We start from the raw sequence: 144179 nt of genomic DNA, 5'->3' as shown, positions 1-144179 counted from the left end.
TGTCCCCGCCGTGGAGCTCCCCTCACCTTCTGTCCCACTGGTGAATTCTGACTCAGTTGTGTCGCCCTCCAGGGCCATGTGGGATGCCGCTCCCTCCTGCTCCGGTGCCACTGCTCCTCCGCCTGATGATGCTAATGCACACAAGAACAGGGAGACAACAAAAAGGGGGGGGAAGAGAGAAGAAAGACATGTTGAGTGCATGCAATACCACTAACGTTGGCGGACACTACAGACACAGAAGCCCCCTGCACTACGCCGTGCACTAGGAGTTCCCTATTCAATCCCAGGGACATGGGTTACAAGGCTATGCCCGATTTCTGCACACATGGATGTCACAGGAGCCTGACTAGGTGTAGTTGGCACTGTACACAAGTGGGGTGGGGTGCCACAGGGCCTGCCTTAAGTAGGGTCCTTGCCTACTAAACTCGCCCTGGCCTAGGGGATCCCACAGCCCCCCTCCCCCACCCAGACACCTACAATGCGCGTTGAATCAGCAGAATGAGAGTGTACTCACCCCCTTGTTGCTGCTGTGATGCCCTCAAGCACCCATCCAACTCCGGGTTTGCCACCGCCAGGATCCTAAACATCAGGGGGGTCATGGTGCAACGGGCACCCCTCTCACGTTGGGAGGCCATGCCCAGCTGGGCCTCCGCCGTCTTCTTGCTCCAGCGGAGAATGCCCTCCCTTCTTTTACGGCAGTGGGTGCTCCGTCTGTGGTAGACCCCCAGGGTCCGGACTTCCTTGGCAATGGCATGCCAAATGTCCTTCTTCTGGTGGGCGCTGACCTACAGGAATAGTACAGGGGAAAAGGAGAAGATATTACTGCGTGCACAATCACAGTCATTGGCCCGCATCCCTACCCTTGCCATGACGCACATGCACTCACCGTCTTTTCATGCACGCCTCATTCTCACCCCCCCATCTTTCATCCACCCCCCTCCACGCAGGAATTGCCCATACAGCATGCTCACATTGTACTTACCTGTTTGTCTGGAGGACCGTAGAGTAGCGTGTACTGGGGGAGGACCCCATCCACAAGTTTCTCCAACTCCTTAGTGCTGAAGGCAGGGGCCCTTTCCCCAGACACACGAGCCATTGTCTCTTCCAGACTGAGGTCACAGCAGCAATTGCAGTGCAGGTCCTCTCCTTTCGAAGATCAGGTATCAAGTGATTAAACAGTGAGAAAATGGCGATCACGTCCGCGGCGGTGCGTACTGTCATCACCAGCGTACATCGTCATTGGCTCCTGGGACCCATAGGGTCCAATGTTAACCAATGCAGGATTGCGCCGCGGTCTTTGACCGCCTACCACAACGGTGTACAACGCCAGCGCAGTTACCCCATATCCCCTTGTCCCACCTTACAGGTCAGGCAGCCGCCATTTCCTGAGCCCACATTGCATTATGTTTGACTGCGTCACACATATGTAGGCCTTGCCTAAACACTCATACAGGCTAATTTTGAATTGCTAATATTTTCAGAGTAAGCTGTGTTTACGTACCTCAGAATTGGTTGACTCTCTGCTCGCTGTTCTCCTCCATAGGCACCGTCCGCTGGGGCATGTGAGGAGATGGCGGTATCCTCCAGTGTACAGACCGCTGGGGGACCTGTCGACATTGGAGGAGCGACATGTGATCATCACCTACAGGCTTAATCGTGCCACAATCCAGGAACTGTGTGCCCAGTTAGAGCCAGACCTGATGTCAGCTATCCGCCATCCCACAGGAATCCCCCCTCAGGTGCAGGTGCTGTCAGTACTCCATTTCCTAGCAAGTGGGTCTTTTCAAACAACAGTGGCCATAGCATCAGGGATGTCCCAGCCTATGTTTTCCAACGTGTTGTCCAGAGTGTTGTCTGCCCTGCTGAAACACATGCGGAGCTACATCGTTTTCCCTCAGGTGGAGGATTTGCCTACAGTGAAAGGTGATTTCTATGCCCTGGGAAATATCCCCAACATCATAGGTGCCATTGATGAGACACATGTGGCCTTGGTACCCCCCGCAGGATTGAACAGGTGTACAGAAACAGGAAGAGTTACCATTCGATGAATGTGCAGATGGTGTGTTTGGCAGACCAGTACATCTCCCATGTTAATGCCAAATGCCTGGCTCAGTGCATGACGCTTACATCCTGTGGAATAGCAGCATCCCTTATGTGATGGGGCAACTCCAGAGGCACCGGGTGTGGCTATTAGGTGAGCACATGGACCCAATACAGTGGGAATAGTTCTCTGGGTCTGTGGGTGTCCCTATGAGTTTGTGCATGTCTAACAGTTGTCCCTCGCCATTTGCAGGTGACTCTGGTTACCCCAACCTGTCATGGCTACTGACCCCAGTGAGAAATCCCAGGACAAGTGCAGAGGAAGTGCTACAATGAGGCCCATGGGTGGACTAGGAGGATTATAGAGCGGACCTTCGGCCTCCTGAAGGCCAGGTTCCGGTGCCTCCATATGACAGGTGGTTCCCTCTTCTACTCACCAAAGAAGGTATGCCAGATCATCGTAGCCTGCTGTATGCTTAACAACTTGGCTTTGCGACGACAGGTGCCTTTTCTGCAGGAGGATGGTCCGGATGGAGGTCTTGTGGCAGCTGTGGACCCTGTGGACAGTGAAGACGAGGAAGCAGAAGAAGAGGACATCGACAACAGGAACACAGTGATCCTGCAATACTTCAAATGAGACACAGGTAAGAAGACAACAGTACCTGCTACATCTGACTTAAATGTACTACCTCTCTACTATCATAATACTTACGATTTCACAGATGTGGGTCCCAATGTGTGACATCTGCTTTGTTTTCTCATGGACTATAGCTTTGTTACATAGTTATGTTGACATTACATTTGAATGAGCATTTTGCCACTGCAATTGCTAATACACTATTTCAAAATCACAGACAGACTCCTGATTGTTTTGTGCTTTAATCGTGTTTATTTAAGTGCTCGATATTGGAGGGGGTTGTAAAATGGTGAAGGGTGATGGTGGAGGAATGTCCATGGCAGAGTCCAGTCTATTAGTCTCACAGGTGCATTGTCCAAAGGGGCATAGGAAGTGGAGATGGGGCAGTTTAAGAATGGACAGGGTGACAAAGTGGGACAAAAGGATGACAATCAGGGTGGTCTAATTTCTTGGCGGGGGTCTTGGCATTGTTCTCTGTCTTTGTCCTGGATCTCAGGGACCGTTTGCGGGGTGGTTCTCTCTCTGCAGGAGGTGGGGTGCTGGTGTAGTGGTCCTGTGGTGGTGCCTCCTGTCCACTAGCGCTGGCCGAGGTGGTGGGCAGTTCATCATCCAGGTTAGTGTCAGGGGCCCCTTGTTGTGCCATAGTGTCCCTCCTGGTGTTGACGAGTTCCTTCAGCACCCCTACAATGTTGCCCAGGGTGGAATTGATGGACTTGAGTTCCTCCCTGAACCCCAAATACTGTTCCTCCTGCAGCCATTGGGTCTCCTGAAACTTGGCCAGTACTGTTGCCATTGTCTCCTAGGAATGATGGTACGCTCCCATGATGTTGGAGAGGGCCTCGTGGAGAGTGGGTTCCCTGGGCCTGTCCTCCCCCTGTCGCACAGCAGCCCTCCCAGTTCCCCTGTGTTCCTCTGCCTCTGTGCCCTGAACGGTGTGCCCACTGCCACTGCCCCCAGGTCCCTGGTGTTGTTGGGGTGGTGGGTTAGCCTGGGTTCCCTGTAGTGGTGGAGACACTGCTGCTTGACGTGTCCTGGAGACAGAGGTATGGGCCCGCCGGGTGAGTGTTGTGCTGGTGTTTCTAGAGGGGGGAAGGTCTGTAGCAGCTTGTACCAGTGTGAGGGGAACCGACTGTCCCGAAGTCCCAGATGGGCCAGGCTGGTCATCTAGATCCAGTTGGACAGAGCTGCTGTCATCACTATGGGCCTCTTTTGTGGGTGGAGTGGACATATCTGGACCTTCCTGTCCGGTGACGTTGGGTAGGGGTCCTGCAGGGGTGTAAAAGCATGATTATTGCATCTGTGTTTGCCATGGTGTGCAATAGTGGTTGACCGTGTACCCCAGTGCTTGCATTCCTGTGTGGGACCTTGTGTGATAATGGTTTAGGGGGGTGTGTGGGTATGCGCAGTGGCCATGCTTTGGTGATGGGTGTCCATGCTTTGGTGTCGCATGCAGGGCTTGGGTTTGGGATGTGTGGTTAGTGATATTGGGACATGTGTGAGGAGTTGGAGTGATGGGGCAGAGGGCGAGGGTGGGGGTATGTGATGGCATGCAGGTAGGGTGGGGGATGAAGTAGTAAAGATTTGTCTTACCAGAGTCCATTCCTCCAGCTACTCCTAGGAGGCCCTCAGGATGCAGTATAGCCAAGACCTGCTCCTCCCATATTGTTAGTTGTGGGGGAGGAGGTGGAGGGGTGCCGCCAGTCCTCTCTACCGCGATGTGGTGTCTTGAGACCACGGAACGCACCTTCCCATAGGTAGTTCCACCTTTTCCTGATGTCATCCCGTGTTCTTGGGTGCTATCCCACTGCGTTGACCCTGTCCACGATTCATCGCTATAGCTCCATCTTCCTAGCTATGGAGGTGTGCTGCACCTGTGATCCGAATAGCTGTGGCTCTACCCGGATGATTTCCTCCACCATGACCCTGAGCTTCTCCTCAGAGAACATGGGGTGTCTTTCTGGTGCCATGGGGTGGTGTGGGTGAGGTGTGGGGTGGTGTGTGTTGTGATGTGTGGGGTGATATTTAGAGGTGTGTTGTGTGAGGTGCATGGATGTTATGTGGGTGATGGTGTTGAGTGCCTGTGGATGCGAGTTTATAGATGGTGGTCTCTCTGGCCTTCTGTCACAATTGTGGTCGTAGGGGTTTGTGGGTGATGAGGGTGTGTGTTTTATATTGTATTGGGTGTGTGGGAGTGGTGTGTGTATGTGTATCAGGTGTGTGTATTTCGATTTGTCAAATGTGGTAGTGTTTTGTAAATGTGTGTGTATTTTGAGCGTGGCGATGTGTACCGCCAATGGAAGATCGCGGTTGAAAGACCGCCGCGTGGATTCGTGGGTCGTGATAGTGTAGGCGTATTCCTGTTGGTGTGACAGTGTCGGTTTTGTTATCGCCTTTGGTGTGGCGGACTTGTGTGGGTGTCTAGATTTTGGCGGATTCCGGGTTTTGGGCTGTATTCCGCGGTCACCACGGTGTGTTGGCGGTCTTATGCACGGCAGTAAGCGGCTTTTACCACCAATGTTGTAATGACCCCCCAAGTGCCACCAGCACACCCGCAGCACCCTCAACCACCTCCACTGGAGCCACAAAGGCAGCACAAACGGAGGGAGAGAATATTTCACCAACACGCCTCCATCCTTGGCCTCAGGGAAGAAGAGGCCATCAGAATCTACTGTCTCAAGCAGGAGTCCATCATTAGACTGCTCCACCACATTGGTCCTCATATCATGGCAAGAGTGGAAAGTCAAACAACCATACCACCCATGACCAAACTCCATGCCGTGCTCCACATGCTGGCCTCTGGATCATTTCAGACCACTGCAGCACAAGTGGGTGGCATCTCACAACCTTCCTTTTCTGTCTTCCTTCCTAAGGACCTGGATGTCATTATCCACCTTAAACCCCACAACATCCTGTTCGCTAACACCCTGCAACTGCAGCAGGAGACAAAACAAGGATTCTACAAAATTGCTGGGTTCTTGCATGTGCTGGGTGCAATGGACTGCACACATGTCCAACTTGTCAACCCTGCTGCAACGGAACACCTTTCTAGGAACAGGAACACACACATTCAATGAATGTGCAGGCCAATGTGGACCATCGTGGGATATTTGCCAACATCCTCACTAAATATACGGGCAGTGTGCATGGTGCCTACATATTCAGACACAACAATAAATCAACGCTTCCAGGGTGGAAAATATGGCAATGGACTGCTTGTAGGTAAGCCAGCATACACAAAATAAAACAGACAACACACTAAACATGTGGGATGAACAATACATCCACCACACTACACACACATGGACAAGAAAGCACAGATGTTCGGAGAACAACACATATTCCACATGCATCACTCAGCCGCATTCAGCGCACGTCACCCGCACATATGACCACACGTACAAGTCCCTAGCACCACCTGACTGACACCTTTAATGATGCTGTGGTGGAGCTATGCGCTCACTGCATTCAAAAGGTGGAGTCAAGCCACTGCATGTGTCCACATGTTGTATAGAAAAAATAGATCCTTCACACATATCATTTACCATGGAATTGCTCAGCAACGGGTTTTGCAATGGTATGCCACCATCAAACAACTTTCATATTGGCACTGCCCCACATTTTCCACAATGTAGAAACCTGAGGCTGCACCTACAAATAGTGTCACCCAAGTGGTGGCATCACCATTTACCTATCATGATATGTACCTGATACTCTCATTGTGTATACTTTTCCCATGTGTGGTGCATACTGCAACACACATTGAACTAGGACATTGCCATCATTGATAGAACCTATGTAGAAATGGACACCTCACAGCACTGCACCAATCATACCCGTAAATTCGTAATCTCTCTACGATGCTACAAGGGTGCCTACAGTGGGTTTGGCAACCGTACTACTGCCAACACACAGGTAGAGGTCTGAAACGCACAATATAAAGAAGAAATGACACATTGTTGGCCTGAACTGGTGATGCAGAGCATTGCTGAAAAGCCCCTCATCCCTGTCCTGCCCCACAGGTATCTGTAAACTTGTCACATATATGACAAAACATCCCAAATAACTGTGCCACACTGTGCATATTCATTACTTATATATATGCATGCTAGCCAACTCTTTGTGCAAGGGAGTTCCTCCTTGTCCAAGGAGGTGGGACTCACATACAACACAGAGGACGCAACACCTATCTCATGGCACACAACACGCAAAATAGGTACAAATTTGGCCAACATTTCTCTTCTTTATGTGTAAAGTAATGGGACTAAGGGACAAATATACACAACACCACACTTAGGCCCTCATTACAACACTGGCAATAAATCCCGCTGACCGCCGTGCCGACTACCGCCAACATACTGTGTCGGCGGCGGAAAACCGCAACAGGTATTATGACCCACACTGAGAATTCTGCCACCATACATACACCCACACAAGTCCGCCACACCAAAGGTCAGTGATAAACTGACGATAGCAAAACCCACACAGTCGCGCCAACAGGATTACGACCACACTATCACGACCCACGGATCAACGCAGCGGTCTTTCAACCGCGGTAAACCATTGGCGGTACACACCGCCGCGCTCAAAATACACACACACTTACAAAACACAACCACATTGGACAATTCAAAATGCACACACCTGACACACATACACACACCACACCCACACACTCAATCCAATATAAAACACACACCCACATTACCCACAACCCTTTACAATGAAAATTTTGAAGAAGCAGAGAGAGAGAAAAGCAAAGACCACACCAGCATCCAGAGGCACACAACACCATCACTCATATACCATCCACGCACAAAACACCACACACCCCAACACATCACCCCACACATCACATCTAACATTACCTCACACATCACTCACACCCCATCATGGCACCTCAAAGACACCCTAGGATTTGTGAGGAGGAGCTCAGGGTTATGGTGGAGGAAATCATCCGGGTAGAGCCACAGCTATTCGGATCACACGTGCAGCAGACCCCATTGCTAGGAAGATGAAGCTATGGCAGAGAATTGTTGATAGGGTAAATGCAGTGGGACAGCATCCAAGAACAGGGGATGACATCAGGAAGAGGTGGAACGACATATGGGGGAAGTTACGCTCTGTGGTATCCAGACACCAGGTAGCCATCCAGAGGACTGGCGGTGGACCCCCACATCCTCCCCCACAACTAACAATATGGGAGGAGAAAGTCTTGGCAATTATGCATCCTGAGGGCCTCGCAGGAGTAGCAGGAGGACTGGACTCTGGTAAGTCAAATCTTTACGACTATATATCCCCACCCTACCTGCATGCCATCACATACTCCCACCCTCACTCCCATCACTCCACCATCTCCCACATACCCCACCATCACGCCTCACCACTCCCACAACCAAGCCCTGCATGCAACAACAATGCATGGACACCTATCACAGACACGCATGGACACCCATTACCGAAGCATGTCCAAGAGAGAGACTCACCCAGGGCACACAATCACCACTCACACAAGGGCCAAGGCAATATTGCAAGCACAGTAATAGAGGGAAACACACCCATTGCACAAGATGGCACACACAGATAAAATAACAATGCATTTACACCCCAACAGGACCCCTACCCAAAGTCACCAGAGAGGAGGTGCCAGACATATCCAGTCCCACCCACAGAAGAGGCCCACAGTGATGACAGCAGCTCTGCACGTCTGGATCAAGATGACCAGCCTGGCCCATCAGGGACCTCTGGACAGTCGGTTCCCCTGCCACAGTCCAAAACCACCACAGAACCTCCCCCCCTCAGGAAACACCAGCACAGCACCCATCCAGCGGGCCCATGCCACTGTCCCCAGGACACGTCAATCAGCAGTGTGCCCACCACTACAGGGACCCCAGGCAAACCCACTAACCCAAGAAAACCAGGGACCTGGGGTCAGTGGCAGTGGGCACACGGTTCAAGGGACGGAGGCACAGGAAAACAGGGAAGCTGGGAAGACTGCTGTGTGACAGGGGGAGGACAGGCCAAGGGAACCCACTCTCCACCAGGCACTCTCAAACATCATGGGAGCATACCACCATTCCCAGGAGACCATGGGCACGGTACTGGCCAAGTTTCAGGAGACCCAGAGGCTGCAGGAGGGACAGTACCTGGGAAACAGGGAGGACTTGAAGTCCATTTACACCACCCTGGACACCATTGCAGGGGTGCTGGCAGACATGGCCAACCATGAGGGACACAGTGGCATACCACTGGGCACCTGACACTAGCCCAACCGATGAACAGCCTTCCACCTCTGCCGGCGCTAGTGGACACGAGGCCCCGCCACAGGAACAACAGCCCACCAGCACCCCACCCCCTGCAGAAGGAGAACCACCCCGCAAACGGTCCCTGCGATCCAGGCAGAATCCAGAGAACATTGCCAAGACCCCACCAGGAAATAAGACTCTCCTGAATGTCACCCTTGTGTCCCACTCTGTCACCCTGTCCACCTTGAACTGCCATTGATCCCCTTCCTATGCACCCTCGGACAATGCACCTGTGATACCAAGAGACTGGACTCTACTATGCACCTTCCTCCACCATCACCCCAGCCCCTTCCACATACCCCTATACACATTAGCCCATAAATAAACACCCTTGAATCACAAACCAATTTGGAGTCAGTCTGTTCTTTCACAAATGTATAATTACAACATCATCCACAAATATCAATGTAAATGTTCATTTGCTCATACCAATGTATGACAGTTGTTGGGCAGCAGTAAATATAGCAGAAGGCAGAATGAGCTACCCAGATCTGTGAAATAGAAAGCCAAAGTAAACTGTCAGTGTCCAGGTTCAGAGGCTGCCTTATACAATGTCCTACTGTAGTCAGATATGAGAGGAGCAGTGCCAGTCTCTTACCTGTGTGTCACTGGAAGTACTGCATGATGATGTTCGTTTGGTTGTCAATATCTTCTTCCTCTGCCTCCTCTTCCTCAGTGAGCACAGGCTCCAGTGTTGCCACAAGACCATCATCAGGCCCTTCCTCCTGCAGAAAGGGCACCTGGCGTCACAATGCCAGGTTCTGCAACATGGAGCATGCCATGATTATCTGGCACACCTTCTTCGGTGAGTAGTATAGGGAGCCACCTGTTAGCCTAGTTAGCCCATGTGCCTCATTGTAGCGTTCCTCTGCCCTTGTCCTGGCATTCCTCACTGGGGTCAGTAGCCATGAGAGGTTGGGGTAACCAGAGTCACCTGCAAATGTCGAGGGATATCTTTTAGACACACACTAACCCTTAGGGACTACCCCATACCAAGACACCTACTCATACTGTGTGGGGACCTTGGGCTCACCTATTAGCCACACCCGGTGCCTCTGGAGTTGGCCCATCACATAAGGGATACTGCTATTCGTCAAAATGTAAGCGTCATGCACAGAGCCAGGATACTTGGCATTCACATGAGAGATGTACTGGTCCATCAAACACTCCATTTGCACATTCATAGAATGGTAGCTTTTTTGATTTCTGTACACTTGTTCATTTCTGCCGGGGGGACAAATGCCACATGTGTACCATCAATGGCACCAATCATGTCGGGCTATGTCCAAGGGCATAAAAGTCAGCTTTCACTGTGGGCAAATCCTCCACCTGGGGGAACACGATGTAGCTGCGCATGTTTCAGCAGGGCTGACAACACTCTGGTCAACACGTTCGAAAACATTGGCTGAGACATCCCAGATGCCATGGCCACTGTAGTATGAAAGGAGCCACTTGCCAGGAAATGGAGCACTGACAGGACCCGCACTAGAGGGGGTATTCCTGTGGGATGGCGTATAGCTGACATCAGGTCTGGTACCAATTAGGCACCCAGGTCTTGGATTGTGCCTCAGGGGTATGATGATTGTAGAATATTTTTGCCATGAAAGTTCACCTATACGGATTAAGGCCCTCATTACAACCCTGGTGGTTGGTGTTAAAGTGGCGGTAATACCGCTAACAGGCCGGCGGTAAAAAAAATGGAATCACGACCATGGCGGAAACCGCCAACACAGATAGCCACTTTAACACTCCGACCGCCACGGCTGTAGCAACAAACACCGTGGCGGTAACCGCCAACAGACAGGGGGAAGACAATGTACCACCCACACTACTACAAGGCACCAATCTGCCAGCTTTTCCGGGGCGGTACCAATGCCATCAAAAGCACGCCAAAAACAGTACACAGAAGGGAAACCACTCACCTCTCGACAATCAAGGAAGAACTGGGACGCCATGGAGCCCGAATTTCAGATCCTACCCATGTTGCTGTATCTATTAATACACCAAAAAGTGGAAAGAAGGCGGCGGCAGCGACGATGACGGTGAGTACTGCACCTAGCACACAGAGGAGGGAAAAGAGAGTGACACACACACGCAAAATGCAACACCCTTACTGCCCACCCACAACAACACACACACACACGTATATCAAATAACATCGCAGATACACCTAGTCACCCCCTGGAAGAAAGCAAGGACAAAACAAAATGAGTTTAACTAGTGTAATATTCGAACAATCAGAGAACAGCAAATAATCAGTATACACAAATAGTTACAGTAAGTACACAAGTCTATACACTGTCCCATGAAATGCCCGTGGACCAGTGGTTCCAAAAAGCATGGGTGAAGCCCACGCATGACGCCTGCCTCAAAACGGAGAGAACACTTCAGGGGGATCAGGGAAAAAAAAAACCAGGCACTTAAGGGGGAAGGGGAGGCGGGGCACCTCAGCCGGATGATGGTCCTAAGCCACTGCTCCTCGAGGTGGATCCATGCCCACTACTTGGCCCTGGGGAGTGCAAAGCCACAGTCTCTCAAGTCTCTCAAGTGGGTGGTTTGCCCTGTGCTTGGTCCTGGGGAATGCAAAGCCACAGTTCTGGAGGGGGCTTTGTGCCCAGTGATGCTGCACCTGGAGTGTGGCAGTTGACTTTGTCTCACCTGGGAGTCTCATCCACGCAATGTACCTGGAACAGGTAGCATGTTACTCCCTGGAGGCAGAACTACACTCCATCCTGCGGCGACTTAAGCTGCCAATTGCTGGTACGTGTCAGTGCTGGAGGTGGTGTCTCAAGTGGCGTGTCCAGGTTCCAGTAAGTCACCTGCCGACTCTGACGGCTGCACACTGGGGATGGGGCTGACGTCTGACAGAGTGGCATCGGGTGTGCACGTGGCGGTGCTGATGGTGGTGCAGGTGGCGGTGGCTGCAGCGGAGATGCTAGCAGTGCTGGCCGTGGTGCAAGTGACTGTTGTGGTGGATAGAGACACCATACCGTCTCTGGCAACATCGGATGGCTGATCCTTGGAGAGGATGCTCCAGACTGACGTTGTGGCAGTGGTGGTGCAGGTGACGGTGCAGGTGGCGGTCGGAGCGGCGGTGGTGACTGTGGTGCATGTGGCTGCCATCCCTGATGATATGGTGGTCACCAGCCGCTTACCAGGAGACATAGTGCACATAGGTGATGTGCTCTTTGGCTTGTTTCCCTTCCCTGTCTTGACAGTCGCTGCAGAGACCTTGGCACTGTCCACTCGGTGTTTGGGCGAGGCCTTGCTGGGTGGGTGGTGTGAATGTCCCCTGCTGGAAGCCGGCCCCTTTTTGACCTTTGCAGGTGGTGGAATAGAGTGGTCCTTCTTTTTTGTCAGTGGCACACTGGCAGCTTTGACGGGTGCCCCCTTAGACCATACTGGAGTAGCAAGGACCACAGCCGATGCAGATTTTGTGGCTGAGGTGCTGGGCTGGGATCTAGACATCCTGGCCCTAGGGGAAGGACGGGGGGAGGCGTAGGGAAGAGATCAAAGTTAGCTAGGAAAAGTTTTTTTGACACATTGGGACAAGAAGATGGAGGAAGAGGTAGTGGTTGTGGGAGGTGTACATCTGCTGAGTTTGGATGAAGGTGCATGGGTTGGAGGCTGTTGTGAGGTGGATGGCTGTTGAGTGGGTGTGTGCCTTTATTTGTGTACTTTGGGAGGAGGGCTCACAGACACACTGGGAGGGGACACAGTGGACGTGTGAATGGTAGTGGGAGTGGTGATTGAACGTGAGCGGAGTGTAGTGATGGGCATGCTGGTGATGGAGGTAGTGGATGAGGATGTAGTGCATGCAGGTGTGAGTGGAGACAAGACTGGGAGTGAGGTAGAGGACGTGGAGGAGAGGGACACAGTGGAGGCAGTGGATGTTGGCGTGTCTGCATGGGTATGGTGCTTGTGTGAGTGCCTGTGGATTGTGTGGTGCATATGTGTGCCTGAGCCCCTTTTGTGTGTTGATGTGTGTGTATGCTGGTCTGATGGTTTGCTTGGGAAAGGCTGAGGTAGAGGGGATTGGGTCTGGGTAGAGGAAGTTGACGGGGGAGGATGGACACAGGGACAATGGCTGCCATCAGTGTGGAGGCCAGAGCCTAAAATGCTCTCTGTTGGGCTGCCACGCCAGAATGAATGCCCTCCAGGTATGCATTTGTTTGCTGCAAATGCCTCTTGACACCCTGGATGGCATTCAGAATGGTTGACTACCCAACAGGGAGGGATCTCAGAAGGTCAATAGCCTCCTCACTGAGGGCAGCAGGGCTGACTGGGGCAGGGCCTGAGGTGCCTGGGGCGAAGGAGATGCCCACCCTCCTTGGTGAGCGAGCACAGGAAACACGCTGAGGGGCTGCTTGGAGAGCAGTGCTGGTAGGGGGGGTGGCGGCTGTACCTGTTGTTGCAGTGGGCACAGAGGTGCCCGCCACCTCCAGGGAGCTTCCATCACAGGAGGAGTCGCTGTCGCTGGTGTCCACTCCTGTCCCCGTTGTGGAGCTCCCCTCGCCCTCCGTCCCACTGGTGCCTTTTGACTCCATAGATTCACCCTTCAGGGTCATGTGGAATGCAGCTCTCTCTGTGGCCGATGCCTCTGCTCCTCCGCCAGATGATGCTAATGCACACAAGAACAGGGTGACAAAACAAGAAGGGGGGAAAGACAGAGGACACACATGGTCAATGCCAGCAACACCACTACCGGTGGCGGACACAACACACAGGGAGCAGCCCTATGCAATTGGCCATGCACTAGCAGTCAGTAGGAAAATCACCAGCCCATGGGGTACTATGCCTAACACCATTTGCTGCACACCTGGAACAAACAGGAGCCTGCCTAGTTGTAGATGCCCACTAACACTATTGGGGTTGGAGTGCCTACCTACACACCAATACAACCATGCATGCAAACAGGAACATACACAATGCCATATGCAAGTCAGATTCACCACTCTACAGAATAAAAACTGTGCCATGGCATTTTGCAATAAACACAAATGTACATCTGACACTGTTTCTCCCATTTGCAATGGATCAAGGTTGCGGCATCCAGCCATAAGTAATGGCCCCATATGAAAACTCACATACAGATGCTGAGAAGACTCACAATGAAGCACACAAAGGCCCAGAAATGTGATGGAGAAGCCATTTGGCATGCTGAAATCCGGGTTCAGGTGCCTAGGTCTAACTGGAGGAAGTCTATTATATGCACCACCCCTTGTATGCAAATGAATACTGATCTGTGCAATTTTGCACAACATCTATGTACACACCAATGTCCCCTGGGACAAACAGGTAGAGGTCACCACTGAGTAAGATTAGGACAGTGATGCACAACAGGAGGATGGGGAACAACAAAACTCTGCTGCTGAAGCACGCAGAAGGAACAATATTCCGCACATGCAGAAAGTTTGCCAGTAACTTTGACCTAGAAGCTTACATCATGCAATCTGCCTTCAATGTGTGTAAATGATCACACATTTTCAAATACTCACTGTACGAAACAACAACTTTGCCATGTAGTACCTCACACATATTCATACACATTGTGTAGCACATTACATATTGCATTCACATTGCCAACAACTACAACTGTGTGCTTGGCCAGCGCAAACAAATCTTACAGAAGCAAGTAGTAACTGAGAGTATCTGTACCCTAGGTCTGCAGGTATGACCCGGTTCCACTATCTACCAATGACCTAACAATGCATCAGAGGAACAAATCTCACAAATGTTGACATGGTCATGTCAATCCCTAATAAATGATGAGACATGCCCAGCACAAACAAGCTATAAATCAAGAGTACATAATAGGGCAAGGCTGACATCAACAACATAAAAGTCACAAAAACATAGTTAGGCATAGGACCACAATTGTGCAGTTGGATGTCTGCAGTTGACTGTGCATTGCAGTGCTGATTTTAAACTTGAGGGAGCTACCTCCACTCTTAACAGTCATGGGCCTGCTGCCTGTGCAGATTAAACTGTGCTGAGGGCACCACAGTCAACTTTTGTGCACAACAGCAGCAATGGGGCTGTCTGGGCAAACACTGTGCCACTGGAGCACTGATGATTAGCCTGCCATCAATGTCTGAGAGCAACCCTGCCATACAGATTGTGTGCTAAAAGGGAAGTCTGGAAAAACAAAAGGGTGAGTAATTGTTCATTCAAAGTGTATGTGCTAACCACATTATCACTAATATTTATCCCTCATGGCCACCTAGGTGGACCAGGCTTGGTGTGGCCTATAACTTTGTGCATGGACAATTGAGAACATTCTCCATATGGCATGGTGTCTGTTTAAAAATTAAAATCCAAACATTTTAGTACAGTACAAATGTATCTACATAGGGGAACATGGTTAACACTGATATGAGCACACAGCTTTGCAACAATGGTGCACAATTATCCATGATGGAACCGAAAATTAGTAGCTGCCACAGTCCCAAACACACCCCTGTAGTATACAATACTGATCACACATGAAACACACTTTTCACTCACTACATTACAACCACGGCATATGTCAATACACCATATCCAAGAAATTGCATGCGTGGGGAACTGTACATACAGCATTGTACCATGATGTCTGCTCCTTGGAACACAGCAGAGTTTGTCGCACACTTGCACTTACATATTTCTGGGTCAGAGGATCATAAATCAGGCCAAGTCACCACCATCCCTAGGTAAGAATTTGTCATGGGTATTATGGGCATGAATATGTTTTACATATGGCCCAGCTCTCATATGCTGTTTGGTGAAACAAACAGTGGAAAATCTTGAATGACATTGTGTTAAACAAACAATAGGAGTTACATCAGATATTCACGCTCACAGCACACACATTGTACACATGTGAAAACATGTATGTGGAAAAATGTGTCATACCCATGCACGTTTGCAACTAATATCAGTCCTCCTATGCTTCCCACAAACCTACATTCCTGTGTTTCCGGTACAAAAAATACAACACATGCATTCATATTTAGCTACAGCATTCAAAATTAAAAACCCACTACACCTGTTTGTGAAATGTGATACTGAGTGTCCTGTCAGCCTTTCCTCCAAAGTTCATGCATGCCCATCAATAGTCAAAAATTATGACGCTTATGGTCATTTTTAACCATCACATATACTAAAATTGACGCATCGCACCTGCACATTTAAACTAAAACGTTATGTCCTGTTAGCCATCTTGCAAAAATACACACATGGCTGTCATGTGTAAAAAAAAAAAAAGACTAATTTCATAAAATTGTAATGCATATGCCCAGGAAGTGATGTAAAGGAACTGCTTTGTGGCACACATGGAAAAGTGACTTACTCTCACTTTCCCTTTACAGAATTTTTGCTTGTGCTTGGGAGAGGTTGTATGGTGCTTGTGCGGGTGTGAGAAGTGGTTATTTTTTAGTCTATGGTGCTGTCCACTGTCTCTGTTTTGTTAATAAAGTCTATTTTGTTGTGTTTTTGTCATTTTGTGGTGTTATTGTCTGACTATTTTCGGGTGTTTGTCCTTGGGGTAGATACATTTGCTGAGGTAGTTGGGGTTAGTTGGGAATTTCTGTCTTTTAGTGGGCTATGGGTTGCTTTGGATTTCTTGTGCAACATGTCAGGGCACGGAAGGACCAAGTGGATGACTGGAGATGAGCTGGGAGGGTTCATATGACTGGTCTTCCCACAGCCTCCCAAACATGGTGGCCATGTCATCATGGGATATAAAATGGATGCACTGAAGCTACAACTGAGCAAAGTTCTCTTCCAGCTAACCCAGATCTTCTCTGTACAACGGACTGATCACCAGCTGAAGCACCAGTAGGCAGACCTGATTTCCCGGGGACAGGATCTCTTGGATCACCTGGGAATTGAGGTTAGCGGAACTGTCAGTAAGTAACTCTTAAATGTAGCTTCATACTCATTTGCATGACTGTGGGCTATAGGGGTTACTTTACCACATAATGACAAAGGTCAGGACTGCAAGTTAGGTGTCTGTGCCAACCTGCATCCTTGAGAAGGGCAGCAATGAACCATCAAGTGGACAAATAGCACATTCCTGTCTTTGTACCCTGTGCTTCGCCTGAATAATTTGAAGTTCATAAAAGTAAACACACGTGTGTCATGGTGTAAGGGTACATGTTTTCCAGACACTACTGTCCATGTCTATCAGAGGCTTGACCACTGTGGTATTTTGCATAGTCATGTTAATGTGATGACAAACATGACGCAGGAGTATATGGAGTCATGGATGCATGTGTTGCTTGAGTCATTGATGTGCAGAGTGACACAACAAGGGCCCTAATGTAAGAATGGCCTAGCACCTCCTAGCGCCATATTAGCATTATGTTTTGATGCTAATGTGGCTGAAGGAGGAAAGTAACCCTTGCACCACAATATGCCTGCTCCAGGCATAATGTGTGCAACAGGAGCATTCCAGTGGTAGGACGGCCGCAAAAATGGAGCTGTGAAATCTACAAGGTTTAACTGCACAATTTATGTTGTCATTTTTAATGCATGCCTGAGGCATGTGTTAAAATGACTCTCCCATTGTCTTCTATGGGCCTCCATTCAATTAGCAGAAGTGCCTCAATTTATGGTGCAAATCATGCAAAGTACCACAATAGCATAATAAATTATAACAGTATTGTCCTAACGTGTGTCATGGTGTGCAGTATGTTAAATACAGCACACACATGGTGGCATTAGGTGCCGGTAGGGGGGTGCTGAAAAAGTAGCACATAAGAGATGAAGCACCATTTTTTAAAGCATTTTGACCAATGTGATATGCTTCTGACAATTGTCAGAGTACTGTCCTCAGCAAAATAGCACTGAAATAGTTGAGACATGTACGTACGGGTGGAGCCCATATCTGTACATGTTTGTGTGGCCTCACATTGTCTGTTCAATTGACATGTTATACGGGGCAGTTGGTCATTACCTAACTTGAATCATCTAGGTTAATCAGCTTAAAATTTGGAATGTGTAGCATTTGTCCATACTGTTCTTTGTTCAACATTCACAGAGATATGTTTTCATGTCATGTTTGAAGGTGGACCTGCCGCCTACAACATTCGTGAGGTTGCAAGATTTGTGGATCCTGATACTACCAGTAAGTGTTACCTTGTATGTCTGATGTTTAGTGCAAGGGTTGTGTGTGAGGTTTTATGATGTGTGGAATGTCTGGTTAAAATAGCATGTATGTCAATTAAGACACCATCATCCATCCTTAGATATTGACAGTATGTCTGATATCATGTTGAGGATGTGGAGTACAACAAATTGATGCACTGGTGGCAACATGTGCTGCAAGGACCTTGTGAATTTTGGAAAAGGTAAGTACGTGCACAAACACATGTCAGTCAAGATATGTGGCAGAAGTGCTAAAAAATAAATGTAAGGATGTTGGCAACGTAATGGTCACAGGACATGTTACTGCACTGTGTGCAACACATGGCACACAGTAACTCTGGGCATGTTATAATTAAGGATCATGTGAAGATATCACTAAGGGACTCATCAATGAGCTACTTGCACTGCTAGTGATTCACTGCTCATTATTTAAAAAGTTATGCACCGGCCACGCAAGGAGCTTTTTGAGAAGCCCCATAATTAGTTGAGTCCACATTGAAGTTTCAGAGCTTGTTCTGATAAGTGTGGTACATGTCTACGGAATAAAGCAAAAAGATGTATGCAGAGGGACATACATGATCTACCCAGCATGATGAGTGTGAACGAGCATGGTCACATTACTAGTGTATGGGATGTGCATGGTGAATGTTTACCTGGTATTTAGGAGCTGTTACAAGCTTTTGCACTGATAGTGTGCAACACTGTTTAGCATTCATACCTGGCACACGAACAATATATCGTAGATGGTTGTACTGCTGAATTTTATTGACCTTGGCCTTGATGATGTTTTGTGAGTTGTGGTGGACAACTTGTGCTCTCTGAAGATGCTGTTTCCATTGCATGCTTGTTCCACCTCTGAACAACCCAGATTTCATGTTTTAGTGGCCACAATAAATCCAGCACAGAATCGGGATTTTGAAAAAAGAGCAGGCCGAAAGATGGCACATCTGTGCTGTCGAGAAAGGGTACCACAGGAAGGCCAGAAGGTATCAGAGTGAGAAGGCATCGGGGACCTGGTGAGCATTTCCTCAGGGAGGACCAGTCAAACAAGCTGCAACCAGCACCACATAAGTGTCAAGTCTAGGCAGAAGGTCAGGGGCAGCTCTGCAGGTTCTGCCCCCTACAGGCCCTACTCCAGCACCATCACATCTCATCCCCGGCCAAGACCAGCAATCACAGCTCCTACTGTTGAGCTGGAAAGGCGGAAGGACATGGCAGACCTAAAGTTGAGGTTGGACAAATTGGAGCAAAAAATAGATAAGATGTACAAGATGTTGTGGTTCATCAAAAAAAGATAAAGGGGCACTGACTTTGGACCCTTTATTCTTATCAGTACCTTCCCCTCCCCTAGTTTCTACAGTTCTTAGTTATAGTGTGTTTTAGATAGGATGGCATAGGTTAGTTAGTGCAGTGGAGGTTAGTTTTAGGGCGTAGTTTCTATAGATAGGTGAGTGGGTTTTTACTGTTTTTGGGGTCTTCGGGTGGGTAGGTTCTTGGGTATTTGTGCAAAAAAATAAATATATATATATATATATATGTGTATATATATATATATATGTGTGTGTTTAGGCAAGAGGCTTAATTAGTCAATGTTTACCTGTAGTTAATGTTGCCCTTGTCATCTGATGTCTCTTAAGAGGGGTGGGGAGTCAGTGTTTATCATGTGACATTACCTGTTTAGGATAACCTAAAATAAGATTAGTTAGCTGTAGGGATTAGTTATGATTAGATAATTTAGCTTATGTTAGTGTAGGATAGTAAGTAATTTAGGAAATTGATAGAAATGTTTTAGTATTGTTAAAATTTGTTTATCGCAACAATATGGTCTCCATAATGATTAACTTCCTGGGTGGCATGATGTCTGCACAGGTGACGTTAGACAAATGCCTTTGGAAGTGCATCCAATAGTAATTTCCATGTGTGACTGTGTATCCCCTATGGTACCTGTCTGATTGGCAGTGGTATAACATCAGCTACTCAATACACTATTCTTTACTGTACATGACACTCTGATTGTGCATGGATACACATCCAAAAACAGGTTATCTGACATCATCAATTTGTGTTGGAAAGTAAGATCTTTCCAGGCACTTGTGTTTTGTATCACACAAGCCATCACTAAACTTGCATGGGACCTGCTGTATTACATGTTTGGAAGACTCAGAAATTTTGTGCCAGTCCACAATGCTATCAGTCAACTTAATCATGTTTGAGTCAATGTTTGCGGCTTCGTGTCTGACACAGAGCCACACGTTCTTTTTTTAAGTACTCAATGTATTGGCTTCACACATTGCATACTATTCAGTTAATGGATCACCAACAAAAGCAACACATGTGTAGTTACTGATTTATCTAGATGGGCAAGTTTTGTCTCTGGTGATATACAATGTACAGTATATTGACCCCATGAGAGATCCCAAGCCAGTGAATGTCCAGCCACAGTTCAAGGGGGAAGGACATGTAATTATACATATGTAGGAGAGGAGTGCATCGGTGAGTAGGTGTTCAGTTTGACAATAGGTGAGATTTGAAGCTATGACAGCCCATGTGTGATAAGTCAACATTGATAGAGTGAAGAGAGCATGTTGCCAGTTGTTACAACACTGGCATGACCTTAAGCACAGAACTACAGAGATACATTCCATCCGCTACAAACTGTAGCCACTTGGTGGTTTTTCTGGTGAATGATGTTCCTTCCACATCTTCATCCTATGATGTGTGTGGTGTCTCCTGTGCCATGGGTGGTGCTGATGTTGAAGTTGAGGGGGTACACACACATCAGGGGATAGAGATGTGGAATCAAAGGTCCTGGCAGCTGTCATCTGTTGGAAAATAAAAGGCATCACAGTGGTAGGCAACCAGGTTTTCAATAAGAGAGGCCGCCATCCACTGCATGGACTCTAGGACATTTTGTATAGCTGCCAGCCTGTTGTCAGTCATGCTGGTTCCACTTTGGGAGGGCAATTGATTGAGCCGCTGCCTCAGGACACCAGCTTTGTCAGCCTTCTGGAGTCCACCTAGCAGAGAGTGGGTGCCTCTGATGGCAGAAGAGATGTCCTTATTCAAACGGAGGCATCTCTGCACTCCCTCTAGGCTGCCTGCCATGGTCTCCATCTCCAACCACACCTGATGTGCTAGCTCTCGCTGGACTCCCACCGCAGTTTTCTGAAAGATAATGTCTGGGTCCTTCGAGTACAGGACTTTGGCTGTACTGGTCGGTGCAGTGTGTTGGTTGCTGGGTGGTTCATGTGTAGACCCTGCAATGCCATGTGTCACTCCCGCAGCTGGAAATGGTGTCTGGATGGCACCCAGGACATACTGGAGAGTATCAGCATTGATTGTTGTCAGCTGGTCATCCAAATCATCAAAGAAATCCAGGACAGGCAGCTCCGCTGGAGGTAAGGCATCATCCTCTGCAATGGAATAGCGAAATGTCAATCTTGTACTGTAGTGGCTGTTGACACGAGTCATCATGTTCTTGATACTGGGCCTTAGTGACATGGTACAGACCCACACATCAAGGCACTCATTTTTGGGCCCCTAGTGGCACACTGTGCCACCTGAGCATCATGGGCTTTTAGTCACCATTTGGCACAATCTGCTAGTCTACATTTCCCGGTCTGTTACACCCGCCTTGCATGCCTTATCATGGCCTAGTATTTATGTGCCTCTTCTCATCTGACACTGCATGTAGTTGACATTCCATCTGCATTGCTGGGGATCTTCCCATGCAACACATGTGTAACCCATCCAGCTTCTAATGCCTTCCAAATTTGTCACATCTGGGTTTGCTTCAGTTTAGTCAAATAACTGATAGGTGGTGTTGGAGTGACAAGTGGGTGTCTGAGAACTCTGTATGTCCAATGATGTTAGTTGTTCAATGTGTGTTGCATTGTGTATCACACATAGGACAGAACGTATATGTATATGGTGCATTGATCCTGAGGAAACACTTTCCTTGTAGCCCCCTTGCCCCAGCTAACAACACCATGGTAGCATCTTATTTACATTACTGTCCAGCGTGGTGGACATTTCCACAATAGCCTCTTGGGTTATTGCCCTATTGTGGTGTTTTACTGCATTGGCACCATCAATGATGGCACCAGTGCAGCAAAGCAAAGGGAGGTCGATTAATTACAATGGTTGTGTCACTTTAACATCTGCCTTTGGAAGCCCTTCCAAATGACATGAAAAGATGGCACAGCGAAATCTTTATGATTTATCTGCCTCGTTTGTTCTGCCCTTCCTGCGTGGGGACTGTCCATCTTGCATACTTCATATCTGGCACAGTCATATTGTGGTGCAAGGATTAACAAAGTGGAGCTATACATGCATTGTGTAACTGTTAATGTGGCAAAAGGGGAAATGGCAGCTTCAGTCCACATTGTTATCAATTGATATGATGATAATGTAGCACTAGGGCCTTGTAAATATGACCCTTACTGATACAATAAGACCACTTGTAGCTGATGTTATGCATGAAGGTGTCCAACATCAACCATCCCCACTACACAGGCAACCTTGTAGCATGGTGACATGGGAACTACCTTTACAGCAGCACTGATGATAATCACAGACCTGCCCCATATGTTGTGTATGATCACATTTGTGCCCATTTCCAATGGTGCATGGAGGTGTATCCAGTTCTTGCTGGTGCACCCTGTACAACAGGCCTAGTACATGTTGCCCAATGAGCATTACACATGGGTAGAAGGTGCAGTTGCAACAGTGAAGTGAGTGACTTTAGGGTTGAGAAATGGTCTGCGCATATAGGGGGGGAAGTGAGAGTGCATTACAAGTGTTTGCCCATAATTGTGCCCCATGCAACCCCTTTGCATTCATACACTGTGTCGTTTGTTCCTCCCCCTTCTACCATTTGTTAGTTTCTAGATTGCCCCCCCACTGCAACATACCCTGCATTCGTGGTAGTTCTTGAAAGTTTGCACTGTCCTGTCCTGAGACTTCGGTGACCACCTCCTCTGGGTGACCATTACCACCATCTCCTCCAGCGTATCCAGGTCCTCCTGGGGTGCCGGACTTCCACCTCCGGTCTGCAGAGCTCCCTTTCTGTTGCTGCCCAGCTTCTCTTTAGTCCTGCACTTGCATTCGTGGCAGTGCTTCTGACAATCAGTAACAGTCCTCTTCACCTTTGCCACACTGTTGACTTAATTGACTATTGACTGCCATATGGCCTCCTTTCTACCTATTGGCAATTTGGAGATGGCAAATAGCTGGTGTTGATGTTCTGTCACCTCCCTAACCAAGATGTTATTCTCCTCCTCACTGAAATAACACTTCCTCTTCCTCTGAATCTGTTTGTCCACCCTGGGTCGTACTGGCCTGATTGGGGTCTCTATGTGGTCCTTCCTGTCTCTCCTGTCCTGCATTCACCATCTTGAGTCCTCGTGGCTTATGTTTGGTGTTTTAGCTGGCTTTTTTTTTACACCTTTGGAGCAGAAATGGCTCTAGCAGGATTAGCGTCAAATAATGTGCTGCAAATGGTGCTAACACTTTTGCAGCATTAGGGTCATTTTTTCTTACGACCTGTCATAAAGGTTAGCATCATTTTCTTTTTGCACAAGCCTTTCCTTAGTGTTATGGTGCGCCGTTTTATAAATACAGTGCATGGATGGCGCTAAGGAAAGTCATCATGCAGCGTTAAATTTTTTGGACGTTCTACTACGTTAGCGCTGTTGTGCAGCAGTTTTCTTAAATTTGAGTCTAAGTATCCAGTGTTGGCCTTTCAGCATAGTTCCCTCTTTCTTGACTGCAGTGGGCTTGCATACATAGTTCTAGCATCTTTACTGTATTCATAAGGGAGTATGACAGGGATTAGAGAAAGCTTGAGACTGGCAGATGTTTGCAAAAGGCACTCTGAATTATGAAATTTAGTGAGGATTCTATGGTGCTCCTGGTAGAGCATTTAGAGCTTGATATCCACTTAGAGTAAGGCAGCCTTTTTGCATTCTTGATGGAGGGTTTGTAAATCCTATTGTGTCCTTGAAGACAAATCTTGGTGCATGTGATTTCTTCCATTCACACTAAAGTGCACTGACTTCTGATTTCATCTTATTCCTTCACTAATCCAAGAGGTTTTTGTCTCCATTTATAGCACATGGATTTTTTGAGAGGAATAAGGTTGCCAAACTCCTTGGAGAATCAGTTTTAAGGCTGGTTGACTTTTGTTATTTGTTCGGGCAGTAAGATCATTAAGATCTAATATCGTGTTTAGAGAGACTGAGTTTGTTCCACTGCCTTTAGGTAGCGGTGTTCAATGACGTTGTAGCATTTGCACTTGAGGGAAGAACGATGGTGTGTAATCTGAGATGGTGTTTGCTCAGGAAGATAGGTTGTCACTGCTAAAAGGTTAGGCGAGGTGGAGATTGTCTGCAGAGTATGGCCAATTGCATACTTAGGCCACATGTTGAGTTGAGAGAAGCTATGAGTTTCTAGATTTGTTGTAATGGTTCGTATCTGTGAGAGCGGAACAAACCTGATGTTTCAATTACACAGAACACAGAAACTGGCATAGTTTAGGGAAATATCCAAAATGCGAAGAAGCATGTCTTGTTCGCATTTTGGATCAGCTCTGTTGATTGAAATGTAGATAAGCTGTAATGCATACAAGATGGTAGAAGAGACTGAGCAGTGGTCAATCAAGATTGATCATCAGTTAAGATAACGTCTTGAATGGTGGTGGCTTGTAAAGTTTCCTTGAAGATAATGACTAGGTATCATCCACCATTCTCTCATGATATCATGTAGGGATATCAAGAGGTGGTTGCCTTATGAAGTACTAGTAAAGTTCCATCCCTAAGATATGTTTACTAACAAATAATAGATGTGAGGATGAGATCAGATTATAGATGTTTAGCCTGTTCTAGTTCATTGTATGTGTCGATCAGCTGCCAGCTCAGGTGAGGGGGTATGTTATGGTAGAGAAAAAGTGCTGTTACTGACTTAGTATAAAGTAGGGCCACAAAAGCGGAGGGATAGGTGGCAAGTGTAAAGCTGAATGAGAGAAAATAAGGAATAGGATATGTTGAAGAATAGGTGGGTAGGGCTGGGCTTCTTTTTGGTCAAAAAGGTTCAAGTTGGAACTCACCTGTGTTATGGTGGCAGGCCGGGCTATGGGTGGTGTTGTTTAGCAAATAATATGAATGAGGGGTAGTAAGGGATGTAGAAAAGATAAGGAATCAAGGTTTTACTTTGGGAAGGATGGCAGAGGATAAAGAGATCATTGGAGGGAGAGGTATTTAAAGGTGTATAAAAGAAGAGGAGGTAGGATGGTGTATATAGGTGTGCTTTCTAAGCTGACTGAAAGAAAGTGTGTTCTAATGAGGAGGAATGGGCTAAAATGGAGGTTTCAGATATTATGTGAGAGTTTGGTATTGTAATGATATGATTAGTGGGAGAAGAAGGAGCAGAATGATCATGATGGGAAAATGAGGACATAGCAGTGGCTAGGGATGTTTCTAAGAAATGAAGAGAGTGGGTACCAGTATCTACTGAGACAGAAATGGATGGGGTGTTAGTGGAGTAGTGGTTAGTCAGATGTTGAGAGGTATCAGAGGACAAGGGGGTAGAGAGAGGTAATAAGAAAGGAAGCAGAGATGAGGATGAGAAAAGTTTATGGGAGCTTAAGAGTACCCTTGCAAAGAAAACAGATCAGAATATGTGGGACTAGCCATGAGAAGATGGTGGTAAAGGATGGGACAAGGGGACGTAGGGTGCACATTGCTCAGGGAGGGACTTAAAAAGTGAGGAAGAGGGTAGAAATGAGGATGGAGGTTTGAAGTAGGCAATAGGTTATTGAAGAGAGAAAGAAAGGAGTTGAACAGAGAAAAGTAGGTAGGAATACTACTCCCAAAATGTGGAGAACATAATATAAAGGGAAGGGGAAAAAGTAAGAAGGGAGCAGCGACATCGGAATGAAGATTAAAAGGGGAAGACAATAAATGGTATATGGGTGGAATGCGTGACATGCAATAGGAAGAGTGATAGAAATAGGAAGAGAAGGAAATAGGGCAGAGGAGAGTGCAGCCTGTGGAGGACAGAAGATGGAGAGAAACAAATGTTGGGTAATCTATGAGGAGGTGGCAGCACAGAAATAACATGCAAATCTTCTTTCACAGAAAAGAATAGAGCTGGGACAGGAAAGCAGACATTTTATAACCTGAAAAAAGGCTGTAAAAGTTCAATACAAAGTGTTTAACTTTCCCAAGCACAATGTAATTGGGATTATAAGCAAACCCACAGCAAATCCAAAAAACATCAGGTAAATAGGAGTCAATAGATTTCTAGAAGCAGAGTAAATGCAACAAGATGGAAGAAAACAACCAACCTGTTCGTCGGCCTCGGTGAATGAGAGTTTGTTTCAAGATCAGAGAAAAGGAAAGGCTGACAGATGTGTAAGAGGAACCCAGAAGGATGAACTTTGTCCATTCGTAGGAGTGTGAGGTTATGATGGGTAGGGGCTCTAGCCTTAGACCCTAAGAAGGCTAAACAGGCAGACACAACAAGAAAGTGCCTTTAATCTCTTCATCCTTTATCTGGTTTCAGAGGCTGAGTGCCCCAGACATGTTGGGCTAGAAAGTCTAGCTAGGTGAGGCAGAGAGATGACATAGCTGGGCAGGGAAAGTTATCAAAGGGTGAATACGTAAACAGAAGGGCCAGTTTAGAGGGTCAATGAGTAATGGAAGTTGAGAAGGAAAATGAATGTGGGGAGAGAGGAGAAAGAAGGGAGGCAAAAGTTAGGTAAAAGTTGGTTCCATTTAGAGGGTATTCAAACAAAATATCTTAGCAAAAATATTGTTGATCTGAGTCACTTACAGTTTAGTCCTGTAACAGGTGCACTTCGCTGAGAAAAGGTAAAATATTGCTGGACTTACCCCTTCGGGATTTCCTTTGAGTACCACTATAAACAACATCACTTTACGAATCTGGATGGAGCTGCTGCCCTGTTGGGCCTCAACACAACTACATCTACTGACTCTGGAGACCAAGACAGAGAAGTGCTGTGCAGTAGCCCTGTGGGACCTCCTCTGGGACATGGCAAACACAGCAAAAAAACGAAACGGAATGGCAAAAGTAAACCTTTATTCAACTCAGCAAAAAAACAAAACGGAATGGCAAAAGTAATCCTTGATTCAACTCCAATTCACCACACGGCAGGCATGCCTGATGCTGTAGGGTGAGGATCTTGGACATGAGAAGGCCTAGTGATGGGGTCTCATACATAGATGATCGAAGCACTATACAGGTTGGGAAATAATGCAGAGCCCTAAACTGTTTATGCCTAAGTCCTTACGAAGGAAGCAGAATGAAGCAGCTATTTATGCTAAGCTTGGATGATACACCTCACATGGCAACACTCTCATATGTGGGGGTTGCTTGGTGGGTTTAGGTTCACTATACTCTTGGTCTTCAAACACCAACAGTGTTGGCAATATGGAAGGAGCACTAGCTCCCAAGTTTTAAATTTATACTGTTTGTTGATTGTTTTTTGTATGACAGGCCTTCACTTTTGTAGAGTGTGTGGTTTGGGGTGGGGAGGACTGAGGGGTGGTGATCGGAGGGGAAGGGAAACTGGAAAATCGCTAGGGAGTATCTCTCGAGGGACTATGTCCATCAGATACCTTTTCTACAGTTATTTAGATGGTGTTAAACACTTTAACATGGAATGTTAAGGAGCTCAACTCCCTCAATAAGTGCTGCCAAATATTGAAATACTTGCTCAACAGACAATTCAATGTTGTTGCGCTTCAGATAACCCACCTCAAACAGGCGGAAGTTCACAGGCTGTACCATAGAGCACATCCCTGTATCTATATCTCTTCAGATAATACAAAACACAATAGGGTTGCAATCCTTGTCCACTCTAATGTCAATTTCAACTTTCTAGGCAGTAAATCAGATAAAGAGAGGAGGCTTATGATGGTTAAGGGCCTCACAAATTGTTGCTTATGGACCTCTGCTACAGTTTATGCTCCCATTACAGGCCAGGCAGACTTTTTCTGCTCTTTCCTCTCTAAGCTGGGTGGATTCACCGAGAAAGATAACACCTTGATAGTCTCCACAGCCGAAATTGTACAACTGACATCAATCTCCCCCTTCCAACTGGCAAGGAAGGAAGTCACATACCTCGGGATAAAACTGACTCCTGCATTACCTGATCTTTATAGGGCAAACTATCCTCCTCTACTGAGGCAGCTCAAACTTGACTTGAAGCCGTAGGGCAGTTATACCTAACCTGGTTAGGTTGTATAAATGCTGTTGAAATTACAGTGCTGCCTTGGGTACTGTATCAGTTTCAGGGGATTCTGATTGCTGTTGACCAGGAATTCTTTACTAATATTCACTGACATTACGAAATGTATATGCGAAGCCCACCGAGCTTGCCTGGCTTACCGCCTCCTGATGCTTCCCATAGAGTGGGAGGGGTCTGGGACTACCTAACTTCTTGACCTATTATAGAGCAGCTCAGCTCCGAGGTAAATCTGAGTGGTCCATGGCGATGTCTGACAAACACTGGCTGCATATGGATCGAGCGATAGGGAGTAGAAACATCTGGGACATTCTTTGGAAACCTAAGGCAGATAGACCGCACAACGCCTATTTAAGCACTCAAACAGTGACCACTTTGAAAACATGGTATACATTCACTAAGACCAAAGGCTGACATCTTTCCCCTCACCTCATACACTGATACTCTTCAACCCAGCTTTCCCCCTCACCCTGACACCTGGCCCCTTTGATAAGTGGCGAGATGCGGGTTGCCTCAATATAGCAGATCTATTTCACAATTGGGACTTACTAACATTTGATAATTGCTGCCAAGATTTTAACCTCCCCGGATCTGAGGCCTACCATTATGCCCAAATGAAACATTGAGCTTTTACCACAGAATTGCAACAGGCTGCCACTATGGATCTCTTCCCCATTGAGCAATATGTTCAGAAGGCCGGATCTTCCAAAGGTTGCATTTTCTTTTTGTATACTCCCCTGAGATCCAGCACATTTGTCCCCTCTCTGAGGCATGTGACATTTTGGGAACAAATATTGGGGACACTGATAAAAGACAGACAATGGCGCAGTTTTTGGTTCGATATTTCTAGATTTAATCACTCCCTAGGCCTGTGCGAAGCCTATTATCAAGTTATCTATGACTGGTACCTGTACACCGCAAAATTGCAGAAAATCTTTTCCAATACCTCAGGCAGATGCTGGAGGGGATGTGGCCTACTGGGGGATTTCTCCCATATCTGGTGGGACTGTCCAACTACATGCACTTACTGGGAGGAAATTCTGGATCAAATTAAAGAGATATTGAGCCCATACCCTTGACACTAGGAAATGTTTTATTGGGCCCTAGAGACCCATCCCTTAAACACCACACTTATGGGTACAGGACTATTCTTTGGCTATGCCTCGGTGTTGCCAAGATGACTTTGGATCAGTCTGGAGGAAACCTGAAGCCCCATCGTTGTTGCAATGGCACGCACGCTTGTGGAACAGCTTTACCATGGAATGTCTAACTGATATTATGACCGACTCCAGGAAAAATTGGGATTATATATGGGGACCTCTGGTGCAGTATCTCTCAAAGGGCCTTCCTTTGTTTTCATGCCTCACCCGCACGAGGACCCTTCACCTTTTCCAGATTTTATCCCCTCTTTAGAACCCCGGGGGGATGAGTCCTGTGACGCCCTGGTGGGGTGTACCCCTCGCGATCAACCTAGGTCCACCCTTCATAGAGCATTCTTTAGCTGTAACCTGATCATGCAAGCTTTGTGTTGTAATGCGTTATATAAGTGTGTTTTGGGCTTCTATAGGAATATATGGCAATGCAAAGTCATGGATGTAGCTCTCTATTGGTGTGTTAGTTATGGGGGCATCTATATGGCCTCTTTACGAATATAACACTGTTCTTGTCATTAGCTTTGCGTATGATGCAGGCCATCTGATGGGCATTTCATGACTGTATTTCTATTGATTTGAAAACCAATAAATACAGTTTGATAAAAAAAGGTTGTGGATCACAAATATTGTGTCAAAACTATTGTGGGACAGACTTTCAAAGGTATAGTCTTTCCATTTATGTAATATCTTTTTTCTTAATATAGTTGTATGAAATATCACACTTTTTAATACAGTTGTTCAGAATATTATTTCTTATCAGTTTGATACATAATATTTATTTTAGTATTACATGATAATTAGAAAACAAAATCAGAGACCCAATCAAATTAATTTATGTTCTTGTCCAGGTATGGACAAACTTCATAAATACAAGGATAAGTTGTGTAGTATTGTTTTCATTTTTATTTTTATTGAAAACAAAAGTCTTGGTTCCAACTTTTGAACCGAGTGATAGGAGTTAACAGCCAACATGCATTTTGGCCCTTCCCTGTGCACAGGCCTGGGGCTTTCTCAAGGTGGCAAGTAAAACAATTCTAGTCTAAGTCACAGTGAAGACTGTGTATAGGTCTTAAAGTAGTAAATGCGGTATAAACAGCTGCAAGTCCTCTGTAGCCCTGATCAGCATAGACCTTGTTGTGATTAGTTTCATTTAGACTCATTTTTAAGCTTTTATATGTTTTTTTCAAAAATGTAATCAGAAATTGTTAATTGTTTGGTTTGTAGGGAAGTAGAGTGAGAACTTTTCTAAAATGTACATTATTGTTTACAATGTATAATTTTTGTCTATATAATTTATTTTTAACTGATATTTATTTACATTAATTAATTGATTTTTTTTTAATTATGTGTTAGTTTTTAACTAATCGGCAATTGGTTGATCAGTGAATTCAATTATATATTTATTGTAAATTGATGTTATGTGTATTATTATTTTATTATAATTGGTTTACTTAAACATTAATTTGATATGAATATGTTTTCATTTTTATATAATTACTTCTAGTACATGTTATTTGTTTGTTAATAATGCTTTTTTTGGTAGTGGGGAGAGAAGTGGTTTAATTTAAAATATTTGCAATCTTTTATTACATTTTACTTTTTTATTTGTAATATAAAATTTGCATTTGTTAACCTTTCGTTTATTAATTTTATATTTGAAAATGCATTATTTAAAAAAAAATATATGATTTAATTTATTTTCTATATTTAATTGTATTATTTACAAAACACAGGAGTGGGAAAAGTAAATTAGACCCTAAAATGTTCCATACCTTTGCCCATATTGGAGTGAGAACAGTAAATCTGCCCACTCTAAACTCCAATCCTTCCCCACTTTTGCTTAAATTGGATTGGGAACAGCACACTTGACTCTTTCAACTTCCAGCACACTGTCTACTATTGCTGAGAGTAGAGTGGGAATAGCAAATCTGAATGCTCTAGAGTCCAACATTTTCCCTACTTTTACTTGCGTTGGAGTGGGAATAGTAAACCTACTACCTCCAAATGACACCTTGTTCCACTTTTGCTTAGATTGGATTGGGAACACTAAATGTGATCCCACTGATGTCCCACACTTTCCCTCCTATTGCTTATCTTAGGGTGGGAATAGTAAATCTGACTCCTCCAAAGTCCATCACTTTCTGTATTTTTGCTTCTGTTGAAGTGGGAGTAGTAAATCTAACCCTTTCAGAGTTCAACAACGTCCCTACTTTTTTATAACATTTTTACTTTGCATTTTCAACAAAAGGCAAATGAACATGACAGATAGTACAGTTCCACTGGAAGCAGTAAAATAATTCAAGGAAAATGGGAGACACAGCCACATACTCATGGTTATAGTGAGGAAATCAAATCAAGCACAACACCACCCAGGTAGGGCACTGAATAAAAAGAAACTCATGTCTCCTCAGACAATCTCAAAAAGAGGGGATGGGGGAGGAAAAAGAGAAGGAAAAGGAAAAAAGGAAAGTGAAGCAATACCAATTGAGATGCTCACTGAAGTGGAAGTTACATTTCCATAGATCCCTCCTCAGGGTCAGTGGAGGACATGATGTGGATATTGGATGCACACAGGGCCACATTTAAGTAGAATGGCGCTGCACCTAGTGCAGCGCCACTTTTCTTGCACCCCTTAGCACCCCTACCACCACACCTTATCTAAGGGGGCGAAGGCATCATTTTTATTGGTGCTATTGATGTACCCTGCAGGAGTAGTGCCAAAATATTGGTGCTACTCCTGCAGAATACGTAGGGGCCCTTTATAAATAATAGAAGCCCCGTAAATCTGCTAGGTTCCTTGTGCCATGTTTTCAGCCCTCCTAATGGGGGAATGCCCCCTTTGCATACATTATTCCTGGCGCAGGCATAATGTAACGCAAAGGTTTACAAAGTGGTGGAATGCATGCATTGCGCCACTGTGTAAATATGGCACAAGGATTTTGGCCTCATTGAGCCACATTAGCGTAAAGCAATTATGAGGAGTGGAGGTGTCACAAAGAGGCATTGGGTCCTTGCTGCGGAGTGGTGGAGGTGAGGCGACCTCGGTGCGAAAAGTTGGATGCTCACACTTCCAGCAGAGTCGATGTCCGGCAGTCACGACGTGATGCACCGACTTCCACGGAGTTGCGGTCTTCAGAGAGGCTCCAACGGTGTCAGGCCTGTGGAGTCATCACACACCAGCGAGGACCACAGCTTTGGTTACAGCAGCGTCACAGGATTCGGCAGCGGCGTCAGACTGGAGTCGTCCGAAGTCGGTTTACTTGGTTTTTCTTGGTTTTTCCGCCAGCTTCTCCTTTCAAGGGACCAGGGATGGGATTAGGGACCACTTGACAGGGCATGAATCTCAGCAGAGAGTCCAGCTGTTGGCAGAGGAAGTCTTTGATGGCCCTAAAACTTCAGACCAGGGTGCAAGCTCATTCCAAGCCATTGGAGATTCTTCTCAAGCAGGAATATACCACAAAATCCAGTATTTGTCTCCTTTCACAGGCAGAAGCAGCAACTGCAAGAAAGTCCAACAAAGCACAGTCACAGGCAGGGGCAGCACTTCTCCTCAGCTCTTCAGCTCTCCTCCTTGGCAGAGGTTCCTCTTGGCTCCAGAGGCAAATCTTGAAGCAATCTAAAATCTGGTGTTTTGGGTCCACTACTTATACCCCTTTCTGCCTTTGAAGTTGCCCAAATTCAAAGAATATTCTCTGTTATTTACATGATCCTGCTTTGCCCAGGCCAGGCCCAGACACACACCAAGGGACTGGACACTGGATTGTGTGAGGGCAGGCACAGCCCATCCAGGTGTGAGTGACCACTCCTCCCACCACTCTAGTCCAGATGGCTCATCAGCATATGTAGGCTACACCCCAGCTCCCTTTGTGTCACTGTCTAGAGGACATTCACAAACAGCCCAACTATCAGTCTGACCCAGACAGGGAATCCACAAACAGACACAGTCACAGAATGGTTAAAGCAGGAAAATGTTGACTTTCTAAAAGTGCCATTTTCAAACTAACAATCTAAAAACCATCTCCACTAAAAGATGTATTTATAAATTGTGAGTTCTGAGACCCCAAACTCCAGATTTCCATCTGCTCTCAAAGGGAAACTGTACTTTAAGAATATTTAAAGGCAGCCCCATATTAACTTATAAGAGAGATAGGCCTTGCAACTGTGAATACCGAATTTGGCAGTATTACACTGTTAGGATATGTAAAACACATCAGTGCATGTCCCACCTTTAACATACACTTCACCCTGCCCATGGGGCTACCTGTGGCCTACATTAGGGGTGCCTTACATGTATAAAAAGGGAAGGTTTGGACCTGGTAAGTGGGTACTCTTGCCAGGTCGATTTGGCAGTTTAAAACTGCACACTCAGACACTGCAGTGCCAGGTCTGGGCCATGTTTACAGAGCTACTAGCTGGGGACACAATCAGTGCTGCAGGTCCACTAGTAGAATTTGATTTACAGGCCCTAGGCACCTTCAGTGCACTTTAATAGGGACTTGCTAGTAAATCAAATATGCCAATCATGGAAAAGCCAATTACACATGTAATTTCACAGAGGGAGCACTTGCACTTTATCACTGGTCAGCAGTGGTAAAGTGGTCAGAGTAACAAAAACAGCAAAAACAAAGACCAGCACACAGCAACAACAGGGAAGTAGAGGCAAAAAGTTAGGGAAGACCACGCCAAGGATGCCAGGTCTAACAATATCATATCACCAAATCTTCTAGTGCATGAGCCAGATTTAAATTTTGGTAGTCTGGCAAACAGTGAGGCAGTATCTTGCACCTTCATTTCTGTATGGCAGTACCCAAAGCCACCTTCTCCAGCAGGTTCCAGAGCTTCACTGAAGAAAAGTGGGTTTTTAATTGGGGTGGATGTAAGTCAATTATAAGAAATAAGATCACAAACGTGTCAGGGTATATACAGCATCAGTAATTTTAACCTCTGGCTCAGTCTCCTGACAGCTATCACACAGAGCAGTCAGGCTTAATTAGGAACATGTGTGAAATTGTTAGCAGTAATTGAATAGTTAAAAAGTCAAGACACACTACAGTAAATATTTGTCAAGGACCACTCATCTGGAATTCTTAAAGCTGCACAAGAATGATGTAAATTCTTCCACTCCCCTTCGGAATTGCCTGCTGTAACCAAAGGAATCTCAGCTGGTGGAGACCGACAAAGAAATAGAGGTTGGAAGAGAGGTTAGATTCAAAAGAAGACATCTGGTTTATTATCTCTAACTAGAGTGTTCAGATTCCTTTACAACAAATGTCTTCTTTGTTTTCAGTTTGCAGAACTCTTGGTTTACCAAAACACATCAGTAGACCTGTCAATAAACACTCAAAGACCTTTTACAATTGTTTTTTTCCTACTACGAAGGTGTGTGGTTAGCATCAATCGCATGTTCAAGCAATGCTATTCCTGTTCAGAAGAAACTTTTCGCTGTTGACAGAGACCCAGGACCCCAGAGCAATTTCAGGCTCACAACGATGGAGTGTGTGTCGGATGCCTCAAGCGGGTCATCCTGGGCAATATTTTCCAATCTGACATCGTTTCTGAAATAGAAGCTGAAATCTTCCAGCAAAGGAAAGTGGCAGGGTGTATTTGGCAAGTACTCATTGAAGCTGGATAGCCACTGGATGGGATCCATCGGAAGCCATTGGTTTTGGTGAGAGATGCTCTGAGCTGGAGAAAGTCAAATTTTGGGACTAACCAAGGTCTTGCATTAGGCAGATAATTTTCTGTTTGTAAATGCTGACAAAGTTTAATTTATTTAAAGTCACTTTCCCTAAATATTTATTAAAATTCTGGCTTGATCACTGAATTTGATTTTTAATCAACATTAAATTTACTCTTTGAATTATTCTGGTAGCTTGTCCCACACTGAAGATAGAAGAATTATGATTTTATTGTGAACTTTACATTTCCTCATAGGATAGCTATTATACGTTTACAGGGAAAATAGCTTTTGGTGACTAGTCACATAGAGAATATGCCAACACTAAGGCCCTCATTACAACCCTGGTGGTCGGTGATAAAGCGGTGGTAATACAGCCAACAGGCCGGCGGTAAAAAAAAATTAATTATGACCACGGTGAAAACCGCTCAGACAGACAGCCACTTTAACACTCCGACTGCCACGGCTATTGTAACAATCACCACAGCGGTAACCACCAACAGCCAGGCGGAAGACAATGTACCGCCCACACTATTACAACAGTCCTATCCACCACCTTTTCCGGGGCGGTACCAACAGCATCAAAAGCAGGACGGAAACAGAACACAGAAGTCAAAGGACTCTCCTCTGGATACTCAGGGAACAACCACAAAGTCATGGAACTCAACTTACACATTTTCCCCATGCTCGTCTACCTCTTCCTGCATTATGAGCAGCAACGCCGCCGAAGGCGTCCACGGTGAGTACTGCCACCTAGCACACAAGGGATGGGGGAGGAAAAAGAGAGTGACACACACGCACAACATGCAACACCTCCACCCCTAACACCATACACACAACCAGATGCAACAACATTACATATTCACCCCCTACCCCTCAGGAATAATGCAAGGACAAAAAGATTGGGTGTGTAATATGATAAAATAACATGAAGAAGTGCATCAAAATATAAAATGTATATACATATATACAAATGGAGGGACACTGCCCAGCCCTCAATGTCCGTGGGCCACAGGGCCACAACACATAGGCCAATGCCCCACCTCACTCCTGCAACAACACGGAGAGAACACTGCAGGGGCATCTGGTCGAAAACACACAGGCACCTCAGGTGGATGGGGAATGGGGGAGCACCTCAGCCAGAACATGGTACAACGCCACTGGTCCTGGAGGGGGCTACATACCCTGTGAGATGTCCTGGGGAGTGCAAAGCCACAGTCTCTCTAGTGGGTGGTGTACCTACTGCTTGGTCCTCGGGAGTGCAAAGCCACAGTCTCTCAAGGGGGTGGTTTGCCCACTGCATGGTTCTGGGGAGTGCAAAGCCACAGTATCTCAAGTGGGTGGTTTGCCCACTGCTTGGTCCTGGAAAGTACAAGGCCACAGTCTCTCTAGTGGATGGCTTCTCCACTGGTGCTGGAGGGGGCCATTGTGCCCAGTGTGCTTTATTCTGGAAAGGGTGGACTAAGTGGATGGCTTCTTCCACTGGTTCTGGAGGGGGCCTTGTGCCCAGTGTGCTTCATCCTGGGAAGGATGGGCTGAGTGGGTGGCTTCTTCCACTGGTTTTGGAGGGGGCCTTATGCCCAGTGTGCTTCATCCTGGGAAGAATGGGGTGAGTGGATGGCTTTTTCCACTGGTTCTGGAGGGGGCATTGTGCCCTGTGATGCAGATATTGGGGAGTGCAAGGTCACAGTCTCTCACCTGGGTGTCACACTTACAGGATTTGCAGGATCCAGGACGCACTACAGCCCATGGAGGTCAGACTACACACTGCCCACTGGCTGTGACGGCTGCTCAGTGGTGGCAGTTGCAGTGGCCGGTCTGGTGTTGGGGCTGACAGTGGTGGGGGGAGGCTCCATTCCATCCCCTGCAGCCTCGGATGGCTGCCCAGTGGGGCTGCTGCTGCTGGCAGTGGCGGGTCTGGTGTCGGTGCTGGCAGTGGTGCTGGTGGCGGTGCTGGCAGTGGTGGGGGGACGCTCAAGCACTTCCCCTGCAGCCTTGAATGGCTGCCCACTGGGGCTCCTGCTGCTAGTGGCGTTGCAGGTGGCGGTGCTGGTGGCGATGCTGCTGGCGGTACTGCAGTGGGGCTGGTGGAGGGGCTGGCAGTGGTGGGGGGAGGCTCCAGCACTTCCTCTTCAGTTTCGGATGGCTGCCCACTGGGGCTGCTGCTGGTGGTGGTGCAGGTGGCACCGCTGGTGCTGCTGGTAGTGTTGCTGGTGGTGGGGCTGGAAGTGGTTGGGGAGACTCCAGCCCTTCCCCTGCAGCCTCGGATGGCTGAACCGCCATGGTTGGTGGTGGGGGCTCCGAATGAGTCACAGCACCAGACCTCCTGCCCTTCCTGCCTGCTGGTGCCGGCCCCTTGCCCTTCCCTTTTGCAGCTGGTGGTGCCTCCTTGCCCTTCCCTTTGGCCGCTGGTGGTGCCTCCTTGCCCTTCCCTTTGACAGCTGGTGGTGCCTCCTTGCCCTTCCCTTTGGCAGCTGGTGGTGCCTCCATTGACTTCCCTTTGGCAGCTGGTGGTGCCTCCTTGCCCTTCCCTTTGGCAGCTGGTGGTGCCTCCTTGCCCTTCCTTGATGCACCTGGTGCACCTGGTGCATGCACAATTCCAGTACTGCTGGCTGGTTCCTGGGATCCTCTCCCACCTGCAGTAGCTGTGGACACTACTGTGGCTGTGGAATGGGTGGCTGAGGTGCTCACCTGGGTTCTGACCACCCTGGCCTGATGTGAAGGACGGGGGGGTAGGGAAGAGGTCAACGGTGGAGAGGAAAAGCTTCTTAAGGACACTGGAGCAGGAAGAGAGTGAAGGTTTGGGAGTGGAGGAAGAGGAAGTGGTTGTAGGAGCTGTCTGTCTGCTGTGTTTGGGTGCAGGTGCATTGGCTGGATGCTTTTGTGAGGTGGATGGCTTTTTGGTGTATGAGTGCTTGTGTTTGTGTACTTTGGGAGGAGGAGGCACAGACACAGCGGGAGAGGACACAGGGGACGGGTGCATGGATGTGGGGATGGTGACTGCCAGTGAGGGGTGTGTAGTGATAAGCGTCATGGTGATGGAGGTAGCAGATGAGGATGTAGTGCATGCAGGTGTGAGTGTAGGCACTACTGGGAGGGAGGTGGATGACAAGGAGAAGGGGGACACAGTGGAGGAAGTGGATGTTGGTATGTCTGCATCTGTATCGTGTTTGTGTGAGGGCCTGTGGGATGATTTGTGTTGCTTGTGTTTGCCTGAACCACTCCTGGGTGTTGTCCTGGGTGTATGCTCGTCTGCCTGTGTGCTTGGGATAGTTTGGGGTTGAAGGGAATGGGACTGGGTAGAGGAAATTGGAGGGGGAGGCTAGAAACAGGGACAATGGTTGCCATCAGAGAGGAGGCCAGAGCCTGGATTGATCTCTGTTGGGCCACCATGCCAGAGTGCATGCCATCCAGGAATGCATTTGTTTGTTGCAAATGGCCTGCCAGCCCCTGGATGTCATTCACAATGGTTGACTGCCCAACAGAGATGGATCGCAGGAGGTCAATAGCCTCCTGACTCAGGGCAGCAGGGCTAACTGGGGCAGGGCCTGAGGTGCCTGGGGCGAAGGAGATGCCCACCCTTCTGGGTGAGCCGGCATGGGAAACTCTCCGAGGGGCTGCTGGGAGGGCGCTGCTGGTACAGGGGTGGTGGCTGTACCTGTAGTTGGGGTGGCCACAGAGGTATCCGCCACCAACAGGGAGCTTCCTTCAGAGGAGGTATCACTGTCCGAACTGTCCCTTCCTGTCTCTGCCGTGGTGCTCCCCTTGCTCTCCGTCCCACTGGTTCCCTCACCGTCAGTGGATTCGGCCTCCTGGGCCCTGTGGGATGCGGCTCACTCCGTCGCCGGTGCCTCTGTTCCTCTGCCAGATGATACTAATGCACAGAAGGACAGGGTGACAAAACAAAAAGGGAGGGGAGAGAGACAAAGGATACACTGGGTCAATGGCTGCTCCAACACCACCGTTGGCGTACATGACACACATAAAACACACAGGGAACAGCCCTACGCATTAGGCAATGCACTACCAGTCACAATGCTAGTCACCAGCCCATGGATAGTAATACCTAACGCCACTAAAAGCATACCAGAAATCCACAGACCCCTGCCCAGTAGTGTATGCCTACTAGCTTGGTTGGAGGTGGTTCACATCATACCCTGCCCAACATGGGATTTACCCTGCAATGTCCGGCCTGGCCTGGGGCACCCACAGGCCCACATCCCCTACCCGGAGACCAACCCACCACGCGCAAGTGGTATATTTGGAAACTGTACTCACCCCCTTGTGGCTGCTGTGATGCCCTCAAGCGCCCATCCAGCTCCGGATAGGCCACCGCCAGTATGCGGGCCATTAGGTGGGTCAGGGTTCGGCAGGCACCCTTTTCTCGTTGGGAGGCTATTCCCATGGGCCTCCACCATCTTCCTTGTGCAGCATCTCAGGTCCTCCCACCGTTTCTGACAGTGGGTGCTCCGCCTGCCATAGACCCCCAGGGTCCGCACATCCTTGGCGATGGCACGCCATATACCCTTTTTCTGATGGGCGCTGACCTGCAGAAAAATACGCATAGAAAAAAGGTATCAGTCAGACCGTCCAGCTGGTACACTCATGTCCCACCATAGCCCTCCCATCCCCTTACGTACAGACATTGCCCACCATCCATGCAGCACGCTGCTCAGGGCCCTTCTACCAACCCTCCCCTTACAGGAGGCCTTCGCACACAGCACTCCATGCATTCATGCCCCATGCATCGTGCTCACAGTGTACTCACCTGTTGGTCTGGAGGCCCATACAGCATTCGGTACTGGGGTAGGACCCCATCCACCATTCTCACCAACTCCACACTGGTGAAGGCAGGGTCCTTTTCCCCAGTCACACGAGCCATGGTCAGTACCAAACACAGGTCACAGCAGCGCTTGCAGTGTAGGTCCTCTCCTGTTGAAGGTCAGGTAGCAAGTGGGTGAACAGATAGAAAATGGTGGTCACGTCCGCGGCGGTGCATGCCGTTACCTCCGGCGTACATCACCATTGGCCACTGTAACCCATGAGGCCCAATGGGATCCAAAGAGGAGTTGCAGGGTGGTTTTCAACCACCTCCCGCAACAGCGCACAACGTCAGCGGAATTACCTCATTTCCACATGTCATGCCATACAGGACAGGGGGACACCATTTCAGGGTGGAGGGCAGGCCATGGCACCTCACTGCGTCACAGTACACATATGCACCATTTGGGCCTATACAACAATCTTGTGTTACAGTCACAACATGCAATGCAGTGTAGTGTTTTGAAATATGGGATACTGACCAGCTACTCACTGTTTGCCCCCTAGATTACAACCACTGCGGATGAATCAGAGATGGAGACATCCCCCTGTGTACAGGCCCCTGGTGGACTTGGCAGCAATGGAGGACATGCATAGTATCCTCACCTATAGACTGGACAGGGCCACAGTCACAGAGCTGTGTGCCCAATTGGAACCTGACCTGTTATCTGCTACCTCCCCTTGTGCAAGTCCTATCTGTGCCCCATTTCCTGGCAAGTGGCTTCTTCCAAGTGACAGTGGGCTTGGCAGCAGGAATGTCTCAGCCAATGTTCTCAATAGTGCCGACCAGAGAGTTGTCTGCCCTGATTAAACACATGCGCAGCTACATTGTTATCCCCCAGGTGCAGGATTTGGCCACAGTGAAAGCTGATTTCTATGCAATGGGACATATCCCCAACATTATTGGGGCTACTGATGATACATATATTGCATTTGCCCCCCCTCCCCAGAGAAATGAACAGGTGTTCAGAAATCAAAAGAACTTTCACTCTATGAATCTGCAGATAGTGTGCCTGGTGGACCAATACATCTCCCATGTCAATGCAAAGTACCCTGGGTCTCTACATGATGCCTTTATCCTAAGGAACAGCAGCATCCCATATGTGTTGGCTCAACTCCAGAGGCACAAGGTGTGGCTAATAGGTGAGCCCCGGTTCCCACCCAGTGGATGTTGGTGTGTGGGTATGCTGTGGGCCCTAAGGGTTAGTGTGTGTCTAACAGTTGTCCCTTGATATTTTCAGGTGACTCTGGTTACCCCAACCTCTCATGGCTACTGACCCCTGTGAGGAATCCCAGGACAAGGGCAGAGGAATGTTACAATGAGGCACATGGGCGAACAAGAAGAATAATTGAAAGGACATTCGGCCTCCTGAAGGCCAGGTTTTGTTACCTCCATCTAACAGGCAGATCCCTATACTACTCACCCAAGAAGGTATGCCAAATCATTGTGGCATGCTGTATGTTGCACAACCTTGCCTTACTTCACCAGGTGCCTTTTCTGCAGGAGGATGAGGCTGGAGATGGGCATGTGGCAGCAGTGGAGCCTGTGGACAGTGAAGAGGAGGAGGCAGAGGATGTGGATCAGGACAACAGAAGTGTTATTATACGACAGTACTTCCAATGACACGCAGGTGAGACACTTTAATAACACTTTACATTGACAGTTTTGTATTTGACATTGTCACTGGCAGGCTAATTTTCAAAATTCTATGCCCACTTACTGTACCCTATGGCATCTCTATTTTCAGATATTTGTATCCCACTATCGCTCCTGGTGTGTTGACTGCAGCCAAATACAGGTGGTTCCTATGTATACAATACTGTACAGTTATATTGCAGTGTTTAAAGCTTGTTAAACAAATACATGGTTAAATGATTTGACAGACTCCATACATGGATGTGCAATGGGCTGGATTGATGATTGAGGAAAGTCCAGGATGGAGTCCAGTCTAATTGAATCACAGGTGCATTGTCTGAGGGGGCATGGGAAGGGGAACAAGGGCAGTTCAAGGTGGACAGGGTGACAGAGTGGGACACAAGGATGCCAGTCAGGAGAGTCCTATTTCCTGGCGAGGGTCTTGGCAATGTTCTCTGGCTTCTGACTGGATTGCAGGGACCGTTTACAGGGTAATTATCCTGCAAGGGATGGGGTGCTGGTGGCCTGCTGGTCCTGTGGCAGGGCCTCGTGTCCACTAGCGGTAGCGGAGGTGGAATGCTGTTCATTGGTTTGGCTAGTGTCAGGGGCCCGGTGGTGTGCCACTCCCTCCCTCATGGTGTTGGCCATATCAACCAGCACCCCTGCAATGGTGACCAGGGTGGTGTTTATCTCCTTCAAGTCCTCCCTGATCCCCAGGTACTGTCCCTCCTGCAGCCGCTGGGTCTCCTGCAACTTGTCCAGTATCTGTCCCATCGTCTCCTGGGAATAGTGGTATGCTCCCAGGATGTTGGTAAGTACTTCCTGGAGAGTCAGTTCCCTTGGCCTGTCCTCCCCCGTCGCACAGCGGTCCACCCAGCTTCCCTGTTGTCTTGTGCCTCTGTCCCCTGAACCGTGTGCCCACTGCCACTGATCCCAGGTCCCTGATCGTCCTGTGTTTGTGGGGTCCCTGCAGTGGTGAAGACATTGCTGATTGATGTGTCCTGGGGACAGAGGTATGGGCCCACTGGTTGGGTACTGTGGTGGTGTTTCCTGAGGGGGGAGGCTCTGTGGTGGTATGGGACTTAGCATGGATAACCGACTGTCTGGAGATCCCTGATGGGCCAGGTTGGTCATCCAGATCCAGGCGTCCAGAGCTGCTGTCATCACTGTGGGCCTCTTGTAGGGGTGGACTGGAATTTGCTGGCACCTCCTTTCTGGTGACATTGGGTGGGGGACCTGTGGGGATGTAAATGGAGTGTTATTGTTTCTGTGTGTGTCATCTTGTGCATGGGTGTGTTACCCTGTATGGTTGTTATTGCCCTGGTAGCTTTGCCTTGTGTGAGTAGTGATTTTTTGGGCTAGGTGATTCTCTCTAATGTGCATGCTTTAGTGATGGGTATCCATGCAGGTCTGTGAGTGGTGTCCATGCATTGGTGTGACACGCAGGGCTTGGTATTGGGATGAGTGGGTTGTGATGGTGGGGTATGTGGGAGGTGGTGAAGTGATAGGAGTGAGGGTAGGGGTAGGGGTTTGTGATGGCATGCAGGTAAGGAGGGTGATAGTAATGGAAATTTGACTTACCAGAGTACAGTCCTCCTCCTACTCCTGCCAGGCCCTCAGGAAGCATGATCGGCAAGACTTGCTCCTCCCATGTTGTTAGTTGGCTGGTTAGAGTAAAAAATAATGACTCTAACCAGCCCAGCATCATTTCTTGACGCAAAACCAACCATACCAAATGACTCCTGTCTTATAAAAGACAGGAGTCATGCCCACCAAACCAATGGCCAGCACAGGGGACAAGGGTCCCCTGAGCATGGCCATTGCACCCAGTGCCCTGTAGGGGGGCCCATTTCTGGGCCCTTAATGGCATTTAAAAAAATGCAAAATTCTAACCTCTACTTACATATACTTACCTGGGATGGGGTCCCTCATCCTCCACTGTCCCTCTGGTGTGGGTGGGTGTGGGCCTGGGGCCAGAGGAGGGCACCTGTGAACTCATTCCATGGTGTTCCACCGTGGAAATGAGCCCACAGGTCGCCTAACACCTGTCCTGACCCAGCCGTTAAATAATGGTGCTAATCAAGCTTAGCACCATTATTTAGGCCCGCCTACCTCCCGTGCACCATTTTTGCACGGGAGGATAAATAAGGCGCCTGGTCCTTAGAGTAATTTTTTGTCCGGGAACGCCCACCTTGCATCTCATTGACGCAAGGTAGTTTCCCGCTAGCAAAAAATGACTTTAACTCCATAACTTTGGTGCTAGACGGGTCTAGCGCCAAAATATCAATATGGAGTTAAGTTTGGGTGAAGTAGCATAAGATGCTAATTCAGTGCAAAGCTATTATAAATCTGTGCCACAGTGTAATGTTCATTCTACTGCGTTCTGTTGCTAGAACACACCACATGGGAATGCTTTTGCGTATACTCGATAACACAAAATCGGGCGATTCTAGTGCCGGCTCAGTGCCACTTTCATGTCTATATTTTCGAATGTATAATTTTCTGCAGCTAAAGCTGCATCCAGAAATGATTAACTGTCAGTAGTTTAGATTACATTCAGATAGGGATCTAAAACATTAAACACATTAAACATTAAAGACTTGAGGGCATGTTTATCAAGGGTTTTCTGTTGCCCTTGTGCCATGCAACGGGTTACAGGGTGACGTAGAACCCATAAAGAGATTTACCAAGCCACCCAAGGCCACCTTGCATGGAATTGCATGACTTGGTAAATCTAGAGTAATGGAAATCTGTACCCCAGGGAGGCATTCCATGGGTGGAGCATGGGTGTTCGCACACATCCACCCATGAATTCTGAAGCATTCTCAGATGTACGAATACTGGTAGACCTGGAAATGCTTCAGAATCCTATGCCTTTCCAGGGGAAGCATGAGGAAGAGAAATATCTTAACTTCTTGTTTTTCCCTTTTTCTATGTGTGCTGTGTCGGTGTTAGGCAGGGGTTTGTGTGCCAGCACAAGTAGAGAACAAGAACATGCCATACCTTGATAGATGTGCTGCATCATGCTTCTCCCTTAAACACAGGGCAGCAAAGTGTCTTTCTGCACTGGGCTGTGTGAAATAATAATAAATATTGTCCCTGGAGACCAGCTTTTGTAAAACAGGTAAAAGTGTTGAATGCAGATACTGCTGAAATTGTGGCTGCTATTGCAGCACTATCTATCAGTTCTGCCTCAAACAGTAGCGTATTTGAATCTGGAAACAATAATTCCCTAATAAACAACGTCTTGAGCATAACATTATGAGAAAGTGTGTGGTTTTAGCAGGCACAACAGCAGATGTACTTATTGTTCTTCCATGTGTGTTCACAGACAAATAAAGACATGATGTGGACCTGAATTGAGCAAAAACAGATCTTCCATGGTAGGGTTCATTTGGAGTTTGGAACTCAAGGGCTGGGCACCTGAAAGTCGGAATATCAAGGTTAGATGCCTGATGTGTCAAAGGACAACCTTGTGCTTGTGGTAGCAGTCTATGCTGCTTTCCTCCTTCCTCTCCGATGTCAGCAGGTAGCTTCAAGAAGCTGCAGATTCACACAGCTCATACATCAATGAAGAATATAGCTAGCTTTGTTAAGAAAACTACCCAATTGCTTTGGATCCCATGTCAACTCCTAAGATGTGTGTTCTTTGATCCACACGGCCCCATTTACAAAATAAAGGCAAGGCGTTTTCATATACTGTGGATTGGTCCTAGTGCTAGGCAACACAGCATGTTTGAGGGATCAAGTTTGATGTGGCCAACATCTATAATATGCTAGCTTTCCTTCTTAAAATATCTGCCCAATGTCTTCTGCAACTCCGGAGAAATAGCACTGATCATTTTAGCTTCTTTAGAAGTTTTGAAAGCCTTTATTGTGTAGTCATTTTAGTTATAGCTTCATAAACGTTATTTTAGCAAACTAGACCTGCCGCTGTGCACTTTAACCTAGATATATTTTATTCAGCTTCGTTTAATTATTTTAATAATAGCCACATTTGCCGTCTTGCTTTATTTTCTCTACCCAGCTGTTCTTGCCTAGATCAGCACTGCGTTCTTAAACAAGACTTTTCTTTCACTCTGCTTTTCTCAAGGCTGCAGTAAGATAGGTTGCCGGCAAACGTGGTAACACTTTGTCTCTAGTGGTCATAGAAACATACACACTCTTACCTGGGGATCCTTTCTTGGAACATCAGTTGTTTTATTATAAAAACACTACTTTGACCCATGTACGTTAGAGGGAGATTACGGCCAAATGACCACGACTGTACGCTGATTGCTGAGTGCTTCACTGCAGCTGCTGTAGACTACAGGCCTCTTGCTCAGGTTCGAGGGATGATGTCTTTCCAGGGGAACCTGAAGGGCAGAATTAGAGCTTAACAGGCTGTGCTTTAGCATAGCCTAGGTAGGAGCTATTTTAACAACTCTAGTGACAATATGGTAGCGTTATTTTTATGTTTCACTCTTGTCACAATTTTAATCCTGTCATGCTTCATCGTCCTAGTTATTGCATTCCATGCCTTATTATCTAAGATGTAGTTACTTCAATAAAACCTTACTGAATTATTTTCTGCCTCTGATTGTACTTGTATATGTGAGACTAATGTAACTGAGAGAAACGGCCGAAATCTGAGTGACCACAATTTCCCTGAGGAGTGAATTGTGTTGTGTGCTCGGTTGCCCAATCATCCCTACTCTTGGGTGGAGATCAGGCACTGCTAGTTAGCTGAAACAAAACCTGGATTAGGCCGTGAGGTGTCACCTGTAGTGGGTTCAGACTCAGCCCCCCACAGTGCAAGTGATTCTGCCACCCAAATCCAGTAGTCTCATTAGGATAATGAGAGCCTACGCGACACATTCAGCAGCTATTTTGGACCAAAGTGTATATGATATGCACCCACTCAGTAGCAGATGCTCCTCAATTTATATCTTTGTGGTGAAAGTCCACATCAGAGGCAGATTCGGAGAGTGAGTCTTGGTGTAATGTTTTGCGTAAAAGAAGCAGCACAGTGTGAATACTCAACTGCAAATAAGTGCTTCCTTCAATGTGCTAAGTGCACTAATCATCACTCGCATCAATCATTGGAGTCCAATACAATCTCCGGTACAAGAATAGAACAGTTAGCTATGGGACTCTAACATCAGTGTTAAGCGAAAGTCTAACTCAAGAGAAAGTGAGACTACTGCTAGTATCTGGAGAACACTATGGCCCTCATTACAACCCTGGCGGTTGGTGTTAAAGTGGCAGTGATATTGTCAACAGGCCGGCGGTAAAAAAAATGGGACCATGGCAGAAACCGTCAACACAGACAACCACTTTAACACTCTGACCGCCACGGCGGTAGCAACAAACACCGCAGCGGTAACCGCCATCAGACAGGTGGAAGACAATATACCGCCCACACTATTACAAGGCACCAATCCGCCAGCTTTTCCGGGGCGGTACCAACACCATCAAAAACACGGCGGAAACAGTACACTGAAGGGAAACCACTCACCTTTCGACATCCAAGGAAGATCTAGGATGCCATGGAGCCCGAATTGCAGATCCTACCCATGTTGCTGTATCTATTAATACACCACAAAGTGGAAAGTAGGCGGAGACGATGACGGTGAGTACTGCACCTAGCACACAGGGGAGGGGAGGGAAAAGAGAGTGACACACGCATGCGACACGCAACACCCCCACCCCCACCCACAACAACATACATACACACATATACAATAACATCACAGATACACCCCGTCACCCCCTGGAAGAACGCAAGGACAAAAGGAAATTAGTTTAACTAGTGTTATATTGGAACAATCAGATAGATCAATAGAACAGCAAATAATCAGTATACACAAATATTTACTTCAAGTACACAAGTCCGTACACTGTCCCATGAAATGTCTGTGTACCAGTGGTCCCAAAAAACATGGGCGAAGCCCACACATGACACCTGCCTCAAAACGGAGAGAACACTGCAGGGGCATCAGGTCGGAAAAAAAACAGGCACCTTAGGGGGAAGGGGAGGGGGACACCCCAGCCAGATGATGGTATGACGCCATTGCTCCTCGAGGGGGCTCCATGCCCACTGCTTGGTCCTGGGGAGTGCAAAGCAACAGTCTCTCAAGTCTCTCAAGGGGGTGCACTGCCCACTGCTTGGTCCTGGGGAGTGCAAAGCCACAGTCTCTCAAGTCTATCAAGTGGGTGCACTGCCCACTGCTTGGTCCTGGGGAGTGCAAAGCTACAGTCTCTCAAGTCTATCAAGTGGGTGCACTGCCCACTGCTTGGTCCTGGGGAGTGCAAAGCAACAGTCTCTCAAGTCTCTCAAGGGGGTGCACTGCCCACTGCTTGGTCCTGGGGAGTGCAAAGCCACAGTCTCCCAAGTCTATCAAGTGGGTGCACTGCCCACTGCTTGGTCCTGGGGAGTGCAAAGCTACAGTCTCTCAAGTCTATCAAGTGGGTGCACTGCCCACTGCTTGGTCCTGGGGAGTGCAAAGCCACAGTCTCTCAAGTGTATGCACTGCCCACTGATTGGTCATTGGGAGTGCAAAGCCACAGTCTCTCAAGTCTATCAAGTGGGTGCACTGCCTACTGCTTGGTCCTGGGGAGTGCAAAGCCACAGTCTCTCAAGTCTCTCAAGTGTGTGCACTGCCCACTGATTGGTCATTGGGAGTGCAAAGCTACAGTCTCTCAAGTTTCTCAAAGCGGTGCACTGCCCACTGCTTGGTCATGGGGAGTGCAAAGCCACAGCCTCTGGAGTGGATGGCTTCTCCACTGGTTCTGGAGGGGTCCTTGTTCCAGGGGGCGTCACCCTGCCAAGGAAAGGGTTAGTGGATGCATTTCTCCACTGGTTCTGGAGGGGGCTTTGTGTCTAGTGTGCTTCATCCTGCCAAGGACAGGGTGGGTGGATGCATTTCTCCACTGGTTCTGGAGGGGGCTTTGTGCCCAGTGTGCTTCATCCTGCCAAGGACTGGGTGAGTGGATGCATTTCTCCACTGGTTCCGGATGGGGCTTTGTGCCCAGTGATGCTGCACCAGGGGGGTGGCAGTTGACATTGTCTCACCTGGGTGTCTTAGCTACGTGATGTACCTGGAACAAGTAGCATGATAGTCCATGGAGGCAGAGCCACACTCCATCCTGCTGCGACTTAGGCTGCCAATTGCTGGTTCCTGTCAGTGCTGGAGGTGGTGTCTCAAGTGGTGTGTTCAGGGTCCAGGATGTCACCTGCAGATTCTGACGGCTGACCACTGGGGGTGGGGCTGACGTCTGACAGAGTGGCATCGGCTGTGCATGTGGCGGTGCTGATAGTGGTGCAGGTGATGGTGGCTGCGGCGAAGATGCTGCCAGTGCTGACCATGGTGCAAGTGACTGTTGTGGTGGATGGAGACACCATACCGTATACGGCAGCCTCGGATGGCGGATCCTTGGGGAGGATGCTGCAGCTTGACGTTGTGGCAGCGGCGGTGCAGGTGGCGGTGCAGGTGGTGGTGCAGGTGGCGGTGCAGGTGGCGGTCGGAGCGGCAGTGGTGACTGTGGTGCATAGGGCTGGCATCCCTGATGATACGGTGGACACCAGCCCCTCACCAGGAGACATCGTGCCCTGAGGTGACGTGCCCTTTGGCTTGTGGCCCTTCCCCATCTTGACAATCGCTGCAGGGACCTTGGCACTGTCCACTCAGTGTTTGGGCGGGTGGTGTGACTGTCCCCTGCTGGAAGCCGGCCCCTTTTTGACCTTTGCAGGTGGTAGAATAGGGTGGTCATTCTTTTCTGTTGGTGGCACACTGGCAGCTCTGACGGGTGCCCCCTTAGATCGTTTTGGACTAGCAGGGACCACAGCAGATGCAGATTTGGTGGCGGAGGTGCTGGGCTGGGATCTAGACATCCTGGCACTATGGGAAGGACGGGGGGAGGTGTAGGGAAGAGGTTAATGTTAGCTAGGACAAGTTTTTTAGACACACTGGGACGGGAAGATGGAGGGGGTGTGGGAGTGGAGGAAGAGGTAGTTGTTGTAGTAGGTGTACATCTGCTGAGTTTGGGTGAAGGTGCATGGGCTGGAGGCTGTTGTGAGGTGGATGGCTGTTGAGTGGGTGTGTGCCTGCATTTTTGTACTTTGGGAGGAGGGCTCACAGACACAATGGGAGAGGACACAGGGGATGTGTGAATGGTAGTGGGGGTGGTTATTGCACGTGAACGGTGTGTAGTGATGGGCGTTCTGGTGATAGAGGCAGTGGCCAATGATGTAGTGCATGCAGGTGTGAGTGGAGACTAGACAGGGAGGGAGGTGGAGTGCGAGGAGGAGGGGGACACAGTGGAGGCAGTGGATGTTGGTATATGTGCATGGGTATGGTGCTTGTGTGAGTTCCTCTGGGATGTGTGGTGTTTATGTTTTCCTGAGCCACTTTTGTGTGTTGATGTGTGTGCATGCTGGTCTGATGGTGTGCTTGGGATAGGCTGAGGTAGAGAGGATTGGATCTTGGTAGTGGAAGTTGGAGAATGGTTGACTGCCCAACAGTGAGGGATCTCAGGAGGTCAATAGCCTCCTCACTGAGGGCAGCAGGGCTGACTGGGGCAGGGCCTGAAGTGCCTGGGGCAAAGGAGATGCCCACCCACCTGGGTGAGTGGGCACTCGAAACACGCTGAGGGGCTGCTGGGAGGGCGGTGCTAGTAGTGGGGGGTGGCGGCTGTACCTGTTGTTGGGGTGGGCAGAGAGGTGTCCGCTAACGCCAGGGAGCTTCCATCAGAGGAGGAGTCACTGTCGCTGGTATACCCTCCTGTCCCTGTCATAGAGCTCCCCTCACCCTCCGTCCCACTGGTGCCTTCACCCTCCGTGGATTCACCCTCCTGGGCCATGTGGGATGCAGCTCCCTCCGTCGCCGGTGCCTCTGCTCCTCCGCCAGATGATGCTAACGCACACAAGGACAGGGTGACAAAACAAGAAGGGGGGGAAGACAAAGAACACACATGTTCAATGCCAGCAACACCACTACAGTTGGTGGACACAACACACAAGGAGCAGCCCTATGCACTAGGCCATGCACTACCAGTTAGTAGGAAAGTCACCAGGCCCTGGGGTACAAGGCCTTACACCATTTGTTGCACACCTGGAACCCACAGGAGCCTACCCAGTAGTAGATGCCTACTAATATTGGGGTTGGAGTGCCTCAGAGCCTACTTAACAAGGGACCTACCCTGCCATGTTCGCCCTGGCCTAGGGGAACCCACAGCCCACATCCCTCCCAGACACTTTGTAAAGCGCGCAGAGTCAGTTTTATGACACTGTACTCACCCCCTTGTGGCTGCTGTGATGGCCTCAAGAGCCCATCCAACTCAGGATAGGCCACTGCCAGGATGCGGAACATCAGGGTGGTCATGGTGCAATGGGTAGCCCTTCCACGTTGGGAGGCCAGCCCCAGCTAGGCCTCCGCTGTCTTCTTGCTCCAGCGGCACAGGTCCTCCCATCTCTTGCAGCAGTGGGTGCTCCGTCTATGATTGACCCCCAGGGTCTGCACTTCCTTGGCGATGGCACGCCAAATACCCTTGTTTTGGTGGGCGCTGACCTAGAGGAAAGGTACAGGAGGAAAGGAAACTACTCAGCCGTCCCGACCATCAGACTAATTGCCCACTAGTTCCCACCCATGCCCTGACGCACATACACTGACCATCCTCACATGCAGCCCTCAGCCCCCCGCATGTATCTTCCATCCACACCACTCCAAACAGGCATTGGCCACGCATCATGCTCACAGAGTACTCACCTGTTTGTCTGGAGGACTGTAGAGTAGCGTGTACTGTGGGAGGACTCCATCCACCAGTTTGTCCAACTCCTCAGTGCTGAAGGCAGGGGCCCTTTCCCCAGACACTCGAGCCATTGTCGCTTCCAGACTGAGGTCACAGCAGCACTTGCAGTGTAGGTCCTCTCCTGTTAAAAGTCAGGTATCAAGTGAGTGAACAGATAGAAAATGGCAGTCACGTCCACGGCGGTGAGTACTGTCACCGCCGGCGTACATCGCCATTGGCTCCTGGAACCCATAGGGTCCAATGATAACCAATGCTGAATTACGCGGCGGACTTTGATCGCCTACCGCGACGCAGCACAACGCCAGCACAGTCACCTCATTTCCCCTTGTCCCTCCTCACAAGTCAGGCAGCCGCCATTTAATGGGAGCACATGGCATGGCACCTAACTGTGTCACAGCACATTTTAGCACATATACGGACTAACTATGCCACACACGGATTTACTCACATTACTTCAGGCACACTTGTGCAACCTATGTGGTACATGACCCTCTGCTCACCGTTCTCCTCTTTAGGCCACAACCGCTGGGGCAGATGATGAGATGGCGGCATCCTCCGGTGTACAGACTCCTGGTGGACTTGTCAACAATGGAAGACAGACACATCATTATCACCTACAGACGTGATCATGCCACAATCCAAGACCTGTGTGCCCAATTGGAGCCAGAACTGATGCCATCTATCCGCCATCCTACAGGAATCCCCCCACTAGTTCAGGTCCTGTCAGTGCTCCATTTCCTGGCAAGTGGCTCCTTCCAAACAACCATGGCCATGGCATCAGGGATGTCTCAGCTAATGTTTTCTAACGTGTTGACCAAAGTGTTGTCTGCCCTGCTGAAACACATGAGCAGCTACATCGTGTTCCCCCAGGTGGAGGATTTGCCCACAGTGAATGCTGACTTTTATGCCCTGGGACATATCCTCAATATCATTGGTGCCATTGATGGTACACATGTGGCATTTGTCCCCCCACAGAAATGAACAAGTGTACAGAAATAGAAAAAGCTACCATTTGTGAATGTGCAGATGGTATGTCTGGCGGACCAGTACATCTCCCATGTGAATGCCAAGTATCGTGGCTCTGTGCATGACGCCTACATTTTGAGGAATAGCAGTATCCCTTATGTGATGGCCCAACTCCAGAGGCACCGGTTTGGCTAATAGGTGAGCCGAAGGTCCCCACACAGTAAGAGTAGGTGTCTGGGTATGGGGTAGTCCCTAAAGGTTAGTGTGTGTCTAAAAGTTATCTCTTGACATTTGCAGGTGACTCTGGTTATCCCAACCTCTCATGGCTACTGACCCCAGTGAGGAATGCCAGGACAAAGGCAGAGGACCGCTACAATGAGGCACATGGGCGAACTAGACATATTATTGAGAGGACGCTCGGCCTCCTGAAGGTCAGATTCCGGTGCCTCCATCTAACAGGTGTCTCCCTATACTTCTCACCGAAGAAGGTGCCCCAGATAATCGTGGCATGCTGCATGTTGCACAACCTGGCATTGCGACGCCAGGTGCCTTTACTCCAGGAGGATGAGCATGGTGATGGTCTTGTGGCAGCGGTGGAGCCTGTGGACAGTGAGGCAGAGGAGGCAGAGGAAGAAGATATTGACAACCGATTGACCATTATCATGCAGTACTTCCAGTGACACACAGGTAAGAGACTGTAACTCCTTGTCACATTTCTGAATACTGTAGGACATTGTATAAGTCAGCCTCTTAACCTCTGTCTATGGACACTGAGAGCTCACTTTGGATTTCAATTTTTCAGATCTGGGTACCTCATTCTGCCTTCTGCTATATGTACTGTTGCCCAACAACTGTCATACATTGGTATGAGCAAATGAAGATTTACATTGCTATTTGTTGCTGATGTTGTAATAATACATTTGTGAAAGATCAGACTGACTCCAGATTGGTTTGTGATTAAAGGGTGTTTATTTAGGGCCCATGAGTATAGGGGTATGTGCAAGGGGCTAGGGTGATGGTGGAGGAAGGGATGCTGGTGGCCTGTTGGTCCTGTGGCGGGGCCTCCGGTCCACTAGCGCTGGCAGAGGTGGAGGGCTGTTCCTCAATATGGCTAGTATCAGGGGCCCTTTGTTGTGCCACTGCCTCCCTCATGGTCTTGCCTATGTCAGCCAGCACCCCTGCTATGGTGGCCAGGGTGGTGTGGATGTCCTTCAGGTTCACCCTGATCCCCAGGTACTGGAACTCCTGCAGCTGCTGGGTCTCCTGCAACTTGTCAAGTATGCTGAGGGCACCATTGGGACGGAGGGTGAGGGGAGCACCATGGCAGGTAGGGACAGTTCGGATTGTGAATTCTCCTCCGATGGAAGCTCCCTGTTGGTGGCGGACACCTCTGTGCCCACCCCAACTACAGGTACAGGTGCCACCCCTGTGCCAGCACCGCCATCCCAGCAGCCCCTTAGCATGTTTCCTGTGCTCGCTCAACCAGGAGGGTGGGCATCTCCTTCGCCCCAGGCACTTCAGGCCCTGCCCCAGTTAGCCCTGCTGACCTGAGTGAGGAGGCTATTGACCTCCTGTGATCCATCTCTGCTGGGCAGTCAACCATAGTGAATGAATGCCATCAAGGGGCTGGCAGGCCATTTGCAACAACCACCTGCATTCCTGGAGGGCATAAACTCTGGCATGGCGGCCCAACAGAGATCAATCCAGGCTCTGGCCTCCTCCCTGATGGTAGCCATTTTCCCTGTCTCTAGCCTCCCCCTCCAACTTTCTCTACCCAGTCCCATTCCCCCCAACCACAACCTATCCCAAGCATACATTCAGACCAGCATGCACCCAAGACAACACACAGGAGTGGCTCAGGCAAACACAAGCACCACACATCACCCCACAGGCACTCACACAAACACCATCCAGATGCAGACATAACAACATCCACTGCCTCCACAGTGTCCCCGTCCTCCTTGTCCAATACCACCCCCCCAGTAGCGTCTCCTCTCACACCTGCATGCACTACATCCTCATCCACTACCTCCATCACCATCACACCTATCACTACACACCCCTCACTGGCAGTCACCACCCCCACATCCATGCACATGTCCCCTGTGTTGTCTCCCACTGTGTCTGTGCCCCCTCCGTCCAAACTACACAAACGCCAGCACTCAAACACCCAACAGCCATCCACCTCACAATAGCATCCAGCCCATGCACCTGCACTCAAACACAGCAGACAGACACCTCCTACAGCCAATCCCTCTTCCTCCACTCCCAAACCGTGCGTCCTGGACCCTGCAAATCCTGTAGGTGTGACACCCAGGTGAGAGACTGTCACCTTGCACTCCCCAAGGGTTGCATCACAGGGCACAAGGCCACCTCCAGAACCAGTGGAAGAAGCCATCCACTCACCCCCTCCTTTCCAGGATGAAGCACACTTGGCTCAAGGCCCCCTCCAGAACCAGTGGAAGAAGCTATCCACTCACCCCCTCCTTGCCAGGAAGAAGCACACTGGGCACAAGACCCCCTCCAGTACCAGTGCGAAAACCACTTACTTGAGAGGCTGTGGCTTTAAACTCCTCAGGACCAAGCAGTGTGCAAACCACCCACTAGCAAGACTGTAGCTTTACACTCCCAGGACCATGCAGTGGGCAAACCACCCACTTGAGAGACTGTGGCTTTGCACTCCCCAGGACCAAGCAGTGGGCAAACCACCCATTTGAGAGACTGTGGGGGTCATTCCAACCCTGGCGGTCGGTGATAAAGCGGCGGCCAACCCGCCAACAGGCAGGCGGTCAAAAAAAAGGAATTCTGACCCTGGCGGGAACCGCCAACACAGCCTGCTACTTTAACACTCCGACCGCCACGGCGGGACAGACAATCAGCGCGGCGGTCACCGCCAACAGGCAGGCGGCAGACAATGTACCGCCCACCCTATCACAACCCACCAATCCGCCACCTTTTCCGGGGCGGGAGCCCCGCCGATAAAAACACTGCGGAAACAGACTACGAACGGGAAAACGCTCACCTATACACACTCCACGAGGAAGGAGGACAGCATGGAACCCGAATTACACATCCTACCAGCTATTGTCTACCTGCTCATCTACCAGGAGTACGAACGCCGGCGCAGACGACAACGGTGAGTACTGCACCTACGACACAGGCGAGGGGGGAGGAGGAAAGCTTACGGGCACACACATGCGCCATACACCCACCCCCCCACCACAAATACCTACACCCCAATGCCGAGCAACAAGTCAGAGTGACACCACACAAACCCCCCGGAATAATGCAAAGACACAATTAAAATGATCTATAAAATATATGTATAAATAGCTCCATTGAAGGTATGGGAAATATGCCATATAAAAGATACAAAAATAAGGAAGGAACATATTCAACAATATATACATAGGCAAAAAGTCCTGCACATTCCGTCAAAGTTCCATAGTCCGTGGGCCAATGTGCACCAACACATGGGCAAAGCCCACACAGGAGACCAGATACCATTGGAGAGAACACTGCAGGGGCATCAGATGATAAAACTACAGGCACCTCAGGGGGAAGTGAAGGGGGGGCACCTCAGCCACATGAGTCCACGACGCCAGATCCACGAGGGGCCTCCATGCCCACTGTACCATCCTGGGGAGTGCAGAGCCCCAGTCTCACAAGTCCCTACAGTGGGTGGCTTGCCCACTGTACCATCCTGGGGAGTGCAAAGCCACAGTCTCACAAGTCCCTACAGTGGGTGGCTTGCCCACTGTACCATCCTGGGGAGTGCAAAGCCACAGTCCATCAGATGGATTACCGACTCCACTGTTAATGGAGGAGGCATGGTGCCCAGAGTGCTTCCTGAAGCCCTGCTCGACACAGAACCGGCACTGTCAATGGGCCAGTGGGGCTTGAGATGAAGGGCCCAGCGGAGCGGTGCTTGAGACGGCGGGGCCCAGCGGAGTGGTGCTTGACAGGAAGGGCCCAGCGGAGCGGTGCTTGCGATGAAGGGCCCAGCGGAGCGATGCTTGAGACGGCCGGGCCCAGCGGAGCGGTGCTTGAGACGGCCGGGCCCAGCAGAGCGGTGCGTGACAGGAAGGGCCCAGCGGAGCGGTGCTTGAGATGAAGGGCCCAGCGGAGCGGTGCTTGAGACGGCGGGGCCCAGCGGAGCGGTGCTTGAGATGAAGGGCCAAGCGGAGCGGTGCTTGAGATGAAGGGCCCAGCGGAGCGGTGCTTGAGACGGCGGGGCCCAGCGGAGCGGTGCTTGAGATGAAGGGCCCAGCGGAGCGGTGCTTGAGATGGCGGGGCCCAGCGGAGCGGTGCTTGAGATGAAGGGCCCAGCGGAGCGGTGCTTGACAGGAAGTGCCCGGCGGAGTGGTGCTTGAGACGGCGGGGCCCAGCAGAGCGGTGCTTGACAGGAAGGGCCCAGCGGAGCGGTGCTTGAGACGGCGGGGCCTAGCGGAGCGGTGCTTGAGATGAAGGGCCCAGCGGAGCGGTGCTTGACAGGAAGGGCCCAGCGGAGCGGTGCTTGAGACGGCGGGGCCCAGCGGAGCGGTGCTTGACAGGAAGGGCCCAGCGGAGCGGTGCTTGAGACGGCGGGGCCCAGCGGAGCAGTGCTTGACAGGAAGGGCCCAGCGGAGCGGTGCTTGACAGGAAGGGCCCAGCGGAGCGGTGCTTGAGACGGCGGGGCCCAGCGGAGCGGTGCTTGAGATGAAGGGCCCAGCGGAGCGGTGCTTGACAGGAAGGGCCCAGCGGAGCGGTGCTTGAGACGGCGGGGCCCAGCGGAGCGGTGCTTGACAGGAAGGGCCCAGCGGAGCGGTGCTTGAGATGAAGGGCCCAGCGGAGCGGTGCTTGAGACGGCGGGGCCCAGCAGAGCGGTGCTTGACAGGAAGGGCCCAGTGGAGCGGTGCTTGAGATGAAGGGCCCAGCGGAGCGGTGCTTGAGACGGCGGGGCCCAGCGGAGCGGTGCTTGAGATGAAGGGCTCAGCGGAGCGGTGCTTGAGACGGCGGGGCCCAGCGGAGCGGTGCTTGAGATGAAGGGCCCAGCGGAGCGGTGCTTGACAGGAAGGGCCCAGCGGAGCGGTGCTTGAGACGGCGGGGCCCAGCGGAGCGGTGCTTGAGATGAAGGGCCCAGCGGAGCGGTGCTTGAGGCGGCGGGGCCCAGCGGAGCGGTGCTTGAGATGAAGGGCCCAGCGGAGCGGTGCTTGAGACGGCGGGGCCCAGCGGAGCGGTGCTTGAGATGAAGGGCCCAGCGGAGCGGTGCTTGACAGGAAGGGCCCAGCGGAGCGGTGCTTGAGACGGCGGTGCCCAGCGGAGCGGTGCTTGACAGGAAGGGCCCAGCGGAGCGGTGCTTGAGACGGCGGGGCCCAGCGGAGCAGTGCTTGAGACGGCGGGGCCCAGCGGAGCGGTGCTTGAGATGAAGGGCCCAGCGGAGCGGTGCTTGACAGGAAGGGCCCAGCGGAGCGGTGCTTGAGACGGCGTGGCCCAGCGGAGCGGTGCTTGACAGGAAGGGCCCAGCGGAGTGGTGCTTGAGACGGCGGGGCCCAGCGGAGCGGTGCTTGAGATGAAGGGCCCAGCGGAGCGGTGCTTGACAGGAAGGGCCCAGCGGAGCGGTGCTTGAGACGGCGGGGCCCAGCGGAGCGGTGCTTGAGACGGCTGGGCCCAGCGGAGCGGTGCTTGACAGGAAGGGCCCAGCGGAGCGGTGCTTGACAGGAAGGGCCCCTGTTCAGCGGTTCTTGTCCCGGCGGGGCCCGTTCAGCGGTTCTTGTCCCGGCGGGGCCCTGTTCAGCGGTTCTTGTCCCGGCGGGGCCCTGTTCAGCGGTTCTTGTCCCGGCGGGGCCCTGTTCAGCGGTTCTTGTCCCGGCGGGGCCCTGTTCAGCGGTTCTTGTCCCGGCGGGGCCCTGTTCAGCGGTACTTGTTCCGGTGGGGCCCTGTTCAGCGGGGCTCCTCCCGGCGGGGCCCGTTCAGCGGTTCTTGTCCCGGCGGGGCCCTGTTCAGCGGTTCTTGTCCCGGCGGGGCCCTGTTCAGCGGTGCTCCTCCCGGCGGGGCCCTGTTCCGCGGTGCTCCTCCCGGCGGGGCCTTGTTCAGCGGTGCTCCTCCCGGCGGCGCCCTGTTCAGCGGTGCTCCTCCCGGCGGGTCCCTGTTCAGCGGTTCTTGTCCCGGCGGGGCCCTGTTCAGCGGTGCTCCTCCCGGCGGGGCCCTGTTCCGCGGTGCTCCTCCCGGCGGGGCCCTGTTCCGCGGTGCTCCTCCCGGCGGGTCCCTGTTCAGCGGTGCTCCTCCCGGCGGGGCCCTGTTCAGCGGTGCTTGTCCTGTGTGTCTAGGGAGCCAGACCTGGGCAAGACTTCCCGCTCATTCACCATCCAAACTTGTGGTCGCGGCGCCCTCCTGTGATGGAGTCCTGGGCCCGTGGGTGTCATCCGTCACACCCGTAATGGGGCTGGTGGGGCCCTCCTGGGCAGCTCGCCTGCTGCCTGACTTCTCCGCCCTGCTGCCCTTGCCCTCCTTTGCTGAAGCTCTGTGGCCCTTGCCTCCCTTGGATGATGTGGCAGGTGACGGGGCAAGCCTACTGTCCTTGGTGGCAGCCGTCTCAGTCTTGTCGCGCCGGGCCTTTTTCTTTTTTGTCCTCTTCCCAGGGGGTGGGCTGGCTGTCCCCTTGCTGCTGGCCGATGTCCCTGCCCTAGGATCTGGTGGACTCCAATAGCCCTCCACTTTGGTCACAGTAGATGCAGGGCTGGTGGTGGCTGAGGTGCTTTTTTTACTCTTACCAGATGGAGAGGGTGGGTCAGTGGTTGGAACGAGCTCAAGGTTGGAAAGGAAAAGGACTTGGGAAGGACAGGGACGGGTAGGTGTAGTGGGTTTGGGAGTGGAGGAAGAGGATGTGGTTGTAGGAGAGTCAAGTGTGCTGTCTTTGGGTGCAGGTGCTTGTGATGGAGGCTGTCGTGAGGTGGATGGCTGTTGGGTGGGTGGCTGCCTGCGTTTGTGTGCTTTGGAAGAGGGGGTGACAGACACACTGGGAGAGGACACAGGGGACGTGTAAATGGCAGTGGGGGTGGTGACTGCACGTGTGCGGACTGTAATGGAGGGTTTGCTGGTGATGGAAGTACTGGCTGATGGTGGTGTGCAAGCAGGTGTGAGTGGAGACGTCACAGGGAGGGAGGAGGGAGGAGGGAGATGAGGAGGTGGGGGACACAGAGGTGGTAGTGACTGTTGGAATGTCTGCATCTGGATGTTGCTTGTGTGAATGCTTGTGTGATCTGTGGTGCTTATGTCTGGATGAGCTGCCCTTGGGTGTAGAGGTGTGTGCAGGCTGGTCTGATGGTGTGGATGGGATAGGCAGAGGAACAGGAGACTGGGACTGGGACTGGGTGGAGGGAGTCAGAAGAGGGAGGATGGAGACAGGGACAATGGCTGCCGTCAGTGCTGAGGCCAGAGCGTTGAACGATCGCTGATGGGCAGCCTGACCCGAATGAATGCCCTCCAGGTATGCATTGCTCCGATGCACCTCCCTTTCTACACCCTGGATGGCATTCAAAAGGGTAGACTGCCCAACAATGAGTGTCCTGAGGAGGTCAATGACCTCCTCACTGAGGGCAGCAGGGGTAACTGGGGCAGGGCCTGAGGTGCCTGGGGCGAAGGAGATGACCGCCTTCCTGGGCGAGCGGGCACGGAGCGAAGGCTGAGGGGCTGCTGGGAGGGCGGGGCTGGTGCGCTGGGTGGCGGCTGTACCTGTTGTGGCGGTGGGCACGGATGTTGCCGCCACCGCTAGGGAGCTCCCTTCCGAGGACGTGTCGGTGTCGCTGACGTCTCCACGGGTCCCCGTTGTGGAGCTCCACTCGCCCTCCGTCTCACTGGTGTACTCGGAGTCTGTTGTATGGCCCTCCGGGGCCATGTGAGATGCAGCTCCCTCGTGTGCCGATGCCACTTCTCCTCCGCCTGATGATGCTAATGCACACATGAACAGGAAGACAAAGAAGATGGGGGGGGGAGAAATGAAGACAGGTTGAGTGCATGCATTGGCAACACCGTTGTCGGAGAGGACAGACACAGAATCCCCCTGAACTAGGCCGCGCAATGGGGGTACACTACTCAGTTATTGTGACTAGGCCTACAGGTCTATGGACGACAAATGCACACATGGGTGAGTCCGGACCATGGATAGCTGTACTTGGCACCCTACAGAGGTGGGGGGCGGGGGCACAGGGCCGTGTCTGACGGAGGGGCCTAGCCTACAGAAGGCGCCCTGGCCTGGAGATAGCCACAGCCCTCCTCCCCCACCCAGACACCTTCACTGCGCGCAAAGATAGCAGAATGTGCTGATACTCACCCCCTTGTGTCTGCTGTGATGTCCTCACGCGCCCATCGAAATCGGGGTAGGCCACTGCCAGGATCCGGGACATCAGGGGGGTCAATTGCCGGCTGGCACCCCTCCTACGTTGGGAGGCCATCCCCAGCAGAGACTCAGCGGTCTTTCTGGTCCCGCGGCGGATGTCCTCCCACCTCTTTCAGCAGTGGGGACCCCAATCTGTTGTGGACCCCCAGGGCCCGGACGTCCTTGCCGATGGCACGCCAAATGTCGAGCTTCTGATGGGCGCTGACCTATGTGACATGTACAGGGTGGTAAAGGAAATCGCATCAGTTTTCTGCCTGGTCAATGTGAGTGGCCCCCCCCTCCCCAACCTTGCCATGTGGCACATGCTCTCATCTTTCGTGCGTTGCACTCCTCATTCGCTCCCCTCCCCACCATCTTACATACACCCCACTCAACACAGGCATAGCCCATTCAACGTGCACCCTGTGTACTAACCTGTTGGTCTGGAGGACCGTAGAGTAGCGCATACTGGGGGAGGACCCCATCAACAAGTTTCTCCAATTCTTCGGAAGTGAAGGCAAGGGCCCTTTCCCCAGTCGCAGCAGCCATTGTATCTCCCAGACCGAGGTCACAGCAGCACTTGCAGTATAGGTCCTCTCCTGTGGATGATCAGGTCTCGAGTGATTAATCAGATAGAAAATGGCGGTCACGCCCGCGGCGGTGCGTACCGTGGCGGTGCGTACCGCGACGGTGCGTACCGCGACCGCCGGCGCACATCGTCATTGGCTCCTGAGACCCATAGGGTTCAATGTTAACCAATGCTGCTTTGCGCCGTGGTCTTCGACCGCCTACCGCCACGGTGTGCCACGCAGCGCAGTGACCTCACATCCCACTGTCACACTTCACAGGTCAGGCAGCCGCCATTTCAAGGGCCCACATGGCATGATTTCTACTGCGTCACACAGGCCTAGGCCTTGCATTGCCACTCATACAAGCCATTCAATGCATAGCGATTTGTGTACTGTGCAAGCTGTGTGAACGAACCTGTGGGTTGCTTGACTCTGTGCTCCATGTTGTCCTTCCTAGGCACCGTCCGCTGGGACTTGCAAGGAGAAGGATGAATCCTCCCGTGTACCGACCGCTGGTGGACCTGTCGACAATGGAAGAACGACATATCATACTTACATACCGGCTTGACAGAGCAACCATACATGAACTATGTGCCCAGCTGGAGCCAGACCTGATGTCCCCCATCCGCCAACCCACAGGGATTCCCCCTCTGGTGCAGGTGCTGTCAGTACTCCATTTTTTGGCAAGTGGGTCTTTTCAGACAACAGTGGCCATATCATCTGGGATGTCTCAGCCTATGGGGGTCATTCTAACCCTGGCGGTCCAAGACCGCCAGGGCTAAAATGACGGGGGCACCGCCAACAGGCTGGCGGTGCCCCGCTGGGCATTCTGACCGCGGCGGTTCGGCCGCGGTCAGAAGTGGAAAACTGGCGGTCTCCCGCCGGTTTTCCGCTGCCCAAATGAATCCTCCATGGCGGCGCAGCAAGCTGCGCCGCCATGGAGGATTCTGACACCGCATACCGCCATCCTGTTCCTGGTGGTTCTCCCGCCAGGAACAGGATGGCGGTATGGGGTGTTGCGGGGCCCCCGTAAGAGGGCCCCAAAAAGAATTTCAGTGTCTGCACCCGTCGCACCTTCCCACTCCGCCGGCTCAATTCTGAGCCGGCGTCCTCGTGGGAAGGGTGTTTTGCACTGGGCTGGCGGGCGGCCTTTTGGCGGTCGCCCGCCAGCCCAGTGCAAAACCCAAAATACCCTCAGCGGTCTTTCGACCGCAGAGCGGTATTTTGGAGGGGGAACTCTGGCGGGCGGCCTCCGCCGCCCGCCAGGGTGAGAATCACCCCCTATGTTTTCTAAGGTTTTGTCCAGAGTGTTGTCTGCCCTGATGAAATACATGCGGAGCTACATTATTTTCCCTGAGGTGGGCGAATTGGCTACAGTGAAGGGTGATTTCTATGCCCTTGGACATATCCCCAACATCATTGGTGCCATTGATGGGACCCATGTGGCTTTCGTTCCCCCCAGTGGAAGTGAGCAGGTGTACCGAAACAGAAAAAGTTATCATTCGATGAATGTCCAGGTGGTCTGTTTGGCTGACCAGTACATCTCCCATGTAAATGCCAAGTTCCCTGGGTCAGTGCATGACGCGTATGTCATGCGAAATAGCAGCATACCTTATGTGATGGAACAGCTACAGAGACACCGTGTGTGGCTAATTGGTGACTCTGGTTACCCCAACCTGTCGTGGCTACTGACCCCAGTGAGGAATCCCCGGACCAGGGCAGAGGAACTCTACAATGAGGCCCATGGGCGCACTAGGAGGATCATAGAATGGACTTTTGGGGTCCTGAAGGCCAGGTTTAGGTGCCTGCATCTGACAGGGGGATCCCTCATGTACTCACCAAAGAAGGTGTGCCAGATCATCGTGGCCTGCTGTTTGCTTCACAATCTTGCATTGCGACGCCAGGTGCCTTTTCTGCAGGAGGATGGTCCAGATGGTGGTGTTGTAGCAGCTGTGGAGCCTGTGGAGAGTGAAGAGGAGGAAGACGACGGGGACGACACGGACAACAGGGAGACAGTCATACAACAATACTTTCAGTAGCACCCAGGTAAGAATCAGCCACCCCATTTTACATTTACTTAAGGCCTCATGCGTCTCCACTGTCTGTGTTTCCCCCCAGTTCCTGTTAACTGATTTGTGACTTTCCCTTCCCTTTTCAGAGCTGTATGACCCACTGCCTGACATCAGCTTTGTTTGCCCATGGACTAAAGCTTATTGAGATTGGTATGTTGTCATCACAAAGTAACTGGACATTATTGCACCGTTATGTGTAATACATTTGTTGAGAATACAAGCAGACTCCTGTTTTTTTAAGTGGATTAAGTGATTTATTTTAAGTGCTACATATAGGTACATGATTGTAAAACGGTGATGGGTGGGGGTGGAGTAATGTCCATGGCAGAGTCCAGTTCTCAGTCGCACAGGTGCATTGTCCATATGCCTGGGGAAGGATGGAGCAGGGGCAGTTCAAGGTTGGACAGGGTGACAATGTGGGACAGTGGGATGACATCAGGGGGTATCTTAGGCTGGCGGGGGTCTTGCAATCCTACTCTGTCTTCTTGTGAGATCTCAGGTTCCGCTTGCGGGGTGGTTCTTCTTCTGCAGGAGGTGGGGTTCTGGTGGCCTGTCGTTGTGTGGGGGCCTCCTGTCCACTTGCGCCGGCGGAGGTGGTAGGCTGTTCCTGGCCTGGGCTAGTGACAGGGGCCCTTTGGGGTGCCACATGGTCCAGCAATGTGGTGACGATCTGGGTAAGGGCCACGACGATGGTCCCCATTGCGGAACCGATGTTCCTCAGTTCCTCCCTGAACCCCATGTACCGTCGCCATCGTGTCCTGGGAGCGGTGGTATGCTCCCATGATGGAGGAGCGGGCCTCTTGGAGAGTCGGTTCCCCGGGCCTGTCCCCCCCCTGTTGCACAGCAGCCCTCCCAGTTCCCCTGTGTTCCTGGGCCTCTGTCCCCTGGACGGTGTGCCCACTACCACTGCCCCCAGGTCCCTGCTGTTGTTGGGGTGGTGGGTCAACCTGGGTGCCCTGTAGTGGTGGACACACCACTGATTGACGTGTCCTGGAGACAGAGGCATGGGCCCGCTGGGTGGGAGCTGTGCTGGTGTTCCCAGAGGGGGTTGGGTCTGGTGTAGCCTGTGGCTGTCTGTGGGGAACCGACTGTCCAGAGGTCCCCGATGGGCCGGGCTGGTCGTCTGGCTCCAGGGAGACAGAGCTGCTGTCATCGCTGGGGGCCTCTTCTGGGGGAGGGATGGACATCTCTGGACCCTTCGTGGCGGGGTGGTGGCGTTCGTGTCCTGCAGGGGTATAAAGGTATGGTTATTGCTTCTGTGTGTGGCATTTCGTGTGATGGGTGGGTGTCCGTGTACCCATGAGCATCCATTTCCTTGTGGGGGCTTTTGTGAGTGTGGCTTGTGGGGGTGATGTGTGTGTGCAGTGGGCATGCTTTGGTGATGGGTGTCCATGCATTGTGGTCGCATGCAGGGCTTTGTGTTGGGATGGGTGGGTTGTGATGGTGTGCCTTTTGCTAGGGGTTGGTGTGATGGGGGAGGGGGTGTGGGTGGGGGTATGATTTGGCATGCAGGTGGGGTGGGGGTGGGAAGCAGTAGTGGAGATTTGCCTTACCAGAGTCCATTCCTCCGCCTACTCCTGTGAGGCCCTCAGGATGCAGGATGTGCAAGACTTCCTCCTCCCACGCGGTAAATTCTGGGGGAGTAGGAGGGGGTCCGCCGCCAGTCTTCTGCACCGCAATGTTGTGCCTTGATACCATGGAACGCACCTTCCCCCGTAGGTCGTTCCATCTCTTCCTGATGTCGTCCCGATTGCGGGGATGCTGTCCCACCGCGTTAACCCTGTCCACTATCCTTTGCCATAGCTCCATCTTCCTGGCAATTGTGGTGTGCTGCACCTGTGCCCCGAAGAGCTGGGGCTCTACACGGACTATTTTCTCCACCATGACCCTGAGTTCGGCGTCACTGAACCTGGGGTGTCTTTGGGGTGCCATGGGGTGGTGTGGTTGAGGTGTGGGGTGGCGTTTGTGGTGATGAGTGTGGTGCGTGTGGTGGTGTGTGGTGTTTGGTGCGTGGATTCTGTGTGGGTGATGGTGTTGTGTGCCTCTGTGTTGTGTGATTGTCTATTCTGTGCTCTCTCTCTAGCCTTCGTCAATGATTTCGGGTCGTAGGGGCATGTGGGTGATGTGGGTGTGTGTTTTATATTGTGTTGGGTGTGTGGGAGTGGTGTTAGTATGTGTATCAGGTGTGTGTATTTCAAACTGACCAATGTAGCTGAGTTTTCTATGTGTGTGTGTATTTTGACCGCGGCGGTGTGTACCGCCAATGGAATACCGCGTTTGAAAGACCGCCGATTGGATTTGTGGGTCGGAATGGTATGGGCGTATTTCTGTTGGCGTGACGGTGGAGGTTTGGTCTTCGCCATTTTTTCGCTGAGCTTTGGTGTGGCGGACTTTTGTGGATGTCGGGTTTTTGGCGGTTTGCCAGTTGCGGGTCAGAATGACCGTGACGGTTTGCCGCAGCGGGGTTATGGCGGTCTTCTGACCGGCGGTAAGCACCTTTTACCGCCGAGGTCAGAATGACCCCCAGTGTCTTTGCACTCCCCGGGACCAAGCAGTGGGCAAACTACCCACTTGAGAGACTGTGGCTTTGCATCCCCAGGACCAAGCAGCGGGCAAACCACCCACTTAAGAGACTGTGGCCCTGCACTCCCCAGGACATTGTACAGGGCATGTTACCCCCTCCAGGACCAGTGTTGTTGTACCATATTCCGACTGAGGTGCTCCCCAATTCCCTGTCTCCCTGAGGTGCCTGTGTATTTTTGACCTGATGCCCCTGCAGTGTTCTCTCCGTGTTGTTGCAGGTGTCAAGTGGGGCCTTGGCCTAAGTGTAGTGGCCATGTGGCCCACAGACATTGAGGACTGGGCAGGGTCCTTCCAATTGTATATATGTATATACTGTTTTGATTTTGAAGCACACATTTCTACTATTTTATCTCATTACACTCACTTTCATCTATTCCTTTTGTCCTTGCATTATTCCTGAGGTGTACGGGGTAGATATGTGATGTTATTGCATCTGTTTGTGTGTATGATGTTGGGGGAGGGGTTGGGGGTTGCGTGTTGCATGTGTGTGTGTCACTCTCTTTTTCCTCCCTTGTGTGCTAGGTGGCAATATGCACCGGTGTCGTTTTTGCGGGCATTGCTGTTCGTAATGCATGAAGAGGTATACAATCATGGGGAAGATGTGGAATTCGGGCTCCATGGCGTCACGGTTGTACCCTGAGTCTCCAGAGGTGAGTCTTTTGCCTTCTGTGTACTGTTTCCGCCACGCTTTTGATATCGTTGGTACTGACATGGAAAAGGTGGCGGATAGGCCTGGTGTAATAGTGTGGGCGGTGCATTGTCTTCCGCCAGGCTGTTGACAGTTACCGCTGTGGTGCTTTTTGCTACCGCCGTGGGGGTTGGTGTGTTAAAGTGGCTGTCTGTGTGGGCGGTTTCCGCCCCGGTCATAATTCTATTTTTGTTACTGCTGGACTGTTGGCGGTATTACCGCCGCTTTATCACCAACCGCCAGGGTTGTAATGAGGACCATGGTGTTCAAAGATTAATAATTCCTACCCACAGACTCATGTGTTGGTCTGCCAGTAATTACATTTATTTGTATCTTAACAATAAAGAAAAAATCATAAGGAGGAACCTATTATGAAAAGATTCTATTCAACAATGCACTGGCAAGAATGAGAGTACAATGAACAGCAAAATGATGAAAGTTTTTAACAACAAACTAACTCCAACTCTAATGCTTGCTTATCAATAATTGTTGGAAAATGTCCGTCTCTGAAGGGTACCCCCAAACTTTTTGTCTTTCATCTCCTCTTTTTCTGACTTTGGTTTTGTTGGCTGTAGGGCTTTGGACACTTTACCGCTGCTAACCAGTGCTAAAGTGCATGGGCTCTTTCCCTAAAACATGGTAACATTGGCTCATGTCGGGGCGTGGCTAAGATGGCTGCTGGAGCGGACGCTTGAACAAGGCCCACCAATATAGCAATTATCCTGTTCTCTTTCGTGCCCACTGCCGTCGACTACCTAGTAAGAAGGCTCCCGCCCGCCTGGGGGTAACACTGAGGACTCGAGGGTTGCGGGAGCCGAACCTGTGGCGAAACGCCGGAGACTGTGGGGCAGAGGTGCGGCCAGCACCTGAGGCCGTAGGATCCGGCCGCTTGCACCGTAAGTGGAGTGGCGGCTGCGCGACCCCTGGGCGCATCCCCTGGGTCCCCCCAGGGGCCTCTCCTGTTCGGGGGGGATGCCCGATCTTCCTAGCTGCGGTGCCTGGGGCCGACCCTGCCGTGAGCCACGTGTACCGTGTCCCGGCCCGGCCACGCCCCGGCTGGGCGGCCTGAAGACTGAAACGGAGGAAGGAGGCGGGGACGGGCTGCGGCTGGGAGCCGGCTCCTTGAATTACTTACTGGAGCGGCTCTCTCCCCAGCGGGACTTGAAGTGGTGTTACATCACTTTTAAATACATGGGAATAAATGTGTACCACGATGCCCGGGACCTCAGGGACGGCAACCTCAGTCAAGCGATCCGATCCATCAGGGGCTCCTAGGCCCTTTGGGTGCTCGCTCCCACTCTCGCCTATGGGCAGAGTCGCCATAGCAAAGATGATAATATTACCACGCCTTTTGTACTTCTTCATGGCCCTTCCATTGGCACTACCCGCCTCCTTCTTCAAACCCCTGAATAGCTTACTAACAGCCCTGGTATGGGGCAGTGGTCGTCGGTGCGTGGCATTATCCAAAATATATCAACCACTTACACTGGGTGGATTAGGGGCTCCCAGATTTGAACTATATTACGCAGCAGCCCAATTGCAATGGATGTCTATCTGGCTCGGAAACCCTGTCAGTGTAGAAACACAGACGATTATTTCGGATCTTGGCAATACCGAGGTATTGCACTACCTCATGAACCGCGAGTGCCCTAAACATTCATGGAACATTTTATTGAACACTGCGTACTGGGTCTGGGGACGATTTGCTCTAATTGGCGATACAAATCCACAGTACTCCCCAGTATCCCACTATTGGCTCATCTGAAACTTGCTAAAATAGCAACCAAGGTAGGCTTGGGCGTATGGTATGACAAGGGCATACGTACAGTCGGTGACATATATAATAAAGGACAGCTCCTAACATAGGAGGCACTGGCCAACAAATATAATCTGGGACAAGGTAGTTTTATAGCTTTTGGAGCAGTACGACAAGCAATACGATCTTGTTGGAAATGCGGAAACTCAGAACCAAATGTTTCCTCCACACTCCATGACTTGCTAGAAAGCATAGTTGCCCCAACAAATGTATCGAGAACATATAAAATCTTAACCACTCACATCGAACATAGACAGGAACAAGCAAAAAAATAGATGGGATTGTGTGCTACCAGAACCGCTCTCACAACAAGCATGTAGACAAGCTATGAAAATGATTTATGAAGTATCACGTGACCCTCGTTTCCGCTACACCCAGTTCAATTATGTGCACCAAACATATCTATCACCCCACCGCATAACGCGTATGTTCCCTCAATCGCCGCAGACGTGCCCCAGATGCGGAACCACAGAGGCCACCTTCTTCCACATGACATGGGACTGCCCCCAATCCGACTCGCATGGAACGACATAATAACCTTGCTAGCCGAGTGGACAGACATTACACTGTCTCCCACACCCGAATTATGCTTAATGGAAATGGGTGTGAGTCCCAAAAAACAGAAACAAACACTCAGATGTATAGCCCTAGTGCTGGGGATGTATAGATGCCTCATAGCTATGCATTGGAAAGCACCGGGTGCCCCGGGTATTGATCAATGGCGTGTTGAGCTGTTGCGATGGGCTAAGGCTGAGGCGTAAACGCTGCAGCTCCTCTTGGAAAAAGGGATCCTGGTTAAGGGCCTGGACACTTGGAATTCCTTCGTGATAGCTATAGAAAGCAAAGATGACAAGCGACCTATCTGAATATATTATTTACCAGGCAACGCCCGGCGCTCAAAAGATGCATCTAACACACCAACACAATCGGTTATCTCCACAAATACCATAAAGTCATAAACCAGCATACATAATTGCGACATGGCCATGGGGGGCGCCTAGTCATATCGCCTAAAAAAAAAATAAAAAAAATCACAGTGGTTCACCAGTGGTGAGCTAATTAAAGGAGGGAGAACACATGGTTATATCGTCCACCCTGGCTAGACCCACTGCTGTGGCCTCTCATTATTCCGGGGGGGGGTTCCCCTCCATCGGCCCCTCCCCACTCGGGGACCTGTTCCCCAGACTCGCCCCGACTCACTTTCGGGCGGTGGGCATGGCTGCACGGCTTTGGCTCAGAGGTGGGCTCGCTCGACTATGGGTGGTTGGCTGTGTCCTTCTGTCCCTCTGCCTCCTCCCCTGCCCTCCTCTCATCTCCCCCCATGCGTGCTCGGCCCGACCCTGATCCCTTCATTGTGTCCTTCCTCTGTACTCTCAATCTCTCGATTATTATTTTGCATGGAATGCTAATATTGCCCTCCAAATGAACACTACCTAATCAACCTTTTCGCTCACGAGCGCAGGGCCCCCACGTAGACCCCAGCCACCAGCGCTCACAGCAGCGTCGCTCTCGCCTCTCAACTCCCCCGTCTTTAACACCTCACGTTCCTTCATGGAATCTCTCCAAGATTCCAATAGAATACCACACCATCTCCCTACCTTCACAATAACATAACTTGAATTTACATTTTTTTCCATTCTAACTTGTAAAACTTGTAAAATAACAAAACTCGGAAAAGAAAGGAAACACAGAAAGGAAGTCAGTTTCACATAATACATTAAATCTTTACAAAACATAATCCTTCATGTAAGAAGGTCTTTTGCGAACACGTTGAGGTCTGCACACCGGAATAGAGTTGTCTTCCGAGCGCTTACTGCTTGGAATTCTTTCTTCCAAATTACACTCATCCATTGAAATAAGTTTTGCCACTCTATTCAGGTTCCACACCTTGTGATTGTCCAATTTCACGGCATTCTTAAAAACCTTGACCACCTTAAATGGTTGACTAAATTTGGACGGACCAAGCTTCTTAGGTGATTTTATCTTCACCAAGTCTCCCACCCTCACTATTGTCTCTTTGACAGCATTTCTCTTATCAATCAACACCTTCCTGTGTGTCATCCTCTCTTTTTCTCTCTCTTTCCATTCCCCAGTATCATCAACCCATTTGTCGACTACTAATCTTTTCTCAATAACCCATGAGGGCATAACATGGGTATTGGGTCTCCTACCCCTAAACAATTGAAATGGAGAAACTCCAGTAGACGAATGTGGAGTGAAGCGATATTCTTTCACCTTTTTAGTTATGCTAATTTCCCAAACAGCACCTGAAGACACTGCCAACTGTATACTTTCCTTCAAGACCTTAATGAATCTCTCCACAACACCATTACTCTCAGGATGGTATAAAGCAGCTCTTTTATGTCTAATCCCCCTGTCTTGAAGAAATGTTTCCATTTCCCTTGAAACAAATTGCACTCCATTGTCTGATAAAATTGAGGTGGGAAAGCCTTCCTTCTCAAACAGACCTTCCAAAAATGTAATGACTACTCTTGATTCCACTGAATTAACTATTTTTACTTCTGGCCACCTTGAGTACATGTCGACACAAACTAACACATATTTGTCAAGGGAATTAATTTTTATGGGTCCCAAGATGTCAACCACTACATCAGACCACGGACCAATAGCTTGCTCTCTTAAGACCATCGGATGAGTTCTACACTTCAAAGATTTATCACTCTGTGAGCATTCAAAACAGTTCCTGACCAACCTTTCAATTTCTATGTCCATAGCAGGCCACCAATAACCATCTCTCACTCTCTCCTTAGTTTTAGCTATGCCCATATGACTAGCATGAGCATGCTTCATCAAAGTGTCCCTTACACCAACAGGAGGAACCAATTTCGTGCCTCTCATGAGTGCTCCGTCTATCACTGATAATTCATCTCTGACTTGCCAAAATCCTTTCATTCTATCTTCGTGCTTGCTCTTCTCACACCACACATTTCCTACATTGTGAATGACTTTCATCAACACCTCATCTTTTTTTACTTCATCTTTCCACTGTTCTTCGGAAACAATTCCGTCCAAAATTTCACACACTTTTATCTCATCTTCAGAGTCCTCACCATCCTCTGCCAATTTGCTGTCAAACTCCACCATCCTCGAAAGACAATCAGCCAAAATATTAATAACACCTGGAATGTACACCACCTCGAAATTGTATTCCTGTAACGCCACCACCCACTTTCGCATTCTATCTGATACTAAATCAATCCCTTTCTTTCCGAACACTTCTTTCAGTGGTTTGTGATCTGTCTTAACTAAAAATTGTCTTCCCCCTCAAAAAATTTCTCAATTTGCGTACTGACCAATAAACAGCGAGGGCCTCCTTTTCTACAACTGAATAGTTACACTCTGCTCCTCTCAACGCACGCGAGATGAACAAAATTGTCCTTTCCACCCCATTCTTTTTTTGCATTAAAACTGCTCCCAAACCTTTTGAACTTGCATCAGAAATTACCCAGGTCTCATCATTACTATCAAAAATACCCAAATTTGGAGCCGAATTCAAACTACTTTTCAGAAAACAAAATTATTCTTCAAATTTTTCTGTCCAGAGAATATCCTTCCCCTTTCGTAATAGTTCTCTCATGAATGTGATTCTTAGAGCCATATTGGAAATACATTTGCTATAAAACTCAATCATTCCCAGGAATTTCGACACTTCCTCCTTACTCTGTGGAGATCTCAGACTAATGAAAGTGTTAACCAGATCTTCCTTTGGCCGAATACCTGTGTTGCTTATTACATGACCTAAATACTCTATTTCTTCTACATTAAACTTACATTTTCCTACCTTCAAGGTTAATCCTGCGTCTCTCAGTCTCGATAATACCTCTCTCACCCGCACATCATGCTCTTTCACACTCAAACCTACAATCAACACGTCATCTTGATATACTCTTACACCTTTAAGACCACTGAGCACATGTTCCATGATTCTTTGAAACACCGCAGCGGAGGAGACCAGACCAAACGGCATTCTTACATACTTGAATGTACCAAATGGCGTAACAAATGCAGTTAAATCTTGGCAATCTGGATGCAGTCTTATTTGATGGTATGCAGAGGTCAAATCTAGGGATGAGAAATGTTTAGCATCATCCAGGAAACACAACAATTCAGATATATTAGGGAGGGGATAGTGATCTACCACTACCATTTTGTTCAACTCCCTCAAATCTACTCACAATCTCACCTCCCCATTGGCCTTACGGGCCAAAACCACCGGGGACAACCATTCCGTAGCTTCCATCTCCTGTATAATTCCTTCACTCACTAACCTATCCAATTCCATTTTCATGCTGTCCCGTACTGATAACGGTACCCCTCTAACTTTAGCTACTCTCGGGTTGGCATTAGGTTTAAGTTTTATTAAGTGTAAATAATTTTTAAGACAGCCCATTTTTTTTAGAAATACTTCTGGAAACTCTTTCGTCCACTTCCCACCATTTTCTAGTCCCACCATCAATATGTTTTCTTCCTGTACATTAACAGAATCAACACACACAGACTCAGCCTCTCTCTTCTTTATGCACCCAGGGAAATCAGCATTTGGTATACACTAAGATCACGTTGATGTATCCAGCTTATCAAGGAATCCCCCTTCATAGAGACATATATCTTTCCAGGTATGATCATGTCACCAAATTCAATAGTTCCCCAGAAATAACCTAAAAGACTTATTGGAACACCACCATAACCTTTAGGTTTGATGTCTGGTTTAAACATTTTAACTCGTCCCGCCAATTCATGTTGATAAAATGTCTTTGGAATTAACGTTATCTTGGCGCCTGAATCAAACAGCATTTTAACTACACATCCATTGACTTTGACATGTTCCATTGGACCATTAGGAGAAAATCCTTTGACTTGAAAAATGTTGTATTCTTCATCCGCTTCATCTTCACCTAACTGTACTTCTTGTACTTTCTTCCTGTCTTTTCCAGATCTGCAACATCTGGTAAAATGTCGTTTCTTCCCGCAGGATCTACACGTAGCCTTCCATCCAGGACATCCTTTATTGTTTGCAAAATGGCCTTCATTGCCACATCTGAAACATTTTCCTTGCTGGGAACCACCAATAACTTTACTAGCCTCAGTGTATTTGTTAGTGGATTTAGACTTTTGTATGGTGTGAACAAAGTCTCCTTTACTATTCTCAAAATTATTAGACACTGAAGGCATTTCCTTTTTTAAAACTTCAGTACATGCTTTAGAGTGTTCGAAATTCTTTGCAGTGGTCAACACCTCTTGAAGAGATGGGTTGTCTCTATACCACATGCCTTCCCAGGCCTTTTCAGAACTACTACCAAGCATTAACTGATCTCTCAATCTTTCTTCTAAAGACGGACCAAAATTACATGTAGAGGCCAATTTACGCAATTCAGTAATGTACTGTTCAACAGTTTCTCCTGAGCGTTGAATACGTCGTCCAAAATGAAATCTCTCCAGAACTGTGCTAACTTTTGGCAAAAAATGTAAATCCAATTTCTTGATACAAATTTCGAATTCATTAAGTTCCGTTGCTTCTAGATCTGGAAGGTTTGGAAGATGTTCCAAAATTTCCTGACCCTCTGACCCCAAACAATGCATTAGAAGAGAGGTTTTCCTTTCGGCACTTAAAGATGTTCCACACACTCTTGCATAATGCGAGAACACCTTTTTCCATTTCACCCATGGAATTGCTGGTTCACCTGGAGAGGATAAAAAGAACGCTGGGGCAGGTACATTTTGCATTTTATATGTAAATTAAGCAGTCTAGGTATCTGTGCCAAAATAGTAAAACTAGTGAAATCTTGAAGAATAACCCAAAAATGAAATATTTTTTTTTTTTTTTTTTTGTGATGTAAAATGAAACTAGCAGCAAGATTATTTAGATTTTCATAGCCTCAGTATAACCTTTATAAAGGTGATATAGTTGATGAATTAATCGTCTCTGAAGATTACAAAAAAAATAATGGCCGCCACATTGTTCCGGTTAATCAGAGAGTTAGCGGTCTAGACAATGAGAAATAAGGAATAGTCCTTTGTCGATTTCTATTCCATTAGGCAGGAATCGACAGTCCTTTGCAGACGGCACAATGCACAAGTTCGAAAGAGAAAGGCTCGAGAAAAGAATGTCACACGGCTCCCTCGTGCTGCTTCTCACTTTGAAATGTGAGCGCGAGGAGAAAAACGTCCGTTACCGAGGTACAAGCGAGATTAATTTTCCTTCCCAGTTGAAAATAATAAAAGGCTTAACAGGATGTCACTCACAGCGTTGTAGATGAAGTTGAAGATTTTTCTTTGGTGTTAGGGTCCAGGTTTAATACGTGTTGGTCACTAGAGAGGTTCTTAAATCACTCGTCGCCAAAATGTAGTAATTGGGGTTAATAAAGCTTCAAGAAGACTGTAATCCAGTTGACAGACGATGTGTTTATTCAGGTAAAATCGGCAAAAGACCCCAGCCACCAGCGCTCACAGCAACGTTGCTCTCGCCTCTCAACTCCCCCGTCTTTAACACCTCACGTTCCTTCATGGAATCTCTCCAAGATTCCAGTAGAATACCACACAGTGCATGCATGGGTGGGAAGGTTCCTGCACGGGTATAGCACATGTTGCAAATCAAAGGAAAACTGCATTATACTACACCCTGGAACACATGTGTAACCACCTGTATTTTTCTTTTGTGTTATTTGTTGGTTGATATAACAATCAAAATATATTAAAAAAAACAAAAAAAACATTGGCTCATGTCAGGACCCAACAACTCTGCCTAATTGGTCAACATTCTCAGGGAAGTTGTTTTAATCATGTACGTGTAGCCCCACTGGGTTGCTTGTAATGTCATTGTACTGTCTGCATTTCAGGATAGACATTACCAATGTTTGATATGTACTTGATGTTACCAAAGCATGTTGCACTATATAGTTGTTTTCACCAGTGCTTGTTGAACACGTGACTGTGTCAAGTCCTCATGCTTCTAAATGTGTCAGGTTCAATTGTTTATTGGTTTCCAGGCAACCACCACACCCCCATGGTCTAGGGAGCAGCTGCCTCCTGTTTTCAAAAGCATGAGTCATGCTGGCTAGAAATACTCTTGCTGTGCACAGGACTCTGCTTGGCTTTCTTCCTGTCTGCAAAGGAAAGCCCTCGGCACTCTGGAATTCCCTCCAGGCCTCACTCGCTGCCCTCTTGACTCTCCGCAGAGATCTACTGGAAAAAACACACTTTCGTCCGCTAAGTGGAGCATGATGTCTGGAACCTGTTTGTGTAGAATTTTATTATGGTCACAGTTTTTTTGATGAAAGCTAAAAACTGAGACTGATTGCACTCTAACCTTCTTGAGACTTTGAAAGGCATCTTCCAAGGACATGATTTATGAGTGGGATCCTCGATGGTGGTTTAATAAAGATTTTCCTCGGGGGCCTTGACAACTTTCGTTTTGTAACTGAGAACTGTCACAGAACTTCACTATCCTCCACTTGTTTATTTTTTATACTAATAGTGATTACATAATTCAGTGGTAGGATTACTTTATGAGTAAGTTGATTTGCTGTTGGTATTGCAATTCATATTATGTTAATAGTGATTATGCAATTCAGTGCTAGGAGTACTCTATATGTGAGTTTTCTTGCTTTTGGTATTGCAACTTGTTTTATGTTGTAGTTTTACCATAGAAAACCTAATAGGTGCAGATCCATAAAAGAGACTTGCAGCACTTCCTAATTTGTTTAGAGACATTCAGATTTTATCACCTTTTGTATTTTTTAATCTGTGAGAAGAGAAAGAGGGCAAAGTTGCTGATATTACCTGGTGAATGTGTTGTGATAACCAAATTAGATTAAATTATTGAGATCAGTTCATGCCTTTTTGAATGCTGTTTAATTGAGACCAGTGCATGCTTTATTGAATGTTGTGAAAAGTCTCTTATTAGCACATAGCTTCACCAATACCGTAATTCATCACAGAAAGGCGGCTTCCAGGGGCTCCACTGACAGTCCTCTATAACCCGAAGAACCACACCCAGCTGGACCTGGTAAAAGGAGTGCAGTGTTTCTTTCTCTCTCTTTCAAATCCCCTTCCCTTTTGGGGCACCTGCCAGAGCTCCTGGTGCAGTCACCAGCACTGAGAGGTGCCTCAGGAGGTCAGGAGAACATTCATCGCCCCTGCAGACAGCCTGGTTTTCAGGTGAGTGGCAGCACCACAACAGCTCATACCCAATTGGCATACTTAATTTAATTGTAAGTTCCTAGTAAAGTGCACAGCATGTGCACAGGGCCTGTACATTAAGTGCTACCAGTGGGCCTGCAACACTGATTGTGCCACACACACAAGTAGCCCCTTAACCATGTCTCAGCCCAGCCATTGTAAGGCCAGTGTGTGCACTTTCACTGCCACTTCGACTTGGCATTTAAAATGATTTGCCAAGCCTTGAACTCCCCTTTTATCAAATATAAGTCACCCCTGAGGTAGGCCCTAGGTAGCCCCCCATAAGGGAGGGTGCAATGTAGATAAAAGGCAGGACATGTACTTGTAAGTTTTACATGTCCTGGTAGTGAAAACCACCCAAAGTTACTTTCAATATTGTGAAGCCTGCTCTTCCTATATGTCAGCATTGGAAATTCCCTTAAATACTTTTAAGTGGTAATTTTTTATCTGAAAGGAGTGGCATTGTCATGTTTGGTATGGTTAGAATGGTAGTGAGAAATCCTGCTGACTAGTGAAGTTGGATTTAACATTACTATTTAAAAGTGTCACTATCAGAAAGTAGGCATTTCTCTGCACCTCCTGCTCTCAGTGCCTTACACCCTGTCTCCAATCTATGTCTGGTCTTTGCTGGTTGGCAGCTCCCTTGTGCATTCCAGCCAGGAAGCCATAAACATAGGACATTAAGCTGCATCTGCATTCGTCTGCATACTGTTGTGTCTTCCGGGCCACGAATGGTGGAGGGGGCTCTCACTTACACTTCAAAGACTAGTTGCCTGACCTCACAGAAAGAACTGATAACCCTCCACAGACCTCACAGCAGACATGACTGGGTTGAGAGGGGTTACTGGTGCACTTAAAAAACACTCTTCAAAGTTACCACCTCTTCAGAGGCACATATGGGTATATATACTGGGTCTGTGACCCCCTAAAATCAAACAATTCTGGACCTACAATACGAACTTTCAGAAGAGCTGCCATGCTACCCAAAGGACTTATCTGGACTGTTTTACTGGAAGAACTGCTCTCCTGCTTGTTGCCCTGCTGCCTGCTGCTCCCTGAATCTGCTGGAGGGGCTTTGCCTTCCCCCAAGTGATCGCCAAGGGCTAGGCAGCTTGCCTCCTGTTAGGAAGTGTCAGGGCCATCGAAGACTTTGTCTAAGGGAGAAAGTTCATTGCACCTGAAAAATCGACGCAATGCCTGCAGAATCAACACAGCACCTGTCATGTGGCTGAAAAATCATTGCCATGTCTAAAGATTCAACATAGCTCCATTGCCATCATTGCAGCATGTTTGGATTTTCCATGCATCGACCCTGACCCTGCTACGTAGTAAGGAACCAAGTCTGCATTCCTGAAAATTGACGTATCACCTTGCCTGAAGAAATTAATTGCCACATCACCTCTGCCATTCCAGAAAAAATCAACGCATTGCTTTACTTTCCGACACCTCACCTCCTCTGAGGCCCCCTGCGTTGTTATTTCTGATTCCTATGAATTAAGACTTAACTTAAACCTCTAAAAAGTGATATCTTTACTTGTGCATGTTGACATTTTATTGCTTTGGTCTTGTTTTATTCAAATAAATAATATTAATTTTCCTAAACTGGTGTGGAGCACTTTTTGTGGTGTTTTCACTGTGTTAATGTATGAGTTATTGCATAAATACTTTAGACATTGACTTCTAAGTTAATCGTGGCTGCTCTGTGCCAAGCTGCCAGAGCGTGAGCACAGGATAATTTAGTTTGTGTTGTTACTTACCCTGACTGTCATTGTGGTCCCTGCTTGTTCAGGGTGCATACCTGTGCCAACTAGAGACCCAATTCCTCACAATAATGTATTGACCTAAAATGTGAATACAACAATGTAAATGGTAAAGTTATTTTGGTATGCATACAGATGGCAAAAATAGAGGTATGAAATGTTTTATCAAAAATGAAGTACATATACATTTAATGAAAGCCTATTCCATTGTCTCATCACTGACAATAGAGTAATTTATTATTACTTATAATCCTATTGTACCATTTTTCTACATGTACAGCACTTATTTGCGGTGCTCCCTCAAGTTTTATGATGGTCTGTTCTTTTGCTAAAGTCTTACTCTAAATAATTCATTAAAAAAACTTCTTTTCACTCTAGGGCCATAGCGATTCCTCAGTTTCATCATAATAAATTTTGTGTCTATTACCATGCAACAGTAACTTAAGTAACAGTGTTGCTGCCTTATTTTGCTTGAATCCCCAAATACTCTTATTTAACCAACTGTCTTTTGTTCTGTTATTTATATAAGTTTATGAGTATCACCCTTTTAGTATTTATCAATACTAGAAGAGCTTCAATTTTGTGCACTAAAAAAACGTAATTTGAGGGTTAATGTGTCATAGCCCAGCCTATCTATTGAAAAGACTGTTACTAGTAAGGTACTGAAGTTGTTTTAGGATCATCTGGCTCTACCCACTTTCTGGATAGAGGTTAATTTACACTTGCTAGCTCTGGCGGACGCATACAATTATTGATGCAATTTTTAACACGTCTTTCCAGTTCAAAGATTTTACAAATACAATTAAATGACACTGAGGGGGTCATTACAACATTGGCGGTAAAAGCAGCTTACCGCCGTGCAGAAGACCGCCAACACACCGCAGCGGAATTCCGCCACAGCTATTATGACCCACCGCTCGGAATCCGCCAAAATCTAGACAGCCACACAAGTCCGCCACACCAAAGGTAAGTGATAAACTGGCGATAACAAAACCTCCACCGTCACGCCAACAGGAATACGCCCACACTATCACGACCCACGAATCCACACAGCGGTCTCTCAACCGTGGTATTCCATTGGCGGTACACACCGCCGCGCTCAAAATACACACATCTACAAAACACATCCACATTGGACAAATCGAAATACACACACCTGATACACATACACACACCACTCCCACACACTCAATACAATATAAAACACACCCACATCACCCACAAACCCCTACAACCACAATTTCGACTGAAGGCCAGAGAGAGACACCACCATCTGCAAACTAGCATCCACAGGCACTCAACACCATCACTCACACAACATCCACGCACAAAACACCACACACCCCTAAATATCACACCACACATCACAACACACACCACCCCACACATCATCCACACCACCCCATGGCACCACAAGGACACCCCAGGTTTTCTGAGGAGGAGCTCGGGTCATGGTGGAGGAAATCATCCGGGTAGAGCCACAGCTATTCGGATCACAGGTGAAGCACACCACCATACCTAGGAAGATGGAGCTATGGCACAGAATCGTGGACAGGGTCAACGTTGTGGGACAGCGCCCAAGAACTAGGGATGACATCAGGAAGAGGTGGAACGACCTACGGGGGATGGTGCGTTCCGCAGTCTCAAGACACCACATTGCAGTTCAGAGGACTGGCAGCGGACCCCCACGTCCTCTCCCAGAACTAACAACATGGGAGGAGCAGGTCTTGGCTATACTGCATCCTGAGGGTCTCGCAGGAGTAGCAGGAGGAATGGACTCTGGTAAGTCATATCTTTACTACTTCATCCCCCACCCGACCTGCATGCTATCACATACCCCCACCCTCGCCCTCACCCCCATCACTCCAACTCCTCACATATGTCCCACTAGCACAAACCACCCATCCCAAACCCAAGCCCTGCATGCAACACCAAAGCATGGACACCCATCACCAATGCATGTCCAATGCACATACCCACACACCCCCCTAAACCATTATCACACAAGGTCCTACACAAGAATGCAAGCACTGGGGTACAGGGTCACCCACCCTTTGCACACCATGGCACATACAGATGCAATAATCATGCCTTTACACCACGCAGGACCCCTACCCAACGTCACCGGACAGGAGGGTCCAGACATGTCCACTCCACCCACAGAAGAGGTCCACAGTGATGACAGCAGCTCTGTCCAACTGGATCTAGATGACCAGCCCGGCCCACCTGGGACCTCGGGGCAGTGGGTTCCCCTCACACAGTCACAGGCCACTACAGAGCTTCCCCCCTCTGGAAACACCAGCACAGCACCCACCCAGCAGGTCCATACCTCTGTCCCCATGACACATCAAGCAGCAGTGTGTCCACCACTACAGGGAACCCAGGCTAACCCACCACCCCAACAACACCAGGGACCTTGGGGCAGTGGTAGTGGGCACACGGTTCAGGGGACAGAGGCCCAGGAACACAGGGGAACTGGGAGGGCTGCTGTGCGACAGGGGGAGGACAGGCCCAGGGAACCCACTGTCCACGAGCCCCACTCCAACATCATGGGAGCCTACCACCATTCCCAGGAGACACTGGCAACGGTACTGGCCAAGTTTCAGGAGATCCAACGGCTGCAGGAGGAACAGTATTTGGGGTTCAGGGAGGAACTCAAATCCATCAATACCACCCTGGGCACCATTGTAGGGGTGCTGAAGGAACTCGTCAACACCAGGAGGGTCACTGTGGCACAACAAGGGGCCCCTGACACTAGCCTGGATGATGAACTGCCCACCACCTCCACCAGCACTAGTGGACAGGAGGCACCGCCACAGGACCACGACACCAGCACCCCACCTCCTGCAGATGGAGAACCACCCTGCAAACGGTCCCTGAGATCCAGGACAAAGACATAGAACAATGCCAAGACCCCCGCCAAGAAATGAGACCACCCTGATTGTCATCCTTTTGTCCCACTTTGTCACCCTGTCCATGCTGAAACTGCCCCAGCTCCACTTCCTATGCCCCTTTGGACAATGCACCTGTGAGACTAATAGACTGGACTTTGCCATGGACATTCCGCCACCATCACCCCTGACCATTTTACAACCCCCTCCACTATTGTGCACTTAAATAAACACCCTTAAATCACAAAACAATCTGGAGTCAGTCTGTGCTTTCGAAAATGTGTTTGTGCAAGAACTGTGGAAAAATGCTATATCCAATGTATTGTCAACATATCTATGTCACACAGCTCTAGTCCATGCTGAAACAAAGCAGATGTCACACAGTGGGACCCACATCTGTGAAACTGAAAGGGAAAGTGACAAATCAGGGTCCATACACTAGGTGAAAGTGAAAGACAGATGAGAGGTAGAAGAATTATATCAGATGTAGCAGGCAGTGATGTCTTCTTACCTGTGTCTCACTGGAAGTATTGATGAATCACCGTGTTTCTGTTGTCTATGTCCTCTTCTTCTGCTTCCTCGTCTTCACTGTCCACATGCTCCACAGCTGCCACAACACCTCCATCTGGACCATCCTCCCTCAGAAAAGGTACCTGTTGTCGAAAAGCCAAGTTGTGAAGCATACAGCAGGCCACGATTATTTGGCACCTTCTTTGGTGAGTAGAATAGGGAACCACCTGTCATATGGAGGCACCTGAACCTGGCCTTCAGGAGGCCGATGGTCCTTTCTATCATCCTCCTAGTTCGCCCATGTGCTTCATTGTAGCGTTCCTCTGCCCTTGTCCTGGGATTCCTCACTGGGGTCATTAGCCGCGACAGGTTGGGGTACCCAGAGTCACCTGCAAATGTTGAGGGACAACTGTTAGACACACACTAACTCTTAGGGACATCCCCAGACCCAGACACCTAGTCACACTGTATTGGGTCCACGTCCTCACCTAATAGCCACACAAAGTGCCTCTGGAGTTGCCCCATCACATAAGTGATGCTGCTATTCCTCAAAATGTAAGCGTCATGCACTGAGCCAGGAAACTTGGCATTCACATGGGAGATGTACTGGTCGGCCAAACACACCATCTGCACCTTCATTGAATGGAAACTCTTCCGGTTTCTGTACATTTGTTCACTCCGCGGGGGGGAACCAAGGCCACATGTGTCCCATCAATGGCACCTATGATGTTGGGGATATGTCCCAGGGCATAGAAGTCACCTTTCACTGTAGGCAAATCCTCCACCTGAGGGAACACGATGCAGCTGCGCATGTGTTTCAGCAGGGCAGACAACACGTTTGAGAACATAGGCTGGGACATCCCTGATGCAATGTCCACTGTTGTTTGAAAAGACCCACTTGCCAGGAAATGGAGTACTGACAGGACCTGCACTAGAGGGGGGATTCCTGTGGGATGGCGGATAGCTGACATCAGGACTGGCTCCAACTGGACGCACAGTTCCAGGATTGTGGTACGATCAAGTCTGTATGTGACAATTACATGTCGCTCCTCCATTGCCAACAGGTCCACCAGTGGTCTGTACACCGGAGGATGCCGCCATCTCCTCATCTGCCCCAGCAGACGTGCTCTATGGAGGAGAACAGCGAGTAGAGAGTCAACCAACACTGCGGTACGTAAACACAACTTTATTCCACAATTGTTTTAAATCGATATATGCCTGTATTAGTGTGTATGCAAGGCCTAGTGACAAAGTTAAAATTAATGCCATGTGGCCCCCTGAAATGGCGGCTCCCTGAACTGTAAGGTGGGACAAGGGGATATGAGGAAACTGCGCTGGCGTTGTACACCGTCGCGGTAAGTGGTCGAAGACCACGGCGCAATCCTGCATTGGTTAACATTGGACCCTATGGGTCCCAGGAGCCAATGACGATGTACGCCGGCGGTGACGGTACGCACCGCCGCGGACGTCACCGCCATTTTCTGTCTGTTCACTCACTTGATACCTGATCTTCGACAGGAGAGGACCTACACTGCAAGTGCTGCTGTGACCTCAGTCTGGAAGAGACAATGGCTCATGTTTCTGGGGAAAGAGCCCCTGCCTTCAGCACGGATGAGTTAGAGAAACTAGTGGGTGGGGTCCTACCCCAGTACACGCTACTTTACGGTCCTCCAGACAAACAGGTATGTACAGTGTGAGCATGCTGAATGGGCACTGCCTGTGTGGAGTGGTGTGGATGAAAGATAGGAGGGGGGGGAGAATGAGGCAGGCAAGAAACGACGGTGAGTGCATGTGCCACATGGCAAGGGTAGGGATGCGGGCCAATGACTGTGACGGTGCGGACGGTTATATCTTCTCCTTTTCCCCTTTATTATTCCTGTAGGTCAGCGCCCACCAGAAGAAGGATATTTGCCGTGCCATCGCCAAGGAAGTCTGGACCCTGGGGGTCCACCACAGAGGGAGCACCCACTGCCGTAAAAGAATGGAGGACATTCGCGATTGGAGCAAGAAGACGGCGGCGGCCCAGCTGGGGATGGCCTGCCAACGTGGGAGGGGTGCCCTTCGCACCATGACCCCCCCTGATGTTCCAGATCCTGGCAGTGGCGTATCCGGAGATGGATGGGCGCTTGAGGGCATCACAGCAGCCACAAGGGGGTGAGTACACTCTCATTCTGCTGATTCAGCATGCATTGGAGGTGTCTGGGTGGGGGAGGTGGCCTGTGGGTTCCCCTAGGCCAGGGCGAGTTTAGAAGGCAAGGTCCCTTCTTAAGGCAGGCCATGTGGCACCGCACCCCACCTGTGCTCAGAGCCAACTACACCTAGTCAGGATCCTGTGACTTCCATGTGTGCAGCAATCAGGCATAGGCCTTGTACCCCAAATCCCTGTGATTAATTAGGGAACTCAAAGTGCACAGCGAGGGGAGCTCCACGGTGGGGACAGGAGCTGAAACCAGCGGCTGGGACTCCTCCTCTGATGGGAGCTCCCTTGCAGTGGCGGGCCCCTCTGTGCCCCCAGCATCTACAGGTACATCCGCCGCCCCCCCTACCAGCACCGCCCTCCCAGCAGCCCCTCAGCGTGTGCCCCGTGCCCGCTCACCCAGGAGGGTGGGCATCTTCTTCGCCCCAGGCACCTCAGCCCCTGCCCCAGTCAGCCCTGCTGCCCTCAGTGAGCAGGCCATTGACCTCCTCAGGTCCCTCACTGTTGGGCAGTCTACCATTTTGAATGCCATCCAGCATGTAGAGAGGCAGTTGCAACAGACCAATGCATACCTGGAGGGCATTCATTCTGGTCAGGCAGCCCAACAGTGAGCTGTTCAGACTCTGGCCTCAGCACTGATGGCAGCCATTGTCCCTGTGTCCAGCCTCCCCCTTCCAACTTCCTCCACCCAGACCCAAACACCTGACCTCTGCATATCCCAAGCACACCATCAGACCAGCATGCACACACCTCAACATACAAGGGAAGCTCAGGCAAAAAGAGCACCACACATCCCACAGGCACTCACACAAGTATCATACCCATGCACACATCCCAACATCCACTGCCTCCACTGTGTCCCCCTCCTCCTTGTCTCCCTCCTCCCTCCATGTCTCATCTCCACTCACACCTGCATGCACTACATCTTCAGCCACTACCTCCATCACCAGCACACCCACCACCACAACCCGCTCACTTGCACTCACCACCCCCACTACCATTCACACATCCCCTATGTCCTCTCCCACTGTGTCTGTGAGCCCACCTCCCAAGGTACACAAACGCAGCCACACACCCACCCAACAGCCATCCACCTCACAACAGCCTCCAGCCCATGCACCTTCACCCAAAGTCAGCAAACGTAAACCTCCTACAACTACTACCTCTTCCTCCACTCCCAAACCCCCTCCATCTACCCATCCCAGTGTGTCCAAAAAACTTTTCCTGTCCAACCTTGACCTCTTTCCCTCACCTCCCCACCTCTTCAGTCCCCTAGGGTCACAAACCAGCACCTCAGCCACAACATCTGCGGGAACAGTGGTGCCAGTAGTAACAGGCTTCTGGAGTGCGCCAAGAAGCAGGGCAGCCAGTGTGACGAGGAGCCAGCCCACGGACAGTCCCCCACCTCAAAAGCATAAAAGGTTGGCAACTGCCCGGCAGGAGAGAGGCAAAACATTTACCACCAAAGCCTCTCCCAGGAGTACAGTTGGGAGTGGGAAGACAGCTGCGCCACCATCCAAGGTGGGGAAGGGGCACAGAAAAACAGGCAAGTCGCCAAAAACCTGCACAGCGGACAAGACCGCCACCAGCACTGCTGAACAGGACACTGCTGCCACAAGCACCGCTGCCAAGGACACCGCCACCACCAGCACCGCTGCCAAGGACACCGCCGCCACCAGCACCGCTGAACAGGACACCGCCGCCACCAGCACCGCTGAACAGGACACTGCCGCCACAAACATCGCTGCCAAGGACACTGCCGCCACCAGCACCGCTGAACAGGACACCTCCACCACCAGCACCGCTACCAAGGACACCGCCGCCACCAGCACTGCTGAACAGGACACCGCCGTCACAAGCACCGCTACCAGGACACCGCCGCCACCAGCACCGCAGGCCAATGAGCGCCAAAAGCTCCGACGCTACTGAGGCCGCCACATGCAGGATGAAGCACTCTGGGAACACAGCCCCCTCCAGAACCAGTGGAGAAAGGCATCCACTACCTCAGTCCTTGGCACGATGAAGCACTCTGGGCACAAAGCCCCCTCCAGAACCAGTGGAGAACAGCATCCACTACCTCAGTCCTGGGCAGGATGAAGCACTCTGGGCACAAAGCCCCCTCCAGAACCAGTGGAGAAAGGCATCCACTACCTCAGTCCTTGGCAGGATGAAGCACTCTGGGCACAAAGCCCCCTCCAGAACCAGTGGAGAACAGTATCCACTACCTCAGTCCTTGGCAGGATGAAGCACTCTGGGCACAATGCCCCCTTCAGAACCAGTGGAGACTGTTATCCACTTGAGAGACTGTGGCTTTGCACTCACCAGGATAGGGCAGTGGGCAAACCACCCACTGTAGAGACTTGTGAGACTGTGGCTTTGCACTCCCCAGGATAAATCAGTTGGCAAACCACCCACTGCAGAGACTTGTGAGACTGTGGCTTTGCACTCCCCAGGATAGAGCAGTGGGCAAACCACCCACTGTAGAGACTTGTGAGACTGTGTCTTTGCACTCCCCAGGATAAATCAGTGGGGAAACCACCCACTGTAGAGACTTGTGAGACTGTGGCTTTGCACTCCCCAGGATAGAGCAGTGGGCAAACCACCCACTGTAGAGACTTGTGAGACGGTGGCTTTGCACTCCCCAGGATAGAGCAGTGGGCAAACCACCCACTGTAGAGACTTGTGAGACTTTGGCCTTGCACTCCCCAGGATAGAGCAGTGGGCAAACCACCCACTGTAGAGACTTGTGAGACTGTGGATTTGCACTCCCCAGGATACATCAATGGGCATGGAGCCCCCTCGTGGATCTGGTGTGGTGCACTCATCCGGCTGAGGTGCCCCCCCTTCCCTTCCCCCTGAGGTGCCTGTTGTATTTCTATCTGATTCCCCAGCAGTGTTCTCTCCGTTTTGATCGGGTATCTTGTGTGGGCCTCGCCCATGCATTTTGGGCCCAGTGGTCCACAGACTTTAATGGTGGAATACCTTGGACTTGTATTCTTGGTGTATATATTTCTTTATAGTGTATATATATATATATATATTTTTGATCACTGTATTTTAATAGATTGCAAACGTTCAACTCATTTCCTTTTGTCCTTGCATTCTTCCAGGGGGGTTGGGGGTTGTAAATGTAATGTTTCAACATGTACTTGTGTGTGTGTTGTAGCGGGTGAGGGTGGGGGTGGGAGTGTTGCGTGTTGCTTGTGTGTGTCACTCTTTTTTCCCTCCCCCCTCCCCTGTGTCGTAGGTGCAGTACTCACCGTGGTCTTCGCCGCCGTCTTTGATGTTCCTGGTAGAGGAGCAGGAAGACAAAGGCTGGGAGTATCTGGAGCTCGGGTTCCATGGCGTCCTGGTTCCTCGTGGGGTGTGTAGAGGTGAGCGTTTTCCCTTCCAAGTCCTGTTTCCGCTGTGTTTTTGTTCGCAGTGAATCCGCGCCGGAAAAGGTGGCGGATTGGACTGTTGTAATACAGTGGGCGGAACCTTGTCTTCTGCCTTTCTGTTGGCGGTTACCGTTGCGGTGTTTGTTTGTACCGCCGTGGCGGTCGGAGTGTTAAAGTGGCCGTCTATGTTGGCAGTTTCTGCCACGGTCGTGACTCCAGTTTTTTTTACCGCCAGCCTGTTGGCGGTTTTACCGCCACTTTAACACCGACCGCCAAGTTTGTAATGAGGGCCTGAATCTATGAGTAGTCAAAGAGGATTGCCAAATACTAGAAACAAAACACACATTTCTCAGGATCAAGGGGAACCACGAAGCAGCTAAAGTAGCAAAAGTGAGATGTCTTGGTAGAATAGATGTTCGCAATGTTGAATAACAAACATAGGTACAAATTACCAACAACCGAAGGCTGAAGATTAAAAGGCTGAAGAACAGTCACACCTTGAAAACAGAATATCAGCTATGTCAGTAATGTGGCCTGCGGCTTGCATCAATTAGGATAGTCCACCTCATTCACTGCTACAAAAATGAGGACATAGGAGGACACAAGGAACTACTACCACAGGCCATCCTACCTTAAGTTAACTGATTTCCCAAAGCTGGAAGAAGAACGCAAGATCAGCACTGTTTTGTAAAAAAAAATATCTAGGGTAATTTACATTGTAAAGCAATCCAACGTTAGGAGAGAGCATAGCAGTTCCATGTCTGCCAAAAAATGGCGTTGCTGCTCTCTTCCCCAGTGCTGATGTTTTTTCAGGCTCTTTAGCACCACAAAAAACAACTTTGCACCTTTTCACCAAAGTGCAATTCCTATGGGTGATGTGCAGCATAGGTTTTGTACTAGAAGGGTACTTTCCAGTCAAGAAAACATACTGTAAAACGTTTCCCGCATTGTCAGTGTGCTATACATTGTAGCACGCATGCAATGAGGGAAATGTTAGGAGAAAGAAAAACATTTCTCCTTGATACCACCTGCCTCAAGGAGGCTTTATTCTTAACACAAAGTGCTGTCCATCATAGATAGTATCTAAAGCTTTGTTGGTAGAGTGGAAATGGGCATGTACCACCAAAGGCGAATACCCTTGAAGAAAAGCTACACAAAGCAATGCAGAGCACTATTTGTATTAATTAAACAGCTTTTGCCATTTTTATTGTCACTGCACTCACCAGCCTAGTGTCCACCCGTCCAAAGACCTCTATTTGGCAACTCACATTTGAAGTGTACTCACTTGGGGAGATGACATTTGTAAAGTGTGTGTAATACAAGGACTGACGTGACTACAACACCCAGCAGGCACTGTTCCATAACTCCAAACACCATACCAGTGGTCATTTCTCCAAAACCCTTGTATGTGAACTCCAAATTGTAGTGTACTCACCTGGGAGGATAACATTTGTCATGTGTGTGTAGTACAGGGACTGACATGACTGCAACTCCCAGCAGGCCCAGTTTCTGTATCTTCAAACAAAAGCTTCCTTCTCCAAATACCCGTGCTTGTAAACTCACAAATGAAGTTTACTCACTTGGGAGGATACCATTTCTCAAGTGTTAGGAAGCAGAGGGAGTGACATGACTGAAACTCACAGCAGGCCCCGTTTCTCTAACTCCAACCAACAGCACAGTGTTTACTTGTCCAACTAAATCTGTCTTCATGGGGGAGAACATTGGTCAAGTGTGTGTATTAGGGAGAGGGACCTGACTTCAACTATAAGCAGGCCCTGTATCTGTAACTCCAAAGACCAGCACAGTGTTCTGTTCTCCAAAGACCACTGTTTGTCAATTCCCAAATAATGTTTACTCACCTGGGGGCATAACATTGGTCAAGTATTGAGGAGTAGTGAGAGTGATTGAACTGCAACTCTCAGCAGGCCCTGTTTCAGTAATTGCAACTACCAGTCCTCTGTTCTCTCCTCAAATGACCTCTGTATCTTAAATCTCTATTGAAGTGTACTCATCTGGGAGGAAACCATTTGTATAGTGTATGTAGTACAGGGAGTTACGTAACTGCAACTTCCAGGATGCTCTCTTATTATGACTCCAACCCCCAGTCCAGTGTCCTGATCTCCAAAGACTCATGTTCGAGGAATCACACATGAAGTGTACTCAGCTGGGGGATGACATTTATCAAGTGTATGACGTAGAGGGAGTGACATGACTGCCAAGGCCAGGAGGCTCTGTCTCTCCAACTCCAAACACAAGCCCAGTGTTCACTTGTCCAAATGCCTTTGTTCATTAACTCGCAATGGAAGTGTACTCACCTGCGAAGATACCTTTTATATACTGTGTGTAGTACAGGGAGTAACATGACTGCAACACCCGGGAGGGCCTATCCCTGTGACTCCAACCACCAGCCCTGTGTGCACTTGTGTCGGGAATTCCATAGCAGAATTAGTACAAGATACCAAAGACTGACAAGAGCCCAGCAATATCCCCATTGGTGGCATGGACGGCCATCCACAAAACTGTTGTTGAACGTCATTTTTTGCATGTTTGCAACATGCTTCGACTTCGAGAATTCAAAGATGGTGGACGTCCCAAGGAGGTCAGCAGTCTAGTGTTCGAGCGCAAGCTGGATATCCTGCTTGTGATGCAAGCACTCCCCTTGGGAGGCGGTGTACTTCAACTGTACCTTTTGAGGTACTGTTAGCGTCTCTTCAGCGCATGTGTTTTTCCTCATGGAAAAAACTTCAGTCGTAAGGAACCCATATGGGCATGTTCTTGTCAAAAGGCTCGTGTATACAGGAGTAGTGTCTCAGTTCATCGCACCACAAGTATTTTCTGTACCTTGCAGCACTCACAGTTCATAGGGAGTTTGAGTCTCAGTTCAGCATATAATAACTTAAGAATGTCAGGAAGACAAAGGTGGTCATTATAAACATGGCGGTGGCCCGCCATGCCGACGTTGGTGGGAAATTCCGCCAGCCGGCATGGCGGGCCACATCGCCACGGCGGCCCTCACTCACCACCAGGCTGCCTCCGTCAGGCAGCCTGCCGACGGTCGGCATCATCATCATCCGACAGAGCAGCGGTGCTGCCCATCGGATAATGATCCCTCAGGCACCAGCCTTTCTCTGGTTGGTTTCCCCACCAGGGAAAGGCTGGCGGAAGGAGTGCACCGGGGCACCCCTGGGGGCACCTGCACTGCCTATGCACTTGGCATGGGCCGTGCAGGGGCCCCTGTGCAGTGGTCCCTCGAGCAGGTCACTGCCCGATTTACGGGCAGTGATCTGCATGCCGGGTGCAGCTGCACCCGCCGCACAGAGGCATCGGCGGCAGCTCTTTATGGAGCTGCCGTAAATGTCCCGGCCAGGCAAACAATGTTTCTGCCCCCCAGCCCACAGGAATGTTCTTTATACGGCTGGCGGGGTTTCGGGGGCGCTGCCGGTCAGTAGTAAGACCGCCAACATGAACACGGCAGTTTCGACCGCCGTCTTCATAATGAGGCCCAAAATCTATTTGCAAGAGAAATTCAGATTTTCTCTATCCTGGGGAGTGCAAAGACACAGATTTTTCAGCATTACAACAAATTATTCACATAAAACATTATCCTCTATTTATCCTGGGAAACAATTGTCTTATTGAAGACAACAATATTGATTTGACATTGTGTCCATGTCTGAAGGAAAAATACCTTAACAGCAAATTAAATCCTCCTTTTCAGACTGTACCACTCACTCAAAGACCAAAACAACTAATTTGTTATACTTCCACAATGTTGCACCCTTAATTACATTAGTAGACATGTAAAACTGAATTAATTAATGACAGAATTAATTAAGAGAAAGAGAGGAGCACAAGTCTTGCTCTATGGGGACATGAAATACTGATGTGTATTGAATAGAATCAGTGCTTAAATTGTGAATAAAAATGTGCTGGTGCCCAAAGCTCTCCTTTTAAACACGGGCTGCTACAATTAAATATGTGAACACAGAATACTGAGGCAGCGTAATCCTGAAGCCATCGCGGGCCTCTTCAATCCATTTACAGCCACTCCCTGCCCCTTCAGCCCACTCTTGCAGCTTTCTACTTTCTCCCTTTGTGACGCTTTTTCATTTTTCTTTTCCTCTGTCTCCCATATGTGTCTTTTGCAGTAAGTGCTTGAGACAGCTATAAATATAAATAAGGGCCGGCCTTAAAAAATAAGTGCCAGTGCCTCCCACCGGAAACAACAAGCACAAATTAGGCACTGAATAGAAATAGCCTTTCATGAAATTAACATCTAGTTATATGCATATGGTCTCTTTATGTTTGTCTTCTCTTACAGGTATCTGTTAAATTTAGCACCAGAGAAGCATAGCAGCAAAGACAAATAGCAGTCTCTCTTATTTTTTAATACTTCCCCTTTCCCCCTTGTTGAGATCCACCAACTGTAATATAGGGCTGGTGGATATTGGTGAAAGGGCTTTGGGTCTAGCTTCTGCTCCTGAGGGACCCAGCAGTTCAGAATTGACACACCTGACAACTTGCCCCAATGCATACGCTTTCAAATGAAGTTTACTCACCTGGGAGAATAACCTTTGTTTAGTATTGGGAAGTAGAGGGAGTGACCTAAATGCAAAGCCCAATAGGCCCTGTGTCATTAACTTCAACCACAAAAACAATGTTCAATTGCCCAAAGCCTCTATTTATGAACTCTCAATTGAAGTCTAATCTCCTGGGGGCTAATATTTGTCAAGTTCTGTACACTAGAGGGAGTGAACTGAATGCAACTCCCAGGAGGCACTGTTGAAGTAATTCCAGATAGCAGTACAGTGGTCACTTGACCAAAACCCTTGCCTGCACACTCTCACATGATGTTTACTTACCTAGGAGGGACCAAGATACAGATCATGCTCAACTCAGAGATGTGTCTGGCCACCTAGCTCCATCTTGAACTGCTAAGCCAAGATGAAACCATTAAGGATAGGAAGACCAGCTCACCCAGTATGCAAGAAAAATGATCACCAAGGCCTCTTGATGCATCTCCAGAATGGGATTGACAACAGACACATTCACAAAGCACTGACCACATGATGACTCAAATCACACATACAACAAACTCCTGGGTCTGTCTAAATCATAATCAAGTAGGCCTCAAAATGCTCAAAGCCACATCCTGCCTAGTTGTTTTTTTTTATGTAATGGTGGAAAGATGTAAATATCTGCCCATCCTCCCAAGCACTAATAACCTGCTAAATTCAGGAGCTGCTTGTCTTAAATGAAACTGGCATGTTTCACAAATGTCAGGTCAATACAACCAATAGAGTATGTGTCTGTCACAATAGGACAACCTGCAAATCAATTATGTACACGGGCTTTGCAAAATGTCACTGTAAAGGTTGAGAGGTAGATGTGACAATTCAATCTGTAACATGGTATCTTTCACATCAACAGGTCAAGCTGCCACTGGCCACACAGAGGCCACAGACAAGACTGCAACTACCTCCATTGATGAAGAAGACACTCTTGGACATCTGGACGTGGAGGACGGTTCAAACTCATCTGGACAACCTGGTCTGACCCAAACAGTGAGTCTCACTGTGGCCACATCAACACCTCCCAGACTCTTTGCCTCAACATCACAGACAGCCTTTCACCCCCCCAACCAGTATCCCTCAGACAATGGCAACCATTTTGCACCCCCAGTCCAGGATCCTGAGTCACAGCACAACACCTAGGACAATGATGGTCCTAGAACCAGTAGTAGAAGTGGGAGCAATGTTGTGGGCCAGTGGTGTGAGGCCAATGGGGATGCTCCTGGCCAGGACCCCATCAGCCACATCTTGGGTGCCGGTCAGGAGTCTAAAGGCATGATGGGCCAGGTACGTGCTGCAGAGAGACATTCATAGGACATGCTTCAACAGTGGAAAGGCCACCAATACCAACCTGGCCTCCCTGACAGGGGTGTTGATTGACATGAACAGTACCCTGATCAGGGATCGTCACCAACAATCTATCCCTTTTTTTGGCAAAAGAACACCAGGCCCTTCATCGATGTCAGCCACTGGAAAGCAGAGAGTCCAGGAGGTACAGATGGCAAGACACCCAACACTGCCAGCAAGTGACCTCTTCATAAATGAACTCCTTTGTGTGCCACATATTCTGTTCTCTTTTCTTCAACCACCTTCCAGTTCCAATGGGAGGAGTACACTGGACTTTGGACAGACAATTGTGTAGCATCCATTGATGATGTCATCCACCATGACTGAAGCCTTCACTGCTCTTTTCAACCATGCACTAAATCACTTTGATAGCACACTTTTACAATAAATCCACCTTCCACAAAGTCATTGTCTGCTTGCTTTTGTTACACATTTTGCTATTTAGAGATGTAAGACCATGTGAAGTAAATGAGGAAGACACAAGATACTAATGCAAGGAGGGATATGTAACAGGCACAGTGTCCTACTGAGGATTACTAGCAACACACACCAACACATTGATATAAGTGTCTGGTCACACCAAAGATTTCATTGCTCTGTACAGCACATAGGCTGTCCATCTATCTGAACTTCCTGAGCCAAGAATGGCTGACTCATATTGTGTCAAGGTAGATATCAGAAGGTACAACCGCCTAGACCGCAGAGGGAAGGGCCTTGTCAGACATTGTCTAATAGAATAGGCAAACAGAAAAGTGGATGGCGTCACCAGTTTGAGCCTTATCACACACCAAATCAAAGAAATCCAACATAGTCCAAAGTACAGACAGAAGGTAGTACAACAGTCCCTGATCACCCATCGTAACCCAATGACCATGTCTCTGGTGATATGACACAAACATATGTCAATGTTGGGGCACAGACACTGTGGCCTGCAATGGTGAAACACATCTATAGCTACTAACAGGTAATACAAGAAGTGTGTTTAGCCAATGTGAAGAGTGAATGTCTGGCTTACATTTGATGACAACATATTTCATGCCCACTTGGTCACACACATGATGCAATGGACCAACACAGTACAAAAAACAAGTATAATGCGCACTTCAGACCTTCGACCCAAACACTGTTCAAGCTGCCTTGGGACTGGTCTCATACACCCCAAATCTGTGACCTATATTACCTGGATGTACACTCCCTATGTTGGAACAACATCCAATAATTGCCAATGTCACAGCTCTGAAATTCCCACATGAGGATGTCATGGTGAAGGTACCTGAGCAAAGACTAAAAACGGAGTGTAAGTTTGAAGACATCCCTATTACACAAATCACATAGCAAGCATCTGAAGAGGAAATTAAATTGCAATGAAACTGACACAAACAAAGTAACTACATCAAGGCTGAGAATGTTTCAAAGGCTAACTCTCCAAGCACCCTTTGGCTGGATATTGCAGAACATTAGCTCACCAGAAATTTGTCAAAACACTTTACACCACACATTCTGACAACTCCAGTTCTTCATACAGTCACCAACATTACATCACATGACACACTCAAGAAAAGTAGCTACTGTTGAGATCTACTTGCAAGCCAGCTCCTTCCTCTTCACCACTGTCATCCTCACTTGGCATTTCCGGAGGCTCACCCAGTGGCTCTCCTCCTCTAGGATGTATGGTATATTCCTCTCGAGGGTAATGTTGTGGAGCATGCAGCATGCCACAATGATCTGACACACTTTTCTCAGTAAGTAGGGTAGGGCTCCCCAGAGTGGTCCAGACACCTAAATCTGGCCTTCAGGAGCCCTAAAGCCCGCTCCACTATTTGTTCTTCCATGGGCCTCATTGAAGCGGACTTCCCCTGACCTAATTGGATTCCTTAGTGTCATCAACAACCAAGAATGGTTTGGATATGCAGTCTCCTTTTAAGGAATAGGACATATATGCAGCAATGAGTCCCTCGCATCAGAATTGTGGCACCATACATTATGCACACACAAACAGGACAGATGTGACTTACCAACCAGCTAGGCCCTCTCAGGGTACAGTCGTGACATCAGCTGGGGGATATTGCTTTTCTGCATTATGAAGTAATCATGGGCTGAGCCCGAATAAGGGGCATAGACCTGTGATATGTATAGATCTGCCAAGCATACAACTTGGACATTGATGTAATGGAAGTTCTTTCTGTTGTGGTATACTTGTTAATTGGCATGCAGTGGCACCAACATGTATGTCATAAAGGGCCCCCACCACATGTGGGATGCATCCAGAACCATAAAAGTCAGCATTCACATGGGCTAAATCCTCACATCTGGGAAATTGGATGTAGCTGTCAATGTGTTTCAACATTGCTGAGAGGACATCCTTTAACACCATACAGAACATGGGTTGGGACATACAAGCAACTTGGGCCACTGTATGTTGGAAGGACCCTGCGGCTAGGAAGTGCAACACTGACATGACTTGTACAATGGATGTTATTCTGGTTGGATCACTAATAGCTGGCAACAGATTGGGCTGCAACTGACGACATAAATCCACTATTGTCTACCAATTCAGACGGTAAAGGAGGATTATGTGGGGTTCTTCGATGGTCTGGCAGTGAATGGTAGACAGGTGGTTGTCGCATCTTCCCTCGCCCTGGGTACCTATATATGACAAGAAATTAGTTCTGACATTAGTCATTGTGTCCCCAGCTACACACATGATGCATGTAAATTATAACATGTGACAAGACAATTAAGAAGCAATGGATATGGCAAACAGTACACATCACAGCTGCTAATGACACAAGGGTCACATGTGAACCTCTTAGTTTGCCACACATGTGTGGACATCATGTATCTGGACCGAAATAAAAAATGTGCATCACAAACGCCCCTTGGAAATTGACTGGATATCCCAACCACAAAAATGACCTTTTATGGGGGTGGACCTTGCCCCACTGTAAATTGTCATCTGTGCGCTGCCACATTCGACATTGGTGTGTGAGTTGTAGGACCTACATGACAAGGCAGGATAAGCATGTTTGTGTGCTCAAAACAACATTTTTGGAGGTGTGACACAGTTTTTGAAATCCAATACCGCATTTCAGGCCTCCAAAAGGGCGGCTGTCTGACCTACTCCTCTAGACATTAGGAACCCTCCGGCAGAAGTTTTAGTGGTACGCGAATGCAACCACGGCAGACACAGCCATATGCTAACATTGTTGTCAGTGGCGGTTGCGGGCCAATGACTGTGTCTGCAGGCGGTGACACAGCGCACATGGCAGTCATGACCACAATGTTCTGCAGATTCCCTTACTTGACTCCTGACACTGCTGCCAGCAACACCTCCAGTACTGAACTGCTGTGTACCACCTCTGAGAGCAGTCATGCCATGTCCAGCAGGTGATGGGGCCCTAGCCTTCTCTCCAGAAGAGGGTAGTTAACGACATCCTACCCTTCTATGGAAAGCTCTATGGTGTACCAGAGGAACAGGTAAGCACCTCATGTGTACAGTTTTCTCTGTACTTCACAATCCCTTCCCTCCTCACATACTAGATTGTGCCCATGTGTGCCAGATTGACTGCTTATGTGCCTGTAGGTGCAGTCTGTGTAGCTTCAATGGGAAGGTCAATGTGCAGGTATTGGTGGCCAGTGCCATATGTTGAGTTAATTTACAATGTGATGAGTGTGTTTTTTTGTGCAACTAGATCCACCTTGGTTGTATGCACATAACTAGGTGAGGTGACACTACAGCCACCCATTCACATCTCTTTCCTCATGATTGTTGTGTAAGTGAGACAACATGTATGTGAATGACAGCATGAGCTGAGCATGCATGTTGTATGTGACAGTTGTGAGTAATGTGAGCTATGTGTATGTTGCCACAGAGATTCACACATCTGCCCTTGCTAGACAGTGGTTTGTAAGTTTGACAAGTTGCTACACACAGCACATGCCAATTAGCTGTTGGCTACATGATGTACTGTCATGCATGGACGTAATTGGGATGTAGTGCCAAGTAGTTTCTCTCTGCTCAGCCTGCAGAGACCATGGCCTGTTACATGTGTAGGCTAGGTTGGGGTGGAGTCATTGTGTCTATTCAACTATCGGTACCCCAGCAGGTCCTGTCATGCGGCCAATATAAGGATCTTGTGTAATGTGCTGCCCAGAATGCCTCATTCCTTTGATCAGATTAGGAATGGGTACAGGGGTGAGTTATTGAGCTATTACACATGTGCACTTACACGTGTGCACTTTGTCAATGTGTGTCTCTGACTCATGACAGGTCCCTTACTCACACAGCCGTGTTGTCATCTTCACACATGTCATATTTTTCCTGTGCAGGCTTATTGCATAACTGGCATTTCACAGTGCAGACAGTGTGTTGACTCCTGGGGGACCATGATATGTGACTCAGTAGCTTGGTCACATAGCAGAAAATGGGCAATGCATGCCTTTCTTTGTTGGAGGCCATCTCTGTAGGATGGACATGTGTCAAAAAGTGGGTTCTGTGCTACGGGTACCTACCACAGAACCCCACCCCCTGGAGTGGCATGAGTCTGCATTTGTCATTGCAAACGTCCACAAATGGAAAGGCTCAACACTTTCTGTACCCACCATGCCAGTCCCTTCATTGTTACCCATGTGTAGTGTTGAAGTTTGTACTCAGGCAGTAGCCCGTAGGGACTGTATGCAGAGAGTCATTCTCACAGAGTGTAATTGTGTTGGTCCATTCATGCCTTAGGAGTTTACATTTCAGAAGCCACAGAGGTGTGATGTGACTCATAGTAGCTCACATATCAGTCTGATTGCTAGAGCATGCCCCATATAATGTCAATAAGCTTACTTAGTCATTGTAGGGTGGTGGGCTGTTCTGCAGATTGATAAATGTATGTCTTTAGCCATAGCCCTGTACTCATTGGGTTGTATTGTTCACACTTGGGAAGTATTGACAAATAGGAAAGACTGATCTTGAGGTTACTGACATGTATGTGACTCAACTATTTGTGATGCAACTTGTGAACTTGATAACTTGACGTGTCGTTTGCATCCATGCAGGTCATTGGCCATCAAAAGAAGGGGACATGAGAACCCTCACCAAGAAGGTGCGGACCCTTGGGGTCAACCGCCGGCCGGAGTGCCCACTGCAAATAAAGGTGGAGGACCAGAGATGCTTGGCCTAGAAGATCGCAAAGGCCCAGCTAGGGCTGTCGTCCCAACATGGGCGGGGCGCGTGTCGGACTATGACCCCTCTAATGGCTTGCATTCTGGCTGTGGCCTATCCGGACTTTGATGGGCGTTTGAGGGCAGCACATTAGCCATAAGAGGGTGAGCACAGGGCTTATTCCTGCCTGCCCCATTGATTGAGGTTCTGACAGCTCTGCCTGACAATTAAGGATGAGCCATGTGTTGCACAGTAGATAAGAGACTGCTTGTCTTGACATGCCATGTGTTGTATACTGGTGTGCCTTGCCTATTGGAGCAGGCACCTACGACAAAACTGGGTGGAATCCTCAAACCACTTGCTCTGCAGGGACCACATTTGGCTGGGTACATTGACCAATCATGTACTGTTTATCGTTTTATTGTGTATAATTTCTATGCAACAGACCACTACTCCTCAGTGTTCCGGGCCACAGGTAAGTAGGTGATAAATCACTGTCCTCTGCCATGTGTCTGGGTAAATGTTTATGTTGGCATCTGCCACCCAGAGGCCACTTCTCTTCAGCGTATGATGGGGGCTGGTGCCTCACTGCAGTCTGTATTATGAAGGTGTCCAACATACATGTGGCAGGGCTTACATTGGTTTTTTTGATGCAGCTATAGATCACTACTTCCCTTGGTAAGGGCGGAATGTCCATTGACATGATGTATTTGCCATCGCTGTTGTCAACATTCCTTGTGCCTACATGTCAGCATGTGTCCCTTGCAGTTTCATGCATGGTCCACCTATGTTGAAGGAATGATGTTTGTATTTCCTTACATATATGTGCATTGGAGACTGTGGAATAGTACATTTACAATGGGGATATAGTTAATCTTGCACCACATACAGGACTGTGTCACCATTGTTGATTGTCCGACACATTCCCTCATGCGTCATAGCATGTCATTTGACATGTACAACTGCAGTAGCAATGAGGGACATGACAGGTAAACCTAGACTTTTGATTCACAATGGGAATATCTATGCCCTTGATGTGGCATTAGTAGGAAAAGTGCTCTGCACATGTGTAATGGTTAACGTATGTGCCCTGACTATTGGCATGCATCAGGGGGTGACTTGCAGTTATGTTTAAAACACAAGTTTATGTACAGGCATTCATCCACAGACAGACATCTGGGTTTGCATGAGCCAAATGGAGACAGTAATGCAGCTTCCCATTAGGCAATTTGTGAGGGCCATCTACAAGTCCTTTCAATTTCTGTGTCTCTCCTACATGCAAAGGACTAATGGCTTTTACTGAAGTGGTGATCCCCCTGGGGCTTGCTGATTCATAGTTTAGTGTATTTTGGGGACATCTCTCCCTGACATCTTGTACATGATGTCTACAGTGTTCATTTCCATGCCACATGTGTGGCCTGTCTGAGCAACATCAATACTGCCTCCTTGACTCTATTGGCACAAATGTCACTTGGTGAAGTGTACATTGTTGATATGTTTCCAGTGTGACATGACTATTTTCATGTTACCTTCTTCAGGCTATTGTACTTTTGTCATCGACATGGCAGGACTTTGGAGCATCATTTCTTATTGTAGAGTCTTATGTATGTGACAAATAGATGCGTGCATGACCTTCTGTGGGATCTGTGGGAGTGCAGTTGGCATTGGCCTACTAACGTATGACAATATGTAAATGGGGTCCGCTCCATGGCGCAAAGCTTGGTGGGTGATAATGCCTCTTACTTGTTGAATGTTTTTTGTGATTGCACAACTTCAGCCATACAACTGTAGTTGCCTGAGATCCCGATTTTCCTGTGGGCAACTGTTGACAGTTCATATGGCATGCATGCATGTGATATCTATGGGCCACTTAAGGGGAATTTGTTGCCGGGCCTACTTGACATCATGGTAATGTTTGCTATTCTGAGCTGTTGTTCAAGTGTGATCATGGACATGTGATAACCCTATTCCTCATTGTCTTTGAAGCATCTGCACCGGCAAGCAAAGGAGACGGGGCACAGCTAAGTGGGAAAGCATCTGGCCATGGGAGCTTGGGTCAAGACACAACTGACACAGAGGGACCTAGTGGCCGGAGGGCAAGGGGAGTTCCACAGGTGATAATAGAGCATCATCCTCATCATCATCATCATCATAAGCTTTATTCGGTCATATTTTAACCATCAAAGCACAAGGAAAAATAAATCACAGCCAATAAAAATGATTAAAATACACACAGTAAATGCAAGCTAAAAGGAGAATAAAATCAACAATCATACGAATCTACTGGCCGCCTATCTAGGAAAAGGAACTGCATCACACTAGCTTCCTATTTACACTTTCGATATCTCATATGACTTTTCCCCCATCGGCCAGAAAGAGGTCATAACAGTCATAAGCTTGGATAAATGGTTAATAGATAGTAAATTAAGAACAATGATCATTTGAGGACAAGTCGTTGTGATTTATTTTTAAACGGATACGTATATACCATGCGGCCGCAAGGAACTTGCTGACCACACAGATTAAAAGGGGAGAAGTATCTCTCGTCAACAGCCTTAATGCAACTTCACAATGCCTCAAACCCATATTCCTACAAGCTGGATGGATCCACTTCCTCCGAGCAATCCCATAAACTGGGCAAATAAACATAAAATGTACTGTAGTTCCCCCAGTACACTTACAACTGGGACATAAATCTGTAATCGGGGCAGGTCGCCAGGTGCTAGTTACTGATTTCAATTGTAAGCACCCATACCTGAAACAAGCATACCGTCTTTACTTAGTAGATCAGGAATTAAATCCAAAAAGGGTTCAAAATAAGGATACCATTTAAAATCCAGAAATTGTGATGTCAATCGACCATGTGACGTGCATAACAAATGCTTGTTCATAACATAAGACCAATAGACTGACTTCAGTTGTTGCTTCTGGACCCTGGTTGTCTAAAAAAATCCCCAAGTCCCAAGGTGTGAAACCATCCCGAGACATGCTTAAGCCAGGGGATAGAGAGCACATTGGGTCTATCTACGATGTCTTGTAAAGATTCCTTATATTCAGCTAGTTCTGGGGTGGTCCAAATACGTACCCAAAAAAGTAAAGGTCTTAGAGCTATTACATCTGATATGCGGGAAAACCCGAGATCTAGGAACACTGGAATCAATGGGGTACTGCGAGGACACGCAAGGAGAGATCTTGTAAAGTTATTTTCCCCTACAGATAGTTTGGTGACATTAGAGAGTCCCCAAATCTCGGCACCATAAGACGCCGCTCCCTGAGCCTTTGCTAAAAGAAATGTAACGGCTGGAGAAACTGCTTTCACAGCAGTAGAATTATAAAAACGTAGGATAGCACCAGATCTATGCTGTAAAAGTGCACTGCTCTTATCAATCTGGGCTTCCAATTGCATATTATTGTTAATTCTTATCCCCCGGTAATCAATAGAGCAAATTTTGCTTAAAGGAGCCTCATTAAGTAAGATAGTGCATCCTCTGGTAGGGCCTCTAAAAATCATGAATTTAGTTTTACTAGAATTAAGTTCTAGTCCATGGTCTGCACAAAAAGCACTAAACCTATTCACTAAAACTTGAAGACCCATAGGGGTTTTGGAGATCAAAAGTGAATCGTCGGCGAATAATAAAATCTGTATTTTTTGACCATTGTGAGAAGGGGCATAATTTTGGCTGTCAGATACAACTTGCACCACTTCATTAATAAACAAGGAGAAAAGGGTGGGGGCGAGGACACAGCCCTGACGTACCCCCGCTTAATATCTATTCGATCAGTGAGCTCCCCCTGGTGGCCCCATCTCACTCATGCATAGGTATTCTCGTGCAACCTCTTGACTAAATTAACTAAACTCTCCAGAACACCAATTGTATGCAGGACTTCCCATAGCTTCCCTCTAGGGACTAGGTCAAAGGCAGATCTTAAATCCACAAAAGCAACATACAATTTCTGTTTTGCTAAAGTGACATATTTCCAGAATGGCAGGGGAAGCCTAAAGACCTGATCCATGGCACTGGTTTTGAGGCAAAACCCAGCCTGAAGAGGGGATATTACCTTGTTATCTTGAACCCATTCCATAAGCCTGTCTAAGACTTGCTTGGCAAATCTTTTTTGCATATTGTCAATAAGACTGATTGGTCTATAATTAGCAGGTGTACCCACGTCTCCTTTTTTGTGTGTAGGAATTATTTCCACAGCAAACCATGTATCCAGGATAGGACCACCTGCTGCTATGGCATTTGATAATGTGTTTGTGTACCACACCCAGATGACAGGTTCAGATTTAAACAAATCACCCGTATCTTATCTGGACCGGGTGCCTTAGCCGATTTCAAATAATTGATGGCAGCTGTAGTTTCAGCTATAGTAAAGACAATATCCTCCACAGAGCCATCGGCAGAAATTCTGCAGTCATCATCCCCATAGCACACAGGGTCCTGTTGTGCAGGAGAGGTGTAAATCTCAGAGAAATGGGCCACCCATTTTTCAGGCTGGATATGCATACTAATGGTGTCACTGCCCCCTCTATATCTACTGGCCATCAGCCTCCAGAAGGACCTGTTATCATGATTCTTAATTGAATCAAGCATCCTCTGCCAAATATCGTGTTCCCAATCTTTTTTCGCTAATTTCAGAGCCTTGTTGTACATAAATCTAGCATTCCTAATCTCCCCCTGGGAATGCGTTTTGAGAGCTGCTTTTAAATTGGACTTCGCAAGAGTGCCGTCCTTGTTAAACCCTTCCCTAGATTGAATGTTGTCAGGGGATGACGTGGAGGTGGTTTCCTTATAAAAGATGCCCCGTAAAATACTTGCCATTTCTACATGAATGCTCAGGATTGGAATATTGCCAGCTTCTTGCTCAGTAAAGCTGAAGAAAAGTTTTAAAAAGGATGAATAGATTTCCTAGACCAAATATGGGTTTGACATTACTTTGGGCCAGCTAACACAGGTTTGTCTATGATTCAGAAGAGAACTCGGAAAATAGTGGTCTTGGAATTCTGAACTCTCCTAAATGGTTGACTAGTTAAAGTGAGACACAAGGGATTGTGATAACTGTCATCACGAGGTTCTACCTTCATATCCAAGGTGCTTGACCAAAGCCTTGTATCAACCAGGAAATAATCAATAGTACTGGACGAAAACCCACGCTTAAAGGTGGGAGCATGATTTAAATCAGATCTAGTATTGCCATTACATGCTCTTAGTCCAAATCTAAAACAGAGGGAGGCCAACTGCGAGGCAGCGCAAGAGCCAATGCAGTGGGCATTTTCTTTCGGTTGCGGAATACCCCAAAGTTCATCCTCCTCAGTTGTCAAATTACTAGTACAATTGTTGGTTGCAAGAGTGCAATTCATGTCTCCCGCTCCCACCAGGAAACCTGATGGATGCAGGTGCTCCATATATTCAGCTAACTGGGCAAGTACCCTGGACTCTATACCTCGTGAGACAGACCTTGCGTACACATTAATCAAAATCACTTGAAAGCCAGATTGAAATATAAGTTGAACACCCAGTAAGTCAAGTGAATTAAAACATATTGCTGAGTGATCGCATTTTAATTTTTTGTTCAGCAGGATCAAGAGACCCCCTTTCGGTCTACCAAAACCACTGATGCAGGTTGGGCCGCAGAGAAATATGTTGTGAACCCATCTAGATAGATCACCTCTTCAGCCCAGGTTTCCTGAAATAGACATATATCTTGCCTATTTATAAAACTGACCCACTCCAGGTCTCTCAGCTTTTTCCCAATTCCTGCCACATTCCAAGACATGATGGTAAGTCCTGAACACAGTCTTGGGCCTAGTTCTCAATTGTGAAACGTTCACTAAATTACAGGTCCATTCTTCTTGACTAACTCCAGTAACTGCTTTAGGAATCCCTACACGAGGGGCAATATTTAGTCAATCCAGGTCAGATATAGAAGGAGAGGGGTTCTCTTCCACAATTGGAGGTTGACTCCTGTGTGGGACTTGAGCCCCACCCAAATAACCTTCAAATAAGGGGCGACAACTGCTACCATCACCACAAGGAGGGTACATATACAGACTGATACCAGTTCCTCTGCCAGCCCTCAGAGAGCTTCTCCGTGTATCAAAAGCGATAAAGTTATCCACCAGGATGGTATCAATGAGGAGGATTAAAATAAAGTCAAACTCCGATCCTAATTGACCGTGTCTGTTCACTTCCAAAATGTCCGACCGTATGACAGAGAGACATTTCCTCTGTGTACGCAACCAGTGGATAACCTTATGAATGAGGGAATCTTGAGTCTCCTTGTGTCCAGATGGCAACCTGGGGACCCTTGTCATGTAAATATAGCCCTCTTTCCTCCTCCAACCAAACCTCCCCTTCTTCTCATACACCTGTGTTATTCTTGGGGGACCAGAAAGGGAGGGTCTGGAAGGACTAGTGGGCACCTGCACACCCAAATCTCCCCGAAAAACTTTGGAGATGTCAGTATAGCATGGGATGATCTGCTTCCCTGGACCATGTATATGCCTATTTTTATTTTGGGCTGGCTTGGGCTTTCGCCCAATGCGACTGGTGCAAGAGAGCAGATCGCTTTATCATTCGTTACCCTAATCCCAGGCCTTTCATTGAGCTCTAAATGACCTGAAGAATAGGTCGCCTCGCCACCAATGACTGAAATAACTGGCGTATCGGTCACCCCATCCAGCACTGAATTATGGACATCCTCACTGGGCAATTTACAGTTACACACTGACCTCTGTTCTGAAAGACCAGAAATTTTGTTCAAAAGAACAAGTATCATAGGTGGTCATTCTGACCTCGGCGGTAAAAGGCACCTACCGCCGTTCAGAAATCCTCCATAATTCCGCCGCGGTCGCGGTAACCCGCCACGGTCATTCTGACCCGCAGCAGCCAAACCTCCGAAAATCCGACAGCCACAACAGACCGCCAGACCAGCGGTCGGCGGTAAAGTGGAGGTGACCAAACCTCCACCGTCACGCCAACAGAAATACGCCCATGCCATTACGACCCACGAATCCACGCGGCGGTCTTTCAAACGCGGTTTTCCATTGGCGGGACACACTGCCGCGGTCAGAATACACACAAACAAACAAAACTCAGCCACATTGGCCGATTTGAATTCCACACACCTGATACACATACACACACCACTCCCACACACACAATACAATATAAAACACACACCCACATCACCCACAAACCCCTACGACCAAAAATTCCGAAAGAAGCACTGAGAGACACATCAGCGATCACAGAATACCATCACACAGAGGCACACTACACCATCACCCACACAATCTCCACACACAAAACAACACACACCACCACACTCAACACACTTAACTACACATACTCCACCCCACACATCATACACACCACTCCATGGCACCCCAAAGACACCCCCGCTTCTCAGACGAAGAACTCAGGGTCATGGTGGAGGAAATAGTTTGGGTAGAGCCCCAGCTCTTCGGCACAGGTCCAATACACCAGCATTGCCCGGAGGACGGAGCTATGGCAGAGGATTGTCGACAGGGTCAACGCTGTGGGACAGCACCCCAGAAATCGGGAAGACATCAGGAAGCGATGGAACGACCTACGGGGGAAGGTGCGTTCCATGGTATCCAGGCACAACATAGCGGTGCAGAAGACTGGCGGAGGACCCCCACCTCAACCCCCACAATTTACAACATGGGAGGAGGAAGTCTTGAACATCCTGCATCCTGACGGCCTCGCAGGAGTCGGCGGAGGAATGGATACTGGTAAGTTGAAGCTTCAATACTGCTTCCCCCCCACCTGCATGCCAAATCATACCCCAACCCTCACCCCCATCCTCGAACCCCACCCTCACCCCCACCCCCATCCTCACCCCCACCCTCACCCCCACCACCATCCTCACCCCCACCACCATCCTCACCCCCACCACCATCCTCACCCCCACCCCCAGCACACCTATTCCCTGCCAATGTCTCACCATCACAACCCACACATCCCAAAACCTAGGCCTGCATGCGTCCACTAAGCATGGACACCCATCACCAAAGCATGCCCAATGCATATACACATCCCCCCCACAAGCCACCCTCACCAAAGCCCCCACACACGAATGCCAGCACTTGGGGACACGGGAACCCACAGATACACCCATATGCCACACATTGAAACTATAACCATACCTCTATACCCCTGCAGGACCCGACCGTCAACACACCGCCACGGAGGGCCCAGAATTCTCCACACCCCCCACCCAAGAGGCCGTCAGCGATGACAGCAGCTCTGTCGACCTGGACACTGATGACCAGCCCGGACCATCGGGGACCTCTGGACAGTCGGTTCCCCTCACACAGGCACAGGCCACTACAGACCCAAACCCCTCTGGGAACACCAGCACAGCTCCCACCCAGCGGGCCCATGCCTCTGTCTCCAGGGCGCGTCCATCTGCGGTGTGTCTACCACTACAGGGCACCCAGGATAACCCACCACCCCAACAACAACAGGGACGTGGGGGCAGTGGTAGTGGGCACACCGGCCAGGGGGCAGAGGCCCAGGGAAACAGGGCAACTCGGAGGGCAGCTGTGCGACAGGGGGGGGACGGGCCCAGGGAACCCACTCTCCACGAGGCCCTCACCACCATCATGGGAGCATACAACCGCTTCCAGGAGACGATGGCGACGGTACTGGCCCGGTTCCAGGAGATCCAGGTACTGCAGGAGGAACACTATCGGGGGTACAGGGAGGACATCAGAGCCCTCACCTCCACCCTGGTTACCATGGTAGGGCTGCTGCAGGACCTCATCAACACCAGGACGGACACTCAACAACAACAAAGGGCCCCTGCCACTAGCCTGGCCCAAGAACAGCCAACCACCTCCGCCGGCGCTAGTGGACAGGAGGCCCCCGCACTACAGCAGCCCACCAGACCCCCACCTCCTGCAGGAGAAGAACCACCCCGCAAGAGGGCCCTGAGATCTCGCAAGAAGACAGAGTAGGATGTCAAGACCCCCGACAGCAAAGGATACCACCTGATGTCAGCCCACTGTCCCACATTGTCACCCTGTCCATCCTTGAACTGCCCATGCTCCATCTCTCCACAGGCCTCTGGACAATGCACCTGTGTGACTGTTACTCTGGACTCTGCCATGGACATTCCTTCACCATAGCCCCCACCCACTTGAAACCACCCATCCCATTTTGAGCACTGAAATAAACACCTATTTTGCACAAAACTATCTGGAGTCTGGCTGTGATTTCAAAATATTGTAATTGACATGACATTGCAAATATGTCCTTGTACATAGTGAAGTCAACAAACAGCTGCCACAAAGCTGTAGTCCATGGGGAAACGAAGCACAGGACTCGTAGTGGGGACCCCAGATCTGAAATAGGGAGGGAAAAGCCACAACTCAGTCATCATACACTGGGGCAAATAGACAGGCAGCAGAGATGCAGGAGAGTAGTTCACATTTACTAAATTATGTTTGAATTGTTACCTGTGTCCTATTGGAAGTACTGTTCAATGATTCTGTCCCTGTTGTCTGTTTCAGCACCGTCGTCTTCCTCCTCGTCACTCTCCACAGGTTCCACAGCTGCCACAACACCACCGTCTCGACCATCCTCCGGCAGGAAAGGCACCTGGCGGCGCAAAGCCAGGTTGTGAAGCATGCAGCAGGCCACGATGATGTGACACACCTTCTTAGGTGAGTACATTAGGGATCCCCCTGTCATATGCAGGCACCGAAACCTGGCCTTTAGGAGGCCAAAGGTGCGTTCGATCACCCTCCTAGTACGCCCATGGGCCTCATTGTACCGTTCCTCTGCCCTGGTCCGGGGATTCCTTACTGGGGTCAGTAGCCACGACAGGTTGGGGTACCCAGAGTCCCCCAATAGCCATACACGGTGTCTCTCTAGCTGTTCCATCACGTAAGGGATGCTGCTATTCCTCAGGATGTAGGCGTCATGCACTGACCCTGGGAATTTGGCATTTACATGCGAGATGTACTGGTCAGCCAAACACACCACCTGGATGTTCATGGAATGGTAACTTTTTCTGTTCCTGTACACCTGCTCCCTGTCTCTTGGGGGAACCAAAGCCACATGGGTCCCATCAATGGCACCAATGACGTTGGGAATATGTCCAAGGGCGTAGAAATCACCCTTCACTGTAGCCAATTCGCCCACCTCAGGGAAAATGATGTAGCTCCTCACGTATTTCATCAGGGCAGACAACACTCTGGATAACACCTTCGAAAACATGGGCTGAGACATCCCAGAAGCAATTCCCACTGTTGTCTGAAATGACCCACTTGCCAAGAAATGGAGTACTGACAGGACCTGCACCAGAGGGGGAATCCCTGTGGGTTGGCGGATGGGGGACATCAGGTCGGGCTCCAGCTGGGCACACAGTTCATGTATAGTGGCACGGTCAAGCCGGTAGGTCAGGATAATGTGGCGTTCTTCCATTGTCGACAGGTCCACCAGCGGTCGGTACACGCGAGGATTCATCCGTCTCCTCGCCAAACCCAGCGGACGGTGCCTAGGAAGGACAACATGGAGCACAGAGTCAAGCAACCCACAGGTACGTACTCACAGCTTGCACAGTAAACGATTCTCTATGCAGTGAATGGCGTGTCTGAGTGGCTATGCAAGGCCTAGGCCTGTGTGACGCAGTTGAAATTGAGCCATGTGGACCCTCGAAATGGCGGCTGCCTGACCTGTGAAGTGTGACAATGGGATGTGAGGTCAATGCGCTGGCGTGGCACACCGCGGCGGTCGGCGGTCGAAGACCGCGGCGCGAAGCCGCATTGGTTAACATTGAAGCCTATGGGTTTCAGGAGCCAATGGCGAAGGGCGCCGGCGGTGGCGGTACGCACCGCCGCGGTACGCACTGCCGCGGGCGTGACCGCCATTTTCTATCTACTTATTCACTCGCGACTTGAACTTTCACAGGAGAGGACCTATACTGCAAGTGTTGCTGTGACCTCGGTCTGGAAGGGACAATGGCTGCTGCGCCTGGGGAAAGGGCCCCTGCCTTCACTGGAGAAGAGTTGGAGAAACTTGTGGATGGGGTCCTCCCCCAGTATGCGCTACTCTACGGTCCTCCAGACCAACAAGTGAGTTTAATTCAATATGGATTTGGGGCCGCTGGCTGGCTTGGGGGCCTGGCGGGGATGGGGGGCATGTTGGGCCTGGCGGGGGGCCTGGCGGGGATGGGGGGCATGTTGGGCCTGGCGGGGGGCATGGCGGGGGGCCTGGCGGGGATGGGGGGCATGTTGGGCCTGGCGGGGGTCCTGGCGGGGGGCCTGGCGGGGATGGGGGGCATGTTGGGCCTGGCGGGGGGCATGGCGGGGGGCCTGGCGGGGATGGGGGGCATGTTGGGCCTGGCGGGGGGCCACATAGGTCCGCGCCCATGAGAAGATCGGGATTTGGCGTGCCATCGCCAAGGAAGTCCGGACCCTGGGGGTCCACCATCGACGGGGCACCCACTGCCGCAAGAGGTGGGAGGACATCCGCCGCGGGACCAAGAAGACGGCCGAGTCTCTGCTGGGGATGGCCTCCCAACGTAGGCGGGGTGCCTGCCTTCAACTGACCCCCCTGATGTTCCGGATCCTGGCGGTGGCCTACCCTGATTTGGATGGGCGCGTGAGGGCAGCACAGCAGACACAAGGGGGTGAGTACAAGCATTATCTACTCTGTTGTCGCGCAGTGGAGGTGTCTGGGTGGGGGAGGAGGGCTGTGGGTCCCCCTAGGCCAGGGCGATATCTGTAGGCTGGGTACCCCCGTAAGCCCCTGTGTCCCCAGCCACCACCCTCAGTAGTGTGTCAGTACAGCCACCCCTGGGCCGTGTCATCCATGGGTGCAGTTGTCAACTCTAGGCGTGTAGGGCATGTTCCACGGAATGCGTAGCGGACCCCAAGTGCGCAACTTAGTGCAGGGGGCATCTGTGTCTGTCATGTCCGCTAACTGTACCGGTGATCCATGTACTCAAAATCTCTTTATTTCTCTCTCCCCCCCCCTTTTTGTTTGTCTTTCTGTGCTTGTGTGCATCAGCATCATCAGGCGGAGGAGAAGTGGCATCGGGGCAGGAGGGAGCTGCATCTCACATGGCCCAGGAGGGCCATGCCACAGAGTCTGACTGGACCAGTGAGACGGAGGCCGAGGGGAGCTCCACAACGGGGACGACTGGACCCTGCAGCGACACGGACACGTCCTCGGAAGGGAGCTCCCTTGCGGGGGTGGCACCATCCGTGCCCCCCGCCATTACAGGTACAGCCGCCACCAAGCGCACCATCTCCGCCCTCCCAGCAGCCCCTCAGCGTTCGCCCCGTGCCCGCTCTGCCAGGAAGCCGGGCATCTCCTTCGCCCCAGGCACCTCAGACCCTGCCCCTGTTACCCCCGCTGCCCTCAGTGAGGAGGTCATTGACCTCCTCCGAACGCTCATTGTTGGGCAGACTACCCTTTTGAATGCCATCCAGGGGGTGGAGAGGGAGGTTCATCACAGCAATGCGTACCTGGAGGGCATTCATTCGGGTCAGGCTGCCCATCAGCGATCGTTCCAGGCTCTGGCCTCAGCACTGACGGCAGCCATTGTCCCAGTCTCCTGCCTCCCTCTACTAACTCCCTCCTCCCAGTCTCCTGTTCCTCTGCCTGTCCCACCCACACCATCAGACCAGCCTGCACACACCTCAACACCCAAGAGCAGCTCATCCAAACATAAGCACCACAGATCACGCAGACATTCACACAAGCAACAGTCCGATGCAGACATGCCAACAGTCACTACCACCTCTGTGACCCCCACCTCTTCGTCTCCCTCCTCCCTCCCTGTGACGTCTACACTCACACCTTCATTCACCTCACCATCAGCCAGTGTTTCCATCACCAGCATACCCTCCACTACAGTCCGCACACGTGCAGTCACCACCCCCACTGCCATTTACACGTCCCCTGTGTCCTCTCCCACTGTGTCTGTCACCCCCTCTTCCACACCACACAAACGCAGCCACCCACCCACCCAACAGCCATCCACCTCACGACAGCCTCCCGCTCCTGCACCTGCACCCAAAGACAGCAAACTTGTCTCGCCTACAACCACATCCTCTCACTCCACTCCCATACCCACTGTACCTACCACTCTCCATTGTCCCAAGAAAATCTATCTCTCTACTGCTACCTTCTTTCCTGAACCTGAGCCCCCCCCTCCTTCTCGTCGGGGTAAAAAGAGCACCTCAGCCACCACCAGCCCTGCAGCCCCCTTGACAAGGGTGCAGGGGTATTGGAGCCCACCAGCCCGCAGGTCTGGATCTTCGCCCAGCAGCAAGGGGACAGCCAGCCCACCCCCTGGGAAGAGGAGCAGAAGGCGGAAGGGCCGCCGCCGGAGCCTGGATTCGATATCCCCCCAGGACACTAGCCAGCCACCGTCAACAGCCACAGCTCCAAAGGGAGGAAAGGGCCACAGACTCCCGACTAAGGAGGGCAAGGGCAGCAAGGCGGAGAAGTCAGGCAGCAGGCCTGCTGCCCATGGAGGACCCGTCACAGCTGCCCAGGAGGAGCCCGCAACCCCCATAGCCGCTGCCCCGGGAGGAACCGGCACAGCTGCCCCGGGAGAGCCCACCACCCCCATAGCCGCTGCCCAGGGAGGACCCAGCCCAGCTGGCCAGGAGGGCCCCACCACCCACAGCCCAGGTGGGCATTGAAGGAGCACCATCCCCGCTGCCCAGGAGGGCACCACCAGGCAATGAGCAGTTGGCCATAGAATGGCCGCCGTCTCCAGCACCGCTCCGCTGGGGACCGCCGTCTCAAGAACCGCTGAACTGGGCCCTTCAAGGCAAGAACCGCTGAACTGGGCCCCGCCGTCTCCAGCACCGCTCCGCTGGGGACCACCGTCTCAAGAACCGCTGAACTGGGCCCTTCAAGGCAAGAACCGCTGAACTGGGCCCTTCAAGGCAAGAACCGCTGAACTGGGCCCTTCAAGGCAAGAACCGCTGAACTGGGCCCCGCCGTCTCCAGCACCGCTCCGCTGGGGACCGCCGTCTCAAGAACCGCTGAACTGGGCCCTTCAAGGCAAGAACCGCTGAACTGGGCCCCGCCGTCTCCAGCACCGCTCCGCTGGGGACCGCCGTCTCAAGAACCGCTGAACTGGGCCCTTCAAGGCAAGAACCGCTGAACTGGGCCCTTCAAGGCAAGAACCGCTGAACTGGGCCCTTCAAGGCAAGAACCGCTGAACTGGGCCCCGCCGTCTCCAGCACCGCTCCGCTGGGGACCGCCCTCTCAAGAACCGCTGAACTGGGCCCTTCAAGGCAAGAACCGCTGAACTGGGCCCTTCAAGGCAAGAACCGCTGAACTGGGCCCCGCCGTCTCCAGCACCGCTCCGCTGGGGACCGCCGTCTCAAGAACCGCTTAACTGGGCCCTTCAAGGCAAGAACCGCTGAACTGGGCCCTTCCAGGCAGGAACCGCTGGCCCTTTGGCAGACGTGGCAGGGCAGGATCTGTCTCGGGCAGGGCTGCAGGATGTCCTCTGGCCAACATGCCTCCTCCAGTGGCAGTGGAGTCTGTTATGGACTGTTTGGACCGTGGCTTTGCTCTCCCCAGGATGGCCCAGTGGGCAGGCCACCCACTGTATGGACTGTTTGGACTGTGGCTTTGCTCTCCCCAGGATGGCCCAGTGGGCAGGCCACCCACTGTATGGACTGTTTGGACTGTGGCTTTGCTCTCACCAGGATGGCCAATGGTCATGGAGTCCCCTCGTGGATCTGGCGTCGTGTACTTAAGTGGCTGAGGTGCCCCCCCTTCCCTTCCCCCTGAGGTGCCTGTCCTTTTTTCTTTCTGATGCCCCTGCAGTGTTCTCTCCGTGGAGTTCTTGTCGTGGGACTGGGCCTTGCCCCTTTGCTCAGGACCCCTGTGGTCCACGGACAGTGGTTGGACTACATTTAGTAGCTGTATATATTTTGTACATAGTTTATTTATTTATTTGGATTACTGCTGTCCATTTTTCAATATATCTGCCCGTTTTAGATCTCTTCTTTTGGTCTTTGCATTATTTCGGAAGGGGGGGGTTTGTGGGTTGTGACAGTGATCTGTGGGAATGCATTGATGTGTGTGTTGTAGTGGGTGTGGGTGGGTGGGTGTGTGCCGGTAATCTTTTCCCTCCCCTGTGTCGTAGGTGCAGTACTCACCGATGTCTTCCGTGCCGCCGGGCGTGCTCCTGGTACAGGAGCAGGTATAGGAGTGCGGGGATGACCTGCAACTCGGGTTCCATCCTGCCGGAATCTCGCGTGGAGTATGTGGAGGTGAGCGTTTTCCCGTTCGTAGTCTGTTTCCGCCGTGTTTTTATCGGCGGTGCTCCCGCCCCGGAAAAGGTGGCGGATTGGTGGGTCGTGATAGGGTGGGCGGTACATTGTCTGCCGCCTGGCTGTTGGCGGGGACCGCCGCGCTGTTTGTTTGTTCCGCCGTGGCGGGCGGAGTGTTAATGCGGCGGGCTGTGTTGGCGGTTCCCGCCAGGGTCAGAATTGCATATTTTGGACCGCCGGCCTGTTGGCGGGTTGGCCGCCGCTTTATCACCGACCGCCAGGGTCAGAATGAGGGCCATAGTCTTTAAATCATCCAACTTCTGGGAGATGCTAGCCAACTCAAGTGCTCCTTCTAGTTGCATCTTCTTGTCTTTCTTCCCCGTTTCTGGTTCATCAAGGACTGGATGCAAAACTCATTCTACAATGTCACTGGATGCAGACAGGGTTGAAAATCTATTGGAGAAGGGAATAACTACAGGAATTAAGTCCTCTTGTCTAGGTGGAGAAGTAACCCTGGCTTGAGGGCATTCAGTTGGCTTCACACATAAATCAGATGTCTTGGAGGGGGGAGTTAAGATTTAGACTGCAGGGGGTGGATGTAAATTCACCTCTACAACCATTTGGGACATCTGTGCTTTTTTCTTAAAAAGGTCAGGGATCTTCTTGTGCAAAATAGTGTCAGAACCTGAGAGGGCAGAGATGGATGGACTCCTTAGTATTGCTTTAACCTCATCGAACAACGAGTCAATGGCTTTAAAATGTTTGTTGTTAGTATTAGAGCAACCGTCTAACTTCCCACTAGATCGTTTCTTGTGCTTTTTAGCACCCAAATGGGGCACTGGAAAATCGGCTGCCTTCCGCTTCCCCATTACTACAAAGGGATAGTGCTGAATGTAAAAGGAAGAAAGAGGAGGTAAAACAAATACCTGAAGAAAGTTCAGTGGATCTCCTCCCCATAGGCGTCCCTGCTCCAGAACTAAGATTTCAAAGAGGTGGCTCTTTCCTACATAGCCATCATTCTCAAACAGCAAACATCATACACATTTACAATTTAATTATATGTATATATCTAGATATGTACAAATAGGTACACTAACTATTTTAGCTTAAAAATATATACATGCTCTTTATGCCTCTTTTAACAAATATATATTTTACTTATGGTTAAATGTGTATATATATATATATATATATATATATATATATATATATATATATATGTATATATATATATATATGTGTGTGTAGATGTATGTGTGAGTATATATATATAAATATATATATATATATATATATATATATATATATATAATGTATATGTGTATTTATGTCTATAAGTGTACATTATTCTACGCTTAACATGGTCATAGGTCATTGCATAATTTCAATATAAGTTATTTGACTCGATGCTTAAGAGTCTCTGTTTTCATTTTATCTATTGCACTAGGTAAATATTATCCTAACAATTACTTTAGTCCTACTGTACAAGTGAAAAAGAAAAAAAATGAAATCTCTTGAAAGCTTTATTCGGTCTCACCATCACCCTATACCTCTATCAATCTATCGCCTCCCCTGCACCTCTGCAAGCACCCATACCACTCACCCTCCAAGAAGAAGGCCACCCCTCCCAAGAAGAAGGCCATTCCTCTTAAGTGCAAGCCCAACCCCCTCCCAAATTAAACACCCCCTCAGGTAATCCCAGAGGTTCCTGCCTGCCCCTTTGGCGCCGCTCCTGTGGAGGTTCCAAGGTAGTTGGGAGTGAAGCTTAGGCACAACCATGTGCTACCTTTGGCCAATATATGTGTATATATGTATATATATATATATATATATATATATATATATATATTTTTATATATATATATATATTTTTTTTTTTATGTGTATTGGCTAGTGGCCTTTGGACTTTACAGTATTTCAAGGTTAATAAACCCAACAGTTTGATTTTTTGGGTATACATTTGTCCTGCAATTCCTTTTCTACCGTTATGTAGTTGCTGAGTAACTTGTGTTGTCTGCCTAGAGTTGTGTGTGTTTCAGCCTGCTTGCTGCTCCATTTGCTGTTGTTTGCATCAACTGACCTTGTGGGCAGTGCTGGTTTCCCACAAGAAAAAGGTATATGTTGAATGTATGGACATATGTGTGTGTGTAAATGCAATGGTGGTGTCAAGGCATTGTGTGGTGTTTGTTATGGTGAGTATTTCATCTTGTGTTGTCCAGTGTGAGCATGTATGGTGTTAGACCGGTCCCCCTGATATGGCTTATGTATTTATGTGATGCGTGTCAGCTTGAGTTTTGTTTGTGCAGACATGAAGTGTGTTCAGTTGTACCAGCTTTGTTTGCATTTGACTGTGCATGAGTCCATTGATCAGTGTGTCCCTTGCAGCTAGTTCCTGTAGAGTTATGTCCCATGCAGCTGGAATTGTATGTGCTTCTTGACTTGCACTTTCACATTGTGCAGATGGGCAGATCGGCCTAATACTGTTTGTCCCTGACACACATGTAGGGCCATTTCCTGTGCGCATGTTGTTTTAGGGGCGTGTGCAAAGTCATTTGTGTCCCAGTGCAGCCTCTTTCCCTGAGTTTTAATGATGCCCCATCCCACATTTGCAGGTGTTGTTTTCATAGTGTTCTTTGTTTATTTGTTTCCCTGTCTATTGTGCATGCCATTGTCCTTCCATTGTGCAGTGATGTTTGTGTCCGTTGCAGGGCTGTTTACCGGGAGTGTTGTTGGTGTTCCATGCTGTTAGAAATGGGGTCTTTGGTTGGCAGTCAGGTTACCCCCGTCCAAGCAAAGACCGTCACTCCAGTCAAAGCAATGGAGGTACACACTTAGATAACCCCGCTCACCCCCTTGGTAGCTTGGCACAAGCAGTCAGGCTTATCTCAGAAGCTCTTGTGTAAAGTATTTGTACCAACACACACAGGAATACAGTGAAAACATTACAAAATGGACACCACACCAGTTTAGAAAAATAGGTAATATGTATCTAAATCAAGCAAGACCAAAAGAACAAAAATCCAACATACACAAGCCAAGATATTAATTTTCAAAAGAATAAGAGTCTTACGCCATAGAAAACAATGGAAATGTTGATTTTACACAAAGTACCTGGTTTGTGTCAGAAATAAAGCCCCATGGGCGAACGTGCATCGGAAAAGTAAGGGATGCATCAATTCCTTACTCGCAAGTGAGGCCGTGCGTTGTTTCTTCTCCGGTCGGGTAGGCGATGCTTCATTTTTCTCTCCCACAAGAGAGCAATGCATCGATTTCCTGACAGGGAACATCAGATCTGCACAGGTTCGCGATGACTTTCACCCCCAGGGATGATGCGTGTGAAATCCAGTCACACAGTGTTAGAAAATCGCACTGCATGGGGTTTACGTCATTATCAGCAGCCACAAGTGGGTGTTGCGTCATTTCTCCAGCCGCGATGCGTCGATCTCCCAGCTGCAATGCAGGTGGCACGTCGATTTCAGCTGCAAAGCAGGTGGCATGTCGGTTATCAGCTTTGATGCGTATAGTGCATCAAACATTTCCACGCACAGCGTTCTGTACATGGATTTCAGTCCTTGTTCTGCCAACTTCATCTTTCAAGGACCCAGGGACTGGATAGGGAACCACTTGGCAGGGCAGGAGACTCAGCAGAGAGTCCAGGTGCTGGCAGAGGAAGTCTTTGATGGCCCTGAGACTTCAAAACAGCAGGAATGCACAACAAAGTCCAGTTTTTGTCCCCTTTCACAGGCAGAAGCAGCAACTGCAGGATAGCCCAACAAAACACAGTCACAGGGGCAGCCCTTCTCCTCAGCTCTTCTCCTTGGCTGAGGTTCCTCTTGGTTCCAGAAGTGCTCTAAAGTCTGGGATTTTGGGTCCACTACTTATACCCCTTGCTGCCTTTGAAGTAGGCAAACGTCATAGGAAAGTCACTGTTGTTCACAAGATCCTGCCTTGCCCAGACCCGGACCCAGACACAAACCAGTGGGTTGGAGACTGCATTGCATGAGGGCAGGCACAGCCCATTCAGGTTTAAGTGACCGCTCCTCCCTCCACTCCAGCTCCACTCCAGCTCAGATTGCTCATCAGAATGTGCAGGCTATACCTCAGGTCCCTTTGTGTAACTGTCTAGAGGAGATTCACAAACAGCGCAACTGTGAGTCACAGAATGGTTTAAGCAAGAAAATGCCCACTTGTGAAAAGTGGCATTTTAAAACTAACAATCTAAAATCCAACTTTACTAAAAGCTGTATGTTTAAATTGTGAGTTCAGAGACCCCAGACTACACATTTCTATCTGCTCTCAAAAGGAAACTGCACTTTAAGGATATTTAAAGGCAACCCCCATGTTAACCGATAAGAGAGATAGGCCTTGCAACAGTGAACAACCAATTGGGCAGTTTTTCACTGTTAGGACATGTAAAACATGTCAGTACATGTCCCACATTTAACATACACTGCACCCTGCCCATAGGACTACCTAGGGCCTACCTTAGGGATACCTTAAATGTATAAAAAGGGAAGGTTTAGGCCTGGCAAGTAGGTACACTTGCCAAGTTGAACTGGCAGTTTTAAATTGCGCACACAGGCACTGCAGTGGCAGGTCTGAGTCATGTTTATAGGGCTACTAATGTCGGTGGCACAACCAGTGCTGCAGGCCCGCTAGTAGCATTTGATTTACAAGACCTGGACACCTCTAGTCCACTTTATTAGGGACTTACTGGCAAATCAAATACGCCAATCATGGAAAAGCTATTTACACATAACCTTTACACAGGAGCACTTGCACTTTAGCACAGGTCAGCAGTGGTAAAGTGCCCAGAGTACCAAAAAACAGCAAAAACAGAGTCCAGCACACAGTCAAAACATGGGAAGCAGAAGCAAAAAAGACAGGGGAGACCATGTCAAGGATGTCAGGTCTAACACATGCCACATCAATATATATGAGTGTTGTATGTGAAGACAGTCCATGGCTTGTGTGGAATGTGAGTGTGTGAGTTGCATTTATTGATGTGATGTTTGTGGGTTGTTGGTGATGTGTGAGAGTGTTGTGTGGCCTTCACTGTCCCTGTGCCTTAGAGGTGTTTATCTGTAGTGTTGCTGTGAAATGTGAGTGACCTGTCCAAAAGGGGTTGTATTGTGATTGTGAATGTGTCTGTCCTCATGCATGATTTGGACTGCGTACAGGATGAGACTTGTACTTGGTGCCCGTAACGTGACTCCCCATATGCTGTGGACGACAAAGCTATAATCTATTTTTAAGGTTTATGATACAGGTAGGTGTGTGTACTTACTGTCAGTGGTGTCCACGGTGGTGTGAATTTTGTGCACCTTAGTAGGAAGCTGGCCTGATGTGTGTGGGTACCTAAGGTACTTACACCTTATACTAAGTCCAGGTATTCCCCTATTAGTGAAATGTAGGCAGTGTCTATAATCCAGGCTCTCTAGAGGTAGCTGTGGACGACCAGCCAAGGCTTATCCAATAAAAAGACATATACAAATAAAAATAAAAAGACAGATAAAAATAAAAAGACGTGCAAAGCTCATCCAATACCACTGTAGTCACACAGTACTTACACGCATGAAAGAATACACTCAGTGTTACAAAAATAAAGGTGCTTTATTGTGGTAACATAACACCAAAATTACTATAGAGGCAATACTCCCTTAGGAGGTAAGTAATACACAAGTTATATACACAAGTTGTCAGAAATAGGCATAAGAATAGTTACAAAACAGTGCAATTAGTGTAAAACACAATAGAAAATAGTGGACCTAGGGGGAGCTCAATCCATATACTAAAAACATGGAATGCAAGAGTGTCATCCCCACCCAGGTAAGTGGAGTGTGTAGAGGGACACTGGGGGTACCAGCAAAGCACAAAGGTAAGTACCACAACACCCCCCCAACAACCAGGAAAGCAGGAGTAAACTACTAGAATTTCCCCAGAACACCCACATAGAAGAAAAGAAGAGAAATGCAAAACCTAGAGATGATCGCAAGAAACGAACAGTGGATTCCTGAAGAGGAAGACCTGTGAAAAGAGAGGACCAAGTCCAGAAGACACAGCAGAGTCCACTGGGGGAGGAGCCCCTATCCACCAAGCTGAGGATTCCAGGAGTTGGTCGACAGTGCAGAAGAGAAGTGACCACTGCTGCCCCAGAGTCAGAGTTGAGTTTTTGGAGGATGCAGGTGATGTCTCATAACGGAAGGAAGATTGCAGTCGGGTTGGCGTGTCCAGATCCCACCAACAAGCCTTGGCACAGGCAAAACTTGTGGTTGGCGGAAAGTGGCGCTGCTGCGGACCAGTAAGGTGCAGGAGGACTCAACCCTTAGTTTCACAGAGAGACCACAGAAGCACAGGCACCGTGCACCGGAGTCCCACAGGATGGGGACACAGAAGGTACAAAAGGAGCATATGAAGCACTACGAAGTAGGATCCCACGCTGCAGGAGAGCCACTCAGGGAGCAGTGTATCACAGAAGGAATGCTGGGGGCTGGAGCTACACAAAGACTGAAGACCCCTTGGAAGAAGTGCCAGCAAGCCTTGGCAGGGGTACTTTTCTGCGTGGGAAAGCAAGGGCTTACCTCCACCAAAGTTGGACAGCTGGTAGAGCGGACCCTCTGGACCACTTCCAACCACCATTCATGTTGCAGGATCCATGCAGCTCAGCAGGAGAGGGGGACCACACAGCCAGTCGTCATTGCTGTTGTTGTCTGCAGATGCAGGAGAGTGACTCCTTCACTCCAAGGGCGATTCCTTCTTCTTTCTTGTGCCGACTGAAGATGGGCTATCCTCAGAGGATGCACAACCGGGGAAATGTTGCAGAAGCTGGAAGAAGCCATAGAAACAATGTTGCAGGCGAAGTCTTCGTCTTTATTGCAGATTGTCTTGCAGAGTCTAGATGCAGTTTCTTTGGTCAGAGGTCTAGTTAAGGGATGCAGAGGAATCTAGCTGGAATCTTGCAAGCCGAATCTGAGGAACCACCCAAAGGAGAGACCCTAAACAGCCATGAAAGGGGGATTGGTCACCTAGCTGGGTGACTACCTATCAGGAAGGGTCTCTGACCTCACCTGCCTGGCCAGGCCACCCAGATGCTCCCAGGGTTCCCTGCCAACCTTGGATTCAAGATGTCAGAACCCAGGGACCGTCTGGAGGAACTCTGGGCACCACCGCTGGGGTGGTGATGGACAGGGGGGTGGTCACTCCCCTTTCCATTGTTTAGTTTCACGCCAGATCAGGGACTGGAGGTCCCTGAACTGGTGTAGAATGGTTTATACACAGAAGACACCAAATAAGCCCTTCAAAGTATACCAGTGGCTTTGGGAGGCTACCCTCCCAAGCCATGTAACACCTATTTCCAAAGGGAGAGGATGTAACACCCTTCTCCCAAAGGAAATCCTTTGTTCTGCCTTCCTGGGCTTGAGCTGGTCAAGCAACAGGAGGGCAGAAACTGTCTGGGAAGTGGCAGCAGCTGGGGCTGCCTGGAAAACCTCAGAAGGCTGTAAGAGCAATGTTGGGGGGGTCCTCTAAGGAGCCCCCACAGTGCATGGAATCATACAACTAATACTTGTGAAAGTATTGGGTAATGACTTCAACATGTTTGATACCAAACATGCCTAGTTTCAGAGTTACCATTATGTAGGTGGACATAGGTAGTGACCTATGTCCAGTACACACGTAAAATGGCATCCCTGCACTCACAGAGTCCAAAAAAATGCTTCTGGAGTTTGTTGGGGTACCTCTGCGAGCACAGGGGTGCCCTCACACACAGGTACTTGCACTGTGCCCTCTGGGCTGAGAGGTCCTACCATAGGGGTGACTTATAGTGACCTGGTGCAGTGGCCTATAGTGAAAATGGGTGCATGCACCAGGTTCACGCAGACTGCAATGGTAGGCCTGCATAACCCTTTGCATGGGCTCTCTATGGATGGCAGAATAACTGCTGCAGCTCATAGGGATCCCCTGGAAGGCCAATGCCCTGGGTACCTAGGTACCATATACCGGGGGCTTACATGGGGGCACCAGTATGCCAATTGTGGGATGAAATACAGATTTTTGAGAGAGAGAGCATAATCACTGAGGTCCTGGTTAGCAGGATCCCAGTAAACACAGTCAAACATACTGACATCAGGCAGAAAACCTTCAATGATCAGCAGCAGCAGCAGTTCATGTGTGATGGGCTCCATGGCAGCAGCGGACGTGTGAGGCTGCCTGTAGGTGATTGTCTCCCTTCATACTGTCTGTTTCCACCTGCTGAAACATGGTGGTTGGACCACCACCATCACATTGGCGTGTACAACCTTGTAATGTGCCCGGCTGAAACACAGGCGCTGCCAGACTGTTTGTGCAACTTCATGACCATGGTGCTCTGTGCTGCCTAGCGGTGCCGGTGGAACATGCAGTTTGACCGCCATCCTGATGAACCGGCAAACTCGTACTGAGGCCCTAGGTAACTTAAGCAGTACTAGCAATCAGGATAAACGTTTTATTCCCATATTAAAAGTGTACAGTTTCTATTGTTATTTGCATACTACTTTAATTACAGTTTTGACATTTTGATGGTACTGCTGGTATAACCTTTTTTTATATTGCTTTACAAAAGGCATTAAGTTACCAGATGAGGCACTTGCTGTTACCAAATGCAGAGGATGATTAAGAATTTAATGGAAGGTACGCCATTCATCAGGGTGGTCGACAATATTATCACTGCCATCTTCATGGGCTACCTTCCATCAAATGTAGAGTAGACTGCTGGCCTATTGGCCTTGTCATTGTCTTGAAGGAAACTACCATCAAGGTGGTTCCCTTCAAGACCCCAAAGGTTTGGTGAGCAGCTGCTGTCAGTTTGGATAGCCCAAAGTGGGAGTTTGTTTTGCAAAAACAAAAAACTAATGACAACCACATCTGTGGAGTTTCCCCGCAATATGTGCCAGTCAATATTGCAATCTTCTGTCCCTCACCACCAGCTTTCTCTTGGTTGTGACAATCGGAAAATAAGGACATAACATCTTCCATCCTATTAGGGTAGGTGATATAATGCCTTTTCTCTGATGGCCTCTTTGTCATCAAGCCATCTGAGAAAGTTTTCCATTGACAGAGCCAATGGAGGTGCCGATGATAGAAACTTTGCTGTCCTCCAGTCTCTAAATTAGGCAGGTGGACCGATCGTTGGGCAGAAAGGATACTCCAACACATTTGCAATGGAGCATACCCTGTCCACTAAACGCCAAATCAAACCATGAGTGTAAAACACATTACATTACTCAAAGGTCTACTAGAAAGTGGAATGAGTATGTTCAATGGGCTAGATGTCTGAAGACTTTCTACAGTCACAAACTGTCCGATTTGCAGAAACAGGCTGTTTGCATAAATGTAAGGGCTTTTTTCAAATGTATTAAATCCAACTTGTGATTCTGTAACACATCAGTGAATTGCAATTTTGGTTTGTGACCTAATAACAACTTGGTATTTGGAAGGAGCCTGTTTAGGGTTCCCCTTCTAAATACCGATTCATAGTAGTATGTACTAACATTTTGCAACCAAAATGAAGCTGCAAAACATTTGTAATTTTCCACCAACTTAAAGCTGATGGTAACACATTCGCAAATGGAAGGGGGTCTCCTTGGGACCCCGCCCCTTTGAGTATGTTTAAGAATATATTTTAAGAGCAGGAAGTGGTACTGCCTACTCTTAAAAAATGAAATTGAAATATTGCATTTTTTATTTTCAAATGCACCCTATCTTCCTATAACCCCTTCGCTGCCAGGCCTTTTCCCCCTCAGGTGGCGGCCTTTTTTAAGCTATTTGGGTTAGTTTGCGCTTACCCCTCATAACCTTTTGTCCACATAAGCTACCCATGTCAAATTTGCATCCTTTTTTTCCAGCATCCAAGGGATCCTAGAGGTACCTAGAGTCTGTGGGTTTCCCTGTAGGAGATCAAGAAGTAAGCCACAATACAGCTAAAAGTTTGTTTTTTAAAACAAAAATGGGAAAAAGGCCTGCAGAATAAAGTATGTGTTTTTTCCCTGAAAATGGCACGAACAAAGGGTTTGCAGTGCTAAAATTACCATTTTCCCAGCTCTCAGGAACAGGCAGATTTCAAACAGACAACCACATTTTTCAACACAATTTTGGCATTTTCCTGGGACGTACCCCATTTTTACAATTTTTTGTGCTTTCAGCCTCCTTCCAGTTAGTGACAGAAAGGGGTGTGAAGCCAATGCTGGATCCAAGAAGCTAAACATTTCTGAAAAGTAGACAAAATTCTGAATTCAGCAAGGAGTGAGTTGTGCTGATCCTTCAAGGTTTTCCAACAGAAATTAACAGCTAAAATAAAAACATATTGAAATTGAGGCACTTCTGTCCATGTTTTCTTCTATAAGTTTTTCCAGCTATGGCCAATTTTTTAAAGCAATATACCGTTACACCTGCTGGACTCTTCTGGTTGTGCAGATATTATTGGCTTGTAGGTTCATCAAGAACCCTGGGTACCCAGAGCCAATAAATGAGCTACACCTTGCAATGGGTTTTCATTGTATACGGAGTATACAGCAATTCATTTGGCAAAATAAAAAGACTGAAAAATAGGTACCAAGGAAACCTTTGTATTTCCTAAATGGGCACAAGATAAAGTGCTGAGAAGCAGTGGTTATTTGCACATCTATGAATTCCAGGGTCCCCATACTAGCATGTGATTAAAGGGTATTTCTCAAATAGACTTCTGTTTTACACACTGTCTTACATTTGGAAGGAAAAAAATGTAGAGAAAGACAAGGGGCAATTACACGTGTTCTTCTATTCTGTGTTCTCCCAAGTCTCCTGATGATGATGGTACCTCACTTGTATCGGTAGGCCTAATGCTCGCGACAGTAAACGTAACATGGACACATCACTTTTTTTACATTGAAATCTGACGTGTTTTTTTTAAAGTACCTAGCTGTAGATTTTGGCCTCTAGCTCAGCTGGCACCTAGGGAAATCTACCAAACCTGTGTATTTTTGAAAACTATACACCTAGGGAAATCCAGGATGGGGTGACTTATGGGGCTCTCACCAGCTTATGTTACCCAGAATCCTTTGCAAACCTCATAATTTGGCAAAAAAAAAACACTTTTTCCTCACATTTTGGTGATAGAAAGTTCTGGAATCTAAGAGGAGCCATGAATTTCCTTCCATCCAGCATTCCCCCAAGTCTCCTGATAAAAATGGTACCTCACTATTTCCGGGTAGGCCTAGTGCCCACAACAGAAAATGCCCCAAACCAGAACATGGACACATCACATTTTCCCAAAGAAAACTGACCAGTTGTTTGCAAAGTGCCTAGCTGTGGTTTCGGCCTCCAGCTCTGCTAGCACCTAGGGAAACCTAGCAAACCTCTACATTTTTTAAAACTAGACACCTAGGAAAATTCAGAGTGGGGTGACTTGTGGGGCTCTTACCAGGTTCTGTTACCCAGAATCATTTGCAAACCTCAAAATTTGGCAAAAAATAGTTTTTTCCTCACATTTCGGTAATAGAATGTGCTGGAACCGGAGAGGAGCCAGGAATTTCTTTCAACCTAGCATTCCCAGAAGTCTCTCGATAAAAATGGTACCTCACTTGTGTTGGTAGGCCTAGTACCCGCGACAGGAAATGCTCCGAACACAACATGGACACATCAAATTTTTACATTGACATCTGACATGTTTTTTGGAAAGTGTCTAGCTGTGGATTTTGGTCTCTAGTTCAGCCGGGAAATAGGAAATCCTACCAAATCTGTGCATTTTTTAAAACAAGACACCTAGGGAAACGTAGGATGGGGTAACTTGTGGCACTCTCACCAGGTTCTGTTACCCAGAATCCTTTGCAAACCGCAAAATTTAGCAAAAAATGCTTTTTCCTCACATTTTAGTGATAGAAAGTTCTGGAATCTAAGAGGAGCCATGAATTTCCTTCCATCCAGCATTCCCCCAAGTCTCCAGATAAAAAAGGTACCTCACTATTTCCAGGTAGGCCTAGTGCCCACGACAGAAAATGCCCCAAAACAGAACATGGATACATCACATTTTCCCAAAGAAAACTGACCAGTTGTTTGCAAAGTGCCTAGCTGTGGATTTTGGCCTCTAGCTCTGCCAGCACCTAGGGAAACCTAGCAAACCTCTCCATTTCTTAAAACTAGAAACCAAGGGAAATTCAGAGTGGGGTGACTTGTGGGGCTCTTACCAGGTTCTGTTACTCAAATCATTTGCAAACCTCAAAATTTGGCAAAAAAACAGTTTTTCCTCACATTTCGGTGAGAGAAAGTGCTGGAACCGGAGAGGAGACAGAAATTTCTTTCAACCCAGCATTCCCTGAAGTCTCTCGATAAAAATGGTACCTCACTTGTGTTGGTAGGCCAAGTACCCGCGACAGGAAATGCCCCGAACACAACATGGACACATCAAATGTTTACATTGACATCTGACGTGTTTTTTGGAAAGTGCCTACCTGTGGATTTTGGTCTCTAGCCCAGCCAGCAACTAGGAAATTCTACCAAACCTGTGCATTTTTTGAAACAAGACACCTAGGGAAACCTAGGATGGGGTAACTTGTGGCACTCTCACCAGGTTATGTTACCCAGAATCCTTTGAAAACTGCAAAATGTAGCAAAAAATGCTTTCTCCTCACATTTTGGTGACAGAAAGTTCTGGAATCAGAGAGGAGCCACAACTTTTCTTGCACCCAACATTCCCCTAAGTGTCTCGATAAAAATAGTACCTCACTTATGTGGGTAGGCCCAGCACCGGCGACAGAAAATGCCCCAAAACACAACATGGACTCATCACATTTTCCCAAAGAAAACTGACCTTTTTTTTGCAAAGTGCCTACTGTGGATTTTGGTCTCTAGCTCATCTGGCACCTAGGAAAACCTAGCAAACCTGGACATTTCTTAAAACTAGACACCTAGGGGAACCCAGGATTGGATAATTTGTGGCGTTCTCAAACGGTTCTGCTACCCAGAGTCCATAGCAAACCTCAAGATTTTGCAAAAAAATCCACTGTTTCCTCACATTTCGGTGCTGCAAAGTTCTGGAATCTGAGCCACAAACTTCCTTCTACCCAGCACTCTCCCACATCGCCTGATAAAAATGGTACCTCACTTGTGTGGGTAGGCCTAGTGCCCGCAACAGAAAATGCCCCAAAACACTACCTGGACACATCAAAATTATCAAGTACAAAACTACCTGTTTTTGCCAGGGGCTCCTGCATATTTGGTCCTAGACTCAGCAGCTATCTAGGGAAACCTATTAAACCCAGACATTTCTGAAAACTAGACACTCAAGGGATTCCAGGAAGTGTGACTTGCGCGGGTCCCCCAGTTTTTTCTTACCAAGAATCCTCACCAAACCTCAAATTTAGCTAAAAAAATAATATTTTCCCCATATTTCTGAGTGGGATCACTGCACTGGCCAAATGTCCTACCACCCAATGTTCCCCCCAGTGTCCCGATAAAAATGATACCTTACTTGTGTAGGTGGGCCAAGTGGAAGGGACAGGGAAGAGCCAAAAACATTTCAAAATTGAAGGGGAACCAAAGTGGGTCTAACAGGCAAACAAGTGGGGCAAACTTTTTATCGGTATAGATGCAACAATGCTGGGTGGTAGGAATTTTGTGGATTCCTGCAGATTCCGGAAGGTTCCTTCACAAAAATGTGGGAAAAATGTGTGATTTCAAGCAAAGTTGGAGGTTTGCAGGGCATTGTGGGTACGAAAATGGTGTGGGGTGCATGTGAAGCACAACACCCTGGACTCACCCAGATGTTTAGTTTTCAGATGTGTCTAGGTCTCGTAGATTTTTCTACAAGGCAGCATCCCAAAGTCCAATACGTGCAGCCCTCACCATCCCAAGTGGGATGCATTTGAGAGTTAGACAAGCTCTCAAGGCCCAAAATAATCAAATGTACTCTTGCTTGCTGTTGGGATAAGATCTTCTAGTGTGCTGGGAGAGCTGAACGACTGTTACCCCATTCAGTTGGGGTGAGGGCATAACCATGCCCATACTGGTTGGTAGCCACCATCCCACTATTTTTTATAATTCCCCGGCTCCTAGTAAGCTTTCTGCTCCCCAGGGAGTGATTCAGGGGTAATTGCCCCATCTGCCCACCGATGGGCAAAACAACTTTGTAGGAAAGTACCATCTTGCCTGGCATGTTACCCCCATTTTACTTGTGTGTCAGTTTGTTTTGCCTGTCTCACAGGGATCCTGCTAGCCAGGACTCCAATGCTCATAGTTGTGGCCTAAATGTGTTCCCTGTGTGGTGCCTAACTGTGTCACTGAGGCTCTGCTCAACAGGAACCTCTGTGCTTATGCTCTCTCTGTCTTTAAAATTGTCATTGCAGGCTAGTGACCATTTTTACCAATTCTGATTGGCACACTGGAACACCCTTATAATTCCCTAGTATATGATACCTAGGTACCCAGGGTATTGGGGTTCCGGGAGATCCCTATGGGCTGCAGCATTTCTTTTGCCACCCATAGGGAGCTCAGACAATTCTTACACAGGACTGCCACTGCAGCCTGAGTGAAATAACGTCCACGTTATTTCACAGCCATTTTACCATGCACTTAAGTAACTTATGAGTCACTTATATGTCTAACTCTCACTTAGTGAAGGTTAGGTGTGAAGTTACTAAGTGTGAGGGCACCCTGGCACTAGCCAAGGTGCCCCCACATAGTTCAGGGCAATTTCCCCGGACTTTGTGAGTGTGGGGACACCATTACACGTGTGCACTACATATAGGTAAATACCTATATGTAGCTTCACAATGGTAACTCTGAATATGGCCATGTAACATGTCTAAGATCATGGAATTGTCCCCTCATGCCAAATCTGGTATTGGGGTGCCAATCCCATGCATCCCCGGGGCTCCAACATGGACACCAGGTAGTGCCAAACTATCTCTCTGGGGTTTTCACTGCAAGTGCCGCTGCCGCCAACCCACAGACAGGCTTCTGCCCTCCTAGGGTCTGGGCAGCCCAGTCCCAGGAAGGCAGAACAAAGGATTTCCTCTGAGAGAGGGTGTTACACCCTCTCCCTTTGGAAATAGGTGTTAAGGGCCTGAGAGGAGTGGCCTCTCCTGGCCTCTGGGAATGCTTTGAAGGGCACAGATGATGCCCTCTCTGCATAAACCAGTCTACACCGGTTCATGGATCCCCCAGCCCCTGCTCTGGTGCGAAACTGGACAAAGGAAAGGGGAGGCGCCTGAGCTCCTCCAGTGTGTCCCAGATCTCTGCCATCTTGAATGCAGAGTTGTGAGGGCACAATGGAGGCCTCTGAGTGGCCAGTGCCAGCAGGTGATGTCAGAGACCCCTCCTGATAGGTGCTTACCTGACTAGATGGCCAATCCTCCTATGAGGGCTATTTAGGGTCTCTCCTGTGAGTTTCTCATCAGATAACGAATGCAAGAGTTCTCCAGAGTTACTCTGCATCTCCTTTTTCGACTTCTGCCAAGGATCGACCGCTGACTGCTCCAGGACGCCTGCAAAACCGCAACAAAGTAGCAAGAAGACTACCAGCAACATTGCAGTGCCTCATCCTGCCAGCTTTCTCAACTGTTTCCTGGTGGTGCATGCTCTGGGGGCTGTCTGCCTTCACCCTGAACTGGAAGCCAAAAAGAAATCTCCTGTGGGTCGACAGAATCTTCCCCCTGCTAACGCAGGCACCAAACTTCTGCTTCACCGGTCCTCTGGGTCCCCTCTCATCATTATGAGCATGGTCCCTGGAACACAGGAGCTGGATCCAAGTGACCGCGAAAGTCTAGTGATCCATCTATCCAAATTTGGTGGAGGTAAGTCCTTGCTTCCCCATGCCAGACAGTAATCCTGTGTACTGCGTGAACTGCAGCTGCTGGGGCTTCTGTGCACTTTTGCAAGGAATCCTTCGTGCACAGCACAGCCCAAGTCCCCAGCACTCCATCCTACATTGCTCAACTTGCTGAGTTGACCACCGGCTCTGTGGGACCCTCCTTTGTGGTGTTGAGACAACCGCCATGCTCATTTTTCTTGAACCCTTGTTCAAGTACTTCTGCGGGTGCTACCTGCTTGTGCATTGGTTCTCTGTGTTGCTGAGCGCCCCCTATGTCTCCTCCTCCAAGGGACGACCTCCTAGTCCTTCCTGGGTCTGGGCAGCACCCATTTTCTTCAACTGCAAACTTCACAGCTAGCAAGGCTTGTTTGTGGTCTTTCTGCGTGGAAACAACTCTGCATCCTCCAGCACGCTGTGGGACATCTTCTATGCAAAGGAGAAGTTCCTGGCATCTTCCGCTGTTGCAGAATCTTCAGCTTCTTCCACCTGGAGGCAGCCATTTTGCACCTTCATCTGGGGTTTAGTGGGCTCCTGCACCCCCTGGCCACTTTTGTGACTCTTGGACTTGGTCCCCTTCCTTTGTAGGTCCTCAGGTCCAGGAATCCATCTTCAGTGCTTTGTAGTCTGTTGTGGTCTTTGCAGAATCTCCTATCACGACTTTATTGTGTTTCTGGGGAAGTAGGGTAACTTTACTCCTACTTTTCAGGGTCTTGGGGTGGGGTTTGTTGGACACCCTTAGTGTTTTCTTACACTCCCAGCGACCCTCTACATACTACACTAGGCCTGGGGTCCCTAAGTGGTTCGCATTCCACTTTCTTAGTATATGGTTTGTGTTGCCCCTAGGCCCTTTGCATCCTATTGTATTCTACAGTGTTTGCACTACTTTTCTGTTTACTTAATGATTTTGGTTTGTGTTTATATTTTGTGTATTTTGCTTACCTCCTAAGGGAGTATATCCTCTGAGGTATTTTTGGCACATTGTCACTAAAATAAAGTACCTTTATTTTTAGTAACTCTGAGCATTGTGATTCTTATGATATAGTGCTATATGATATAAGTGGTATAGTAGGAGCTTTGCATGTCTCCTAGTTCAGCCTAAGCTGCTCTTCTATAGCTACCTCTATCAGTCTAAGCTGCTAGAATACTACTAATCTACTAATAAGGGATAACTGGACTTGGCACAAGGTGTAAGTACCATCAGGTACCTACCATAAGCCAGGCCAGCCTCCTACAAACTTTACCCCATCTATTTGATGTGAGGGTATGGCCATACCACCACCCACTTTGTTTGAAATAAAATCTTCTCTGGTGTCTGGTGGGCTTTCTGCCCCCCCTTGGGGGAAGATGGGCCTTACAAAAATAGGCTGATTTGCCCCCAAGGGGAGCAGAAATGGCCAACAGTAATGTGCCCCCATGGGGAGTGACCCTTGCCCAAGGGGCTGCCCCCCAAACAAAACACACACAAACACCAATCCCTGGTGCCTAAGTGGTTTCTTCCCCCCCCATGGGGGCAGATTGGCCTAATAGAAAAAGGCCGATCTGCCCCCAAGGGAGGCAGAAATTGCTTGAAATAAATTCCCCCCAGGGGAACAACCCTTGCCTTTTAAAACAAAACAAAAAATAATCCTTGGTGCCTAGTGAATTCTGCCTCGCCTGGGGCCAGATCAGCCTAATTACAATAGGCTGATCTGCCCCCAAGGGGAGCAGAAATGGTGTAAAATAAAATTGCCCCCAGGGGAGCGACCCTTGCCTAAGGGGTCGCTCTCCATCTGTAAAAAAGTTTTTTCAAAATCTCTGGTGCCAACTGGTTTCTGCCTCCCTTAGGGCAGATCGGCCTAATTAAAATAGGCCGATCTGACCCCAAGGGGGGCAGAAATTATCTAAAATAAATTTACCCCCCAGGGGAGCCAGCCTTGCCTAAGGGGTCGCTCCCCTTTCACGAAATTGTTGCGAAAAAAAAACCCTGGTGCCTAGTGATTTCTGCCCCCCTTGGGGGCAGATTGGCCTAATAAAAATAAGCCGATCTGCTCCCAAGGGCGGACTAAAAACAATTTGCGCCAAGGGAAGCGAACCTTGCCTATAGGGGCCACTCCCCACCTGTAAAACAATTGTAAAAAAATTATCCCTGGTGCCTGGTGGCTTCTGCCCCTTCCCAGGGGCAGATCGGCCTAATTAAAATAGGCCGATCTGCTCCTGGGGGGGGCAGAAATGGCCTAATAAAAAAATGCCGCCTTGGGGAGCGGCCCTTGCCCAAGGGGCCGCTCCCTTTATTTGTTTACAAAAGTAAACAAAAATCCCAGGTGTCTAGTGGGCATTCCTGCAGCCCGATTGATATGCTATTGGGCTGCAGAAATGCTCAGAAAGACATGAAAGGAAAGGAAAAGCCTTTCCTTTCCTTTCATGTATCTCTGACCTCCCCTACCCCCTGATTGGAGGAGAAATGCAAACATTTCTCTTCCGATCGCAGTGGAGGTGACCTCTGAAGAGACCAGCACGCAATCACGGGCTGACATCATCAGACGTCACGGGGCGGTCAGGGGTCGAAGGGGAAGCGATTCCCCATCCATCCCTGCCCAGAGGAGGGGCGTTGGATGCCGACTGGGAGAGCGCTGGCCGGGTGCAGGACGTAACGGTTATGTCCTCCGCAACCAACTGGTGCAGCCCAGGACGTAACTGTTGCGTCCCGGCACCCAAGGGGTTAAGGAAAACAGGCTGTACATTAAAAAGAATGAGCAGGCCAACTTCCTTGTAATGGCAGGGAATCCCAGTGGGTCACAAATTGTGACTTACTTCATTAACATTCGTCAGGTAGGTCGAATTGCGACTCACTATGAAATAGTCATTTGTAAAACAACACATGGGCTGCTTTGCAAATTTCCACACTGGTTGCAAAAATACTGGTCACAAATTGGAAGCTTTATTTTGCAGCCAGTTGTGCATACATCTAACCCTATGTTCCTCAACAGAAAGTGGGAGATAGTGGAGACTGAATTAAATTAGCAGTGCTCTGAGATTTCCCTTGTGAAAGGCTCTTCCTCAAGGTGATCCAGGCTGTGAGTTATGGATAATTTTGTAAACTGTACCATCAGTGGGGAATATAAAGCGCAAGCACAAATGGCAGCCAGCTTGTTACCTTTGCCAAAGCTTTTTTGTAATGTTTTTATAAATCTTTATTGCAAATAGAGTCCCATAGCTACAGAAAGAGAACTACAAAGCTAGACAGATAGGAAGGGCTGTATAGATAGAGAGACAAATAGACAGATACGGATTTGTGTCAATTAGCAATATAATATGTAAAAGTCTACATGAGGATGACAACAACAATATTGACAACAAAAAATAGAAAGACATACTAGCAGGATATATAGGAGTTTTGAAACCAAACTAAATTGGTTTACATGTATAACTGTAGTCTTCAGTTTACATATATAACGCATAACATACAACACTTCATTTACAGAACAGTTTCCAATGGATTCACTCTGGTATGCTGTGAAATAGCAGCAGTGAAAAAAAACAAAGATCACTTAAAAATCAAATTTACAACACCATCAGCATAATTCAGGAACTGAATGAGGTGGAATGTGCCCTGGTAAAATCAACTTGAAGAGCTGCTAAAAAGTGCACAGCTATAACATCAGGATCTAAAGATCTAAAGAAGAAGATGTTATAAGGGTCCGTGATTGGTTTTCATTTTGCTGAGTGAGTTATGCTTGATAGCAATTGTTTTTGCGCTTTGAAGAAGCCTCTGGGAAGGGATGAAACAGGTGTCTGCTGATTTCCTGAACTGGCCAAGAACATCAGTGCATCACAGATCTTTCACATTTTATTACCAACAACAACAGGTTATTCCGAGGATGAACTGTATATTGCTTCAAGATCATGTTTGCAATTAGATCTTTTGTTGGTTGATAAATTCTATCATAAAATAATTAAAGCCAGTTCCTCTGATTTAATTTTTGTATATATTTATTTGGTAATGAGATTGATCATATTGCCACATTTCCTGCGCTACTATTTATTACACATGTCTAAACAGAACTGAGAGTGCTCCGCTACTTGCTGTATTTATCTGCCTTAGCAGAATTTGTTCTGTCTAAAACTTACACATCATGGTAACAGATGTGTTGTAGCATGTCGCGCACCATTGTTACTGATAATTTTGACACACAGCATGATGGGCAGTAGTTAGACCATTGTTGCCATTGTGAAGTGTAGAGTAGGGCTGAGCCCCTGGGGTAACTATTTGATACAAATATCCTTGTAGCAGATGTCCAGGTGTAAGCCTCGATTCACTCTCATGGCTTGTGTTGTGTGCTATCAGATTTGGAGTTGCTCCTGTTGTGGCAGACTGCTTTATGGAGGAACAGAGAACAGAGCAGACATCACTTCAAATGGAAGCAGACCCTAAACTTAAACTGTAATGACAGTCTCTAAATCACATTTGGGGGCATACTTAAGAGCCCCTAGTGCTCCCTTGTGCCACATTAGAGTCATTATTTTTTACACTAATGTGGCCCAAAGAGGCCAAATTCGCTGCACCACATTTACAAAGTGGTGCAATGCATTGAAAATTGTGAGTCACAAAATAAAATGTGCAACAGTGTTAACCACACTGTTTGCAAATCCTAAAAGGGTTGTGAGGGACCTGCTTTATTTATATACGTGAGACAGGTCGCAATTTGCATCCCATTTGGGAATGGTGGCACTCACATGGATGGCAACCTGCTGGGGTCAGGAGACCATCATGTCTGTGACTGCTTTTTTAATAAAGTGTTTTTTTTAATGCAGCCCGTTTTCCTTAAAGAAAAACAGGATGCATTTCAAAAATTAAACTGAAAAGTTCTCTTTTCATTTTTTCAGCACTTTCACTACCATTTACAAAGGGGAAGGAGTCCTGTAAGGAACCCTTCCAGTTTCCAAATGGGTTAACACCACTTTGAAATTGGTCTTAACTGCAATTATTTGGCAACTGCTTCCACGGTCACAAAATAATTATACGTCCCCCTGCGAGTTGCAATTAGGAGGGGACACCCTCAGGACACCTCTTCCTAACTACAACTTGCAATCCTTATTTTGTGACTAGGTAACTGGATACTGACATTGTACAAGGACATTTTGCGGTTGAAATGGTGATGTTCGCCATTTGTGACCGCAAAATAGCATTGTATACCTGCCCCTAAGTTTGAGCCTGTAACATTTTAGTATTTAGGTAGAACTCAACACAGAAGGAATATTATATGATCATCATCACTACAGAATGCAAGAGAAAAATATGAAAAACTTAAATATGTATAGGTTACTAAGTACAAAATGACTTACCTTAATGTCACATAGACGTACCTTGTGTATATCTATCTATCTATCTATATATATATATATATACACATATATATATATATATATATATATATATATATATATATATATATATATATATATATATATATATATACACTTACCCATTCCTTTTTCCACAGGAAAAACTGAGGAGGAATAGCAATGAAACTACTGGACGGAATTACACCGAATTTGCAAATTTGGAAAAAAAGGTAGATCCTGGTCCAGAAAGTGACCTTTTTTTGTTTTGGTGTAAATCCATTCAGTAGTTTTAGAGAAATTAAAGAAAATCCAAATTTGTATATCTAGGGACGCAAAGGATTCCCAACCACTCCCAATCTCCTGCTGAGATCTGATTGGCTGCCAACACTTCAATAAGGAAGCTGTTGAAGTGTTGGCAGCCATCTTGGGACTCGGCTGGAGCCAAGTCTCAGAGAAAAAGAATACAAAATACAAAAGGGGCCAGAGTACGAACACCCTGTCCCCTTAGCTCTTGTGCTGGGGTCCCAAAGGGACTCCCCCAGAGCTAAACAGCATTGTTTTTTAAATTTTACAACAAATTTGCGACAGGGCAAAAATAAAAAGTGTGGGCTCCTGTGCTTCTTTTCCAATAAGCCCCTGGGTGGGTCAGGTCCCCAGGGGACTTTTTTCTTTTTAATGGGGCCCACCCACAGCCCCAGGGACCACCACCTCCCCAGGGCTAAAATGATATATGAGCGGGTGAGCCGGGCAGCCCACCCGTGCACCAGGGACCACCACCCACAGGGCAAAAATGCTTTTTAAATGTGGTGGAAGCCTGAGGGCCTCCCCCACACCCCCCGGGACCACTACCTCCCCTAGACTATATTGATATATGAGCGGGGGTGCGAGGCCCTCGGTGCCCTGAGGACCACCACACCCAGAGCAAAAATGCTTTTCTAATGTGGGCGAGGCACGATGGCCTTCCCAACAACCCTGGGGACCACCACCTCCTGGGGCTATAATGAAATGTGAGCAGGTGGCTGCGTGGCACCCCCGCAGCCCTGGGGACCACCACCTCCCCAGGGCTATATTAGAAATAATAACAGGGGGTCTGTTTCGGACCCCCTTAGTCCTGGGGACCACCACCTCCCTGGGTCTTCCACAAAGTTAGAAGGGGACACTGCCCGCCTTGAGGAGCCATTGATGGCCCTGCGGACCACCGCCCCCCAGGGCCGGCTCCAGCTGTGTCTCGGGGTGCCCACCCCCAGGACATAGCTGTCTGTTGTGGCTTGGCTGCACCTTTGAAGCTGCAGCCAAGTCACTATAAACACTCCACTTTTTGACACTGGGATGTGTACAGCAGGTCACGCTGTCAAAAAGTAGATCTTTCATCTCTGTTCCTTGCTCACAGGTATGGTGCAGGGAACAGAGATGAAAGGTTTACTTCAGCAACCACGGAGCTGCTACTTAAAGCAGCTCTTTGATTGCTGAAGCAAAAGGACAGCCCGTAAAGGGCCTGTTTTAAAATAAAAAAATAAATATAAAAGTAACATGTAGGGGCCACAGGGGAGCCCTTAAAGGCTCTCCTGTGGTCCCACAAAGCACATAAAGAGTTAAAAAAAACAAAAAACAAAAACAAACAGCTTACTTAGTGTGAAGGTCGCAGACATTCACAGTGAGCATTGTGGGTTTGAGTCCAGCTGGACTCGTTTACCTCTTCTTTTTTTCTGGAAAGTTAATCTTACTCTTTTTAAATGACAAATATATGTTTCTTTTTAATTTGTCTAGAAATATATCATTCTAAGTATGTCATATATCAAAGCCTAAAAAACTCTTTCTATCCCTCTCTCTCTCTCTCTCTCTCTCTCTCTCTCTCTCTCGCTCTCTGTCTCTATCTGTTTCAATCTTACTCACACTCACACACCCACTCAGACACTTAGGCACCCACTCACAGACTCACTCAGTCACTCACAGACCTTCTCAGACCCTCGTGCACCCACTCACAGTCCCAGTCACACCGTCACACACCCACTCACAGACCCACTCAGACAGTTATGCACTGACTCACAGACCCACTCAGACTGTCACTTACCCACTCACAGACCCACATGCACCCTCATGCACCCACTCACAGACCTGCGCACACACTGATGCACCCACTAAACACTGATATATGCACTCTCACACCCAGACAATCTGACAGCCACTCTTACCCCCAGATACACCCTTTCACACCTGTTCTCATACCCAGAGAGGCTGTGACCAACTCCTGTGTCACACAGCTAAAGGGCCATGCCCAGCATGAGGTTGGGTGGTTAGGGGGGTTGGCTGGAGAGTCTGACTGCAGGCCAAGTCTTGCGGGCAATCCTTCCATGTGCATGGGTGAAGGCCGTGTATAGTGCAAAGTTGGGCACTTATAGGGGGTTGGCCTCAAGGCCTCACCTTGCACAGCTAATTACTCCACAAATTTCGGCACTCATGACGTCTTTGATAACATCATTGGTAATATCAATCTAATATTTGCAGTAAAATGTTTGACAGAAAAACTGTGCATGGTGGGAGCGCGAGTTATAGTTACCATAGGGCACAAGTTATAGTTACTTGTGGTAACTCTAACTATAACTGATGAATTTCTATGGTTTCATCCGTTTAAAATGTGAGCCTCACTATAACATCCCTGTAACCTTTAGTTTTTTAAGTGAAAAAAATTATATGTATATATATATATATATATATATATGTATATATATATATATATATATATATATATATATATATATATATATGTGTATATACATATATATATATAAATATTCAGTGAGAAAACCAAAGGAAAGGTTAGCAGGATATTACAGTTAAGTTCTGAATTTACATGCACAAAATCATAGATATTCAGCTGTTAGAGTTATTTCAACTAGCTATAACTGTTGTCATAAGGTAACTACAAGTCGCGCACCTGCCATGCACAGTTTTCTCGTCAATATGTTTTTGCAAATGTTGGAGTGACAAGATCAATTATGCCATTGAAGTTGTCATGACTGATGTAATATATGGGGAAATTAGATGTGCCTGGCAAGGGTGTAAGTTATAGTTGCCTTATAGCATGAGTTATAGTTCTTGAAATAACGCTAACTGTGACAGCTGAATTTCTATAGTTTTGTACGTGCAACGAACTATAATGTTCCTCTAAGCTTTGTTTTTTTCACTGAATTCTATGTTTTTTTAAACAGAGCAGGGGTTAGCCACAGTGCCTGCGGCCATCTCCCCATAGGAATCCAATCCCCATGCCACACACAGCCTTCAGCAGTATGTGGTGAGGGATTGACCACAGGGCTTGCGGCCGACACCCTTGTAGGCATACAATCGCCACACCACATTGGGCCTTGTCTGGTGGGGGATTGGATGCATGGCCTGGCCGGCAGTCAAGCTCTGTGGCCACCCCCTACCCCTATAGACATCCCATCCCTTTACCACGATCAGCCTTATGGACGTGCATTGCAAGGGTTGGCCCTGTGGCCAACCCCCTCTAGGGACTCTGGGGAGGGGGCCTGTGAAATGAGCATCAGTGCCAGAATGTATCCTGGCCAGCTTACCTATCCAAGAAGAAGCCACAACTTTGCACAAAATGTCTATCCAACTGTAGAACTTTCTACTGGTTAATTAGTAACTACGACCTCATTGGGTAAATGATTAGTGCATATTGCACAGTACAGCTGCATAAAGGTCCCCAAGATAATGTCTCCAGTGACCTTATGTGTTTATATTTTTGGCAAAGAGATTGTTCCTTGAGCGTCTTAATACAGAAATCTGCACTAACATCAATCCTCATGTAAAGAAGACGACATGACTAGAAAGAGTTGAATCTCCACCAAACAAGGGTACTTCCTCTTAATGATGTGGAGTAAGTGTTTCTTTGTTTGGTGGAATTATGCTCATATTCCACTGCATTCTTCAAAATCAGAGTGAAACGTGTTCTGGGGGCGTTTTAGTAAGCTGTCCTTCATCCTGGGAAACTGCGGGAAGACATTGCATACCATTAAGGTATACATGTCGGAGCCAAATGGGCGAGACTTCTGGCTCATTTTACATACTCATAGTGGTTAAAACCGAGAACAACGATCTCTTGTCTCAACAGCAGGTGACAAGAATGAAGCCACTTCTGTCCTTTAGTACTGGGAACAATGGGGGAGCCTCAAGGCCCCGCAAACCCTGCCAGCTTCCCACCTCTTGCAGGAGCCAGCATTGCTCCCACACACAATAGGAAGTTAAATACGCTGCTTTCTGCATGCAGGATCAATCATTTCATCTGTTTTCCTGCCCGCTTGACGGAGATTTTAGCGGAAGAACTGTTTAAAAAATCATTTTTTGCCCTGTCAGGGTCCCAGCTTCGATGTGTAAAATGTATTATTACTTGTATGCACTTATATTCTGGATATTTTGGTCCTTAATATTTTCACCATCATATGTTGGTAGCACAATGGTGTTAATTCTCCAGGTACAATATTATCAATTGTTATTTTATCTAGTAAAACGCAACTTGTCAGTTAGGCACTACTTCCCTGTTGCAGTATTGCTTGTTTACAATGAACATATTTTTTGCACCGGGTAGAAAGGTGTTTTGGACAATTTTATGATTTGGTGCTTTATTAAAGTTACTTTTGACACACTGACATTCCGTATAATAACAGAATAGTTCAATAGTTCCTTCACCAGAAATGGCTCTAAAACCAATGGCTTTTTAACTGCTATATGTAACATACTGACAGCAAAAATACATGTTTATGAAACATTTGCAGGAGATACTCATCCAGATGACCGCTACCTTTTCCGTACTCTCCTCATGGGAAAAGGTAGATTTGCTAGCTGTGATCACTTGCTCTTTACTATGTTGACAACTTCTATTCCTAAAACAGCTTTCTTACATGCAATTGGTATATACGTCTGCCTACTATGGAAATGGTTATTAGTGCCCCATAGATTTCTAATATGTGGGGCCACTCTTCATTACTAGACATATCAGAATTCCATGTCTCGTGGTATTTCCCTCATGGGTAATTGATCTAAAGGTCAGTTTCAGCAGCTCAGGTATCTCATTTTACCAGGTGCGATAAATATTGACAACAATCTGCAGCACTCGCATTTGCTGCTTATAATTTCTCTTAATATAGTTGCTTGTTATCCATCAGGAAATACTGTTTGGTATAGTGACAGTTTGCCTCAACAAGTCTAATATGCGGTCGAGAAAAACACAGTGGTAAAAGAGCAGGAATAAAGTTTTACATATTCTTCATCAGATTAAATATGAACATGAAGGTGGTGAAGTTTAAAATGAATAAGCTTGTCAAGCAGGTTCTTGTGAAGACACTAAGGCCCTCATTACAACCCTGGGGTCGGTGTTAAAGCAGCGGTAATACCGCTAAAAGGCCGGCAGTAACAAAAATGGAACCGCCAACAGATACAGCCACTTTAACACTCCGACCACCACAGCGGTAGCAACAAACACCGCAGCAGTAACCGCCAACAGCCAGACGGAAGACAGTGTACCGCCCACCTCATTACAACCCGCCCATCCGCCAGCTTTTCCAGGGCGGTACCAACGCCATCAAAAGCACAATGGAAACAGTACTTTGAAGGGAAACCACTCACCTCTCGACACTCAAGGAAGAACCAGGACGCCATTGAGCCCGAGCTGCATGTCTTCCCCATGTTGGTGTTTTTGCTCATATACCAGGAGTACCAATGGCAGCGGCAGCGGCGGCGGCGATGACCACGGTGAGTACTGCATCTAGCACATGGGAGGGAGGAAGGAAGAGTGACACACACATGCAACGCGCAACACCCCCACACTCACCCCCAACACCATGCACACAAACACATGCAACAACATTACATATACACCCTGTAACCCTCTGGAATAACACAAGGACAAAAGTAATTGAGTCAAATAAGTGTTATATTAGAAATACTTAGAAATACATTAATAATTGAAAAACAGTAATTCCAAAGTATACAATATGTACAAAAGGCGGAACAATGTCCACTGAAAATGTCTGTGACCCACTGGGCCAAAACACACAGGCCAAGCCCACACTTGACTCCTGCCTCAATACGGAGAGAACACTGCAGGGGCATAAGGTCAAAAACACACAGGCACCTCAGGGGGACAGAGAAGTGGGGGCACCTCAGCCTGAACACCAGTGCTCCCACAACAATGTCCTGGGGAGTGCAAAGCCACAGTCTCTCAAGTGGGTGGTTTGCCTACTGCTTGGTCCTGGGGAGTGCAAGGCCACAGTCTCTCAAGTGGGTGGTTTGCCCACTGCTTGGTCCTGGGGAGTGCAAAGCCACAGTCTGTCAAGTGGGTGGTTTGCCCACTGCTTAGTCCTGGGGAGTGCAAAGCCACATTCTCTCAAGTGGGTGGTTTGCTCACTGCTTGGTCCTGGGGAGTGCAAGGCCACAGTCTCTCAAGTGGGTGCCGGTTTTCCACTGGTTCTGGAGGGGGCTTGGTGCCCAGTGTGCTTCATCCTGCCAAGGATAGGGTGAGTGGACGCCTTCTTCCACTGGTTCTGGAGGGGGCTTGGTGCCCAGTGATGCAGCACATGGGGTGTGCAAGGTCACAGTCACTCACCTGGGCGTCAGATCCACATGATTTTCTGTGGGCAGGATGCATGACACACCATGGATGCATGACTACAGTCCATCCGCCGACGGTGGCGGCTGTACAGTGGTTGCAGTGCCGTTGCAGGTGGTGGTAATGCCAGTGGTGGGGAGGCTCCAGACCTTTCCCTGCTGCCTCGGACGGCTGCCCACTGGGGCTGCTGCTGCTGGTGGCGATGCTGCTGTCGGCAGTGCAGGTGACGGTGCTGGCCACGGGGCAGCTGGTGGTGGTGACCATGGTGCAGGTGGCAGTGCTGGCAGCGGTGCAGGTGGCAGTGCTGCCAGTGGAGGGGGAGGCTCCAGCCCTTTCCCTGCAGCCTCGGATGGCTGCCCACTGGGGCTGCAGCTGCTGGTGGTGGTGCTGCTGTCCGCAGTGCAGGTGGCAGTGCTGGCCGCGGGGCAGCTGGCGGTGGTGGCCACGGTGCAGGTGGTGGTGCACCTGGCGGTGTACTGCCAGTGGAGGGGGGAGGCTCCAACCCTTCCCCTGCAGCCTCGGACAGCTGAAGTGCCCTGCCTGGTGTTTTGTGCCCCTTCCTGCCCTTGGCAGATTGTGGTGCCTCCTTGCTTCTGCCAGCTGGAGTCTTTGCCTTGGCCTTGCTGGCTGGTTGTGCCTCCTTCTCCTTGCTTAATGCTCTCCCCTTTTTGCCCTTTCCTGGGGGTGGAACCTTCTTGTCCTTGGCATGTTTCGGTGGCATACTGGCTGGCCTGACGGGTGCCTCCTTAGAGCCTCTCTGAGCTCCAGAAACCACAGCAGACGTAGACTTGGTGGCTGAGGTGCTGGGCTGGGTTCTGGCCACCCTATCCCAAGGTGAAGGACGTGGGGGGGGATAGGGAACAGGTCAAGGGTGGTGAGGAAAAGTTTCTTAGGGACACTGGGGCGGGAAGAGAGTGATGGTTTGGGAGTAGAGGAAGAGGGAGTGGTTGTAGGAGGTGTCAGTCTGCTGTGTTTGAATGCAGGTGCATGGGCTGGATGCTGTTGTGAGGTGGATGGCTGTTGGGTGGGTAATTGCATTTGTGTACTTTGGGAGGAGGGGTCACAGACACAGTGGGAGAGGTCACAGGGGACGGGTGCATGGATGTGGGTGTGGTGACTGCCAGTGAGGGGCTTGTAGTGATAGGCGTGCTGGTTGATGGAGGTAGTGTCTGAGGATGTGGTGCATGCAGGTGTGAGTGGAGATGCTACTGGGAGGGAGGTGGACGACAAGGAGGAGGGGGACACAGTGGAGGCAGTGGATGATGGAGTGTCTGCTTCTGGATGGTGCTTGTGTGAGTGCCTGTGGGATATTGTGTGGTGCTTGTGTTTACCTGAGCCACTTCTGTGTGTTGATTTGGCTGAATGCTGGTCTGAAGGTGTGCTTGGGATAGGTTGGGGTTGAGGAGAATGGGACTGGGTAGAGGAAGTTGGAGGGGGGAGGCGGGATACAGGGACAATGGCTGCCATCTGTGTGGAGGCCAGAGCCCGAAAGGCTCTCTGTTGGGCCGCCACACCAGAGTGAATGAATTCCAGGTATGCATTAGTTTGTTGCAAATGCCTCTCGACACCCTGGATGGCATTCAGAATGGTTGACAGCCCAACAGTGAGGGATCCAAAGGTCAATAGCCTCCTCACTGAGGGCAGCAGGGCTGACTGGGGCAGGGCCTGAGGTGCCTGGGGCGAAGGAGATGCCCACCCTCCTGGGTGAACGGGCATGGGAAACACGCTGAGGGGCTGCTGGGAGGGCAGTGCTGGTGGGGGTGGTGGCAGCTGTACCTGTTGTTGGGGTGGGCACAGAGGTGTCCGCCACCACCAGGGAGATTCCTGCGGAGGAGGAGTCGCTCTCTGTAGTGTTCTCTTCTGTCTCCGTCATGGTGCTCCCCTCGCCATCTGTCCCACTGGTGCCGTCACCGGCGGTAGATTCGGCCTCCAGGCCCATGTGGGATGCAGCTGCTTCCATCACCTGTGCTGCTGCTCCTCTGCCAGATGATGCTAATGGACACCAGGACAGGGTGACAAAACAAAAAGTGGGGGGGAGATAGAGGATGCACGTTGGTGTACACAACACACAGGGAGCTGCCCTATGCACTAGGTAAAGGACTACCAGTTACACAGCTAGTCACCAGCCCATGGGGTACAATGCCTAACACCATGATCTGCACACCTGAAACCCACAGGACCCTGCCCAGTAGTAGATGCCCACTAACACTATTGGGTTTGGAGTGCTTCAGAGCCTGCCCAACAAGGGACCTACCCTGCCAGTTCGCCCTGGCCTTGTAACACCCACAGCCCACATCCCCCACCCAGGTAAAACCTTAGCACGTGCAAAGTCAAGAATCTGAATCTGTACTCACCCCCTTGTGGTTGCTGTGATGCCTTCAAGCTCCCATCCAACTCCGGATAGGCCACGGCCAGGATGCGGAACATCAGGGGGGTCAGGGTACGACGGGCACCCCTTCCTGGTTGGGAGGCCAGCCCCAGCTGGGCCTCCGCCGTCTTCCTTGCCCAGCGGCACAGGTCCTCCCACCGTTTGTGGCAGTGGGTGCTCTGCCTGTCCAAGACCCCCAGGGTCCGCACCTCCTTGGTGATGGCATGCCAAAAACCCTTTTTCTGATGGGCGCTGACCTGCATGGAAAGAAGC

The sequence above is a fragment of the Pleurodeles waltl genome, chromosome 5 (assembly GCF_031143425.1).
Source record: "Pleurodeles waltl isolate 20211129_DDA chromosome 5, aPleWal1.hap1.20221129, whole genome shotgun sequence".
Classification (NCBI taxonomy): Eukaryota; Metazoa; Chordata; class Amphibia; order Caudata; family Salamandridae; genus Pleurodeles; species Pleurodeles waltl.
The sequence above is the reverse complement of the archived record's forward strand: the minus strand, read 5'-3'. Positions refer to the sequence as shown.